The 120938-nt window shown below is 43.1% G+C and overlaps 1 protein-coding gene across 2 annotated transcripts; it reads left to right on the top strand.

Annotated features, from left to right (window-relative positions):
- The first annotated feature begins 27765 nt into the window (after window positions 1-27765).
- USP24 (ubiquitin specific peptidase 24) lies at window positions 27766-116512 on the top strand. Of its 2 annotated transcripts, none has more exons than XM_090047968.1 (67): window positions 27766-28209; window positions 43738-43903; window positions 44966-45033; window positions 48038-48181; window positions 48984-49106; window positions 49981-50016; window positions 50622-50687; window positions 52421-52486; window positions 53647-53721; window positions 54508-54666; window positions 56304-56418; window positions 56963-57066; window positions 66398-66505; window positions 66979-67074; window positions 67172-67333; window positions 69278-69385; window positions 70050-70199; window positions 70761-70892; window positions 71513-71624; window positions 71771-71847; window positions 72917-73057; window positions 73196-73249; window positions 73681-73796; window positions 75789-75855; window positions 76024-76134; window positions 76711-76809; window positions 76884-77054; window positions 78088-78173; window positions 78333-78426; window positions 78712-78867; window positions 80604-80701; window positions 81351-81446; window positions 81610-81838; window positions 83038-83197; window positions 83427-83582; window positions 84946-85016; window positions 86444-86604; window positions 87727-87788; window positions 89367-89558; window positions 90070-90187; window positions 91408-91552; window positions 92034-92153; window positions 95950-96075; window positions 96273-96371; window positions 96918-97000; window positions 97746-97887; window positions 98306-98425; window positions 98793-99013; window positions 99486-99610; window positions 100470-100611; window positions 101223-101373; window positions 102380-102475; window positions 103083-103186; window positions 103991-104104; window positions 105925-106021; window positions 107401-107517; window positions 108522-108611; window positions 108961-109063; window positions 110305-110426; window positions 110725-110838; window positions 111070-111135; window positions 111467-111533; window positions 112875-112953; window positions 113660-113735; window positions 114678-114764; window positions 115046-115156; window positions 115405-116512. In XM_090047968.1, the coding sequence occupies exons 1-67, from the start codon at window positions 27895-27897 to the stop codon at window positions 115465-115467; spliced, it is 7800 nt and encodes a 2599-aa protein (XP_089904094.1). In that variant the 5' UTR covers window positions 27766-27894; the 3' UTR covers window positions 115468-116512. The 2 variants fall into 2 exon arrangements, with proteins under 2 accessions (XP_089904094.1, XP_089904093.1); XM_090047967.1 differs by having other exon boundaries at window positions 108519-108611.
- Window positions 116513-120938: the final 4426 nt, after the last annotated feature.

Here is a 120938-nt window from a genome sequence, read left to right as displayed (position 1 = left end):
TTGTCAGTTGCCCCATCTGGTTTAGTGATGGGATGGGACAGGATGCAGCAGCAACATTACAAGCAGGAATTGGAGAGGAGGGACCTACAGAGACTCACATGGCCTACAAAGCTCTGTTGCACTCCCATTCAGATACCACAAGGTATTGCTCTGCTCTGTCTGTTCTTCAACACTTGCCATTGATTAGAGATTTTCAATCAAGCCCCATGGCTTAGTTTTTTTTACGTGCAGCACAATAAGTTATGGACTTTAAGCACAGGCATTTTAACCTGTTTTTTGCAGTCTGTCCATAAATTCAAGGACAGTTGGCAATCCTGACCATGCTCTACTGCAGCCTTCCCCACCTCAGTCCAGAAATAGTAAAGACATGCCCTAGTTGGCTGATATTCATTATGGTCACAGGATGCAGGGGCTCAAAAGAGGTAGAGCCATTCCTGGCTCTTCTGTGTGACCTTGCGAAAACTCTCCCTGCCCACTCAGGACTTCACTTAAAATTGACCCTAGGGTACAAAGATGGGATCCATTGGTAATCTTATACATAATCCACATGCATTCTCCACAAGATTGCATATGACAGTAAAGATCTTTGGTTGTAGTCAGAAGAATACCACCACATTCTCTATTTGTCACATTCTTAATTTTTCCATGGCCCTAATATTAAAACAGAATGTTAAAATCAAAAAGAATTCCAATGCCATGACAAAATATCTATCAGGGATCCAGTGCCAAATTTCAGCCAACTCTATGTTCAAGGGTTGTAACACTACAGAACCGCAGGCAGTGCCCAGACCTGGGGTTCTTGCACCACTTTTGATGAGCTCTTTAATAACTAACAATTGACCGGACTTTCTTATCTCATCTGAAGGGCAACATCTCCAGCTGCACCATGCCTCCTATAATCATGGCTCAGTAATGTCCCAGGAACAAGTACCTTGTATTAAATCACCCACATAGTTGCTGACAATGGCTGGGGGGGTGTTTCTTGAAGGTTTCTAGAGTCCTCAAATTATACAAAGTCCCACCTGGCCAGTGAAAGGATGGAAGGCTTCTAAAGAAAGTCCAGCTGCAGGAAACAATTTTTGGTAATTTGTTCTTATTAGTGCACACTTGTTATATAAATAAAAACAACACCCTTGGTCTCCAGTAAAGGGCTCATTGTGTTAAGTGCCATACAGACATAGAGGCAGGCAGTCCCCACCCTGAAGAGTTTATAGACTGGTTATCAGCAAGAGACAATATGTTGATGGGACAGGCAAAGTTGTTCAGAAAAGGGATGATAAGGTATCCATCATACCAGCACATGTCTGGATAGCCTAGCTGTGTGTGTAATGCAGTTTGCAATGAATGGGTACCAGTGTTTTAGAAACAATATGATGGAAATGACTCTTAAAGAGGATTAAAGGGGATTAAACACTTTTAATGCCATATGTAAGAGGCAGCACAAGAAAAAACATTGATGTGTTTGTGGGAGAAGTGGACTGCAGGCCATGAAGACTGGGAGCTCTGTAGAGTAAAGGTAGCACTTGACAATGTGATGAAGGGATAAATAAATCAGAGCTCAGTCCTGAAGCAACTTAATGATGAGGATAAGAGTGTCTCCCAGTGGATCATTATTAGACCCAATATGATCATAGAATCATAGGGCTGGAAGGGACCCTGAAGGATCATCGGGTCCAGGCCCCTGCATGAGCAGGGAAGACATCTGGGGTCAGGTGACCGTCCAGTCTCCTCTTGAAGACCTTTAGAGTAGATGACTGCACCACCTCTGCGGGGTGCTTGTTCCATAGTCTGGATACCCTAACTGTAAATAAATTTTTCCTAATGTTCAGCCTGAAAGTATCTTCTAGGAGTTTGTGGCCGTTGTTTCTAGTTTTCCTCCAATTGTTCACCGAGCCCCTGATGTACGCCTCTGATATAGCAGTAAGCCGCAATTAGGTCACCTCTCGGCCTTCTTTTCTTTAGGCTGAAGAATCCGAGATCCCTCAGCCTCTCTTCATATGGCTTGCCATGCAAGTCCCTGATCATGTGGGTGGCCCTTCTCTGGACCCTCTTGAGCTTTAGCATGTCCTTGTTGAAGTGCAGTGCCCAGAACTGGATGCAATACTCCATCTGCAGTTGCACCAATATTGAGTAAAGTAGGAGAATCACTTCTTTGGTTTTACTGGAGATGCATTGATTGATGCATGCCAGAGTTTTATTGACCCTAGCAACTACTGTATTGCATTGCCAGCTCATATTTATGCTGGGGTCTACTGTTACCCCCAGACCCCTTTTATTTGTAGTGCTGGCCAGGTTAGCGATGCCCAGCCTGTAGGTGTGCTTGGGGTTCTTCCTTCCCAGATGCAGCACTTTACATTTCTCAACACTGAACCTCATCTGGTTCTGTTCTGCCCCACATACCAGCCTGTTTAGGCTGCAGATACAAGCAGACCTATCTGCAGGTGTGTCCACACAACCTCATATCTTGGTGTTGTCCACAAACTTGGCCAATGGGCTTTTCACCCCCTCATCCAGGTCATTGATGAAGATGTTGAACAGCACTGGACCAAGTACCACCCTTTGGGGTACACCCCTGCCCACATCTCACTAGGACAACACCAATCCATTCATTTGGACTCTGTGTCCCACCCCACAACCAGTTTCGCACCCACTTGACAGTCTCGCAGTTGAGCCTGATATTTTCCAGTTTTTTGATCAATACTTCATGGGATACCAGGTCAAAGGCTTTCTGGAAGTCAAGGTATATGATGTCAAACACTTTTCCCTCATCCAGGTGACCAGTCACCTGATTATGGAAAGAAACAAGGCTGGTCAGACAAGACCTGCCCATGACGAAACCATGCTGGCTGTCATTCAGTATCATGCCTTCTACAAGTTTGTCCCTGTAACGGGGCCTTCTAGGGGCTGATTTTCTTGTGGCCCGTCCACCTGTTGCTGGGCTAACCGCCCACCTTCTCACCTGCCACGCCTTGCTGTTAATTAATTAATTGATGTTAATTAAGCAGGAGACAGCACCCCCCTGGCATCGGAGCAAGAAATGGGCAGACTGCAGCTCTGTTCCTCCTCTACACCGCAGCCCAAGCCTCGCAGATGGCATCCAGCTGTTGTCAATATCACTGGCCCCATACTGGACCCCAGAATCTTGCTCCCTGAACCCCACCTGGATCCCTCCATTCAGGTGGCATATTCTGCCTTTATTCCAGGCTACATAGCGCCCTGATCTGTTCCCCCTTACAGGTGTGGTCCCCCCGGGACCTTTAGCTCTACTGGCCCTGGCCCCACCTCCAGGCCAGTCAGAACCCCAGGCCCTCAGCTCTGGGCGTCCCTCGCAGTGGGCCCCTCGCCCTTCGACCCTTCCGGTCCTGGTCCCAGCATGGACCGGTCAGGGGATGTTAAGACAGGTTTGAGTCTATGGTCCTACTCTCTCTCTGGGGTCCACCTTCCAGACCCTTCAAGTGGGTAACCCACCCAGTTGTGGGAGCTGGGGTTAAGGTGCCCCGACCTGCCTTTCACCAGGGTGGTAACTAGCCTGGCATTTCCTGGGGGCTCCCGTGCCACTAGGAGCCCACCAGGCTACCCACTCCCAGCAGGGTGCAGTTTAGGTCATGCCCAGGAGCCTTCTGACCATCCCCTACAGCTCCTCCCTTACCTCCAGATGACACCAGCAGCCCTGCGGCCAGGCGATGTTGTTGCCTGGCCTTCCAGCAGCAAAATGCCCTGTTTATATAGGCAGCCCTAAAACCAAAATGGCTGCCCTCAGGCACCTGCCGGCTGCTGGCTTCAGGTCCTTAAAGCAGCAGATACAAACAGTGCCCTGCCACAGTCACGTATAGCCTCTTCAATGAATGTTTCTAGGATTTTCCCTGGAGTAGAAGTTAAGCTAATTGGCCTGTAGTTTCCCAGGTCTTCATGCTTCCCTTTTTTCAAGATAGGCACAACACTGGCCCTCTTCCAGTCCTCTGGGATTTCTCCAGAGGCCCATGATTTTTGAAAGACCTTTGCCAGGGGCTCTGCGATTACTTTGGCCAACTCTTGCAGCACTCTTGGGTGGCGTTCATCTGGTCCTGGTGATTTATATATGTCTAATTTCTTTAATTGGTTGTACAGCAGTTCTATGGCAATCATGGGAATGATGTCAATCCCACCCTGCTTGTTCTGTGCCCTACCTGGCATGTTATTCCCCTTGGTCTTGTCAAAGACCTAGGCAAAGTAGTCATTTAGGAGTTCCATTTTTTCCTGAGTGGTAGTGACAACATGTACATGTGATGGATTTGCAACATGTACATGTGATGGATTTGCCACCATAAAATTAAGTTTCATAGAACAATCTGCCATGATAAAACTAAAATACATAGGAGGTTGTCTAAATTGCCCCACTCAAAGAAATTTTGACACAAAAGAAGTTGTGCACAGGTACATGGATGATGTCATTATGCTAGACACATGGTGATTTTTTCAGCACTTTTCATCATGTATACATGTACACATGAGGATGTGGTCAAGCGCCCTTAGAGATACTGTGCCACAGGAGGGGACTTTATTCATAGGAGGCAAAAAGAAGCCCAGCCCTTGCACACTCCTGGCTGTTTCATGTGACCCTGTCTGGGTAATCAAGGAACAGCTCCCTACTTCATATAAGCAGTGTCTTTATTACAGTAGTTTCTTACAGAGCTGTTACAGGGCCTACTGTAACTCTTCAAGTCTCTTCCTCTTCCTCTCTCCTTCCCCTCACTTTTCCATTCCTCCTTCACACTCCTTTCTGCTGCTGCTGGTTTTGCCTCTGAGATCCATACATATTGTTACACTGGCCCTTTGAGATGGCTTTCCATTTCTTGAACATTACATTTTGGTGTTCACATTGGAATGAATACCTGCTTAAAATTCTCCTTGAGTTCAACCTCCAGATATTATTCCTGGCTTCCTTTCCAAAATACAGTGTCTGAGGGTTACTCTAGCATGGAACGGCTGCTGTTTTCCACCCCAGAGGGGTCTGTGTTTCAGTGATGGGAAGCCAGGAGTAATCTTGGTATCAGCCTTTCATAACGTGCTTTGTGATCTGTCTGAATGGCAGTGCCGTATGGAACCCTAAAAAGGTCCAAAAGGGAAGCAGTCTCTCTCATACCGCAGGTAAATCAGTTTGTAACCTCCCTGCTTAAACTATCCCTATTATTTCAATGAGGAAAATTGTTTTGGTCCATCCTCCCCTCCCCGCCAGCAGTAAAAAAAAAAACAAAAAACAAGCAAACTTGCTGCATGGAGTCTGTGGTGCAAAGTGGCTGCTGGACATTAGTCAAAGCAAAGCCCTCCTACCAGGGGCAGAGTAAACACCAGAGTCTTTCCATGCCACTAAAGATAAATTGGGCAGAATTCCTCACAAACAGTGGTGACACATAGGGGATGCACAGGGGTGCATGTGCACCCCCTGAGAGTGCCGGTGCAACCCCTACCTGGTCGTGCTCGCTCCAGTGCACGCTCTGCAAGTGCTGGCTGATCACTGCAGCCGCTCCCAGAAGCAGCTGCAGCGATGAGCTGCAGGGATTGGCCACGGGGGAACTCCCTCCAGGCATCCAGATGTGCCACAGGGGACCCCCTGCCCCCCCGTCACCCCAGGCAGCGAGGCTGGTCATGGGGGGCATGTACCCCTCCTGACTAAGTCGGCACCAGTCGCCCATGCTCACAAAGCTTCTCATATGTATGGGGAAAATTAGGAGGCAGCTACTGAGTTAATGAAGCCAGCATTATTATATGGGTTTCACCCAGTGGAGGATCTGGCTCTAGGTAAATCCATGGCAAATGGGGAAGAGCAACTTTTTGTTAAAATCAAAACTTTTAAAAAATCCAGGATCTGAAAACACATTTCATTTTCCCCAGTTAGAGGAAAGCCACAAAACAAAAATTAAACTTTCTCAAAGCAATAGCTAACATCCCTCAGCCAAGCTTAACCCTCTACAGGATCTTTTATGGCTGCTTGCAGGCTTTACTAATATGCTCTTTTAAAAAGATATAACTCTGTAGACTCTGATATAACTCTGTGTCCTGAGCTTTAATATTGAATTCAGACAATGAGGAACTGAAGGGACAGGTCCTGTTTTTAAAAGGTCACAAACACAGTTGAGAAAAAATCTATAGAGGGTAAAAGACCAGTAAGGAATTCCCCGCTGCTTTGGCATGCAGCACTGTAGTGCAGCAAATCAATACAACCGACATCAGGAAAACCTCCAATGGGTTTTGTTCCCTGCACATTGTACACCTCCCCCCTCAAAAAAAGCTGCATTAACCCTTATGGCACTGCACACCAATGGACTCCTCCTTAGTACATTGTGCTGCAATGCAGCAAGACAAATATATTTCAACATTACCAGTTCCTACCCCATCAATGTCAAATACAATCTAACCTTGTTCCTAGCTGCCTAAGGACCTGCCAGTGACCTGGATCTCTGTCTCTCTCTCTCCAAAGTGTCTAACGTTCATAGATTTTTCTTCCATGTGCTCTTATTTCAAGGACCTATGATTGCCTAAAGGGAAATTAATGATTGAAATGACATACGCCCAGAAATTCAGATATAGAGAGCACTCTTTATAAGTACAGCTGCCTTTATCAGGGTGGCTGACATTATTCATTCATCAACTTTTGTGCATCTGCAACACAGGACAGAGGATCACTGTGAACAAGGCCTATTCTAAGGGCATTTATACACATACTTTTTTGTTGGAGATCCACCGCTTCGGAGCAGACTCTATTAATCAAGTCTGCTCCGCACGCAAGCTGATGTGAACTGTGCTGCACCGCGTACAGTTGTACAAGCGGCAAAATGCACAGCAGCACACAGAAAATGGTGGTGGTGAGCTTTTGAACTAAAGCACCCTCCATGTGTTTTAGTTCAAAAGTGCACCGCCACCATTTTCTCAGCGCTGACGCACATTTCACCGCTTATACAATTGTAAGCATCCCAGCGCCGGGCACTTTCCAAAGCACCCTGTGCTGCAGTGCTTGCATGTGTAAAAATGCCCTACAACACTGAGCACAGAAGATGTAGCACAGCAATACAGTGGGACAATGTAATGATGAAATAAAAATCACCCCATTTTCAGACTCTCCAGATCACAGAAGAATTCAGAATAGCTATTGTGATGTTACAATCTTAAGCTGATGGACTGGAGAGAGACAGATGTGTTACAGAAGAAAACTGTGGCTGCTTGCAGACATTAATAAAAACCCCAAAAACCATGCTTTACCAGGCAAAGCAGCATGTTACTTTGACCCAGCTCCTCAATTTCTGTATAGATCAGGAACTTCAGCGGGGGGTTTTGGCGCCTTTATCTAAAGCTGAGTCAATCAGCCATTAGACAAAATGTAACAGGGGGCCTCATAGTTTCATAGTTTCATAGTAGCTAGAGTCGGAAGGGACCTAGGAAGATCATCTAGTCCGACCCCCTGCCTTGGCAGGAAAAAGCACCGGGGTCAGATGACCCCGGCAAGGTGCTCATCTAACTTCCTTTTAAAAATCCCCAGGCTAGGAGCCTGCACCACTTCCCCTGGAAGCCGGTTCCAGGCCCTAGCCGCCCTGACTGTGAAGTAGCGCCTCCTAATATCTAATCTAAACTTACCCTCCGCCAGTTTGTGACCGTTATTCCTGGTCACTCCTGGCAGCGCACGGGGGAACAGGGACTCCCCCAATACCTGCTGATCCCCCCTGACCAGTTTGTAGCAGGCCACAAGGTCCCCCCTTAACCTTCTCTTGTGGAGGCTAAACAGGTTCAGGTCCCGTAGCCTCTCCTCATAAGGCCTGCCCTGCTGACCCCTGATCATACGAGTGGCCCTCCTCTGGACTCTTTCCATATCGTCCACGTCCCTCTTGAAGTGTGGCGCCCAGAACTGGACGCAGTACTCCAGCTGCGGCCTGACCAGTGCCGCATAGAGGGGGAGGCTCACCTCCCTGGACCTGCTCGAGATGCATCTGTGGATGCAGGACAGGGTACGGTTGGCCTTCTTGACTGCCTCCCCACACTGCCGGCCCATGTTCATCGTGGAGTCAATGACGACTCCAAGATCCTTTTCCGTCTCCATGCTGGCAAGAGGGGAGTTCCCCAACCTGTAAGTGTGGTGCCGGTTCTTCCTCCCCATGTGCAACACCTTGCACTTATCAGTGTTAAACCCCATCCTATTCTCATCCGCCCACCGTTGCAACCTGTCAAGGTCAGCTTGTAGCCTATTGCACCCTTCTAGTGCACCCACATCCCCCCACAACTTAGTGTCATCAGCAAACTTGAACAGGGTGCTTTCTACCCCCTCATCCAAGTCACTGATGAAGATGTTGAACAGTGCGGGCCCGAGGACCGAGCCCTACGGGACCCCACTGCCCACGTCCTTCCAGGTCGAGAAGAACCCATCCACTACCACCCTCTGGGTGCGGCCCTCCAACCAGTTAGCGACCCATTTGACTGTGTGGGCATCGACACCACAGTCTCCCAGCTTTTTGATGAGGACAGGGTGAGAGACAGTGTCGAAAGCCTTCTGGAAGTCCAGAAAGACTACATCCACAGCAACCCCTGCGTCTAATGATTTGGTGACCTGATCGTAAAAGGCCACCAGGTTGGTCTGACAAGACCTGCCACTGATGAACCCATGTTGGTTGCCCCTGAGCATGCATTCCCCCGCAAGGCCCTCCTGGATGTGTGCCAGGATAATTTTTTCAAAGAGCTTACCCGGGATTGAGGTAAAACTAACTGGCCTGTAATTTCCCGGGTCCTCTTTTTTTCCCTTTTTGAAGATAGGGACCACATTGGCCCTCTTCCAGTCCTCCGGCACCTCACCAGAGCACCACGAGTGCTCATAGAGCCATGCCAGGGGTCCCGCAATGACCTCGGCCAGTTCCTGTAGAACCCTAGGGTGAAGATCGTCCGGACCAGCGGACTTGAACACATCCAGCCTCTCCAGAAGTACCCTAACTAACTCCTCGCTAACCCCTGCCCCAGGCGTGTCTCTCCTGGGGCCCAAGGGGGGCCCAGCAGGGAGGTGGCTGAACTGGTCCCTACTTAGGAAGACAGAGGCAAAGAAATCGTTAAATATGTTAGCTTTGTCATCTGGCATGACGACTAAGTTGCCCATCGTGTCCTGCAGGGGCCCCACACTACCCGGGACCCTCTTTTTACCCCCTATGTATTTGAAGAAGGACTTCTTATTGTCCTTAATCCGGGAAGCTAGTCCTATCTCCATCTCTGCCTTGGCCTTCCTGACTGCCCCCCTACATCCTCGGGCGACTGTAACATAGTCCTTCTTGGTGATGACCCCATCCCTCCATTGGGTGTATGCCTCCCTTTTAGCAAGGAGACATTCCCGGATGCTCCTAGTGAGCCATGGGGGTTTATGTGCCCTCCTGCTCCCTTTGACCCTTGTTGGGATTACCTCCCTTTGGGCATGGAGGATCGTCTCCTTAAGGAGCAACCACTCACCTTGGACATCTGGCTCCCTTCCCCTCTGGGTCCTCAGCACTTCCCCAACGATCCTCCTTAGCTTGTTGAAGTCAGCCCTCCTAAAGTCTAGGGCTGTTGCCTTGCTGCAGCCCTTTGCCACCTTACGCTGGATGGTGAATTCCAGCAAGCGATGATCACTGTCTCCCAGGTGGCCCATCACCCGCAGCCCCCTCACCAGGTCATCCCCCGTGGCCAGCACCAGGTCCAACAAGGCGTCTCCCCTGGTGGGGCTGTGCACCTCCTGGGTTAGATGGAGGTCCTGCACTCTGGCTAAGAACCGACGTGAGCGATCAGACTTGGCTGACTGCTCTTCCCAGCAGATGTCTGGGAAGTTCAGGTCCCCCATGATGACCACATCCTTAGCCCTCACTGCCTCTGTGAGCTGACCTAAGAATTCCTGGTCGAGCTCTTCTCCCTGGTTGGGAGGTCTATAGTAGACTCCCACCGTTAAGTCTCTATCCCCTGGACTGCCTTTTACTCTAACCCAGAGCACCTCAGAGTGCCCCCCCTCTACCCCCTTGCTAATTGACGAGGAAGTATATTCCTCCTTGATGTAGAGTGCTACTCCTCCACCTTTCCTTCCTATCCTGTCCGTCCTGTATAGCCTATAGCCCTTGACACTCACCGCCCAGTCATGCGATGAGTCCCACCACGTTTCTGTGATCCCCACTATGTCAGGGCTGGCCTCCTCAGGGCCGACTGCCCAGTGGCCCACCCACCTGTTTCTGGGCTAACTGCCCGCCTTCTTGCCCACCATGCCTTGTTGTTAATTATGTAATAGATGTTAATCAAGTGGGAGTCTGCCCATTTCCTGCCCCAATGCCAGGGGGCGCTAGCTGTGGCTCCATTCCCCCCCTACACCGCAGCCCAAGCCTTGAAGATGGCATATAGATGTTCTCATCATCACCGTCCCCCACATTGGGACCCAGAATCCTACTAATTGAACCCTGCCTGTATTCCTCTCTTCAGGCGGCCTATTCCACCTTCATCCTCGGCAAACATGGCTCCCTGAGCTGCTTCCCCCTCATGGGTGTGGTCCCCCCCGGGACCTTGGGCTACTAGCCCTGGCCCACCTCCAGGCCATTCAGAACCCCGGGCACGCAGCTCTTGGGGGCTCCTTGTGGTGGGCCCTTTGGCCTTTCTGGTCCTGACCCCAGCATGGACCAGTCAGGGGAAACGTCAGACAGGTTTGTGAGTCCGTGGCCTCACACTTTTCTTCCTGGAGTCCACCTTCCATACCCTCCGAACAAGGGGTAACCCACCCCAAACTGTTGAATACCATTCACTCATTACATCAAGGTATGAAGGCAACTATTGTGCATGAAAACAAAGAAGCTCACATTTTTGACAACAGGGTGAAACAGGGGTGTGTCTTAGCCCCCGTGCTTCTTAATACCTATTGCTTGTTCCTGCTTCTTCATGCACTCCAGGACGGCAATGATAGCATTTATCTTCAAAACAGACTGGATGGAGGCTTGCTCAACATCAAAGGTTTAGAGCAAAAACCAAGGTGAAAGAACTGGTTCAGAGAGATTTCCTGTTTAAGGATGATGAGGCCTTAGTAGCTCACAGTGAATCTTCCCTGCAGAATCTCTTGGGCAGATTTTCTGAGTCATGGAAGAGCTTCAGGATGGCAATTAGTCTCAAGAAGACTGTGATCATATACCAAGGGGTGGGAGAACAAATGCCTGACATCACTCTGGAGGATAAATCTCTTGGTGTTGTTGACAGTTTTTCTACTTGGTTTCTACAATCAGCAGGAATCTTGACCTTCAGACTGAACTAACAGAATCAGAAAAGCAGCTAAGAATTTTGGGCTATTCCAGAAAGGTGCACAGAATAACTGCAAACTAGCATCTAAGACGAAGATGTGAATCTATAAGAATTATGAGCTGGCATCCCTGCTTTATGGTTCAGAAACGTGGGCTACATATGCTAGGTACATCAGGAGACTAACCAGCTTCCACATGAGATAGCTGCATAAGATCCTGGAAGTAAAGTGGGGAAACCAGAAATCGAGACACAGAAATACTAGAGTACGCAGGACGGACAGACTTAGAAACCACTGTCAAGAAGAGGAGGTTACAATGGAGCGGCCATGTCAGGAGAATGGGAGGAGACTGTATCCCCAAGCATATTTTGTACAGCAAGATTCAAGACAGATCTAGAAAGTGGCCTCTATGGTGGTAGCACGATGTATGTAAAAATTATATAAAGTATTCCACATCAATGTAGAAAGCTGGGAGGAGTGCACAAAATCCTGTCTGATCTGGACAGAATATTTGGCACTGGGCACAGCTCAGCATGAAGTGGCTTTGATCCAGAGGATGGAAGCAAAGTGCTGTAAACTTGGACTCCAACTCAGACATCATATGGAACTGTGAAAACTGCAACAAGCTGTGTCATTCTCGAATGGGGCTTGTCAGCTGAAAATCGATTCATCTGGCATCTGAACAGACTTCTTATATGTACACCAGGATCCAAAGGATCAACAGTTGCTTACTACACTGCCTGGTTTCTACAATGGCAGTGAATATTTATGTTTCACTGTATTTTCTTTTGTCATAGCTCCACAGATAAAGCCGAGCTGAATGTTGCAACCTTTTTATTTCTCCACTACTTGTTAGGGGAGTGAGCAACGCATTGTTGAGCATCTGCAAAGGGACCTGCAGGAGACAAGTGAACTATGCTTGTGACCAAACCCTGCCTTCCAGAAACACGCCCTGGGTTCATGTAAGTTTGCTGGTCCCCCACTCTCACCCAAATGGGTATGTCTAGGTAATTAATTTGCTCGGAAATCACAACTGACCACATAAACTTAAGTCAAATAACAGGGGGGAAAAAATGACAGGGTTTATTACACGAAAAAGGGATCGAATGCTTTGACAAAAGATTATGGTCAAAACAAAACTGACAAATTCCTTCCCCTGTGCTCAGACTACTACCCAGCCCTCCAAAAATGTCTGTGAAAATCCGCTTCGGTCACTGCTGGCTCCCTCCACTGGGAACCTCCATCACCCTCTCTTGTCACTCCCTCCAGGACGTGCCACTCAGCCTCCCTCCCACCCACCTCCAGGAGAACCCTCTCGAGAGGCTTGACCGATGGCTCCATGACAGCTGTATTTCCTGTCTGTGTTATTTTGAGCCCTTCCGTATTCTTCCTTAGCAGCCTTTGATTTTTTTTAACAGGGTGGGTCAGCAGCTTGAGGCATGCTTAACTGCTGTCAAAGAACCTGACCATCACCCTTTCTTTACAGACAGCTAAGTTGTACCCTGCAGTTCTACTGGTCATAAATCAATAGTGGATAACCTTAACTCCGCCCTTGAGGAAAATGCCTTTGAAAAACTCATTTTATCAAATTTAGAACCACAAATGCCTCCATTATAATTGCATAGTGAAGGGGTCTAGATGCCTTCACTGTGCATTGCCATTCTGAATTTTTTTCCCCCTCAATTCCATTTTGACTCTGAATTTCCTGGGTTTACAAGGCTTACTTGGGGGAGAATTATATCAGGGCTGTCCAAGTGGTAGTCTGTAGGCCACATGCAGCCCACAGGGGGTTAAATTGCAGTCCCTGGGCTGCTACCACACTGCCATTTCCCCCAACCTCCTCTAGTTTCCCTGTTCTGTGCCCGCCCTAGGGGCAGTGTGCCATGGCGTGGCATGAAACAGCATAGGGAGCTCAGGATGGGACCAGGACCACACAATGTGTGGGTGGGCTCTTGGTGCAGGAGTGGGGAGGACAACACCCCAGAGTCATTGCTGCATTGGAGTAGGGGAGATGCCCATGTAGCATGTGGCCCCGGGGGCTTGTAACCCCCATCGGTGCAGCCCCTGGCTGCTTAGAAATTGGACAGCCCTGAATTACATCATCCTTCTGATTGTTATGTCCCTAAATTTTGGAGGTAAAGAAATGCTATCAAGGAGGTCTGAGCTAAAGAGAACACAACTTTATGGTAAGGCAGGAATGAGCACTGCAGAGCAGATATGCTCAGCCCCATAAATTGCTCTTTCCTTTTAATTGCTTCTCCCTTAACCTACTGTTTCATGCTTCCCACAGCTACACCATGCTGTTCTCTTTCCAGAGGAATAGTATGAAACTTTGGTTTTTTGGATTTAAGTGAACAGTTGGACCTTAGCTCCTGCTGAAATAAAAGTGCCAGAGTTTAATTCCTCTGTTCTCTGACCCCCAGGATGGAAAGACGACTGGCCTGCTGCCTCAGCAGGAGGATGCACAGTGTCACCTGCTAGAGCTGATTACTGTTACTGTAAAACTTTCATTTATCTCCAACAGTCCCACCACAATCTGCAATGCACGAAGTTGCTGTAAAGAAATAAAATGGAACAAAGGATACTCCTCTCCCTCTGCGAAGTAAGACAAGTGGGGTAAAAAATATAAGAGAACTGAATATTGTAATTACAAGCACTCACACACATGAGTAATCCCCTACTTGAGACCAATGGTAGCAGCATCAGTGCAAATCACAGCTTATAACAGCTTTGCCTAGTGGCATATCCTAATACAGTTATAACGTTAGCTGGATACTAACAGCTGTAACTGCAGGTAAATCCACCCTGTAGACAAGGCCTAAAAGTCTCACATTAGGTTCAGAGTTGTTTTTTTATATCTTTATATCTATGTCAAATGACGTCAACTAATATATGTACCATTCTTGCTTCTGTCAACATCTTCATTTCTAGTCTCCCTGCATTTGCAGAGATGCCATAATACCTGACCGGTGTGTAGGTTGTAGCCATGTTCATCAAAGGACATGGGCAGACAAGGTTCTTTGGGTGAATCTGATCTCTTTTATTAGACCAACTTAAATAGTTGGGGGGAAAAAAATTTAGCCCAATTTTTTCCAGCTATTTAAGTTGGTCTAACAAAAAATATCAGATTCACCCAAAGAATAATATCTGACCTACATTTGTTAATCTAGCTTACCATCCTACATTTTTAGGACACCATTCATAATTTTTAACTGGACTCTCCTGACTCCTCACTTTAACACCTGCCCAGTCAAACCCATAGCTACTATCCCTCTGCTAAGGAAGGCTAAAATAATTCATCCATATCCATTCATCCATCCAGGGTGAGATTATCGAAAGTGCCAAAGTGATCCAATGGGACTTATGCTCTTAAATCACTCCAGTGCTTTTGAACATTTGACCTGTAATGCCTATATACCAATCTATAAATATATCAGGAGGAAGCCTGGAAGAAAATGGATGCCAATGAATAAAGAAAACAAGGAGAAGCCAAATGGTTTCCATGCTATATCATCACAGAACCTGTGTTCTGAGTTACCGAACTCAGGGTTCCTTTCTTCAGGTAATAAAGAGAAGAAGCTACATTAAAGAGCAAGAATCACCTGCCACAACAAAGCATATGCATTACACCAGGGATGGCCAACATACAGCACGTGTGCCATAAGTGGCATGGGCAGCCTGGGGAAGGGACAGGCAGCCCGGTGGCAGATGGGGGCAGGACGAAGAAAGCAGAGCAATGGATTGGGAAGGGGAAGAAGATCAGAGTGGCACTCTGGGGGGTGTGGGGCTAATCTGTGGCACTGCCAAAAAGATTGGCCTCACTGCATTAGGCCATCTATTTCACCTACTCTTTTAGTCAGGGTTTGTTAAATTTGAAGAAAAGATAATGATTAACAAGGCATATGCCTAGCTGAAATAATATAAACTACCATCTCTTCTTGATCGATCTGGTGGAACAATTCTTGATTCTTGGAGAAGAGGAGACTGAGAAGGGATTTAACAGCAGCCTTCAACTATCTGAATGGAGGTTCGAAAGGGGATGGAGCTGGACTGTTCTCAATGGTAGCAGATGACAGAACAAGGAGCAATGGGCTCCAATTGCAGCAAGTGAAGTTTAGGTTAGACATTAGGAAAAAAATATCTCGCTAGGAGAGTAAAAACGCTGGAACAGGTTCCCCAGAGAGCTGCTGGAATCTCCACCGTTGGAGGTTTTCAAGACCCGGCTAGGCAAAGCCTTGGCTGGGATGATCTAGTTGGGGATGGTTCTGCTTTGTACATGGGGGGTTGGACTAGATGTCACCTCCTGAGGTCCCTTCCAACCCTACATTTCTATGATTCAACATAAGAACATCTGAGCTGCTTTCCTGGAACAGGGGAAGGAACATGTATAGCTCTTTTGCTTCAGCTACACTCAGAGATACACCTGGCAGAGGGAGGCAGCTAAAGAGCAACTCTTGAAGGAGGTGTTGGACCTGGAAAGGTGCCTTGCCATGAACCCAGACCGCTTGTGTCCCTGTGGAGAGTGTAGGGAGAAGAAGGAAGAGCTTCAAACTATGGATGACCTCCACACCTGTGGCATGTTTGTCTGATCACAGATCCAGCTCCTCTGGGAGATGGACCATAGCTCCCACTTCTTCTATGCCTTAGAGATTCATAGATTCATAGACATTCGGGCTGGAAAGGACCCCGGAGGATCATCGAGTCCAGCCCCCTGCCCCAGGAGCAGGAAGTCAGCAGGGATCATAGGATCCCAGCAAGATAAGCATCCAAATGTGTCTTGAAGGTGTTCAAAGCGGGTGCTTGAACCACCTCCGGTGGCAGTCTGTTCCAAAACTTGGGGGCTCAGACAGTAAAGAAGTTCTTCCTTATGTCCAGCCTGTATCAGTTGCAGAAGAGTTTGTGACCGTTTGCTCTTGTCATCCCTTGGGACGCTCTGGTGAACAAACGTTCCCCCAGATCCTGGTGGTCACCCCTGATAAACTTATAGGTGGCCATCAGATCACCCCTGAGCCTGCACTTTTCCAGGCTGAAGAGTCCCATGGCTCTCAGCCTCTCATCATAAGGTCTGTTTTCCTGACCTCTGATCAGGCGCATGGCTCTTCTCTGGACTCTCTCAAGCTTCTCCACATCCTTTTTGAATTGTGGAGCCCAAAACTGGACGCAGTACTCCAGCTGCAGCCTCACCAAGGCCAGATACAACGGGAGAATAACATCCCAGGATTTGCTATGGATACAAGCCAGCGTTTTGCTTGCTTTACTAGCCGCAGCATCACATTGCAGGCTCATGTTTATCTTGTGGTCAATCATGACCCCCAAGTCCCTTTCATCTGTAGTGCTAACTAGCGTAACACTGCCGAGTCTATAAGCATGCTGCAGGTTTTTCCTACCAAGGTGGAGCACCTTGTATTTTTCAGTGTTAAACACCATCAGGTTCTCATCTGCCCACTTCATGAGCCTGTCAAGCTCTGCCTGGATAACCCTCCTGTCCTCAGGTGTGAATGCTTTACCCCAGAGTTTGGTGTCATGGACGAACCTGAGCAGAGGAGAGGTGCCAAAAAGTAGATCACCTGCCTCTTGGCAAAGGATTGCACCCCCACTCATGGATCCCAGCAAGCTGCTGTAAAGATAAGGGCCTTCTAAGCAGGACTTCTTGTCAGATCCAGCCAACACTAATGGCTGCTAGGTCCCGTGGAAGGGACTGCAACAGGTCAGTGTAGGTGACTGGGACCAGCTGAAAGGTCTTTTCACTCTGGCTGACTTCTCAGAAGCCATCTTCCTGGTGCCCACCAACAAGACTCTGGGCATCAGTGGGCTAACCATGGAGGTCTACCATGCATTCTGGGGTCTTCTCAGCCCAGATCTTGCCATGGTCAGGGCCAAATCCAAAGGGGATTGGAAGCTCTTCCCCTCATGCTACCAAAAAAGGAAGGGCAAGAGGAACATGTGCCATGAGGAACCAGTGTCCATTCTCACTCCTCTGCACACACTACAAGCTTGTAGCAAGGGGCATATCACTGTGGCTGAAGCCTGTGCTGGTGGAACAGATATATGTGGTGCCAAGGCATACCATCTTCAACAACCTATACCTGGCCTGGGACCTCCTTGAATTCACTCTCAGGGATGGTCTGTCATTTGGCCCCCTGTCTGTTAACTACGAGAAGGTGGTTGACAAGATAGATCACAGGTACCTCACAGGCACTCTGTAGGCATTTGGCTTTTGTCCCTGCTTCATGTAGTTTCTCCAGGTGCTGTACACCTCTGCATGATCAAACTCAAAAAGACACTGTCAGAGCCCGTCCCTTTCAGGTGGGGAGTTTATCAAGACTGCCTGCTGTTAGGACGTCTCTACACCTTCAGCCTTGAGCCCTTTTTCTGCCTCCTGCACCAGCAGATGATGTGGCTGGTGCTCACAGAGCAGGCCATGACAGCAGTCCTCTCAGTGTATGCTGATGACATACTCCTCACAGACCAGGACCCAAACAACCTGGCAGAGGTGGAGGTCTGCCAGTCTATCTACTCAACAGCTTCTTCTGCCCAAGCTCTGGCCTGATGATGAGTGATGCATGGCAGGTGGGCTTACTCCCAGCCACACTCCAAAACATCCACTGCAGCATCGGTTCACTGTTCTATCTGGGGGGCCTACCTCTTCCCCAGCCAGCCCCCTCTGCCAGAGAACTGGGACCAACTTGAAGTTAGGGTGTCTGAGCAGTGGTGAGCATGGATGGGACTCCTTCAGTGCCTCTCTGTCTGAAACACAGTACTCTGGTCATCAACAAGCTTGTCCTATCCAAGCTTGGGTATTGGTTCAACACCCTGCCCATGCTTCCAAACCTCCTGCCCAGCCAAATATGGGATTCTCCTGGCCAGGACAGCACTGGGTGTCTTCAGATGCCCTGAACCGCCCCTTCAGCAAGAGGGGGGCAGGGCCTGGCATGCATTCACAGCCAGGTACACACCATTTGCCTTCAGGCCTTCTGGAGGCTCCTTTACAGTGCCAGTAGCCAGGAAGCATGGTGCCCCATCAGACATGCCTTCCTCCACTGCCACTGGGGGTTCTGATACGAGCAATGGGTCTTCTAGCTGAGAGGCCTTCCCATACAAGACTTTAGCAAGCTGCTAGATTTCTACCAGTACCACCTCAGGGCCTGGATACTGGGTCTCCTCCTTCCAGGCTTGGACACCCCAGGCTGCAGACTTCATGGCTGAGCCCTTGCTGAAAAACACACAGCTGATGGTGCCTGCAACAGACATGGCCTGGATGCATTGAAGGATGATCCAGATCAACACCTCCCATATCAGAGGCCTTCTGGACTAAGTCAGGCAGGGGTGGGCAGATCCTTATGTGCTGGCCTACCCACATTATATGCATCCTACCACTTACTCAGGTAGTCAAGGCCACCCTGCTGCCCTTACATGTATGGAAGAGGTTCAGTCCAAAGGCAGACACTGCCCACTCATATCCACCTGCCCTCCAGAGCTTCTTGTGGGGCCCCATGTTGGCAGACACCATTGCCCTCTGTACCATACCACCTCAGCAGGATGGGAGATATCAAGCCAGTACACTTCTGTATACCCTATCATCACCAGCTCTACACACTCATGCTCTGTACACTCCACCATCCTACTCTCACATCCCACCCAGACACCAAGTGGTGGGACACCCTCGGCAAAGGCAAGGGTCTCTAGTGGACCACACTGGTCTCATGAGCCATCAGGGCCTAGGGTGACAGCTCTTGCACAAAGCTGTTTCCATAGGTATGTATCTGGTTCACTTCTTCAATTCCCCTGACACCTGCCCTTTTTATCAGCAGAGGGAGACCCTACTTAGAGTGTCCCAGCTTGCAGCTACTCCGGAGATTCTGGCTGTACTTTTCCCCTCATCTTATATTTTATGCACTTCCCATCTGTGGCCCCACCAAGTCCTAGGACCTTCTGGTCAACCTCCTCCTAGCTGCAACCAAACTCACCTTCTATCAGGCCAAGAAGGAGGCCCTGATTGGAGAAAACCTGGGTGACTGTGGGGTCATCTTCCTTTCAGTCCTTCATTCACATGTCCTGGCAGAATGTCACTGGGTAGCATCCACAGGCTCCTTGGACACATTTGAGGGGCAGTGGGCACTGGCTAATGTGCTCTGCTTCAGGCCCCCCCTCTGAACCCTTGTTATGAATCTGTGACTTAACTCCCATCCCTGTTTTCATTTTTGTTGTCTCAAGGGATCACTTGTGGTGTATCTAGTGGCCTCCCTAACTGAAAGGATGGGTCTAGGCCAGGAGTGGGCAAAATATGGCCTGGTGGCCAGATCCAGCCTACAAGGCCATTCTTTCTGGCAGGGCCCCTAAAAAAATTAGAAAATTAATATTTATTTGCTCCTAGCTGCCTGTCAAAGATGACAAGAGCCAGGGGCAGTAGGACCCAGAGGAAGCTAGTGGCAGGACCCAGCAGCAAGGTCTGCCTAGCCCTGGCCCCACAACCAGAAACCCCTGCCTAGCAGAGGCTTCTGGCCTCAGACCATGGGGCTGTTCCTGCTTCCCTGCACTGGAAAGGGAAACGCAGCCCTCAACAGTTTGTCAAAACTCGGTAAGCGGCCCTTCATCCAAAATAATTGCCCGCCCCTGGTCTAGGCCCACTGCTCCCTACATCACAAATAGACCTGTCTCTGACCCTGGCAAGTCATGGGAGCTTTAGGAGAGTATAAAGGAGGGCAGAATAACCATCCCCCATCCTGCCTTCCTAATCATCAAGGGTATAATGCTTAGGTAGAATGAACAGGTTACCATTGCTGACTCTTATGTTTAACAGCCGCTGATGGATCTGTCCTCCACAAATTCATTGTATCCCTTTATGAACCTGGCTATACCACTGCAAGCGAATACCACCAACTTTGCTGATAATTCTGTTAGCCAACTTCTGAGGCCCATGGAGAGAGATTCTCTGCATTTAACTGCCCACAGGGACAGAAGCCTTTTTATCATTATATGATCTGCCTACATTAAGTAGCTTATCCTGAGCCATTGAAACAAGTGAGAAGAGTGTTTTCCTTCCCAAATGGAACACAGCTGCATTTTGTAAGGTACAGATCTGCATATTCTTCTTATTCCTTTCATGCAACAACCAAAAAGAAAAATTCCTTATAGAAACATATTTTTTTCCTTACCAGGCAGAATAAAATTCCTGTTTTCATACAACTCCTGCTGTGCTCGCTTAAGCTGTAGTTTTAATTGCTAAGTGCGGTCATATATGTCTATTTCCATTTCCTTTTTTTTTGTATGTGTCTTCTTTGTTATAAAAGATTTATAAACGGGAAGGTTTCATTTCATAGCAAGCTCCTCTTAACAGTCCTACTCTGCTACTTCTAATAAAAAGAGCAGGGAGTGCAACCTTTGCCCTGAATATATATAAGATAGATAAAAAGCTTGGTGGCTGTATAATCAAGTGAATTTCCATTCTACCAACATCTTCAAACATCGAATGTTGTCCCTCTCAGCTCCTTGTAGCTGAGCATTTATCTAAATAAGGGCAAAGAAAAAGGAAAATAAAAGCAGGGCCACAAAGAATATTTCCAGTGAGCTCAAAGATTTTGGGTGGAACTCTCAAATCACCAAATTCAATGGAAAACTCCACAGTGACCTAAATGGGCCAGGATTTCATTTTTTGCCTCTGCTGTTTATGTCTGGTCCACCAGAAAAATACAGCTGTTTGTTCTCCCTGTGAAAATACTGCATTCGGTGTTTCAATAACAGGGGGTCTCTAAAACATAGGATTGTCTAAAAATGGATCCATGAAGAAAGAAGCAACCTGTTAAAAATACAGAGTGCTACTCTAGCAGCTCTGTAAAAGTCATTATAGTTGATTCAATCACATGCTATTTTTAGGCTGACTCGCTAACAAACACAGGCCAGCTCCCACTGCCATCCCAAAGCCAGCTACAATGTCCTCTACTTTTGGCACTTAGCAAAACATTAGTTTCTGTTGCCAAATGTTGCTCTTTTGCAAGGATGTAAGATCACTGGGGATGCTTAAAAATGTGCATACTGTGCATTTTGTAGGACTTGGATAACTACTGTAAAATATTCCAACTAAATAACTGGTAGATGCACGTTCTATTGAATAGCAACAAAATTAAATCAAGCAGTGAACACGTGAACACATACCTCACTTTCAGAGCACCCATTTTGATACTCTCATTTCCTTGTCCATCATCACCCACCTCCCTTCTGCTTCCTTGCACTCTCTATGACCCTCTTGGCTTCTATAAGAAGTACATCCCACCATACCTCTGCTCTAATCTCCATTTAAGCAGTTGACTTCTTCCACATGGAGGATGCATTTCTTCCAGTCATATCACATAAAAAAACGCACAGCTTTGGCCTCGACGTACTTTCCTAGAGTTTACTAGATGTCCAGCCAGCTTCTCCACTGAGTTGAAATGCAATATCTCTGCCTAAGGGCGGTCTCCAAATGAAACCCATCCGGAAAGCTTGTATAAGGTGCCGTTAGGAATAGTATGGTTTCTAAGGTGACACTGCGCTGTTCTGTCTCTGGGCTGCCTCCACACTTAGCTAAAAGTCCATCAATCTCTCTATAAAAGCAAAGCTAACTCCTTTCAGCACTGCTTGACTACAAGCAGTTAGAGCATGCATCATTATAATTTAATCTATGGCATTCTTCTCTCTTATTGCTCCTACCTGGAAGCTAATAAGACAAACTCCATTTGTTCTGGAACTAGCTTTTGTGGCAGGCTCGCTGCTTTTGCCTGGCAAGCCCAGCTTGGAGAAGGGCACTTTGGATTGGTGGAACATTTCCACCAATCAGGTAACAGCTGGGAGGGGCTTGCCCCACCCCTGCTCAGAGTGGTGGGGATGCAAGAAGCCCCTGGACCTGATTGAAGACTGCACTTCGCAGGTCTGGCAGACTTCAGGGGCGGAGCCTCTGGTGTAAATAAAAGCCCAGTATACTCAGCACGCTGGGCAGATGCAGCAAGGGACATCAAGGAGAAAGGAGCTCCAGAGAAGACCATCATCTGGACCTCACCTGAGCCTCGGCAGTGCATGGATCGGCACACAGGGAGCTGGCCCTGGGAGCAGCTCAAGGCTGCTCAGGCCCCACATGCTGCTCAGGTCAGCGCATGGAGAGTCAGTCCTGGGAGGCCACTCAAGTTAGCCCTGGCTCTAGGCCAGATGACTAGAGCCCCGCAGTGTGGCTCAGCATTAAACTAAAAGAGCCCCAGTGCCCAGAGTACAGCCCAGAAAGAGGAAAGATCCCTGGCGTGAGACTGGAGCCAGTGAGGACTCAGCTCCTATAGGAGCTCCCTGGGTGCCCGATGTGGGGCACAGTGCACAGAGGGAAGAACCCTCAACTTGAGGCCAATGGCTCCAGGAGGCCTGAGACAGTGTAGGGACCCAGGGGCCAGATCAACAACCCCCAGAGGAAGGAGCGTGAGTTACTGGGAACCCAGGTCCCGCAGGGGAGGTGCCCCCAGGCAAGGGACCCTGTGGGATGAGTGGGCCTAGGGGGAGAAGACCCTATCCCATTTGAGGAACCAAGTGGTTGGAGCCCAGATAGGGCGCATCTAATATCTGGTATAGTTATGTTTCCTATTCAGTATCTATTGTTATTGTTGGTGTTACAAATAGCTGGGTGTATTAATTCTGTATAATGGGCTCTGTAAGGATGTCTTTATTAGCTAACCCACTTGTGGTATAAACTTGCTGTCTTGATTGTCCTGGGATTCACCCTTCTTCTGGGCCTCAGGCATGGGTACTTACTCGAATGTCCTCCCTAGGGCTGCCTTCCTCCAGCTAACAGACCTGTATATTTGTATCTATATCTGTAATTATATCTAGCTTGAAGAGTTTTATATATATATGTTGTTAACTCAGTAAATTGCATATAGTTAAGAACTTTAGGCTTGGGCTAACTCTATAGAGGAAAGAGGGATCCGCTCAAAATGCTGGCATCCCTCTCACAGCACCCCCTCCTGCCTACCCATCCAATCCGATTGAGAATAGGGCACACCATTGGGTATACCTGGGTTACACGTTCATTAGTATACCTGGATGCAAAATTTCAGGTATGGTCTGAGCTAAACCCTGGGACTTATCTGCAGAGCTTTCTGCAAATAATTTATCCTTCTGTGCTTCCATTTCTTCATTAACAAAATGCAGAGAATAATATTGACCTACCTTACAGGGTATTGTAAGAATTAATTGTTTGCATAGCACTTTGAAAATGAGCAAGTGAAATATAAGCCCCGCTGTTGGTACAACAGTGAATTGCCAAGTCAACAAACAACATATTAAATGGACCCACGTGAAATGCTGGAATTTTGCTGGAGCTGCCAAGTCTGAGCATGAGCTGGTCAATGGACGCTAGTTCCTCTCGTCACTGGTGGCCAGTGCGAACAAAGGAAAGTGCCCTCGTATTGCAGCACAGCACCCAAATGCCATACAACTTGTGGTGAAGCCACAAACATAATATAAAACTAATATAAAACAAGTTGCTCTGTCAAACTTTCTCTTTCTAGAACCACACAGAAGAAGAAAGCAGCTCTGGGGAGATTTTTTTTAAAGTCCCGCTCCACCAGTGTAAGTCAATGGGGATTGAGCCTGTGTCATTAAAAAGTTTCTCTCAAAAATGTCACTTGTGAAAGGCTGAAAACATACTTCTTGCTTCCCTCCCCCAATACATTTCCTGTGACAAGGTATCAACTGTTTTATCTACAAACTTTTTGCCTCAAAATCTCCATTTTCACGGTGGAATATAGACATGCTTACATACAGTTGGGATAATCCTTGTGGAGCTTTACATGTTTGTGCTTTCTGCTCCATCCAGTTTCTCTATTCTGAGCATAAGTGAGGTCATTACCAGGTTTTTAGTTTCCTACGGAAAAATTGAAAAAAACCTCAGATTTTCCCTTTTACCTGAGAAAAATGTGAACAATGAGCAGCCGCGGGGCCCATGCAGGGAGCAGGATGAGGCTGGGGGCAGCTTGTCTGGGGGGCAGGAGGGCCTGGCTTCCCATTGCTGCATGCACTCTATGGGGGGAAGAGGGCATGTATCCCCAGATCTGTGCATGGGGCAGGATGGGCTGCCCGCTGTGGGCTCAGGCTCCCCGCCCTGATGTCCTTCTCTGGGGCCCATCAGACACGACCAGGCTTGCAGCAGGACAGAATAGGGCTGGGTGGGGAGGATCATTGCCGCTTTGAGCCCCACACCACCCCGGTGAAGCTCCCCCTACCTGCTCAGCAGCAGCAGGGGTGGTGGCACAGAGTTTTGCCGCTTGCTGCCCCTGGGTGGGCAGTGGGCACCTCGCCAGGGTACTGCAGAGCTTGCAGCGGCAGCAACAAGTTACCCTTCCCAGCCCTGCTCTGCCCCACCATGCCGGGGCCCGGCTGCTGCACTGCAGAGGCCCCACAGAGAGGACAGCAGGGCATGGAGCCTGCACCTGCCCCCTCCCCTGGGCTCCACTCTGGGCTCCCCACTGGGGCCACAGCAGCCACCACCTCCCATGGGTGGCAGCTGGGGCTCGGGCACTTCTGCAGAGGGGCAGGCGGCTGCAGACCCAAGTCCCTGGCCCCATAGCCCTGGCAGCTGGGGGCCCCCCTCCAGCAAGGCTGGAAAGATGTGGGCCTGTGGGTGGTGAGTGAGGGGCATCGGCAGGACCCAGGGGGCTGTGGGTGGGCAGTGAGGGGCCTGGACCTGCACCCTGGTGAGCTCAAGGAGCAGGGGGAGCTCTGATTTTCCATGATAAAAAACCCAACATCAAATACCGAAATATATAGGTATTTATCATTTATTTTATTATAAGGATTGAGGCACTGGCAGGCTTTCAAATTGCTTTAAAATTGTAAATATATCAAAAAAACACTGTGTTCAACTGATACCTATATATATAGATATATATATAGTAGTGTTTAATTTTAATCATGGATTTGGAGGGGTTTAATCAGAGAATTTGCAATTTTTTTAATCAGAGAAAACCAGAATCTCTGGTCATTACTAACATGGAGAGATAAACCGAGTGCAATCTCTCCATTCACATCCACTGACTATAAGACTTGTCATCAGCATTAGACTCACAGACTGAAGATGTTTAAAAATGTTATATTTTTTCTCTTTCTGCTTTACATATTTTTTCCAGAAGACTGTACTTTGCTTCTTCTCCTCTAAATCTACATTGTAGATTTCCCCATGACACATTTACTTTTTGCTTTCGTTATATCTTCTTAATTTCGTATTTTATTTTTCTAAGTAATTGCACCTTCTATTGTGAGCCATCCTGAGGCTTTGGGGGGGATATAAATAAATCAATAAAAATCAGAAGAAGTTATAAAAAGAAAAATCTGCAAGTCAGCAGACCCTGATGCCCTTGTTTATAAGGCCACTTACCTCTTCAGTGGCAGCCCGATATCAGGTAAATCAGGATGCAGGGGCTAACGGAAGAAGGGTTGGGAGGGCAGGCAGGCTGGGGTGGGGGATCAGGGGTCTACTACGGGCAAGCAAGGGGCAAGCCTGACCCACAGGTGGGGTTGGCAAGGAGACGTGACCCATGGGTGGGGTTGGGGAGCAGGCACAACTCACAGGAGCGAATGGGGAATAGGGGGCAGGTGCAATCCACAGGGTGTTGCTGGGGTCCAGGAGGATCTGGCAGGATCAGGGGGCTCATGGGACCTTGGGGGAGCTTGAAGGGACCAGGGACTATTTTTAGCCCCGTTGACCTCCTCTGAGTACCTATAGCACCATCCCTCCTGCCCCTCACTCCACCAGGATTTATTTGCTCCACTCTGGCAGTGACAGCACCTGGAGCAGCATGCGAGATGGGAGTTGAGGGGATGGCTGGTCCAGAGGGATCAAGGGGCTGTGGGTGGTGAAAAAACAGCCCAGTGCAGGGTGGAAGTGTGAAAAGCACAGCCCTGGAGCTGGAGCCAGCAGTGAAAAATAGCCTGGTATAGGACTTGGGATGGGGGAGGGGAATGAAAAACACAGCCCTGGGGCTGCTCCATGCACCTAAATCAAGTTGATTTGGTACTCCATAGGTCCAGGTTTAACTTAAACCAAGTTCTACAATTTTTTGACCCGTTCATGTGCATTGAACTTCTGTGCAGTTACAGGTGTAGATTGATTTCCAGTCACTGAGACCTGGTCTGTAAGTGTAAGGTTAGCACCAGGATGAGCAAAATCTCAATCAGGTGGCATTTTGAACCTAAATAACTTCCTCAAATGCTTGTACTTAGCCTAACAGGTTCACCAGGCTGCTTCTTTCCTCATAACCCAGTTGTACTGGGATCCAGCTCAAAGCAGTGCACATCAGCGAATCCTGGTCTTGCTGAAGTCAGTTGCTAATGCTGACTGCAACAGTGCCAGAATTTCACATCGTGTTTAAAACTAACCTCAGTCCCGCCTCCAATTTCTCTCTGGACTTGAGTGGTAAGTTCCTCCACTCACCTAGCAGCAGAATCCATTCTTCTGTTTTCATAATCTTCCTGCTCTTGGCATAAGTTACCCCTTCCTCTACATGCCTATTTTGTTCATCTGCCAACTCCTTTTACATATTTCTCCCTGCTTTGCAATTAACTCTGCCATTTTATTATTTCATTTTGCAATGGTGGTGTTCCAGTTGTAGCCACGATGGTCCAGGAATTATGCAAGAGGCAAGGATTTCTTAGAGCAGGGGTGGGCAATTACTTTGGGCGGAGGGCCGCTTACTGAGTTTTGGCAAGCCATCGAGGGCCACATGACAGGTAGCCAGGGGCAGATGAATATTAATTTTCTGCATTTTTAGGGGCCCCGCGGGCTGGATAGAATGGCCCACCCCGCCTTAGAGTGACATCTCCTCCTGCTTGCCTCCCCACACACACATACACACACACACAGCCCCACCCTGAGGAGCCCCCTCACACTCTCCCTAAACACACAAGCCCCCTCACCCCCCCCCCCACACAGGCCCTCTCATCCCCCACCACACACGCAGGCCCCCTCACTCCCACCACACACGCAGGCCCCCTCACCCCCCACCATGCACACACCCCCCCACACACATGAGCTCCCTCACCTCCCACCAGCTGGGATCCTATGACCCCAGCTGACTTCCTGCCCTTGGGGGGGGGGAGCTGGACTCGATGATCCTCTGAGGTCCCTTCCAGCTCTAATGTCTATGAAATCTATGAACCCTCCCTGCCCCCCCCCCACACACACAAGCCCCCCTCATCATCCCCCCAAGCCACACACACAGAGGCTCCTTCACCCCCCCCACGGACACACACAACCCCCCCCCAAGGACGGACGGACACACACACACACACACACACACACACACGCCCTCGGGAGCCCCAAGACTCCGCCCCCACGTTCCAAGCCCCGCCCCCCGGGAGCCCCCTCACGTTCCACCCCCCCCCCACTGTTCCCCCGGCAACCCCGAGCGCGGCCTGCCCTCAGCCCTCCCCCACCGCTGCCATTGGCGCCGCGGCGCCTCCCCCGTCACGTGACGCGGCCCCGGCGCTAGCAGCCCAGCTTCGGCGGCTGCTTCCGGGTGGGCGCGGACGCCGCGGCGGCGGCCCAGGCGAAGCGGCCGGCAACATGGCGGCGCGCAGGGCGGGCAGCGCCTGAGGGAGCCCGGTGCCGGCCCCGAGCCCGAGGCGGAGGCGCGGCCATGGAGAGCGAGGAGGAGCAGCACACCACCACGCTGCTGTGCATGGGCTTCTCGGACGCGGCCGCCATCCGCCGCGCGCTGCGCCTAGCCAAGAACGACATCAACGAGGCGGTGGCGCTGCTCACCAACGAGCGGCCCGGCCTGCACTACGGCGGCTACGAGCCCATGGACAGCGGCCAGGGCCCGCCGGGGCAGCCGGGCGGCCGCGGATCGCCGGCGGGCGGGCAGGGCTCCCGCGGAGACGGCGATGGCGGCGGCGGTGGCGGTGGCGGCTTCGACCCCCCGCCCGCCTACCACGAAGTGGTGGAGCCCGAGGTGAGCACCGGCCCCAGTCCCATCCCGGACGAGGCGGGTAGAGTCGCGTGTAGCAGACGGGTGACCCGGGCAATAAATCGACACCCCCCCTCCCCTGTTACTAAGCCATTCTCGCGCCCAAAGAGCAGCCTGCTAGGAAATTAGCACTTGGACACATGCGGCAGCTGGATCGCTGTGTCCTGAGGGGCGTGCAGGGAGCTTGGCTCCCGATGCCCCATGGGGAGTGAGCCTGAGCTTGACATACCTGCTCTTCTTGTGCCTTGGCCTTCAAAGCATCAGGCAGCGCCACCAGATGCAAGAATGATGTGGATCGTTGGGTGGATCCAATATCTCCAAGCATTCGGGTGCAAACGCCTGTAGTCGGGCTGCGGGAGCCATTGGCTGCAATTCGGTTCTCTTCCCTGGTTGAGAACAGGGCTGGTCTGCTTTTCTCCTCGCCCTTCGAAGGACCGGGTGGCACCCCAGGGTGTGGCAACCCCCTGGTTGAGAGTCCGGCTTTCCTCCCTGCACCGCACCCTTCAAAGGATCCAGTAGTTCAGAGCCCGGGTGGATCGACCCTGCCTTCCACCCCTGTGTCTCAGCCAGTATCACTTCTTGTGGGTTTTCTTGTTTGTTTGGTTTTTTTAATTATTATTTCCCCTGACACGTTGTAACACAAGCATCAGTCGCTGCCAGGGAAGTTGCACAAAGCAAAGCTGGAGTCACCTTTATTATGGGATGAGTCTTAACGCAGTCTCGATCCCTGGTTATCTTTCCTGCTTGGCGTTGGGGGCTAGACCCGATGATCTTCCAAGGCCCCTTTCGGCCTTATGATCTATGAATTGATGAAACACGTTAAGTATGGAGTAAATGAAAACATAAAATACGACAGACTTCTTTTTCTTTTTTTTAAATAATAAAAGCTTTAGTGTTGTTCTCTTCAAACATTGTAACTTTGTGGGTTTTTTAAAACGACATCTTTGTGAGAGGGAGTGAAGGAGTTTGATCCCTTGTGAGCGCGCTGCTCCCAAGTTGTTGCTTTAGCTTTTTCTCTCATTGCCTCTTTGCTCTGCCACCCGTATCAGGCCTTCATTAGCTTGATGTGCAGATCTTTTCATGTTTCCCTCTCTGCTGCTGCTCCTCCTCCTGCTTGCAATGTCTTCTTTGAACTTATCTATAAAGTTGCTACCCTCCCCTCTCAATCTCTTCTCCAAATGCACCTCTGTCATGATGTCTTTAACAAATGAGCCAGCTGATGGTGTCTGCATTGTGGAATAGGTAGGGCTCAAAGCCAGTTATCCCCATATCTTAAAAGCAGGTATGTGTATATGTGCATTTTGTCAATACAGACTGTATGGTAAATGCAGCCTGTATCATTCATACAATACAGTCTGGCTACATTGCTTGTCTTGAGGTCTGATCCTTCAAAACATATGTAGAGAATTAGTGCTCTTGTTCACAGGCTAGATCCTTAGCTGGTATACTGTAATAATTTACATTAATGGAAGATGTGCACACTATAACTTATGTCAAAATATCTAGAGGTTGGGAGGCTCTGATTGCCTGAACTAGCAATGTTAAGATAGGTAAACTATATCTTTATTTCTGGTTTTTCCCTTTGTTGATTTGGAGATTATGGATGAATATTATAACCCTAGTATCAATGCCACCTACTTTCAGTGGGCTAATTAAGACCACTTAAAGATGTTTTTTTAGTCTTAAAGTTCAGATACAGTTTAAAGAGTTACATGTGTGATACAGTGCTCTTTCAGTGTGACGTTTGAAGAGATACTGCCAGTTGAAAAATTGCTCATGTCTGCATTTCTTAGCCAACTCAGTTAAAATTACTCAAGCTTACTCTGAGACTATTCTTTCTATTTTTTCAGTTGGTGTGTTTCATACTTTACATGTAGTCATCTCCACCGCATCCTTGCTCAGTTGGACAGTTTTCCTGGTCTTACAAAATAAATCTAAGGAAACAAAAACACTTCTGCAAATAGGGAAATATGGCTATCATCTTAGAAATGGCAGAGGCATTAGGAGTATTTGTAAGCAAGACCTGTTACAAAATTGACTCCAACTTGGTAATAAAATCCACGCAGATTTAGAGGTCCTTGTATCCACATATTACAATCAAAGCCTTATTTTCTTCAATGTAAAAGTGACACAAGAAACATTTAGGAAATGAGCTTAGATGTCACCTGTATTTAGCTCGTTGTTGTTTTATATTTGTCAATTTTTGACACCCTTTAAAAAGAACAAATTGGAATCCTTTGCAAGTAGTCCTTTTTTTTTTTTTTTATTTTAGTCTTGTACACTTCTACATATACTTGCCTTAAGTGACCTTAGTGGACACAATCTGAAGCAGAACAGCTCAGGAAATATGTTGGGTTAGGGGAGTGGGTTTTTTTAATTCATTTTTTTTAAACTTTATATCCAAGGGTCTAGACAACTTAGAAATATATTTGCAATGTTCCTGAAACTCAGACTAAATATGCTAGCATTAGTAATAGAAGTGAAATAACATATTCCAAAATGGAATTTTCCAGCTCAGAAAATAAGTAGCCCTTGCAATCTAAGTTGAGACTTCTCCATTAAAATGGTAGTCTAGTGAATTATACTGTTTTGCTTTGTCTGTTTAAGTTTAATCTTTGTAATGCAAACAGTGGTTAGAAGTATCAGTCCTGGTACAGAATACAGACCAGGTTAGTGTTTCACATTTTCAAGAGTTCTTTTGGCTATGTGCAATTCAGACGTCAAGGTTTAAAAGGTATTTATAGCATATCACATGCTTTAGGTAATGGTTATCTTGTAAACAAGTATGATTAGCACTTGCTCATTAATTCATGGGAAACATTGGCCAAAAGCAGTTTTACCTTTTTCCTCTGTTTTGAAAACAATACAACATCTCTGCAGGGATCAAACACTGGCAAAATGTGAGTTTAAAAGATGGCATTGATTCCAGCTCAAACTTCATCTCTGCCATCAGGAGCATGGCATTTTGTCAGCCTTGGAGATTATCTCAAGTTCTGGTGTGAAAAGTTAACTTGGCATTCCTGGACTCCCAAAGTAAGCCAACCTGCCATGTAGAATCTAAGTTGCTGTACAAGTTCCTACTAAATCCTTAAATGTTGAAAGAGGATGATGAATGAATATGAATGTATGTCAACTTAGTGCTAAGTCTACATGCATTAGGAAGGCAAGATTGATATTAGAAAGGAAAAAAGCATATGCCTCTAGCATACAGTTGACATGTGCTTCTCTTGGAAAGGAGGAAAAGAAACAAAGGAAGTAGCAGGAAGGCTGAAGAAATCTGCTTATTAAAGATTAGATTTCCTAAATTTGAGCACAAGGATCAATTTTACCAAGCTGCATAGGAAGAATTACTTTTATGTCACAGCATTCAGCATAATATGATATAATTTGAGAGAACATCTCAGTGAAAGATCCCATAACAATTAAGGGAGCCAACTATAAAGTATTTCTTCCAGCATGATTGGCTTTTGTTGAGCATAAGGGGTGTGATAGAAATGTTTCTAAACCAGCGCATCATGCAGCATCATTTACTTCCTACTGATATAACAAACTGAAATGATTGTGCAGAAATTAAAATTTGAAATATGACTTCATAATGGTATTCACTCAGAGGAGATGAGGCAAGGCTGAAAATATGCAGTCAGTATGAGCCTGGAGAGGTGGATTTTTCTTAGAGTCCAGGTAAAAACATAGAGGGTTTTTCAGGCAGGGTGGAGAATGCTGAAACTAACCAGTGAACCCATGATGGATACTGATGTAGTAACAAGCATGCAGGTCACAGTAACTTGTAGAATTATTAAGAGCCTTAACTTTTTTATAATGGCTTCTGACAGTTGTTGCTATGACCTTACTAAGGTGTGACTAAGATTGCATGCCTTCAAGCTATCCCTGACTTGCTTGAAACATGTGCTCTCTTGAATCTGCAAGGTATGAGTTTCTGATCCACTTTCTGGCAGATTTTACAAGGAGAGGGTTACACTGCAGATTTTTCCACAGTTCCTTTCAGAGGTGGTGGTAAGTCCCAAGTGGAACTCATCCTGCCAACATTATTCTCATTCTACTCCAGTGATTCTCAGCTAGGGTGATACTGCACCCTGGGGTGCCTTGAGATCCTTTCAAGGGTGCCACCTAAAGTTAGCACTGTTAGTATCCAAAAATGATTCACAGGATTATCCCAGAGATTTCAAATAGCAATTTACAGTGTTAAAACCATTCTGCCCTGTTTGTGGTCTTTCTGAGTTCATTGCAACAGAAGAATTGCTCTAGTATTTTTCTTAGGAAAAAAGAAAAGTGAAAATTGCCATTTTTCCAGGGATGTCTCAAGTCTATCAGGGGGTCTCTCAAGTCTGAAAAGGTTTGGAACCACTTTTCCACTCCCTAGAAAAGGGTTTTGTAAAAGAGAGAGACCAGTGGCTGTGGTCAATAATAGTGCTGGAAGCAGTTTTCCACTTGCTCTCCTACATGCAATAATGTGAAGAAAGGGAATGTTTTAAATTCAGTGCTGGGAGTTAGAACATTTCAGATATACTGTGTGGTTTGTGGGCATATTACTTAATCTCTCTGTACTTCAGTCAGCCTGCAGGTAACAATATTTGCCCACTACATTAGAGTGCAGAGAGCATTAATTAAAGTTACTGAAGTGATTTGTGATTCTTGGCTGGAAGGAGCTAATATTAGCTGATCTATTTCTTTCTTTATGGTGTGTGAAAGATCATTCTCCTTGACTAAATAAATGTAGTAAACTTACTGCAGCAATCTGTGAATTTAATGTGGATCACACACCTTGTAAATAGTGACTGGAGCTAGGCAAAAGTTGAGTGTTTCTGGCGTGCTTCTGTAGAAACTTTGCAGTGTGGTTTATCTAAGAATTGGCCTTGTAAAACAATTTATGCAGTTGAGTAAAGCTTTGTGGTGGATGTTGTCACTGAGCCCCTGGCTCAACGCCACCTGAATATCAGGTGACAGTGTTTTAGTCTTCTAGTTTTCTGCACTGGCATTTTCAAATATCACTGACTCAGGTACAGGATCTCTTTTGAGAGTCTGCCTATTTTGAGCAATTGATTTTGACTATTAAGAAAATGTCTTGACAAATTTCAGTACTTGTGGTGCTTGATGGATCCAGAATAAAGATGCTAGTAACTGGAAGGCAATTGCAAGATTTGAAATATTGGTGAGACTCGGGTGTTAATATTAAGTGCTAGCTCTGTATTTCAGAGGACTTACCTTGTCATGTAATCTGTTCCTTAAAGTAGTTTTCAAATGAAGACAAATGTTTCTAAATAATTAGACTGCCTGAGGACTTGCATTAGGATTATATTTGTAGTGAGCGAAAATGGGAGGTAACTTGTTCATAGATGGGCAGCTTCTCAGCTGGGCAGGAAGTGTCTTTGGTATAACGTTCTCTAGAGACATTTTCTGGTCATCTTCCCAGCCCAGAGTGCTATTTCATGGCAGCTGTTTAATAAGGAAGTGAAGTGCTGAAGGAAAATAGGGATAAAAACAAATTAACTAGTGTTAGGAAGTTAATTCCAGCAGATCACTTGGAATGCTTATGGGTAAGAAACAGTGGCCCTTTGTACAGAGAAGGCAAAGAGGGAAGGAGAGTTATTTGTTCTGTAAACCTTTATCTTGAAAAACATGTATGTGCGTTGAGGCTGCCCTGGCAATAGTTTTCAGAAAGTAAATTTCTGCCATTCTCCATGAGTCAAATTCAGAGACATCTCAGCAGTCTACATATAACTTTCTAGAGGTCTCAACTTTAGACCAAATTAGATTCCCTTCTTCCTTACACCCACTTCATCAAAGTGCAAGTTATACTTCCCAGCATCTGAATTTGATCCTTGGAGGTTGAAGAAATCTAGCTGGCATAATTAACAAGCTGTTGAGGTAGAGGGAAGGAGCATTGCTAGAAAAAATCAGCTAAGATAATGGTCTAAGACAAATAAGAATTACTGATTCCTGCTTAAATTTACATTTTATCATAGCTCACTATTGTATAATACAGGCCTGTCAATATATAGACAGGCATACCTATTGCATCAATAACAGCTTGTATTGGTATCCTTTGATGCAATACAGTTATTACCTGTGCATGATTCTCAAAATTAGGGTAATTATCTTGTTTTTATGACTCCAGAATCGTGCATACTAACAGATTGTAACAGCTGACAGAGCTGTTGTGAGGGAGCTTGTCTCTCCCCTTTTAAAGTGGAGAAAATGTATGTTTGTCCTTGAACATCTTTAGACTTGTTTTCGCAGTGATAGTAGAGAACAGTAGACCTGACTTGGAATTCAGTTCCTTGTAAGGAGATTTACTTCTGTTTTTTTTCAGAGAGATCAGAACTAAGCACTTGATTTTTTCACAAATGAGATAGTCTAATGGATGCCATAATACATGCTGAGATGTATTTCTTTTTAAAAGGTCAGTGGCAGCTTTGTTTTACTTCGCTAACTTATTGTGGTCAATCTAATGTAATATCTCATTTAGAATCCTGAAAATCTGTCCCTATTGATCTGTTGTCCTCAGGCTAACTTGTTTCATTGCAGCGCTTTTATGTCAATACCTAGTGACCTGGCTGGAAGAAAGTATTTAGTTCGTACTGATTTTTCTTTGAACTCTGGAAGCCCAGTCATTCATTGTTTGTCCTTTGTATGGCACAGTGTTGAACTGCTACTATAGAATTATAGTTGGTTTTCTGGCAGGGGGGACTGTCTTTGTGTGTGATCACACCAACATGTTCTCAGCATCAACTTGATGATTAGGATGCAGGGTTGTGGCTTTATAAAAGTATACAAATCTGTCTGTTAAATATATCCAGAGGCCTTTTTTTAAACCGTTTTCATCTGGCATATTCTGTGATTCTTTCTTTTTCTCCCATGGCTCACAAATGGCTTTCCAGCACTCTATGCCAGCCGCATGCTACCTAGCTTTATAAAAGCTCCAAACCGTTGGCAACTGATATCATTGTAGCTCCTGTTAGGTTACAGTTGCCACTGAGTGTGAAGGTAATAGTGAAAAATTCAAAATTGCCCTTCCTTAAGCCAGGTGCACAGCTTGTCCTATGAAATCAAGCGTGGGCAAATGATAGGTTTGAGTTCCCACTGCCTGTTGGCTGCTATAGCCCATTTAATATCTAAGTATTGTTCTGGGCTCTGAACATCTAGTCAAGTGAGCTGGGGTAAATGCTGAATGGTAACACCACGGCATCACCCTGGAAACCAGGAATTCTGGTTCCAGCAGCATTTTTTTTTTTTTTTAAATAAAATCCTAATTAAAGTTAATTTCTAAACTAGCTTGAAAGCTGAAAGGATTTTCTCTTGCAAGTTATTGGTGTTCTTATTTGTTTAGCTTTCAGTTTTGAGTGATGGACGTAGGCTCATAGTTCTTATTTTTCTATCCTGGGGATAAGAATTATAAGGTATTTTAACAAATAAGAGAGATGCTATTGGTAACCTGTTCTTGTTAGTCTAATGTAAACTCATAGCCAACACCTTACTTTAAACACTTGCACAGAGGGAGTTAGAAGTTTCATGGGGGCAAATTAGTCTGTATAAAGACTCCAAATTAGCCTGAGCTAGGAGGAGCTAGCCATGGCATGCTTATTTTCACACACTCTGAATAGCAACCTTGCTTCCTCAACCTGCTATGACTAATTGCTTCTCATATCCATACTGAAAGCTGTGTTTGTGTAAATTGGTGCATAGCACAAATTCAAACTATAGATGTTCTGTGGAAATAAATCAGTCATCCAAAGACTGATGTAATCTGGGCTTCTTTTTAATAACATTTTGGTAGCCAAACATCAATAAAATAAAGCTTTCCTTGCTAACAAGTAAACTCCATGATTCTTGCCTGCAAGCAGCCTTTTCCAGAGATTTAAGATCACTGTGCTCTAGTGTCATCCTGCCTTGCTAAGGCTTAAGATTTTAAAAATAAACTATTGAACACTTCCCTTGTATATTATGAAACTGTACAACTAACCTGTACTCGGACAAATAAATAAGCAGAACTTGCTGTAGAGATGTGTTTGTGCTTGCAGTGGATCTCCCAGTTACAGAGTTGCACTGAGGAAGTTCTCCTATGATGTAGAATAGGTATTGAAAGTGTAATATTCTGTGCATATCTGTTCCGTTATGTAGAGTAAATTGCATATGATGTAATTTTTGGAGTTAAGTTTAAAAATAGATGTCAAGCTTGCCATGAGATGCCTGGATAAGATGATTTGGTCTAGTGCTGGGAGCAATCAGGGGAATAGACTCTTTGGGCACATCCCCAAGAGCAGAAACTTGCAGGGACAACTAGCAGCAGGACACATGTGCTGTTGCTAGTTGTCCCCAGGAAATGCCCCTGTACGCACACAGGAGCATGCCAAGTTGCCCGGATGGGGTAGGGGAGGCTGGGGCCAGCACCTGGGCTGTCCCCAGCAGCCTTACCTGGGTCCTGGAGCCTTCCTGGGGCTTCAGTGGCAGCAATCCAGATACACAGAGCGTAGCCAGCAACCTGCGCATGGCTCTGGCTGGCAGGGCTCTGGTTTGGGGCAGCATGCACTTTTGTCACGTGCTTCATCCCACTTTTTTCTGGGAGAGGTTTTTTGTTTGTTTGTTTTTTTGACCCTGGGGTATCCCAGTGTCAAAATAAACCCAGCACACTGCAGATTAGCATCATGGCAAATACTTGCATGTGCAGTGTGTGTAGTTTGTGGTACCACGCATGGATCTGGATACGCCTTTTGGTTATATTCCCAGATCTGCCATTTGCATGACTTCAAGGAAATGACTTCGTCTGATTGGGCTGATACGCATCAGTTTCTATAAATTAAATAAATACAAATGTTGCAGCTTACCCTATCTGATAGGCAAAGTGTTTTTGAGAGAGTTGCTTGAAAGCACAATATATGTGCAGAGTTGCAGCTTTAATGGCTAAAAAGCTGTTCAGTGCCTAGCACCACAAGTAATGGATTCTGACCAACAGAAGATATTTCTTTTAAAAATGGATTTTTAAAATGAGGTTTCAAGCAGATGGCAGAATAAACCTGCATGCTAGACAATAGATTCTGCCTTAATCAGAATTCCTCTTGACAAGTAACTAGGGGAAAACAAATGTCAGGTCTTGATTTCAGGATTCATTGTGACACATTCGATGTAATGTCTCAGACAGTGGAGAAATGCTCCCTCGGTTTTTAAAGGTATTCAGCGTATTGCTTGTAGCTGGCCTTTGATGTGAAGATCCTGGCATCCTGCAAACACTGATGAATTCCACTCTATATTCTGCAGTAGGAAAGTGTCTTGTTGCCATTTTACAGATGAGGAAACCAAAGCTTTAAGAAACTGTGACTAGCTTACTGTCACACAGCATGTCTGTGAAGAGCTGGAAGTAGGGCTTGGGTTCTTGGTTCGTCCTTGTGTACTTCATATAGTCCAGCCATTGTTCTTGAACTGGATTACTGCATGCCCTGTGGTGTGGAATGTGCTGGCACCAGTTTGCATCAGTGGAGTAGTTTCTTATTAAGAGCACACTATATTGGCAGGGGAGAAGGGGGTCCATAGTAAATTAGCCCCTCCACGGTAACTTTCCTGTGTTTGCTCTCGCCATATGCAAAAGGAAAACTCATTCACGGTAGCTGCTTCTCTTTTCCTTGAGGAGAAATGATCTTGAGCTGGCTTTCGTTCCCTGAGACGGTGCATGTTGAGCTGTAACTACCCACCTTTTTCTTACCTTGTGGCAATTTGTGTGTCCATGTCCTCTGAAACAGCAAAATTAAGGTCTGCTTATTTGCCCTAATGTTCCCTTCATTTAGCAAAACTCACACCCTAAGGATAACTAGTCCAGCTATTGGTTGACTTCTTGGTATCCTCTCCAGGCCCTCAAATATTCTGGTTTCATCTTGCTCATTGAAAGAAATGTGAGGTAGTACAGTTTCTATTTTATAAATTTTATTAAAAATCTTACAGTGAAATGAAACAAAGAAGCATATAATAGAAGTATGAAGGAATTTAAAGAAGGTAACTACAGATTTGCAATAAATCAACTAGAAAATAGTATGCCAGAGTCTGATGTAACTTGTAATTTTGAGTCGAGTACTGAAAACAACTTTTTCAAAGGTCTGAACCATGACCTCAGAGCCAATTAGGGCTTCCTTTTTAGGCTTCAGTTCTTATGTAATGGCTAACCTTTCCTCCACTTCTGTCTCCCTCAACAGGTTTTATAATACAGACTTCAAAAGCACATTCTTGAAAAGCAGAAGCGTAACAATTCTTGCTTTCAGAAGTCAGCAATGACTTTCTCCAGGTCTGAGCACTGTCAAAAACACAGCATGCTTACATAGTGCCTTAAAGATTCATTAAAAGCTGTTTAAACCTGGAGAACTATTTCTTTTCTAGTGGAAATAGTGGTATTTTGAATGCCTGTGCGTGCACACACGTATGCATATCCGCACAACTCTACTTCCACACTTCAAAACTAAGGTTAATAAAATGGCTAACAACAATAAGATGGAATTCTAAAAAAGGAAAAATAAGATACTAGCATGGCCTGAAATCATGAGTGAGTCAGCCCCCACAGTGTTGTGAGCACTTAGCGTAAGAACTGAGAGTGTAGGCAGGCAAAGAGCCAGAGGGTGGAGAAATCCTGGGAACAGAGCCCTTGCTAATGGACACTTGGCCGCATGAGTAGAAATGGTCAGTGGCTGGATGATTCTGAAATGACCTGTAAACTCAACAGCTGAGGTGGCTTTAGCTTACTCTCAGTTCATAAGGTGTATGAATTTTGTTTGCTTGGCTTAGGAGTTTCTCTCTCCAAGGTCTTCAGCATGTCAAGTGCAAGGACGTTACTGTTGCTGTATGGCTCAGGTTTGAATTTGCTCATCACTCTAGAAAAGTTTTGCTTCCTTTACCAATGTATAAAATGTTTTATTGGAGAATCATCCGTATCAAACTTCCTGACTCATAATATCAATACTACAGATTGCAGTACAGTGGAGAGGTACCCAAAAGGCACTGGATGCTGTTTGTCTGCAGAAGCACGGAGGTCAGTGTAGGCCAACTCACCCGCAGCAGGTTCTGCCATGCTTCTGATATCTACTGGAACAGGCATCTCTACGCTACCTTATATACTAGACTGTAGAAATACCCTCAGACACATTGTGTTGCCAGTTTATGGAAATTGCACTAGAAATCCCTATAAAAATACCTGCTAAGAAAAAGCTTAATGTAACAATACACATAGCTCCAGTATTTAAAATAAATTCAGCTTTAAATGTTTCATTATCTCCACTGTCTCAATCCTTAAGACAGGAAAATGTTCTTGTTAAAAACAGTTTCAGTAACTTTCTTGTATTACAACCGTACTCTGGTTTGTTTTAGATCTGAAATCCTGAATCTTGAAACAGAAGTTACTGTAAAGGTCTCTAAGATGAAAGTATAAGACTGCCTGCATATCCTCTGTGATTGGGGAGTTAATCTTGAACCCCTACTGCTGTTATCTTAGTGCAATGATCATTAGGGATCCCTTCAAAAGTACAGAGTCCTCATCATTTTGCTTTACTCAGCATTTAAAAATATCGGTCCTGGAAACACTAGCTGTATGTAAAGTTCATCAAGAGAGCGACCATTCTTGTCCTGATCTGTACATGTCTCCAAAAGCATGTTGAAGATTTTCTTAATCCTATTGTAACAGAATTAGACCATTGTTTGAAGCAAAGGGATCAGTGTTATGTTCCTGTGTCTCTGAGTGGCTGCATGGTGTTTCTGGAGTGCAGTTTATTTTGCCTTGTGAATTGCTGTGTTTCTGTACAAGTCTTTTCACCTTAACCTTGACCTGCTGCCCTAGAATTGACAGTATCAGTTCTGAGCCTCTCCACTACGTGCTGCAAATTGTGGTGAACTCTTTCCAGCTGTGACTGTTTTAACAGGCACAAATGACAAGAGTGAGCTCCTAAACACACATTTGTTGCTGATTCAGTTTGAAATGATGTGAAAGCTTGCCTAGTGCCTTTCTACAGGATACCTAGCTCTCTCATCTGCTGTTTTTAAGCCTTTGCTTTTCTAGAGCATTTTTTATCATTCATTTTATTAGAAGTTGAACAATGAACAGCTTAAATTGGTGTAGAAGGCTCATGGGAATAGCAGCAATACTTTTCAGGAGAAAATAATTACTCATTTTAGGTGTGTTGTAAGACACAAGGTTAAATCTATTGTAAGGTGAATCACTTGAATCTCTCTTGAACGCAGCATCTGAAATGTTTCAGTATTATGGAATGGAAATTGAGTTAGACTTCTAAACAGTCTGCACTTACAGAAGACTGCAATAAGTTTAACATCAATTGCAGAGATGCTTTTGTGCCTTGTAATCCACAGTTATAATTAAGCTGATATCTTCTAAGGCATGGTTTTAGCAGCAGAAAAGAGTCATGCATTCAAGGATGGTTTGCCTTTTTGAATTGGAAATATACTGAGGATGCACTCCCCCTTTCTCAAAGAATGGAATAGGTTATAAAAGCAGCTTTACCAATACCCCACCTACCATCCCTATCACCTTGTCCATAAGGCTTGGATTTGGCCTGCAGCATGGGGGAAGTGAGGGATCAATGACGCAGGGATGAGTGCACAAGCCCTGGAGACCAATTTTAAAGGGGCCCCATGCTGTGTTCCCAGGATACCTGCTACTTATCCAGCCCTCTGCTCTGGGCTGAGGGCTGCTTACTTATTTTTCCCTTGCTGCTGAATCCATCAGTTCTGCTGGGTCACATTTATCAGTGACATGCAGTAAGAAAGCAGAGGTTGCATGGGAGGGGATATATAATAGTAGCTACTCAACACAGCTAAGCGGTAGGAGGGGATCGGTGGCGACACGCTGCGGGGGGTGACCATAAAAGGTTGCTGCTCTTAGGGGAAGGAAGCGTAAAAGACAGTACATCTGAAATGTAGTAAAGCAGTGCAGCCAAGCCAACACACTGCAAACTGGTACCAGTTGTGAATTAATGCATGTAAAATGGCCCTCTATCCAGTAAAAAAATGAAGAGACCCCAGCTCATGCCACATAAACCAGCTACTAAAATGTCTTTTTCATTCATTACAGCCTCAGTTCAATATGGTTGTTACTTTGGTGTCAAATATATGCATCCTGTGACCGGAGTCTTTGCCTCTTGTTGGACTAATAATCATCCCCTTAATAGTAGAGGGGAGAGTCTAATTTTACCAGCTTTTCCAGTCTACATGGAATGAAATCTCTTAATCTGTTTCCTAGTGGGTACGTGTTCATGCTAAACAAGTAAATCGTTGGTTAAACTTGACACCAGTTTTGCATCCCATTGGTAGCTTTGGAAGAGGCCAACTATTAAATCGATTTGGTAATCTGAATGTTGCTGTGCATGTTGGAGGATGCATGTCATCAGTTTATGCCTTTCATCAGGATTAAATTTATGTAGACTTTCTAACACCTCTTACCCAAGAACTGGAGATTGTAAATGTGTGTTTTAGTTGCTAGACAAAGATTACATAAGGATACGTCCACTGTGCCAGATCAGGCTACAGCACGGCAGCTATCAGTATCCAAAGCTTCAAAGAAGGCACAAAATTGCCTCGGTTTTTTGTTGTTGTTGTTGTTAGCTCTGCAAAGCAAAGTTGGATGTAGTGGGGGAGGTGGCATTACTTCCAGACTGTTGACAGGTTTATTCCCTGAATCACAGGGCTTGTTTACTCTGGAGTCTCTAACTGCAAATATTAATATCAATCCCGTTCTGCTTGGCTTTGACCACTGGGGCTCAGTGTGTGCTGTAGGTCAGCTGTGTACAAGTTGAGTCTGTTTCTAAACTAACTGCTTTTGAATGGCTGTTATAATTGATGCAGAATGATTATTTTTAATGTAGTGGGTCAGACCCTTCAAATAGTGAATGCAGCGGGAAGACTGGGAGCTCATTGATTTGCTTAAATGGATTTTATTCTTTGCTTAGCACTTCCTCCTGGGTTCAGTTGCTTTCTTTTGATTTATTCTTTTCTTTTTACTCCTTTCACTTCCCTGACACTGTGTTTCTTACACTTGAATATACTTCCTGCTTGTCCTTCCTCCCTACGTGTTCTTGGCTTCTGTCCTTAGTGAGGTCTTGTTGCTATCACTGCACTTCTGTTTTCATCTCTCTCTCTGACAGTTATTACCAATTGCTGCCAAATGTGATCCAAACATTCTGTCCTTTTTCCTTTTAAAAGAAGTTTTGTGTGCTCTTTTAATGTCAGAGGGAAAGACTTCCTCCATGTAAACCCTGTTACTCATTGGGTGACCAAGCACCCATGTGAGGTTGGAAATGAAATGAAAGAGAAAAAATGGATAACTTGTCTCTCCAGCCTCTTATTTCATCTGGCACCATTTACACAGTTACCTCATATGGCATTTAACAAAGGGTGTCAGGCTAATTTTGTGTTCTCTGTACAGGAGGAATAATTGCTATTCAGTGGCATTTACAAGGACATGGCTAAAGCTAAGCTTCGGGCTGCTTCTTGTCCTGAGCAGGAGGGAGACAGGGAAATACAATACTTTCTGCCGATTCATTTAGACTGCAAAAATACCCTATATTTCTTGTTGGACAGCCATTTGAAACTTAACTTTCTTTGAATAAATCACTGCATTAAATAATTAATTAGCTTGTACTTGAGACTGATTTTATTTATGAAATGGTTGGATGAGAAAATCATGCTTCTGAATTGCATCAAAATAATAGTTTCTTGCCCAGTCAGATGTTTTGCAGGGAATATTTAGTAGAGAATTACTGAAAAGAAATTTGAAAATTCTTGATAGATCAGGGTACTTCATGTCAAAATAATGTTACCTTTATGCATAATCTGCGGTGATTTTGTTTCATAGTCTGTTGTTAAAAGGGTACGGTATGTTTTGTATGACAGTATTAGTTTTCACACTTTGTAGGATTGTTTGCACGGATTGTGAGGTTAAATGTAAATATTTTGCGTGTGTGAAGGATGGTCTTGGGGTGTACCTGTGGAAGCTCACGTTGTTGCATATTATTTAAATCAAGATGAACCAACTTCGGAGCTCAAGAATTGTGAGACATGACCCCAAAACTGAGACTGGTTTAAAAACATTTTCATTTGCCTTCTGATATTTTCAAAGTCCTAGGGTTTCTGTTTGCAGGCTCTTTGCAAATGCAAGTACAGAAGTTTGTCAATTTAGGTGAGTTTTCAGGAACTGGTCAGTTAAGGAAATGAATGGATATCATAGAATCAATGAGAAAATTGATAGCTGGCAATCCTAGAAGACAAAGTCTTGTAAATATATATTTAAATATGTGAACTACAAGAAAGTGTCCAGCAAAGTGCAATCCCTGTATCTGGGTGTTTGATAGAAGTTTCAAATTCTTCTGTCAAAAAGGGACACAACATCAATTAAAGTTGGTGTTGTACATGCTTAATATGATAGGAGAAAACTATGGTCTTCTTTAAAGGAGCTGACTAATCGTTAGGAGCATCTGAAAATGATTCTGTATTTGAACCTCTTTTCATTCGCAGAAAAATGATGAAAATGGGAATTGCCCTGAAGAGGGTATTGAGTTTCCTACAACCAATTTGTATGAACTGGAGAGCAGAGTTTTAACAGATCACTGGTCCATACCTTACAAGCGTGAAGAATCACTAGGCAAGTGCCTAATTGCATCTACTTGCCTGGCAAGGCTTGGTAAGTTCAGTTTCTCTTTCTTCTCCCCTTCCCCCGCAAAAATGTGGCCCTGAGGTATGTTTAGGAAGCTCAGTAGATATGCATGAAGAGAATATACTTGGGCATTTTCAGTTTTCATGTTAATTTAGCACTTTGCCTGGAGTCATACATGTATATTTCTGATAAAGTAGCTAACTTTTTCTGTTTTCTTATCATATTAGTGCTGCAAAGAGGGTTTTAAGTTTTGTTTGCTTCGGTGTCCGTCAAAGAATAGAATAAACACAGGAGACACTCGCCGTTCGCAGGGGATACGTTCTCATATCCCCCACGAATGGCAAAATCCACGAATAAGGCACTGCATTCATAAACTGAAATAACTTCTCTGGAATTAGTCTTGTATCCTTATATTACTCAATGTAACCAGAATTGACTGTTTTTTGTTTTTGCTTTTGTTTGTTTTAAATACATTAAATTGATTTTGCTTTTTATTGATCATGCAATACTCAGCTTGTATAACCAGTTATTTTGTCTGAGTATCCTAATGGAAATACATTGTTGCTGTGTCATGTACTTGGACTTGATTCTTCCCTGTTCAGTCAAGTGTCCAGGGCAGTGTGTGCCGTGGAGGCAACATGCCTGATTCCTGGGTTAAAAAAGTTTAAGCCTGTCTTCCATTATAGTCTCTATCAGGCTAAGAAGGAAGTTATGCTGGTCGCAAAGGTATAAAATGTTATAGCAGGCAAAAAAATAAAAAACATGGGTCTGTGTGCAGGTTCATTCTTGGCTGAATCTGGAAGGCAGAAAAATATTGTGTTATTTGTATAAATCATACTTTCTGTTGACAGGAAAACTTAGTGCCAACATATTGTTGATGTTGCATTCAAAATTAAGTTGTACAAGTCAGAATTGTTGGAAACTAAGCCACCTCTGGTTTGGAGAAGGCCTGAGATCAGGTTTTTTTGACCCCTGTTCCTTGAAAATTGTAGCACAGATTATATATAAAGCCCAATAGAGTGTTTGTTGCTCCGACCAGACCAGCTGGAGGTTATCATGAGATTTATACCTTCTTTCCTTTTTTAAAAGGCCTTTCTGATTCAGATGAGAATTGCAAGAGATTTATGGACAGGTGTATGCCTGAAGCATTTAAAAAGGTAAGGAAGAAAATGCACAAATCCAGTTTCCATGGTCAGGAGTCCATTCGTGAAACACATGCTGCGTTCCCTTCTGTTCAATGTTATTGTAACTAGGGACCATATAACTACAGGCAACCCCTGCTTAACGCTCTTAATTGGTTCCGGAAAAACCAAGCATTAAGTGGAAGCGCACTAAGCGAAACCCGTTTCCCCATAGGAATTAATGTAAATTACTTACCACCACTTCTTGTTGCAGCTTCTCAGCACTCCACCTCTTCCCACCCCTCTGCCTGCCTGCTGGCCGCACCAGCCCCACACTTCTGCAGCTCCACCCTGGGCTCCCACTGGCCCCACGTACCAGCCCCACACTTGTGCCACTCCACCCTGGGCCCCCGCCGGCCCCGGGCACTGTCAGAAGCCCTGCATTCATGCCTCCCGCCACTCGCCACTCCTCCCCATCCCCCCTGTCCACCAGCTGCTCCAGCACTGTGCGCCAGCCCGGGCCCCCAGTTCTGCTGCCCCGCCCTGGGCCCCTGCCAGCCCTGGCCCTGCAGCACCAGTGCAAGCCCCACGCACATTTCTGCCTGCCCACTCACTGCCGCTTCTCGCCTCCACTGCTGCTTTGCTGAGCGCTATAATGAAACTGGCTCAGCACAAAGCGAAATCGGGTATTAATTTTAAATGAGCGCTATAGCAAAATAGCGTTAAGTGAAACTGCATTAAGCAGGGGTTGCCTGTATTTAAATATAAATCTAGTCATTTGTCACAATTTTATGCATGCGCACACTTTCTCTTTTCTGTGTATTGTTTCGCTGACATCAGTGGTTCTTCAGGGGCCGGAATGGGGCGGGCACTAAACCACATGATTGACGGCCCAGTGGTTGCAAGTTTGAGGCCATAGCAGAAGCGCTCACAGTGCAGCCTGTCAGAGTCCACTGAATCTGTGAATCCTGCTCAATACCTTGTCACAAGGACACAAAAAGGACAGTGGTTCCTCCATATTGGACATAGGGGTCTGCCTCCTCAGTAGTGCATGTTCTTTACTTTCTAAAGAAAGCTGTATAAAGAGGTGATGTATTAAACCTTGGCTGGGATGATTTGGTTAGGGATGGTCCTGCTTTGAGCATGGAGTTGGACTAAAATCTAGGGTTTTCAACCTTTCTCTTAACAAGCGTACCCCTTCTGGTGGAAGCAGCCAGATGCGCGGGGGGGGGGGTCGCATGCAGTGGAGAGAGAGGGCCTCACACGTGGGTGCCACCGCCCCATGGTGCCACCTGCCACCACGTGCCATTGCACCTGCTTTGTACAGCAAAGGCAGTGACGCAGGGTGATGGATGGCAATGGCAGCCGCTACATGTGAGCCCCCCTGCCCCATGTCTGTCTGGAGAGGGGTGCCGCTGCCCTGCCGCCCCCTCCTCCCCCCACCCTGCTTCATCCTTGCCTGCCCCCGGGTACCCCCCATCACTTTTCCAAGTACCCCTAGGGGTACATGTACCCACGGTTGACAACCCCTGGACTAGATCAATGTTTCCCAGTTGGTGTGCTGTGGCACGATGATGTGCCATCAGAAATAAACAGGTGTGCCCTGGAATTTTGACACGGCAATGAGCTAAAAGGGGCTTATAAGTATGGAGATAGGAAATGCCTTAACAGGTGTGCCACAGAAAATGTTTATTAATGGAAGTGTGCCATGGGCTGGAAAAGGTTGGGTAACACTGGACTAGAATGACCTCTTAAGGTTCCTTCTAACCCTAATTTTATATGATTTTATGATTATAGCCATCAAATTCATCTAACTTTTTGGCTAGCTTATTCTAAGAGTAAGTGAAGAACAGTACATCCAATATCTTAATGTTAGCCAAGCACTTTGGAATAAAATCACTGGGGGAACGCTTGTCTTCCACGTAAACCATGCCATGAGTAAACTAGGAAAGAAAAAGTATGTGTATTGAAATCCAAGTTAGTCTCTGCTAAAACCTGTTTGTATTAGGGGTGTGCACCGATAGAGATTTTTAGACCCAATAGTGGTAGCCAGTATTTAAGGATGCATATTGGCTGATCCGATTTCCAATACACCTGCCTCCAGCTGGTAAGTCCAGTGTGGTGGGGGGGCAGATCAGTGCCCTCACCCTTGCAGTGAGGGAGGGGTCAGGGGCATGTGACCCCCAGATCTACAAGGGGTGGGCTGCAGAGGGGGCTGAGCTCAGAGCAGGCGCTGGCAGTGCTAGGAGGATGCTGCATCCATCCCAAATTTCACTGCCAGTCTGTTCCCAGCACCGCCACCGCCAACTGCCTGGTGCAGCCCCCGCTCTTCCCAGTGCATACGTGGAGGCAAGGCGTTGAGCCAGGACTGGGCCAGGTGGCTGGTGGCAGCGCTGGGGGTGGAGCAGTGGTGAAATATGGGGTGGATGCAGCATCCTACCAGCACCGCCACCACCCACTCCAAGCCCAGCCCCTGCCCAGAAGAGCCTCATGCAGCCCTAGCTGCAGCCTGCCCCACCCCTTGTAAATCCAGGGGGGGCACGCCCATCTCCCCCGTGCCCTCCCAGCACCTGCCCCTACCCCTACCCCCTCGCCGCAGGATGTCGATCTGCTCCCTCTCCCCTTCCATCACACTGGCCTTACCAGCTGGAGGCAGCTCTCCATGCTTCCAGCTCTGCTCCTCGCTGCCTGAGTGCTGTGTTTTGGCTGTGCGCAGCACAGGCATTTATCAGCCAAATCATTGGCCCCATTGGGCCAATATCCAATACAACCTGTTTTCTTTATATTGGTACCAATCCGATATCAGACCGATGTACTGGTGCACCTCTAGTTGGTAGTTTTAAAAACGTTGCTTTTTCTGCCATGTTACTACAAAATGAACTCTAAGCTAATATTTGTGCAAGGGTCAACTACTCCTAAATAGCATCTAAAAGTAAGTGTTATCCTGAAAATTTATAATCTGACAGAGTTTGAATTGCTTGTTACTCTTATTTTGGATGTTGTGGTCAAGTTACAAATTAATTTTCTGTTTTTTTGGTAGCTCCTGACGTCAAGTGCTGTTCATAAATGGGGTACTGAAATCCATGAGGGAATCTACAATATGCTGATGCTACTAGTTGATTTGGTTGCAGAAAGAGTTAAACAGGATCCAATTCCTGTTGGGCTTCTGGGTGTGCTTACAATGGTATTTATCTATATGTTTTCTTGTAATGACAGTATAATAAATTCATGGTACCTTTCGACTTGCCTGGAAAAATAATGGGTGATACAGGAGTAAATAATATTCATTAGATATATCCCTAGTTCATAAACAAACATCCTTAAAATGTGGAAATCTCTAGAAATCCATTGTGTACTCACGTGCATATATAGGCCTCAGGAATGTGTGACTTCTAATACTACTGCTACTTGTCACCATTTAAATTGTAGTTTAATTATCTATAAACTGTGGTAAGATGTTTGCCTGCCTTGGTTTGTGAGTGTCTAATTTGAGATAACAGAGACACCTGCATTTTACATAGTGAGTGCTTGGCATTTCTGGAGATCCAGCCCATTTCAAGGAATCTAAAGTTCAACAGTTAACTCATTAGCTAATTTTTGAAATCTTATGTTGTATTATTGGCTCTAAAAAGACAACATTGTTAAAGAATGAGCAGGGGTTTGGGGAGCAGGGTTTCCTGTCTGGTGATCCTAGCTCTGACACTATTACAGCTATTTTCAAATTGCTCTCGAGTCTGTCCTCAACCATTAAAGTAGAGACAAATATAACTGCCTCACCTGGATGTTTAAAATTGTTTGTATGGCACTCTGAGATACCTCTGTGTCCAGTCCAGTCTAATTAACAGTGGTATGGATGGTCTAGCTAAATGTTTACCTTTTCACTTGAAATACTTAACTGTCAACAGGAACTATGTCCCTTAAGTTAAATATTACTAAGACGGTTTATTCTTGAGGGCCATTCACTGTGCTTGGCTTTTTTCCCCCAGGCATTTAATCCTGACAATGAGTATCATTTCAAGAATCGAATGAAGGTGTGCCAGAGGAATTGGGCAGAAGTCTTTGGGGAAGGCAATATGCATGCTGTCTCGCCCGTATCTACTTTCCAGAAGGTGAGTGCATTTACATTTTTAAATCCCTCTTACAGAACAAACTTCCTTCAAAGCTGAACAGTACAAAGGTTCTACTATAATTGTTAATCCAAAGCAAGATGAAGTTAATCTTCAAGTAACCTCAGTGGGTGGGTTTTAAATACAAAAACTGGCTTGTTTAGAAAATCATTAAATGTTTTACCAGTGCTAAGTTTTCGTAAGTGGGACCTGACTCTGGAATTGGTGTCCTTTACCTCCTCCTCCTCCCCGCCCCCCCCAAACCATTGCTACAACCATACCTAGTAGATCAGTTGCAATTAAAAGATCATCCTTATTTCCTTATTTGTACAGTGTGAAATGACCAAGTTCTGGGCAAGACCAAATATATGAGTATCCACATTACAAAACACCATCTTAATTGACCATCTTGTTAGCAGTCTCAGAAGAAGCATCTCTCTGAAAGGGGCAGTCTTGCTTCCCTGCCCATATGCCTCCATTCAGACTTGCATTTTGATGCTTGCACTTTGACAGTAGCATGTACACTGGGGAAATAAATAGAACTTCATTCGTTTCCTAAAGCAAGTTGGGTCTTGTGAAAACAGAGCCTAAAGTTGTTTAGTAGGGTTCCACACCACTGGTAAGGTATAAATAGCTGTTTGTGAGGCACCTGCCACGGAACTTACTGTTGTGATAACACGTGGTTATTGATGTCAGGTATCATTCAAAAAAGGATTATGCCAATGAGGATGTCCAAAAGCTCTAGCTAATAGCACGTATGGGAAGCAGATTAACTTAAAGCCTTAAATATAATGCAGTTTCCACAGTATTGGTTTCAATTTTGGCATTGTTGCAAATATCTCACTAATTTTGTTAACTTTTTTTTTTAATCATCTAGGAACCCCACGGGTGGCTCGTGGATCTGGTAAACAGAGTAAGTAAACCCAACAGTAAGTGGGAGCCAAAGTACCAATTCTGGTGTCTGTTCCTTGATTCTTCATGCTCATTTGCCTATAAGATGGGCAGCAAGTTTTAAAATTTTAACCCTGCTCTTCCTGTCAGATGAGGTGCTTTCCTGGTCAAGTTGCCTCCCTACCTACCTGTGGCCTTATGGCTTGTTCCACTTAGCTGAGGGCACCTCTGAGGCTGCAGTGCCATTCAAAAAGCTGCTGCTGGAGAATAAGGGAATGGGGGGGAGGGCTGCCTTCTGTATCTCAGGCCATCATCCTGGGTGTATCTTTCACTCTTCTTTCTCTTGCCCACCTCTTGCTTCAGGTATGAGACTCCAAAGCTTGCTATTGAACTCAGGATTTGAACATAATTTTATAACGAGAGCTCCAGTGAACAGGAGTATTCGGTTAAATATCCTAGTAAGAGATCCTTGTTCGCATATACTTTGCCTGCCATCTTGAATTCTTATTGCACTGATCACTGGAAAACACAGCTTTTTATACTTCAAGTAAAAACTTGGAATACTTGCTTTATTGAACTTTTGAAGGGTAGTGTATGTTAATTTACTGCCATTCTACTGTTTTTCAGTTTGCAGAGCTGGGTGGATTTTCAGCAATTCAGTCTAAACTAAACTCGGAAGATATTGAACTTGGGGTAAGTTAACCTTTTGCTATTTTCCTTTTAAGTTGGTGTTCTATGTATAGAATTGCTACTATCCTGTTCAATAAAACCCGCTAGAACTGAGGCAGTACTCCAGAAAGCATGGCAGAAAATAGTTATACTGTTGAAACATGTTTTGGGGATCTGAGGAGGCATGAATCTTTCCCGGAGAGGATTTATCATTATTGAGGTCTAATTAGGTTGCAGTTTTATGTCCTGTGTGTTCTCAAGATGTTCCTTTATTTACCTCACAAGTAGGTACATTTTAATTGCAAGTGAAATTATTCTGTATGTAAATGTTAAGATCTCTAAAGTGTCAATCCTTCTAAATAACCCAAATGTTTAAATTACAGCAGCAAAATTAGACCTGATTAATGAATTACCATATAAACCTTATAATATCTTAGCTTCATACAACTGAACTTTTTTTGTACTGAATGTAAGTTAGGAAATTTAAAATATATACCAGCTTTCAAATTTAACTTGCCATGCCTAAGAACCAAGAACTAAGGGTGATTTGGAGGAGATATCTCATTTTAAAGCAGTTTGGAGGAAATGTTGTTTCCTTTGTCAGTGTGTTAATTTTGCCCCTTAAGGAGAGCAAAGTAGTTCATAATCAAATATGACAGGAGGAAAAGGGAGCTGGCCATGTATTGCTATGGATTTTTTTCTAAAATGACTAGTAACCTGTTCCTTAGGAAACTAATTTTTACTGTGTTCACTTAATTTACGGTCTCTTGGTGATAGCATCCCATTTCTTGCTGCAGGCAAATTGCCTTGTTTGAGGACGAAATAGATCTTGATGTGTCAGTGGTTGAAATTCTTGTGGCAGTAACTCTTTCTCTTAAATTTGTGTATTAAAAAATCTTGCCCCAAAAATCCTTGTATGGCTGATCTGTATGAGGAAGATTCTTCCTTGAGTTCTATGGAGAAATCTACTTTCTATTGAAGGTAGGAGGATTTGTCACAGAACTCCATAAAGATCATAAATTCAGAACCTAAGGAAAGAGTTTCTGCCTTGTGGCTTTCCACAGAACTTTTATTTGTTGTTCTTGGCGCTGTAAAGCAAGCTCTCAAAGTATTTATTGGCTGTTGCCATGAGATCACAAGCGGACTAACAGATCCGTGTGATAATGAAAACCACCATCATTGCTTTTTTGGTTAGCAAGGAAGAGATGCAATGCCATTCTAAAACATACAGTGGTTTAAGTTTGGACTGGATGCTGTTGTCATGAGTAGTTAAAGAATCCTTCTCACGTTGATGTAAAATTGTAAGCAAGAGAGTAAAATTGCGCATACAGGATAGACAGACACTAGTAAGCCTGCACCTGTATTTTAAAGAATGTTATTACAGCAAAAGCTGTGTTAACCGGCACTTTATTACCCAGAAAACTCCATTAACCGGCATCCGAGGGACGTGGCAAAAGCGAAACCAGAAGTACCGCTTCCGGATTTCGCCACTGCCGCAAGCAGAATCTTGTCACTTCTTCGGCCCAGGGTCCAGGGCAAAGCAGCCTACATGCAGGGCCCCCCTCCCTGTCCCCCAGCACACTCATGCCAGGGAGTGCATCAGACGGTGCACATTTGATTAACCGGAATACTTGATTAACTGGCATCCTGCATTCCCGGAGGATGCCAGATAACAGACCTTTTACTGTATTCCCCCTGAAAGAGTCTTTTTTTTTTTTTTTTTATCTGTCTCTAAGTGTCTCCTGTCTTTCTTCCAGGCAGTCTCTGCATTAGTTCAGCCACTTGGAGTATGTGCAGAGTATCTCAACTGCTCTGTAGTGCAGGTAAAATGCTGCTGTTCTGAGTTCTTCTCAGAAACTCTCAGCAATATTGTTCTCTTGGGTTTTGTATTGATTTTTTTTTTCATGTTTTAAGTGGATTTCTAAAGTATGGTATCCGAAAGTCATCACAGCTGGTACCTGTTAAGTTTGGTGTAGAAATCTGAAAAGTCATGCAGAAGGCTGAATTTAGTTTTCTGAGATGTATCAAATGGCTGACTGCTTGGTTTTGTCTTTCTGTTTTTTTTAAACACTGAAACATGTCTGACATTAAGATGCAAAATGTTAGTTGGCTGAATGCCATGTGTTGTCTTAGAAGCAATCTGTAGATTCACTTTCTGCATCTATTATAAGTAGTGCCTTTCAGAAGATATTGCTAACAACCAACAAATTCAGATGTGAGTTATTGAAAGTGAAGAAAGTTTTGAGTTTATCCATGAACAAAGCTGTGTGAGGGAAGCAGGTGGAGATACACCTGGGACATAGAGATTGGATACATCACTTTGTAACCGAAACAGTATAAGTGCTACTTCTTAATTCAAGCTAGACATGGTATGAATGAGCTTTTCAATGCAGGTTCAAAACATCAAGTTGATTAAACCAATGTAAACCAAAGATGAGAATATAATCTGGCCCAGTGGATACCTTTTGCTTTGGACTCCCAGTTCTTTTTAGCTAAGATCTACAGCTGATGTATCTGAGCTGGAGGTGGACAAATTTTGCTGGAGAGAGAAATCTTTATTAGTCCTAACCTCATACGCACTTTTGGTCCCATTTATGGCTAATATATTTGTAACTCTTCATTCATAGAGAAAGCAAGTAGGAAGAAATAAATGGGAAGATGGCTTTGTTGTACGTGTGATAACTGGTGTATGTTGAAAAGCCTAGATCTGTCAGATATTGTCCTGACCTAAGGCAGGACGTCATTCAGAACTGACCGTTTTATCTTGGACTCTTTAGCTTCATTCCCTGCTCATAGTCACTGGATGATTTATGCGATATTTGTTTTGGCTTATGTATCCAAAGTAATTAATTGTGAACTTATAGTCATTTAGCCTTTTCAGAAAGAAACTTCTAAGTTTAATTTCACCATAACCAGATCTTCCAAGTAACTTAACTGGCTCTAGGAAATACAAAATGATTCTGATTTTTCTCAAATTCTTTAGCCCATGCTGGATCCAGTCATTCATAAAATGATTAAATATGTACAAAATGTGGAAGAAAAGGACCTAAAAGACAAGGTAACTTTCTGCTCATCAAGTATGCAATGTGAATGTGTTTGTATATGTTGGAAATGCCGAACAGTAGTAACTTCAGAACAACTTGAATTAATTTCCATTGACCAGTATATCCTGACCTGAATTTAGACTGGGAATATATGTAATAGAATCCTGTGTAATGTGTTGTGTGCACTTACCAAGGCCTACGTAATCTTCAGAAAATCTCTAGTGTCAGATTTCCCTTCCTAAAATCCTTTCCCGTGATAGTTGTAAAACACGCTATTATAAATGCAGTCTTACAAAGTACTACATGCCTTCTGTTCTAACTTGGCTTTCAGATATTTGATATCCAACAGCATTAGACTCAGTTTAGTTGATTTGCTCTGTATTGTTTGCATCAAACATGTTGTTGCATTTCTTTCAGAAACAATATCACACTGGTTATTTAGAAAACATGGTTGATTTTAATTTTTATGACTTATGATGCTTCCCTAGGTTTTACTAAATGTGTCATCTGATGAGGTCAACGTGTCTTTCTTTTTTAGTTAGAAACTATGTGTGCTAGACACATGCTTTAGCCCACTGAATTTTCGGTGGAAATGACCTCTTTACCGCTGATTCCAGTAGTGAAAGTAACACTCTTGTAGCTCTTCGCAGACAGACACACTACTACAGATTAGAGAGAAAGCAGCCTGCCCCAAATCATGGGTGGTACCCTTTGTTTCATCATCTTCAAAGTCTGAAACATGCTTAAAGTAGAACACTGAAGAAGCCATGCAGGCATTAATGATAATTTGTCTTTAACAGAGGCTAGTTAGTATCCCTGAGCTCTTGTCTGGCATCAAGCTCCTATGCATGCGCTTCCAGCCTGACCTGGTAACTGTAGTAGATGACCTACGACTGGACATCCTGTTGCGCATGTTGAAGTCTCCTCACTTCAGTGCAAAAATGAATTCCCTCAAAGAAGTAAGTTTGAATATATCAGTATTTGGGCCACTCATGCTGCACCCAAACGATGCCCAAATGGCAGAGGGGTTCAGTGTTTCTAAACATTGTTGCCTTTGGAAAATCTCAACTCGTAGTAGCTGGCAAAGCAAGTCAATCTAACAAAAAAAAAACCACAGAAAGAAAGAAAGAAAGAAAAGCTTTGCAAGTTTAGTGGGTTCAGGGGCTAGTTTCCTAGCTGGAAATAATTCAGGTACTTTCACCCTTCTCTTACAGCTAGAGTTTCAGCTATATTCATAAACAACAGTCTTTGCTCTTCATGGATGTTACAGTGAGAGATCGTTCTGCCAACTCTGTGCATTGCTTAGGATATTTCAAACAAATATCTTATTTGTAATATGGAGCTCCATAAAAGCATGACATACTCTGAATTGAATCTTACCAGACTGTCACCATTTGGGTGCGTTTGAACTACCATTGTGCCTGGGAGCCCATCATGGGCAAATACCCTCTTTGTGCCAGGGACCATACAAGTGGAACTAGGAGGCATCTTTACCCCACAGAATGCATACAACAAAATGAAAGGTTGATTCCTTCAGTTCTTAGGAAAGCATGTTTCTCCCAGAAGCTTCTCTTTAGAAAGCTTTTTACATTAAGAGCATGTCTACACATGCAGTTAACGCGAAGCAATAAAACTCCAGAGTTTATTGCTTTGGAGTTTCTTGCTCCCAGGCGCACCGCACCGTCTGAACACATGCCCGGGAACAGTAAACTCTGTAAACTCAGTAAATCGCAGCACATTGGAGCTGAGGCAGAGCAGCCAGCAGGGGGCCCCAGGGTCAGCCTGTCAGCCTGGGGCTGCACCCCCTCAGCTCAGCATGCTGTAGAGGGGCTGGCTGGGGCTGCACTGGAGCACCCTTGTGCAGCGGGCAGTTCCTGCACTGAAGAATCCTTGTGTCCTAGCCAGCCAGGGCAGCGTACTTCACATGCACTGTTGCTGAGTAAATTGATTTACTCCAACCTAATAGGGGCACATGTGTAGACACCGATACATTTACTGTACAAAGTAATCTATTGTATAGTAAACGTCTCATGTAGCTGCACCTTAAATGTATTTTAGGGCTTCTCTCAAATTTGGTTCTTGTTTCTAAGGGGAACAGATACAGTTGTAATCAAACAAAGTTTACTAATGTATTTACTTTAATTTTGTGTCCTTGGTCATGAGAATGTTGTTTTCCTAGCAAACTAATTTAATTTCACATATTTAGGGTTTTTTTAAAGTTTTGTGGTCACTCATTACTAGAAGAAACTGAGATGTGAGAATTCTCTGTCTAATGAAAATGCAGAACTAACTTGAGCGGTGTAGGAAGGCACATACTTTGAGAACTTCCTGGTACACCTGCATTTACAGGACAGGAGTTCTCTGTATGCAGTGACAGAATGGGAGTAGGAAGCTGGGGAATTTAGAGGTAGACAAACATCAAAGCTGTTTCTTTTTTGCTCCTGGCCTTTGACAGCGGGCTGGTTTTTGTTGGGTTTTTTTTTTTTTGTCTGTTTTTAATTCCAGTGCATGTGATACCCCACTGAACTTTTTGAATGGATTTTACTGTGTTTGAGAATTAGACATAGATATAAGTTTCACATTCTGTGACTTATAGGTAACCAAATTAATAGAAGACAGCACTGTATCCAAATCGGTGAAGAATGCAATAGATACCGACCGATTATTAAACTGGCTAGTAGAAAATTCTGTTTTATCAATTGCGCTAGAAGGTAAGCACTCTTGCAGTTTGTACCTTGCCTTGTAATTAATGGGACAATCAGTTGGAATCCTATTCCGTTTTCTGAATAGGAAACTCCTTTGCAGAGAATCTGCTAGCCTACTACCATTTATTTTGATGCTAAGAAGGTTTTTGAGAATATCACTGGTAAACCCCACTCTTCTTTTCATGTATGTGGCTGTCTGCCACTGCTTTCTCAGTTTCACTTCCAGCTTTGCAGCTGGTATTACTAGTTAATACCCACCAGCAGAGAAATGACAGTTTTGCCTCCAGTCAGTTTCAGTTCTCTGATAAAGTACTGTCAAATGCACAGAAAATAATCCATCATTGCTCTTCAGTTCTATTCTCTGATTTTTCTTTTTTCGTAATCTTAGGAATAGCCTGTAATAAATAGCAGATGCAGAATTTTCCGATGGAAATAAGATTTAGTTGACACTTCCTGAAAATAAAAAGCCTCTTGTGGCTGACTTAAGAAATGACTCGTGTTCTGTGATAACTTAAAAATGCAATTCATCTGTCTCCTTTTATTCTTTTAGGCAATATAGACCAAGCGCAATACTGTGACCGCATAAAGGGAATTATTGAACTGCTAGGCAGTAAATTATCTTTAGATGAGCTCACTAAGATTTGGAGAATACAGGTACGTTTATGGGTGCTTTTTATTTTTTAAATATCATTTTAAAAATTAGCCAGTGTCTTAAGGTGGCTGTTTAGAATTTTGGTGTGAAAATACGAAGTCAAGCTACTTCTAAGGTTTTATAGCTGTTCATTTATGGGCTGGACCGTCATATTACTTGGTTAATTTCCTTACAGAATCATGGTGTGCATTATTAATTTAAATATCAGTGGAATTTTTCATTTTCAGCCATGGCCATTAACATTTTGCCCATATGATAATGCTGGAACACCTTTAGAAAGAGAGCTTCTTCACTTGTACTCTGTTAAGCACTAATCACATGCAAGGAAATGATCTAGACATCTTATCACCAGTTCTTAAAATATTAAGGTAGCTTCATTGCTAGGTAGATTGTGCATGAAACTGCCAAGTGATTTCATATATACTTATAGTAAAACAAAATTGAGTATAGAGAAAAATATTAAGAAAAAACAGTAACCATAATGCATCTAGGTTTAAACTTGGCCCTTGTCTGTGTAGGTTGCAGGCTATTTTGTGTACTGGGGATGTAGGAGGAAGCATCTTATTCCTGAAGGATTCCTTTACTTGATAATACTGAAATGCAGTGTCTACCCTCCAGCTCCACAGTTTTGTCATCCTGTTCTCCCTGAGGCCCTAGGCAGACACTACACTCACAACAGGATTAACCAGTTAATTGCATCTTAAAGTATAAACTGGCCATGTGTTCATTGGATTAATGGCTCAGTAAAACAGGAAACCAGCTATAAAGTTATTACATAGAAAACCTGTTATGAAGTTATTGCATCTACATGAGCAATTAAGAAGAAGAAATGAACTTGAGTATAGTTTGGGCTCGAGTCAGCTGCTTCTGGGCACAGCATCTGCATATGCATCTGGGACCACAGCAGTTTGAGCTGGGGCAGAGCAACCCCGGGCTGGCAGCAGGCTCAGGGGGTCAGCTCTGGGCTCCAGGTAGTGGTGTCAGGTGGTGGAGGGGCTGACTGGGACACAAGTGCTAAAGTGTGGAGCTGTGTGGCAGTCCCCCGCACTCTAGCAACCTCATGCCTCAGCCAGCCCTTGTTCCCATCTACACGTGTGTTTTGGCAGAGTAAATAACTGTACTGTAAAATAGTACTGTCCCCAACAGTTAACTTACTCTAGCAGAGTTAATATAATGCGCCGTAATGCCAGTGCATGTGCAGACAATGATGCTTTATTGCGGGGCTAATTGGTCAACTCTGCATTAAAGTGCATGTGTAGATGCAGCCCTTGTGGCTATTTACCATCATACTTTAAATTGAATGTATGGTAAGCTCCAGCCCCAGAACAAAGTCTCAGTCAGCTGATTGTTGGCCTAATCAGGACAGTGGCAAGATGAGAGCCCTGGGGTAGTCCTAATCAACTGATCAGGACCGTTCTGGGGCTCAAGCCCAGGAGTAGTCCCAATTCTGCCAACAAACAGCTGACCAACTGGCTCTAGGGACCACATGGGAGCTCAGACTGGCCCCATTGGTCCCCAGGGGCAGCCAGCGTTCAGTTGGGCTCCCCCTGCACTGGCAACATGGCCCAACTGGGATCAGATCCCTGATCTTACAGTTGTCTCCTGCCATGCACGTGGCACGGCTGGAGGCACAATTGTTAGGATTGCAGATCAGACCACATCGCATCTTCAACTGAACATTTGAGGTGGGGGGTGGGGTGCTGATGGACAGTACCATTATGTTTCAGGTTACTTTAATCTGCCTGACCTGTTTTTAATTAAAAAAAAAAAAAAAATCCCCCCTCCATGGCTGCTCTCCCCCTTGATAAGTACCCAAATGTGTCAGCAGAGTGGGGGATACTAGAGGTTTTCATGTAATATCCATTTAACGTTTTTTCAAAGGCGTGTACTATTGTAACTGCCACCCGTGGGCCAACAGATTTAGCTTGGTGCTTATTTTGTACAAGTTTTACTCTTGCTTCCTAATTAACATCTGTACCTTCAAGGATCTGTTCCTTTTTTCTATCCTAGTATTTCTCAGCTGGTAGCGTGTGAACCTGGTGGGAAGGGGGAGATTATGAGACTTTGAAAATATGCTCAGAATCTAAAGCAAATAGAACTTTATTCTTCAACCTCTTTATCACCATCCAGAGTCAAGTATTCAATTTATATCTTGAAGCATGAGTGTTCATTACTGTAGACTAATTGATAAATGTTTTTCTCTTAAAAGTAAATGGAAAGGGCTTGCAAAAACACTTAGAATAAGAAGCTATCAACCTGAAAAGGAGGCTGTTCTAATGACCATGCTTTATAATGTTATTTTTTCTGAATCCAACTCATCGTCAGCCCTTAAAGAAAAGGTGCTCATATTCTATTAATGTTCTCTCAACTTATTCTTACATATGCATTACTGATTGATCAGTCATTCTGTCATATTAAGAAATTCAGCTTAAGAGCACTCATATTAATCACTCCTTAGAAAAGATGATTCAAATGCTTAATGCAAAATGCACTTTGAAAGGTTGTCTCTTTTTAGTTGGAACAGTTTGAACTGAAATGTTATGTGCCAGTGCAGAGAGGGTTTGTTTGGTTTTGGTGGTGTTTAAGTTGGTACAAACAATTCAATCCCCTATAATGTGTATAGCTTTGAATTATTTGAAGTCTTTGGATGCCTTGAGAGATCTACATCAGTCCCTACTGTGTGTGAATATGATGGTTTTTTAGAATTGTGCCATTAACATGTCCTCAGCTGTAATACTTTGTGTGAACCCTGGCCTGTGGTGTCCACCTGAACACTGAGAGGTGTTAGATCTTGTCCTGAATGGAATCTCTTTTTATATTGGCAATGAGAATGGGATGTTCCCAAAGGAAAACTTTATACATGGGTTAGAGGTGCACCGATACATCAGTCCCATATTGGATCGGTATGGAGATAGGGAAAATTAACAGTATCGGAAATCAACTTTTTTTGCCCGATGTGGCTAATAATGTGTCAATGAATGCCCCATGCATGCGCACAGCTGCACCATGCACACACCCCGAGCACATCCCATCCCAGCCCAGCCCCTGCTGCAAAGAGCCCGGCACAGACCTGGCCGCAGCCTGCAGCAGCAGCCCAGCCCGCCCTGCGCGGACATCTGGGGGCACACGCCCCCTTGCCTTCCTGGGATACGTGCAGCAGCGGGAGCTGCTGCTGCCACCCCACTACCCTCACCACCACCCCCTCATGCATCCCCTGAACAAACTGGTCATGGCTCCATCCCAGCAGGGCAGCGGTGGGCAAGCAGTGGTGGCCTTGATCTGCCCACCCCCCTCATCTTTCCCCCCACACCAGCCCAGTTCTGGTGTTCATGCTGCCCAGCTGCATATCAGGTCAGTGTCAGCTGATATGGCTCCTTAAAAATCGGCTCAAAAAATCTCTATCTGTGCATCCCTAATGTAGATTAAAAATTGAAGAAATTCAATTTTTTATTAGACTTTGGTTTGGTAGTAGGAATGCATAAGGAGAAAAGTCCACCTTTATACCTGGGGGCTTCACACCCAACACATTCTCTCCCCTATCCATTGCCCTTCTGTATCCCAAACAGACCTATTTTATTTCCTAGCACCTTTTAAGAAGATTTTGACATGTTCAGATTTCAAAATGACTGTTAATTTCTGAAAGGAGAGCTTGACAGTTTACTGTTAAGATATTGAAATAACTGCTGACTACAGAGTAGATGAACAAGAGGCTGGAAATTATCAGTTTACTTAAATAGTTCAAAAATGTTGTTCAGTCATTTCCTAACATATGGTGTATAAAGCTTATGTAACTTCCCATGCAGGTGCACTGCAGTGTCTGTAAGGTGCATCTCTCCCAAGCCTTTTGCACTAAAGGGTTACATATGGCATTTGTATAAAGTTTCCTAGTTCCTTAATGACCTAGTTGCTGCTGACACAGCACCTTATCTCTGGCTCGGATGTAGCATTGAAGCATTTTAAGGATGCTGCAATGAGTGATGCAGCTTTTTTTATTATTTTTTTTTTTCTTTCCCTCCTGCCCCACCCAACCTTCTCCCCAGTCCCTAGAGCAGTGGTTCCCCAACTGTGGGATGCAACCCCAAATGGGGTCACAACATCAGCAGGTGGGGTCATGATAAACAAGGATCTGGGTTGGGAGCAAGGGGCCATGCCAAGCAAATGGGGTCATGCTGAGGAAATGGTTGGGAAGCACTGCCCTAGAGGCAGGAGCTAGAAGAGTAATGATTCAGTCCACTCGTGGACCCGGTCTAAGGCCTGCATAGGGGGCACTCCACTAGTTCTCTTCACTGTGGTTTTAATATGAGACTTGAATGTGGGCTTTCCCTCCTCCCAGCTTCAGGTCAAATAATCTGTATATTGGCAGATGCTATGGTACGGTTCTTTTTATTCATGTAAAACCTCTGCATACGAAGATTTTTGTTTTATGACTCTTGCTAACTTTTCCTGCTTGGTTTCAGTTGAGTAGGGTATTGTGTTTGGATGTTTTTTTCATTATCCAATTTGCCATTTCATTCTTTTGGGATTAAATCGATCACCAGAATACAGAAGCAATTTGAACTTCAGCTGCAGGCTTCATTGGGTACCACTGTTGCCTTGGTAGTGCTGTCTGGGGATGCAGCTGTAGTCTAGTCTGAATCTTGCCTCTCCTAGTTTTATTTCTGATTTTTAGGGAAGGAGCATTACTCGGTGGTTAGAACTTAGTATGGCCTGTTAGGAGTTTTGGGTTTTACCAGCTCTTCCACTGTATGATCTTACCTGTATGTTCTGCTTTGATTTTCCCCAGGGTGATTATAAAGGCACTGTAATATGCAAGGACAGAATTTCACATTGCAAATCCTTCTCAGACAGTATAAATTGTCAGCCTCAGACCCACTGCTTACTTGTGAGTTCTCTCCCAATGAGATGGTCTGTCAGGCAGGCATACAGTCAGACCCCCAGTTACACGATTTCAAGTTGCACTGATTCACGTATGCACGCTTTGTATAACGTGACCACGTTTCAACTTGCATGATACCCTGCTTCACATTTACACTGTTTGCGATAAGCGGTTGTTAGTTTGGAGTCTGCGTACATGGCATTAGCATCACTTGTCATCTCCTCCAAGACTGTCCATCATTTTTGGTTAAACTAACCCCTGAATATTTGTGAAAATGGCGTCAAAGAAAGCCTTTGATGTTGTGCCCAACAGAGCACATTGGTCTATCACCCTGGCCTAGAAAATAGAAATCCTTGATAAATTAAGAGAAGACAACAGTGCTGCATCGATTGCTCGCCAATACAGTTTAAGTGAATTGAATGTGCGTACCATTAAAAAAAAGTGAGCAACAAATTACAGACTGTGTAAAAACAACAATCCCTGTGAGTTCAAGAGTGTCGTTGGTGACTAGAATTCCTTATTTAGATAAAGCTGAGAAACTCCTTAATCTTTGGCTCGATGAAATAACCAATATAAAAGGAGCAGTTGTCGACAGCGTGGCAGCTGGGGCTAAAGCTTTGTCTCTGTATGAGCACATAGCCAGGAGTAAAGGTTTTAATAAGGCTATTAATTCCATCATTTTGTGTTTTTAAATATCCTTTTATTATGAAATGTTATCAAATTTGTTCCCAGGTCCTTATCCCCCTGGTTTCCATTGACTTAATGCCTCGAGTTACACAGTTTCAGCTTACATGGTGTTTTTCAGGAACGTATCCTGTGTAACTCGGGGTCTGACTGTATTCCTTTCATGGCAGGAAGTGTTGTTTGGCTCATAGTAGTTCAAGCGTGGGCTAAGTTGTTTTTAAAAGTTGCCCTGGGTCTGTACATTTCTAAGTGAAGAGCACATGGAAGCAGGCTCATTGGTGGGATGCACTGAGGCACATGCATGACTTGCCACAGACCTTTTATGAGCATAGCACTGGGAGGGACTTCTGCCTGCTGTCCTAGTGGCTATGTCACAAGTGGTCCTATAATTCATGACTTATTTGTAATGTGTTTGACCTTTTTTTGGAGGGTGAATAAGGTTGTCAGAGCTCCCAGGGGACTGTATTAAGAATGGGGCCAAAGAATAGCTCCCAGGTATAGGGAACTGCAGAGAGAAGGGATTTACATATCATGAGTTGGCCAGATGATTTGATAGTCAGGTAACTACTCTGACTTTCAGCAGCAGGTATAGTGTTAGCTGTAGTTTTTCTCATGACTCTTGACTTCCCCAACTCAGGATGAGGAAGTGCAGTATAGGGTCAGCAGACTTGCATTTATGGAGTTGGCATCCCAAACGAAGTTTTATGTTAACAACATTTTTGTCCTAGGAGCAGAAGCCCCTAGATCACTTGAGTTCAAACTTCATTTTCCTTCTTCCAGCTTCTGAAAACTTCACATGCTCATTTTGTAATGCTATTATCCAATGTAATGTGATGTAGAATTCCAGCACAAAAGCTCTGGATACTGCCACTTTTGCAGTGAGTGGAAGAGCTGGAGCTGAACACCCCCTCCACACACCCATGCCTACCTACATGGGAAGAGCCCTTGACTGGTCTATGCTGTCACCACATTGAATTAGGCTTTCCCAGGAATGCTAATGTTCTTGTTCCTCTTCAAAGCCTCTTCAGGTTCCCAAGCACTGGCAGGACAGGTGTATGTAGGTTGACAACAGAAGTGAGGGGCTAGGGTAAATCCAGAGGGGGTGCAGTGGCACCCTTTCAGACCCCAGCTGCTGCTCTCACGGCGTGGACCTCTTTAAGTTCCCAAACCGGGTAAGAGCTCCCTTTCCCTCCATGCACGGTGGAACTCCCGCTTCTCCCCCCCATTCCCTCTTCCCGTGCCTGCTGCTGCTGCTGTCTTTGCTGTCTCTGGCTTCCCCAGGGGCTGGGAGAGCTCCAGCGCCACTCCTTATTCTTGCTGGACTGTGTCGGGGGCTGAGCTCAGCTCAGGATAGCAGCAGCAAACAGGTCCCTCCTCCCTGCTGGATTTCTAACACCTCACAGGGGTTCCTGTCAGCTTGGGAACTGGTTTGGGTAGGGGGAACCTGCCAGCTGCCACTGCCACTGTGTCTAGCAGCACTGCATTGCACAGCAGCAGGGATGGGAGGTGCCACTGAGCACAGAGGGAGGGGGTTGTCGAGAGTGAGGAGAGGGAAGGGGTTTCTTATCTGATTCAGGGACTTAAAAAGTTGCTAGCTGCTGCTCCCATGTCAGATTTGTGCACGGGGTGAGTGCGGACTCGGGGCTCCCCACCCTGCCACCCTTCCCTTTGGGCCTCCACATCCCAGCGTGGCAAGGCCGAGCGGGGGAAAGGCAGGGAAGCTCGGTGCCGCCACTGGGAACTCCGCACTGCGAGGTGCCCCCTGCCTGCCTGGTAGCAGTGTAGAGTTGTGCCCCTTGCTGCTGCTGGGTGGGCAGTGGGTGCCTTGCCATGGCAGTGCGGGGCTCCCAGCAGGGGCAACAAGCTTCCCCACTTGGTTCTGCCCTGCCACACTGGGTCCTGCCAAGTCCCTGTCCTCTGAGGCCTTGGGAGAGGGCAGCAGGGCAGGGAGCCTGCAGCAGGCAGTCCTCACTTAACCCATGGGCTCTGCTCCAGCTGTGCTGCCCATGGGAGAAGGGGCAGCTGGGCTTCGCTCCATTGCAACAGCTGCCCCCTCCCCGGGCAGCTGCTGGGAGGTGGGGCAGGGGGCTGAGGACCTGGGTCCTTGACCCTGTAGCCCTGGCAGCTGGGTCCCCCCGCCAGCAGAGCTGGGGAGGCGGCAAGCTGTGGTTAGGGAGTGAAGGGGGGCTGTGGGTCAGGAGTGAGGGGCAATGGCAGCGGCATTGACACTGGCACATCAGGGCTGCTCAGCACCACAAAGTTGGTGGGGGTGGGGGGTTGCCTAGACCCGCATCCTGGTGAGTGAAGAGGGCAGGGGTAACTCATTTTTCTGTGATTAAAAAAAACCCTGAATCAAATGCCAACATTTATAGGTATTTACAATTTATTTTATTATAGCAGTTGAGGCACTAGTAGGTTTTCAAATTGCTTTAAAATTGTAAATGTATCAATAAAATATTGTGATCAACTGATACTTATATATATAATGGCGTTTCATTTTAATCATGGAAAAATGTAAACTTTGGGGATTTTAATTGGAGAATTTGCAACTTTTATCAGAGAATCTGATTTTTAAACAGAAAACCAGTATCCCTGCTTATAACTGGAAGTAGATTAAATCATTTTTGTGCGCAGCCTTTGTGAATGGCTTTGGAAAATTATTATTATGGATCAGAAAATAGATTGGGGAGAGGGTTATTGAGCCAGTCATGGAGAGCTTCAGTAACTTTCTGTTTGAGTGCCGGTGTTTTCGTACTTTAGGGATATATTTGGTAGCCGTATTGGTCTGAGGCAAAAAGAAATGGAAAACTCCAGAACTCTTGTTTTCAGAGATGATATCTTTTATTAGACCAACTAAGAAATTAAAAAAAAAAAAACATATCCTTTTCTGCAAGCTTAGGCACACGCCTTTCCTCGGGCTCAGAGAAAATTAAAGATGGTATAAAGTCCCCATAGGTAGAAATTAAACTTAATTTTTCAACAGAGGAAGTTGAAGGTGGAAATCTGTCCCTCTGGGTGCATGAGAGTGTCTTTGTGAGTTGCTCTTTGATGTGCAGATCAGGCAGGATTCCCTCCCTGGTGGTGTCGGGTGGCAGAAAGGCAGGGATGTGTAGAAATCTTTCTTGTCCATAGTTGGTCTCCCCTTAAAAAATAAGGTTGAACAGGTTAATAAAGTTAAACAGGGAAATGCAAAATATTTTTGGAAGCAGTCATTTAATATAAAGTCCCTCCTTGTCTATAGCATTTACACCAGTGGTTCTCACTCTTTTTGGACTTGAGGCTCTCCTCATTGAACTCAAGATGCTCTTCCATAACTTCTGTGGATTGAATGGTACCCAGTTTCTAAAGCTATATCCTTGTAAAGGGGCCAGGCACTGGGCATGGGAAATCATCCAGCACAGACAAGCCTACGGCTACACTTACCTCCTTGTACCTCAGGTCACCCTTCAGAGGATCTAGTGCCACCCCAGAACATTTGCAGATAACATAGCGCTTTTCACCAAATAGCCATTTGTCTCTGGTCACTATTATGACTGTTTTGGGGTCTTGTCAGACTGAAAAACTTGCCCCTTGTTACTGTACGAAGGCTTTTCTCAATATTTGCCTGGTAGTGAAATGAGGAATCATTCATTCTTTCATCTGTCTTTCCTTAGATATTGGAAGGTTTTTACACTGTGAAGTTTGTATAGTAGGAGAAGTCCCATCTTAAAATTTTCTTCGTTTGATTATTGCAAAAAAATAGCTTTTATCTGCTTGTCTCCCTCCTCTTTCAGTCAGGACAATCATCCACTGTGATTGAAAACATTCATACTATTATTGCTGCAGCTGCTGTGAAGTTCAGCTCTGATCAACTTAATCATCTGTTTGTTCTTATTCAGAATGTAAGTTTTCATCTGAATTTAAATTTCTTATTAAAATGGATTTCGATATGTTTGAGTCTCCCATCTACAAACGCCATTTTTGAATAGTAATTTCGATCAAAACATTGAATCTGACCTTAAGAAAAGATGGAAATATGTACTTAAAATTGCTGTCTGCTCCTATTATATTGTCAATTAACTTGCTTAAGTCTCACTTAAATAGTTAAAGCCTTTCTCTATCTGTGCTAGAAGTACTTTCAAGAAAAGGTTTCATTATTACGTCTGATTGTACTGTGTTTTTAACGCGTTTAGTGAATGAGTTGTGTAATTCCCAATAACAAAAATGGGAATTGGCACATTTAAAACGCGTGCCTCTCAATATTTTGGTGATGACACTGTTAAAGAGCAGATGAAAGCAATTAAGAGCTTTGGAACTTTGCATGTCGGTTACATATTTGCTGCTGTCATGAAAATAATATTTCTTTGCCCTGCAGAGTTGGGAGATTGAGAGCGATAGAGTGCGACAGAAACTACTGAGCCTTATAGGACGCATTGGTCGGGAAGCGCGCATTGAGACGACCACTGGAAAGGCATGAGAAATACCTTCTTCCATTGCTAGATAAAGGATAAGGTTGGATATCCTTGTAATTGCTGGTCATGGCCTAACCTTGTATATTGTCTTTGTAGGTCTTGGAGGTGCTTTGGGAACTGGCCCATCTTCCAACATTACCCTGTAATCTAATTCAGCAGGCCTTGGAGGAACATCTGACAATCCTTAGTGATGCTTATGCAGTGAAGGAGGCAATCAAAAGAAGCTACATCATCAAGTGCATTGAAGATATTAAAAGGGTTGGTCTGTCCTTAGGATTATCTTTTTCCCCAAAGTGGCACGATCTATAAAGTTTTAATATTGCCCTGTCCCCTCTTCTATCAAATGGTACAGTTTGACCCTGGTCCCATCTGTAAGTTCTTACCTTGGGGAGTCCACAAGAGGGGTACAGTTTGTTTGATCCAGTTTTATTATGAGACTCATAGTCTCTTGCCTTTGTTTTAAACAAATTTCTAGCCAAAGGAGTGATCAGTTTTTGGGAAAACTGCAAGGATGGACTCAAGGTTAGAATTTGCAGATGGAACTGCTATTAAGGTATGTCAGTATTTTAGTATGTTCCTTAAATGTGAACTATCCTCTTTTTTTTTTTTTTTGAAAGTGAAGTATGTTTTCTAGTGTATCTATCAGACAAATCTCAAAACACAAATTGGCTTTTAAATTTCAGTAATGGTTTAGACTTAAGGAAACACTTTCCGTGCCTAACAACAACCATCTATTCTTGCAGCTGAATGTTCAAAATGTTTCCTGGGCAGCACAAAAATATGCTTCTGAAGAGTGAGATTGGAGGGTTTTGACCATGTGAACTCATGGCATGTGGTCTTAAACTGTTTCTCCACACTTAACCATGCTATCTTTGTATCACATGGTCTTTCTTTCAGCCTGCAAGAATGCTTCTGTCTTCTTGGGTTGTCTAAAATGTGCCATTGTAAAGGGAAATGGCTTTTCATTAGTTTGGGCCCTTTTTTCCCTTATGCTGAACTACATCAATATGGGAACTGCCTTTTCTAGTTTCCCAACAGCAGCCCAAGAAGATTTTTAGTACCACCATTATTCCTAGGTGCCAAGATAGCTGACTTCCTTGCTAGCAAGAGATTTTTTTCCCCCTAACACTGAGGAGTGCAAATCTCGGGCTTTGTCATGGAGAATATTTGTTGAAATCCCTCCTTTCCTGTTCTCACTACCAATGGCTCTTAAATGTATCCTTAAACCATATTACAGCTTTCTGCAGTATCTGAATCCAGGCCTCTGCTAGCGTGGAATCACAAACACATGTGCACTTACTCATGAGAATGAGAGGAAATTTAATAATATCTGAGTAATTAAAAAATAAGCCTAGCAGTATTTCCAGATGTGTGAAGTCAGGGTAGCTTTGTCCATCGGTCTGGTGGAATTCTAAATGGGGATGCGGCATTAATAGTTAGTATCTAAACCAAAAACAAGATACTACCTTCACAGACAAAAGCTTAGTGAGCTAACTTCTGTGGTCAAACTTAATGGAAAGGGGAGGTTCCTGAAGGCCTCACCCAGCAGAGCTCTGAGCAGTTTTTCAGCATGAGGATTTTTAGCTTGTGGTTTGATCTTGTGTAGCATTATTTTTCAAAAATAAACTTGGTTTTTCATCTATAGACCCATTGCAGCTCTGCAACATCACACTGAGACAGCCACTGATTATGTCCCTACTGCTGCTTTAATCGTAAATCAGCAGACCAAATCATTTAAATTATTTCTTCCCTGATTCCTCTTCCTGCTTCTTAAACTTGATCTTTCACTGGGTGGCTGTTCCTGGCTACTGTTGCCATCTGTACCTTGGCTGCCTGTCCTGTTGTCTTTCCCTCCTGACCTCAGAGAGCCTGTTTTTTGTTTTTCATCCTGCTTTCTCATCTATCTCTAGTTTTGTTAATTTCTTGACTACGCAATCTCTTATCAGTGAGGTGAGACCACAGGCTAAAGAACAGGAGTGGCTAACTAGTCCTTGTGTGTTTGGAAAACTAAAAGATACTTCCATTATATTTGAAGATGAATTGGGAAGTAGTGACAGTGCACACTTTTATGAAAGAAAATAGCTGTTATCTGCAGTGGTGGGAGTATCTGAGAATAAACAGGCTTCCACATGCTTTTACAGTAAATAGGTCTGTTGTTTATCACGTGCACTTGTGTAATTGTTCAACTTTTCTCATTACTAGTCATCCCAACACAACAATCCCCAGTTTGTGTGGGTGGTGCCAGCTTTACGTCAGCTCCATGAAATCACACGTTCGTTTATCAAGCAAACATACCAAAAGCAAGACAAGGTAAGAGCATGTGCTGAAATATTTTTGAAGGCACAGCATACCCATCAGGCTTCTGCCTTTGTACCAACAGAATACATATTACTTACTTATGGTCTGCTCGATTTTAGTGTCTAATAGTGGTGATGACTTCATAGCATGTTTTTAATGTTGTAATTCCCTAGTGTTCCGAGCTGTTCATTTATGTGCAAGTAATCTCTTTTATAGGAGAACTGGTCCTTTTATCTTAGTTTTCCATGCCATTGCCATGCAGACCTGATTGGAGAGCTTAAGATGGCTGACATTTAGACTAGCTCAAACAGGATGATCTTGTAAATTGCCTTTTGAGCCAAAAAAATCAAATTTGATTCTTGGAGAGTAAAATTAAAATGGCACCCCAGTCTGCCAGCATGTCACATTTTGTGTTATACCTGTTTTGCGTTGAGGTGTTGGCTTTACCGAAGTCCAGAGCCAGTGCTTCATTGCCAAATGCCAAAAGATAGCAGCCTTCAAGGAAGCCTTTAAGATGGGGTTGGCAGGGGTAGGGGTGAGGAGTTTTGCAGGGCTGCGGTGCTTGCTGAATAATGCCACAATTCTCAGGAAGGTCTTTAATACTTCTACAGAAGTGCAAAACTGCCTGGTGGTGAGTGTTTTACAGATTCTTTTTCCTTACTGTTTTTTTGTGAAGAGCATCATTCAAGATTTGAAGAAAAATTTTGAGATAGTAAAGCTGGTGACAGGAAGCCTAATATCATGTCATCGATTGGCTGCATCTGTAGCAGGTCCTGGAGGACTTGTTGGAACAACATTAGTGGATGGCCGATACACCTACCGGGAGGTACTAGGCAGCATACTTTTTGCTGTTTTAAAACACAGTATGAGAATGTGTGTTCAACACTTGGACGATGCTGTATGTGCGTGTGTATGCTATGCTTCCTCCTTCCAAAAATCCATTTTATTATTTGTAATATAAATAAATTGAGCGTTATTCATTATTTAACTATTAAATGTTGGTGCAGTTCTGTGTTAATAGACTGGTAGTTGGAATTGGTTGCATCCATTTCAGACCAAAAAAATATTTGCATATTAGTATGTGGGTTCAGTAGAAGCAGAGAACTTGCCATCCTGGTGTTCTTATGCTTTTGGTTTCTTTGCTCATTTTTATTCTGAGAAGGTGGCCCAAATGATATCTTTAGCTTAAAATAGAAATGATAGCAGGCCCTGCAACAATCTCTGGGCAGGCCTGTTCACATGGACTTGATTGCAGATGCAGTTTCTGGTTCTCCAGACTTTCTGACAATCGCACGTTAACAGTTGAGACAAAAAATATATTTTCAATTTAAAAGTTCTCTCTCAGAATGACAGGACTTTATACTTGATTCTGTTTTCTCCTCTTCAGTACCTAGAGGCACATCTAAAATTTTTAGCATTTTTTCTGCAAGAAGCCACCCTCTACCTGGGTTGGAATCGTGCGAGGGAAATCTGGGAATGCCTTGTGACTGGTCAGGATGTTTGCGAGTTAGATCGTGAGGTAAGAAACTTCAAATGATTTCCCTGTGATTGAGGAATGGAGTTAGCAGCTCATTCATTAGTGGCTCTCCAGTTAATCTTTTATTGCTTTCTGTTTGTCTTTAAATACTTTCCAAAGTCATGTGGAATGATACTGGTTTTATATTTTAACAATAACTAGCATGTTGCACTGAACATAAATGTATTTGGCTGAAAGGGAATTTTGGTCGGCCATCTCTATATGAGAGTTCTCTTCATTTCTTGCTTAATGTTCAGCCCATGGAGTCATATACAACAAAATGTCATTTTAACATTTCCTGGAAAAGATGGCAGTATTCTCAGTGCCAGGAATCCCTAATGCTGCTTTGCTTGGGTAGTGTAACAAGTGGAATGTGAACCTTTTGCTCCAAGATGAAGTCTGGTATTCTCTGCATTTATATAGATACCTGTATAATAATGCTATATGCAGTAGTGTTCATTTCAGGTAGTTACAGATGCATAACTTCCCTTGTCATCGTTTAAGTATTTCTTATTAGACTCACTATAGGATTTAAATCATTATAGTACCAGCAGTATCACATGTGCTGAACTTCTGATGTTAAGTGGGGAACCCATGCTTATGCTTTTCTGCTCCATTCACAGATGTGCTTTGAGTGGTTTACAAAAGGTCAGCACGATCTGGAGAGTGACGTGCAACAGCAGCTCTTCAAAGAGAAAATTCTTAAGCTGGAGTCATATGAAATCACAATGAATGGTACAAAAAATCTGTTTGGGCATTGGGTCAGCTTTAAAATGAACCTCGTTGTGTCAGTCTCTATTTGTTCTCAGTCTTGTTGTTTGTGTATAAGACGAGCATAGGACCTAAGCCCAAATAAAAAGTTGCGTTGTTTTTACATGCAGGTTTCAGTTTATTTAAGACATTCTTTGAGAATGTGAATCTGTGTGATCATCGACTAAAGAGGCAGGGAACTCAATTGGTAAGTCATTTGTAAAATTTTATATCTCAAGTCTTGTTTTAACTGTATTTTGAATAAAGAAAAGTTCTACCCTTTTTTTGCTCACATATAGCCAAAAACACCCTATTGTTTTTTTAGTTAATTTTTTACACAAGTAGGTTCAATATATTTAAATCCTTAAAACTTTTAATGTTGTTAACCTTGTCTGCTCTTATTTTTTACTAGCAAAAGTAGCTTGCTGTACACATCATGGACTCTTAATTTGTCATATCTGTTAACAGGTCCTCAAGTGTGACTTAAGTATTTGATCAGTACATGAGAGCCATGGGACTCTTTAGCCTGGAAAAGCGCAGGCTCAGGGGTGATCTGATGGCCACCTATAAGTTTATCAGGGGTGACCACCAGGATCTGGGGGAACGTCTGTTCACCAGAGCGCCCCAAGGGACGACGAGGTCGAACGGTCACAAACTCCTGCAAGACCGTTTCAGGCTGGACATAAGGAAGAATTTCTTTACTGTCCGAGCCCCCAAGGTCTGGAACAGTCTGCCAGTGGAGGTGGTTCAAACACCTACATTGAACACCTTCAAGAGTAAATTGGATGCTTATCTTGCTGGGATCCTATGACCCCAGCTGACTTCCTGCCCTTTGGGCAGGGGGCTGGACTCGATGATCTCCCGAGGTCCCTTCCAGCTCTAATGTCTATGAAATCTATGCCATTTGGTGAGCATGTTAGCATATGATTGGATATTTTGAATAAATTCCATTCCTTAGCAGAATGGAACTCCTAAATGTTGCTAGTTTTTCAGTCTTGATTTGGTTTGGCTGAGATGATGGGGGGCGGGGGCGTAGGGATCAGGCATCACTGTTTAAATGTTATGTATGCAGTGGTTTAGACTTTTTAAATGTCTTGAGTGGCGTAGATTTGAAGTTTATTTCATAGCATACTGACTGACGCACCGAAACAGCTTTTAATGTGTGCCAGAAATTGATTTTTCCAGCAGGCATAAAAAGTCTATAATTATATACATTGTTATGATTATATAACTAGTAAAACTTGAATTTTAGCATTGTTTTCTTTTTTCTTGAACAGAGTGTAGAAAAACTCGAATTAATAGGAATGGATTTTATTTGGAAAATTGCAATGGAATCCCCTGATGAAGAAATTGCAAATGAAGCCATTCAGCTGATCATAAATTATAGCTATATTAATTTAAATCCTAGGCTGAAAAAGGTAGCTATATTTTTTTATGTCAGTTTTGACATGCACAGAGGTTTAGTACTCTGCATACTATAACTGGTCATTAATTTGGCCATTTCACACTCGGTTTTAAAAATAAAAATCTAATTTACTTGTCCTTCATCTCTTAAGGATTCAGTATCACTACACAAGAAATTTATTGCTGATTGTTATACGAGATTAGAGGTAAGTGACAAACTGAAATCCCATTTTACCTTGATGTAATTTTACTTAAACAACTCACCGTTTTATCTAGCACTTTATTTGCTAAACAAGTCGTCCATGATCTAAACAGTGTAACCCTATTGTTTCTCCCAGAATATTGCCAGTCTGTCATAAAGAAGAATTTACTGGCTTTTACATTTTAAAATAAACTACCTTAAACGAGCACTAGAATAATGAATTGTGGGGAAAAAGCTCAAGTTTTTTTAATGAACGGGGATTTTCCTTTCATGAGCCACCACCCCTTAGTGAAGGTACAAAAGTAATACAATGTAGCTGAAACTTTAAAGTAACACAATAAAAGCTTCAATCTCCATTTAGTTCTTGCTTTTCTTCACTGAAACATACAGTGCAATATATGTATAGCTCTACACGTGTCTGCCTTTATCTTCTAGGCAGCCAGTTCAGCACTTGGTGGTCCAACATTAACACATGCTGTTACGAGGGCTACAAAAATGCTTACAGCAACTGCTATGCCTACCGTAGCAACATCAGTACAGTCTCCCTACAGGTATGTCTTCACTTAAGAGGATAAACATACGACAAATGTCTGAGCTTCTTCCTACACAAGTTTAAATGTGGAGTGCAGTAAGTTTTAGTGTGACAAAAAAATCAGCTCAGTATAGCCTCAGGTTTTGTATTCCTTATCTGTCTACCCTGTAAGATTGGATTTCTTTGCAGATTCTCAGGGTGATTCAACGTTGCCAAGCAGGTCATTGCAACAAACAGAGCTCCTCAGCTTTTCTCTATAGCACTTTACATCTTTTTGTCCAAGAAAGGTGGTTAAGCTGTTTTCCTTCTATTCCTAATTGAATAAAACATGTTAAATGTGCTCTGGACATGTTACCAAATTGGACCCTTGAAAAGATGAGGCATAGAAGTACCTCATTTGTGAATCCCAACAGGCTTCAGTAGGAGATAAATGCTTTGCTCAGCCATGATGACGGTAGATATGGGCATGGACAAGTAACAGCATTGTGAGCACCATGGGAACTTTACTGGTAAAAACTTAGGCTCTGAAGTGGTTATAAGACTGTTTTCTGTATGCAATCTTTGGCATAGGCAGCTAAAATATACTTAAGTACTTCTGTTGATATGGGCCTTTTAAATCTCTGCTCTTAGTATTAGAGGTTGGAATTTGCTCCAATCATCCTTTTAAAGCAAAGTTTTGGGGGTATTTTTGAAGTAGCACAAATGAGTGTGTATCATAAACTAACACTTGCAAGCAGTAACCCAACTTAGCTTATCCTGCTAAGAGGAATAGGCAGGTTTCATAATGCTTCTGTCTAGGGACAGGTGTGTGGCTGTTTACAATGGTAGCTTTTCAGCGGCGTGTTTCAATTAATATTTAATTGATTTCCGAAAAGTCTTTATTTTAAAAGCTTGTATAGGGAATCGGGTTGGAAGTGTAAGTACTGAAGTCCTCTAGGATTGTTGCTGCTTTTCATGCACTCCACCTGTGGCATAGAACAGGAGTCAGCAGCATATGGCCAGCCCATGAAACCATTGGATCCATCCCTCAGAGCTGGAGGACTTTGGCTATGCCTGTGCCCATGCTTGTGCTAAGGCCAGGCAGCTTCCGGCTACAAATGACTGCTGCTTCTCCCTGTTCTCTCAGCTCTGTTCTGACATAGGCCTCATGGTTTTAGTGGCTGGGGGATTTGCCTATGCCCATGCCAGGGCTAGGCAAGTGGGAGCTGTGCCTGAGCTGCCAATGCTTGTCCCAACCCCTGTTCCCTGGCTGTGGTGCAGGTGCTTCTTCCAACCCTTGGGTAGCTACCGGGACCACTGCAAATTGTTTCTATACTGCTGCCACCTCCGGAACACCACACCTGCCACCTGCAGCATGGGTACAACTTCCAGCCAGTGAGGAGTTTCACTGAGGCTGGGCAGCTTCCAGGTCTGCCCATGCTGTAGCTGGAGGCAAGGAGGGGGGAGAGAGAGTGGGGAGAAAAGGAGCAGCGTAGACACGGTTTGTACCTAGTCCCAGTGCTCCTCCCCACTAGCTAGTATCTGTGCCCATGCTGCAGCTGGAGAGTGGGAGGGTGGAAAAAAAAATGGTGGCACAGGCACAGCTGCCTAGCTGAGCATGGGGAAAGCCTCCCACCGCTGATGTGCTGCCAAAGCTACTTGGCCTGCATTAGACCAGAGCCAGGTTGTTCCAGCCCACTGCTTTTAAAAGGTTGCCAGTCCCTGGCATAGAAGGTGGTAGGAGGTGGCTTCTTATCCTTCAGGGATCTAATGGTTTCTAAACCTGTCAACTTTAGTGTCCAGGTATAAGAATGGGCTCTCTAGACATACTGTGCAGTGTCTCAGACATGATACATGAAGTGCGTACAGTGCAAGGTTTTCACCCTACTCTACCAAAGCATCTCAGTTTAGTAGACCTAGACTACTTAGTCTCCACCAAATTTAGTCCTTGGTTTTGCTGAGTACTAATCTGTGATGGTGACCTTTGCCTAAGCCACTTACTCCCTGCTTTTATTTTGAACTCAATCTCTAGGTCAACTAAACTTGTAATAATTGAGAGGCTGCTACTTTTGGCGGAACGCTATGTGATAACCATAGAGGTAAGGTGCTTGAATATTTATGTCTTTGTCTCATAGCGTGATAAGAAACCTTTCAGTATTTTAATAGTGCTGTAAATTATTCAGATCTATGCTATAGTCCAGTAGAATCCTTGTTACAGCTCACTGTTGTAAAAATATTTTGACTTCAAGAATTGTCTGTCTCTGTAGGATCTTTACTATGTTCCTCGAACTATTCTACCTCACGGTGCCTCTTTCCATGGACATCTCTTAACGCTTAATGTTACATACGAATCTACCAAAGATACCTTCACTGTAGAGGTATGTCTGTACTGGTTACATATATCCTACTGCATTGATCATTTTGCTTGTGAAAGTTTAGTACTCTCAATTTGTGCCCCATCCTAAGGATGAATGAATTACAATCTGGATAAACATTTTACATGGTGCAGTTAGCTCGAACATACTGGGTGTGTCTACACATGCATATTAATGACGTGCTGGCTAGGCCACAAAGCAGCCCCTGCACTGAAACACCCTTGTCCACCAGCCAGCCGCATCAGCGTCTGCACATGCAGTGCTACAGAGTTTATTAGTTTACTTCAGCCTAATACGTAGACACATGCCCACTGTTTCTAAAAATGTACTTAGACTTAGGAAGAGGATGATGATGGAGAAACTCATGTAAAGAATATTAATTTTCCAGGTTTTGTTCACTTGGCAGTATCTGATATCATTTTCACTGTTTCCCTATATAGGCAGTCTCCCTTGTGGAAAATATTCTTATACATAGCAGGGAAGCAGGGAAAAAAAATAATAAACTTTTAATAGAACGTTAGAGAAGGTCAGGCCCTGCTGTTTAATCAGCATCAACCAGACTAACATTGTATTTTACAGGCTCACAGCAATGAAACTGTGGGAAGTGTCAGATGGAAGATAGCAAAGCTGCTGAATTCTCCTGTGGATAATATCCAGATATTTGCAAATGATAGTCTGGTATGTTAATTAACAAGTAATCTAATTAACTTGATTCTTGCTACCAGAACTAAGTGGTAAATGCTTTGTTGCAGCTCACAATAAATAAAGATCAGAAGCTGCTCCACCAGCTGGGCTTCTCAGATGAACACATGCTAACAGTCAAGACATCAGGAAGCGGAACCCCATCAGGGAGCTCTGCTGATTCCTCAGCCAGCTCCAGTAATAGCAGTGGTGTCTTCAGTTCATCATATGTAATGGAACAGGTACAGTATAATAAGCTGAAACCTGCTGTGACAGGACACTTTCCGTGAGCTAGTCTTTGCAAATGTGGTGACGTTGTAGCTCACGCTTTACCCCCTTCACTTCCAAAGACTGATTTCAAATTCTGCTACATATGAGAATTGAAAAAGGGGGGTGTTTCTGGCTTCCATTTGTATCTATCACAAAATCAGTCCAGACAACTTGGATTTGAATAGCATGGGTGCTAAAGATCAGGATGTTTTGTATTTTGACAGAAGCAGAGATGAAAATGACTGAGGCATTGTCAGTCAGTGTTGTAATCCACTTGATTTGTAGAGAAAATCTTATGCAATGCCCATGTGCTTTGTGGGTATGTGATCCTTTGCGTAAATGGGAGTGGGAGGAGTGGGGAGGAGAGAGGGAGGGAAGGGAAGATTTTAAAAAAAACAATCCTCTGGGATTGAGTAAATGCTTTTAAGGGAAGGTTTCTTTTATTACAAATTGAAATTAAAACAAGATACTTGAATCCAACCCAAACTAGATTTAAAAAGTGTGGATGTAGTGACTGCATTACGTGTGTACTTGAGCATATAAATACCTATTTATTAGGTATTTATGGTAAATGCAAAGCCTCAGACTCAAGCAAATGCAAGTCTTAGTCTTGTTTCATTATTTGATGACATGCAGGCAATTAAGTGTAAAACCTCAGGAGTTTTTCTGGAACTCTTTGCCAGTAAAACTCAAGTATGTGAAAGAAAACATCTGAGAATGGGGGAAGACTAGAACACCTCTCTCATTGTGCTCCAACTCGGAGTTAACAGCTGGCCTAGAGAAGTCTCTTGTCTGAGGTAGATGTAAAAATAAACAGAAATAGGTGTATGGAACAGCAAATGATTAAATATTGGAATTCAAATAATGTCTTGGGCTAGAAAGTTGATGAGATTTCCCTGGGTCAGATTTTGTATTTGGGTCAGTTGCTTCAATGGAGAAGTCCATAAACTAGCTTAGAGAGGTAGGGGGAAAATCTTTATAATTGTGTTTCTGCTTAATCCTCAGGAGAAATCCCTTCCTGGAGTAGTAATGGCTCTCGTGTGTAATGTATTTGACATGCTGTATCAGCTTGCCAACCTAGAGGAGCCAAGGTAAACAAGCTAAATGATTATTAAACATTGGAGAAATGCTGTTACTGCAGAGTCCAAATAGCTGCCTCTTTAAAAATAATTCCAGAAATATGCAGACTCCAGTCCACTCTGTGGCTCTGAATCCTATCTTATGTGGAATAAACTGCTCTTAACTTGCAGGATAACGTTGCGAGTACGAAAGCTTCTGCTGTTAATTCCTACTGACCCAGCTATTCAGGAAGCACTTGATCAACTAGATTCTCTGGGAAGAAAGGTATGAATTAAAATCATACAGAGTTCTTGTTCATATAGGGTAAAGATTATTTTTTAAAACATCCAAATTGTAATACTCTGTCAGGGTACTCTTATGCAAAGGTTCAGGGTATGTAAAACTTCAATGATAGCAGCAAAAGGTTCTCAAGGATTGAATGATTTATGTCTAGCTGTTTTCCAAATGGGGCTGTTCCTGGATTTTCAGAAGATCATGTTCAAAGGCCTCCCTTTCGGTGAAATCCACTGTCCTAAAAGTGCTGCTTTTTCTGTGCCTTTCCTCTTTTAGAAAACACTGCTGTCAGAATCAAGTTCTCAATCTTCAAAATCCCCCTCTTTGTCTTCAAAACACCAACACCAGCCCAGTGCTAGCTCAATACTGGAAAGTCTCTTCAGATCTTTTGCTCCTGGCATGTCCACCTTTAGAGTGCTCTACAACTTGGAGGTAAGAAAACACTTGGTGTGCCTGTTTTCTAGCACTTAAACCATTTGAATCCTAAAAAGATGTGTTCAGTTACTAAGAACCAAGTACCCTACACTGAGTTCATTATATAAATCAAGAACCTAGCAAGACTGTGGTAACGAAAGGGTCCGTAAGTGTAGAGCTTGAAGTTTGCTTTAAGGTTGCTGTAAGATTTCCCTATAAATCTAGACCTCTATCACTGCAGTTGTAAAACGAAGACATACTTTTTTGTTAGTATTTTTCTGCCTGTGTAATGGAAGATCTTTAGCCATTTATTTGAATCTTTCACTGGATCTTCAGAGGTGCTGGATACTTGCAGCTCTTTTTAAAAAGTGAATAGTTCTAAACATCTTTGAAAATCAGGCTGTTTTCAGTTTGATACTTTAATTGGATTATTTTTACCAGAATAAGGAACGTTGACAGTTTGGAAGCTAGGGAAAATGCTAGCAAAAATTGTGGCAGTGTCCCTGTGAGAAGAATTCTGACAAACCCAACTAGGAGGACCAAGAGAAGCCTTTTTTTTTTTTTTTTTTAAAAAGAGACAGACAGACAGTGGGTTTTACTGTAGTTCTAAAGACACCCAGGGTTAGTGCCATAATGGACACAGGCTCAGTTGCAGGAAACTAGTTGTAAATATTCCATTCACTTTGTGCAATGACTAAAAGCCTGTGGTAGATTATTGATTTCTAAATGTATTCCTGAGAGCCATGTACATCCCAGAACTCCAAAAGATTTAAACAGATTCAAACCCCACAAGTGTACTTTTTTTTTTCCAGAGTTTCATGTGTGGGCATTAAATAAAAAGAGAATGCCAAAGAATTCAGCCAATAGGTCATTGCTAAGAGACCTATGTCTTCCCTCTCTCTCTCTCCCTGCACTGGGAGACAGAGTAGTTTTAAGTGCTCTTATGGGATAACAGTTGTCAGCAATGAGTCATACTGATACAGTTAGGACATTTCTTTACAACACCGTTACAGATGTCTGGATCATAAATTACAAGCTGGGGGGTCCATTGTCAATGATAAGTCAAATTCTTAGTACAATTAAGGGTACAAGTATCCTCTGTCACACGCCTCCCTCTCCACCCTTCCCCCCTTTTGAACAAAGGCTGATGCTCTTATTGCTGGTGTCTGGGAAAACTGCTCTTTGAGTCTTCTAATTATTATTTGCCTCCTTCACTAGTTCTCCATTTTTTTCCTGTATTATTCCTGTATGCTACAACCAGGTTGCATTTTCACTCTCTTCTAGCAGTGATGAACAGTTGGGTGATTGTGACCCATCCAGGAACTTGTTCATAATTCCCATATTTGGAAGGTGCAGTGTAGGAGGTCATCCTGTTGGATGCTCAGATTTCATTTTACAGAGTGATAAACATCTAATTGATCCATATACATGAACAATAAGAAGAATGTTCATATATATGAACAATAAGAAGAAAAATTTGCCCTGTACTGTATAGCAGCTATTTGCCATGGGTGGGAAACTTTTTCAGAGAATATCTTTTCTGCTTCCTTTACTATTTTTTTACTATTATATTTCATGCCTCTCTTACTAGTAAAAGCTTTGAAAGAATGTAACTTGAATAGCTGCACAGTCTCCTCTCTCAGAGGGAACAGGCAGTACTGATTATGAGGTGAGTCTCTAGTGTGTCTAAAGTGCCAGGTACATAATTTTTGTCTACATGGGTTATAGAATATTTATACCTTTGCATTTTTCAGGTTCTAAGCTCCAAGCTGATGCCAACTGCAGATGATGAAATGGCAAGAAATTGTGCCAAATCTTTCTGTGAAAACTTCCTCAGGGCAGGAGGATTAAGGTTAGTCCTTGTAAATGCCTAACTTTTTTCCCCTGTGACACCTTTTTCTGGTCTGTGCTAATGTATAATTTTGAAGGAGACTTTATCATATTATATGCAATGTAGGATGCTTACGTGGCATTTTATTCAACTACATCAATCCATTTTTGCTTTTCTATTTAAGAGCTATGTGAAGATTTACTTTCACCAGTAATAACTGAACAGCTTTTGTATTTACGGTGCAATGTGCACGGCTTTGCACTCTGATTCAATGATGCATTCTTAGCAGAATTAGTTTTCTGTTTTCAGGGCTCCTAATGCTGTAGCCGGTGCTTGGGTGCTAAATACTTGGCCTCATTTCAGTTTAGAATGATGTTGACATTTCACAGTTACCTCAGGAGCTGGTCTTTTTACCAGTTTTAGCAGAGGCTGGAATCGGGCACTGAAACTAAACTTTACTCCCTAGAAGTGGTCCCTTCTGTGGGGAGCTGAGGCACAGAACGCAGTTGGAAACAGCATAGGGATATCATTTCCAAAGGTGTGAGTCTGGTAACTGAGGATCTGTACAGTCTGGCAGTAACTGAGGGTCTGGTGACAGAGCGGGGGGAGGGGAAAAACATACTTGCTAAAATACTGTATTAAACAAAGCCTTTTGTTTTTATTTTTCAAGCTTGGTTGTAAATGTGATGCAGAGAGACTCCATACCCTCAGAAGTGGACTATGAAACAAGACAGGGAGTCTATTCCATCTGTCTACAACTTGCCAGGTACGGGATTGCTTTTCATTGTGTTATAATTGTACTTACTCTTTTTATTTACATTTGTAGTCATTGGCCTAATGTCACCAAATATAACCAGTGCTTTGAGTACTTCAATGAAGCTGATCACCAATTGTTGTTCAAGAAAAGGCCTGACTTCTTTTGTGTTCAGGTTCTTGCTTGTTGGCCAAACAATGCCTACCTTACTAGATGAGGATCTCGTTAAGGATGGAGTAGAAGCTCTGTCCTCGCGTCCCTTCCGTAACGTGAGCCGGCAGGCTAATAGACAGATGTCTATTTGTGGAACGCCTGAGAAGTCATCCTACCGACAGCTGTCAGTATCTGACAGATCCTCCATTCGGGTGGAAGAGATCATACCTGCTGCCCGAGTTGCAATCCAAGTAAGCACAAGTTTTGCCTAAAGTACAGTGCTCTCCAATAAAAGGTGAAGATTAAACTTGTTTGACGGAGAACTGCAGAAATTAGCATTTAAGTCTTGGAGAAAATCCAGGTCTTCACCCCAAAGCTTACCCTACTTTTTTTTAATTAGTGTCTCTAACAGATCCATAATATATTGAAGTAGTAAACCAATGATGTGACTAATCACTGCTTTGTCAGGGTTGTTGGAAGACACCCAGACATCATATAGTGCTGCTGTTAATTTTCTTTTACATATGTTCTGTTTTCTGTCACACTGTACAGTCTGTAAAATCAGAGGGGAAAGGGTGAAGTATTGGATTGAATTATACACCCAGAAACCAGAATTTAGAAGGTGACCAGGTTCCTGTTTGTCAGTGTGGCTAAACACTGTGCTGACTTGATTAAAATCTCCCCAGAGTTTCTAATAACCAATATTGCTTTTAACTGTAACTTTATAAGAATGAAACTTCATCATTAGCCTGGGTGGAGCTGTTGTGGGGGCAGGGGGACAAATATACCTAACTCCAGTAAAGAGAAGGGGGTTCACCATTTGCCCAACGTGCCTGGAGAAGAATGTTTAGAAGCACACCCCATTTGGTTCTGCCAGTCTGCAGCCAATACTGCATCAAACCCAAAATGTGAAGCTGGTCTAGGGGCAGCCTCCATATCTGCTCTCAAGATGGCCTGAGAACAACTAATGACATACCTGTTGACATACTTGTTGACATACCTGTGTTCCTAAACACTAAGAATTAGCATTTCTTAAGGCCTAGTCTGGGGGTGGCTCTGTGGTATAGCACACTGGTATAAAAGAAATAATTTGACCCCTTTTTCTACTATCTAATCTAAAGAAAACTATGAACTGTTTTAGTGGTAATACCATGTGTTTTAATGTAGAGATCTCATATTGGTGCTTCCCTACCCAGCTGGTATGATTTGAAGTTAGTCTGCTTAGCTCCAGATGCAAGAAAGGGAGACAAAGCTGATGACTTTCAAGGGAGCCATGCAAAATTCCCCTTAAATAAGTCTTTGTATCATTGGACCAATTAATGGGAGAGAGACAGAAATGATTGGGAATTCATTGTGGAATTGATTCATGATTGGGAAGATTGCCCTTCCTCCTAATTAATGGATGCTATTTATGAGGCAAAGGTGTAACTACTTCTTCCTGTTTCTTCAGACTATGGAGGTTAACGATTTCACATCTACGGTGGCTTGTTTCATGAGACTTTCTTGGGCTGCTGCTGCGGGACGGCTTGACCTAGTGGGGAGCAGTCAACCAATAAAAGAAAGCAACACTTTATTTCCTGCTGGGATTCGAAACAGGCTCAGCAGCTCAGGTAAGGGAATCATCCTTACCAAACTGAATCATCCAATCCAAACAAAAAGCAGTCCCCTTCAGTAGTGTGACACTTAAGTTATTCAGAGTTGAGCTAACTTAAAATTGATACTCAAATCTTGTGCTGTATTTAAAATGCACTTAAATACGGAAGTATTTTTTAAGAGGCAAAATGTTGATCAGAGTCTGAAAATAATTGATTTTTAGCATTTGTTTCTCACCTGTTGCAGGAAGCAATTGCAGTTCAGGAAGCGAAGGAGAGCCAACAGCCCTCCATGCTGGAATCTGTGTGAGACAGCAGTCTGTATCCACCAAAGATGCTCTGATTGCTGGAGAGGCCTTGTCTCTGTTAGTCACGTGCTTACAGCTACGCAGCCAGCAATTAGGTATGGAGTAGACTCTGATAGGTTTTTTTTTTTTAAATATGAATCAATGCACTTTGTGCTTCACTTCTTACTGAAATTTCTTCTACTGGAACCATCTCAGTTTGAAGCCATAATTTAATAAACCAACTAGAAAGGAAGGCACAAGCTTTATTGTACGAGATGAAACTTTGGATGGCATAGTGATGTTATACATTTATCAGAATAATCAGGATACAACAGAAGTCTTAAATTGTGATTTCACTTGAGGGCTGATGTGTTTGGGATGATAAATCATGTGCTTGCATATAGCTGAGAGTTGCTTTTGATGAGAGCAGATGACTCTTAAACATTTGAGATTAATTCTACCCTCCTGGTAAACTGTCATGAATCAACTGCTGGTGTAGATATACTGCTCTTGTTAAGTACACAGACTATCATAGCAACTGTATATGGCAGATGAATGGTTTTTTGCCACTTCCTCACCCTTGTCCAAAAAATTAACTGATTCAGCAAGCTGATTGATTTTAAAGGACTGCCCATGTGCTTAGGTTTTCATTCAGCAAATACCAAGATTTTACACCACAGCTTGACCACGGACTTACCGGGCTGGGCAGTGGCTTTCTTGGGCTATGCTAACCTTCATCCTGAAGGAATATACTTCCTCTGTTTGGTACAGCTAAATTAACTAATGCTCCTGAGTGCCTTTTAACCCATTGAGTGGCAAGGATTTCTTAAGGTGCTTTTATTAGGCCAACTGCAGAGTTGGGATAGAGTTAGACAAGCTTTCAAATGCAAGACATTCTACAGATCTGAAATTTTTACCCCTTACATAATTCCTGGACCATCACAGATATGACGTCACTGTCACATTTAACCCATGAGAAGGGTACACCTAAAATACTCTTAGTTGCGGGGGAAAGAATATACACTGAGACAGCATGCAGTATGTCTGGGGGCAGCACTAGCAGGCATGTTAAGATTGGGATGGTTAGGGCTTTAATGAGCTCAGTATTTAAATGATTACAACTTCACTCTGAAGCATATTCTTCTGGTTTTACTAGTTGTTTAGCAAAAACTTCAGCTAGATAGAGCTTAGTTTAGTAAATGATTTCTCAAGACCCTTGCTTTCACATAGCAAAATATTTGAATCCTTAGGGAGAATGAGGAAATTTGTCTTTTGATGTTTGCAATGATGGTCTTTGCCAGAAGGAGAAAAGTCAGGGCATAAGCCAGTTCCTGTGCACCTCTCATTCCTGCTGTTGGTAGATTGGGGTATTTTTTTTTTCCTATTAGAACTTAAATATAAATTGTACAATTAATTGACTCCTTTTAATAAGTCCTGGCAAAACAAAAAAACCCCCTAACTAAAATCGTTTCATCTCAGGATCTTTCTACAACTTGCCTTGTGTTGCTGATTTCATTATTGACATTCTCCTTGGATCACCAAGTGCTGAGGTAAGTGGCTATTATTAAAATCCATTCACTTGTTCGGGGTCCCAGTGCAATACATCTTGGTTAAGTAACTGGACTCAGGACAAAAATATTTGCTACCAACATTTTTAACCATTTTTGTGTCTGAATTCATGTTATGTATATTACTCAATTAGACATCACTAATTTCTGTATTAATCCCGTGTCATTTAATTATTTTGTTAAAGTATTATACTACTAAAAGTAATCTTGATTTGTTTGCTTCATTTGCATGCCAGATGTTAATTGAAAGTAGGACTGTGCTGACAAGTTTGAATAAAGTAAACCACTTATGCAAGGCAGGAAAGCTAACACTTCCATTCTTCCAGTCAGGACTGCAAATGTCACAAGTGGCTGTTCTTCTGCAATTTGCAGCTCCGAAAGGCTTGGATAAGCACAAACTCTTAGGTGTTAATCCAGGCCTCTGAAACATAACCAAATGCAAATAATCTCATAAAATTAATTTGTTCTTCTGAGATCAAGCACTCAAGTCTGGATATTCCGGAAGTCAAGGTTGCCCCGGCCATACTCATTTATGTTGCACATGCTGTGTGTGTTGTATGTGGGTCTTGCTTTCCTTTTTTCCATGTCTAAGATTGAAATTCACATTACTTTTTGTTAATATACCCCAAAAAAATAGAATTATCTAGCCCAAGTAAACGTTTCAAGAGCCACCCGTAAGCTTTTGGGATTTCTTGTCATTTGTATGCCTGATCTTACAGTCTTAATATTGTATTAACTCACTTTATTAGTATTAAATTTCCTAGGTTAATCTTGGGGGAGTGGGACAATATAGTAATTGTATCACTTACCACAAACAGCTATCTCTGAGGGGGAGTTTAAGTAAGCAGTTACTCTAGGTGGGATTTGGCCAGCACTCTACTTATGACAGGTGTCACAGTATTTCAAGACTGCAAGCAGTTGGACTTTTGTGTCTGTTTCCCAAAAAAAGAAGCCATCTAACAGTCTTGTGGGAATTTAGAAGGAGAACTGGCTCCCCCAGACGTTGGAGGGAAGAATGCCATGTACCAGATTTCCAGTGTTTGCTTCTGTAGTGACTTGGAGACAATGCTGCTTAGCTAGAAATGGGTACCATTGTCAGCAAAGGGAGCATGTGTGGCATGGTGTATTTTGTGGTGACTTTCTAGCTGAATCAGCTGGGCTGACTAAACCTGAGAATCTAAAACAGATCTCTTCTGCTTAAGCTAAAGGGCCAATTCGGGGGACCATAAACCTCTGCAGATAGATAGGTGAATACCAAGGGAAACCAAAAGCCATATTTTGTAGGTCCTGAAGTATATTAAAGCGTCCCAGTCTCTGGTTTATACTGCAGACTTCTAAGCAAAATAAGCCAAATGTCCTTTAGTAACATGCACTGTATGGTATATGTGGTGATTATGCTGTTGTTTCAGATACGTCGGGTTGCCTGTGACCAGTTATACACCCTTAGTCAGACGGACACATCAGCTCATCCAGATGTACAGAAACCAAACCAGTTTCTTCTGAGCGTCATTCTCACTGCCCAGTTGCCTCTGTGGTCACCAACCAGCATCATGAGAGGAATCAACCAGAGGCAAGTTAAATGCATGTTTGTTCAAGATGGTAAATTTTCATGTTTTGAATGGTTTTCAAGCAACAGGCTGAAAAAAAATGTAAGCTGGCAGGAAACGGAAGCAAATTCTGCATGGGGTGGACACTCCATTTCCTTACACATGCACATCAGTCTATTCTCCCACTCCTGTAGTAGGCAGTAAACACTTCAAAATCCCATTCAAACCTGTCTATCTTGGTTGCTGCAACTCTTCAGCAGTTCTGTATGAAGAATATAGACGCTAATTTCTGCACACAGCTGCCAAAGGTTTAAATCAGTAATCCTCAAGTCTTGTTGCATATGGTCATAACAGACAGCAAACCATGTTTGTTTCCAATTTAAACATTGTTTGGCCCTTTAGGCTGCAAGACTGTCCCCCTACATCCTGCCCATTATGTTTTAATTAGACTATTCCATTCACCTTTCTGAATGGATAAAGCCATGATTCTTAACCAGGATGCCCGGGCACCTTAAGATCCTTTGAAGGGTGTCATGAGATAAGGTGAGCACAGGCTCAGGCTGAGGCCCAAACTGGCTGTTTTCCCGACCCCCAGTTCCCAGCCCCTTTGCAGAGAGAGAAATACTGTAATAAGTCAGGTGTGTGTTTTGTTTTGTTTTTTAATGGAGTGCCACTCAATTCACAGGAGTTATGGAGGGGTGCCTTGAGTCCAAAATGATTGAGAATCACTGGGTAAAGCATGCCGCTTAGTTAATGAGTTGAATTTGATATGAATATTGAACTGCAATTTTTATATCCTATTTTTGTTGATATTACTTTAGTCCTTAATATCCTATTGTCAGCAGAGGGCAAAAAAGAGATGTCACTTTAAATTTAAATTTAAAAATTGGCATCTAGGAAGAAATTGCTTTTGAAGCAACAGTATTTGTATGTGTAGCCATAAGCGTGTGTGTATGTGTAATGATATCTATCTATCTATCTAGGTTTGTATAATTACACACACATTTATAGCTATATAGTGTGCATGTGTAATTGTGAGTAGACAGTGTATCTCTGTGCAAATGGTTTAAGGTCTGAAAAGGTAAATAAAAACAATTGGGTAAAAAAAAACTTTTCCCATTTGTAATGATTCATATTTGTTTTAGACTCTTGTCTCAGTGCACAGAATATTTTGATCTGCGGTGCCAGTTGCTGGACGATCTCACGTGTAAGTATGTTTCAGGTTGGAGTCGCATATTATTATGTTTTGTGTATAGCAACCATAAGTATTCTAGACACACAAATACAAGCCAAGACCCTGCTCTGGAGAGCCCACAACCTGGGTAGAGTAGGCATAAGGCTTTTCTACACAGGAAACTAGACATAATAAGGTAGGATGTCAGTTTATCATTCATAAGGTACTTCACACTAGCCCTCCATCTGGGTGCTCATAGGACATGTCTAAGCTGAGCTGGATGTAGTGCCTCCCTGAAAGCCTGCCTTTGTTCTGCACGTGCTGATTGTTGATGAAGTAGCACATAGCTAGTTTCTGATGCATGCCTTGGTACCACTCTGTCTTCGCTGTTCTGTAGAGGGTGGCACTGGGCAGGTCCATACCCAAGCTACATGATGCTTTTTTCAGCACATGATGTGAACAGAGGCAGGAGTAAGTGCTCAAGGGAGTGTTTATGATTCTCAGGTGGTGCTTTCTCAGCAGTGCTCCCTAGGACTGTCTGACATGGTACAGACGTGCACTTACTGCAAAATAAGTGAGAGGTACTTGCTCTGTTTTCAAAGAAGAGCAAGCTGCGACAGACGGACATTGTCAGTGTGCACCAAGATTGTCTGCATGGCATATGAGGGCAATTGGCCATTGTGCTTTGTAGTCGCACTTTAGCTACTGTGCACTAACTTCCCTGTTATTGCCCCATTTTGTCATTCAGTGACTCTTAGGGTATCGACTAACATGACATTTCTCCCAGAAGAAAGTTTTTTTTCCTGAGAATACTAGTAGAAGTCCATTGGCCCACTTTTCAGTAGCTGTGAAGTAAGTGAAAGGAACTGTGCTAATACTTTTTCCTCTGGAACAGTGCTGTGTAGGTCTCTAAGTTAATCGCGTCTGATTCAAGTTAAGTGCTGGTCATTCCAAAGATAAGCTTGTCTTGCTGTGTGCTCTCCCTGGCAACCTATGGGCAGAGCAGCAGCAGTGCAGCTTGTGCAGGGTACATGTGTTAAGGGCTCTGCCACTCCCCTTTTTGTCCTAGGTTCTGACTCGGATCAGTTGGGGGCCACTTCGACTGAGACATCTTTGTGGACTCGGTTTCTTGACTCAGCCCCCTCCTTCTCTAGCCTGTTTTTCAGACGTACTTAGTACGTGTGGGTCTCAGTACCTCTGTTTAAATGCCGTGTGTTAATTTACTTGTTTGATGTTCACACCACTGTTCGAAAATATCAAACTTAACAATTTCAGTGTCCTGTCTTGCCTTTCTTCTGTGCATGGCTGTATAAACAGTCCAGTCAGACAGCTGTATGCATCTTTCATTTTGTTTTCCATGTGCCAAGATTTTCCTTTAAGCCATTTTACAGTAACCATCAGTAGGCTCACAGTGAGCTACAGTTTCACAAGCCCTTTAATGAGCTGCTTAACTAAACCATCTGCTGTTACCATAGCCAGTGTTGATGGTGAAAGCCATGAAACTTAGAGGATTGTTTGTTGGCCTTTTTAAATTGTACATGTCCATAGAATTCATTTCCACCACCCCCCACACCCTTCCCCTCCACCTGGTTTCCTTTTTTTCACCTGTAGCTTCAGAAATGGAGCAGTTAAAGATCAGCCCAGCTGCCATGCTAGAAGATGAGATCACGTGGCTGGATAACTTTGAACCCAACCGCACAGCTGAGTGCGAGACCAGTGAAGCTGACAACATTTTGTTAGCAGGACACTTGAGGCTCATTAAGACTCTCCTTTCATTGTGTGGGGCAGAGAAGGAAATGCTTGGTGAGTATATCTGTGGGCGGCAGTGTACCGAAATCCATTTGAATTTGATCTCTATAACTCGAGGATGCCTAGTTCTGATTGGGAAGATGGGAACTATGAGCAAGGCTGTTATTTATGTTAGGGAAAGTGGTAGAGTATAGGGCTACAAGAGAACTTTCTTAAGTCAGTAACTGCAATCTTTATTTCAAATTTGAAATTCTTTTAATAGACTGCATAATCTTTTCCTGCTTTTGTTGGTGCAGAGAAATTTACAGGAAGATGTCAGTGTTGTGCCTGCATGTTGTTGTCTCGTCCTTCATGGCTACAACAAAAGCAGATCCGAGCATGCTTTTCTTTGACAGTCGCTAATGTCTTATTGCAATATCAGTAATGAATTAAATAAGGCAGTTTGCTGGAAGGTTAATATGACACCCATCTAAATAGGAGACCCTCGTGGCAATGGACAGTTTTGGGGCTCTTTGGAGTAACACTTCAGGTGTCTAACACTCGCTGTGGCTTTGTTCTGTTACAGGTTCATCTTTGATTAAACCATTGTTGGATGATTTCCTCTTCCGAGCATCCAGGATTATCCTGAATAGCCATTCTCCCGCTGGCAGTGCTGCCCTCACTCAGCAGGACTTTCACCCGAAGTAAGTAGTATTTTGAATCTTGTACAATAAAACCACAATCAAGTTCTTGCCTAGCCAGATGGCTCCTTGAGGAGGAGCGATAGTACAGTGGGTTATTATTTTTCTTGAGCACTCAAACAGCCAGATCCTGGTGCAGTTGATAACTAGGAGTGTCAGAGCTGCATCTGCTCAGTTCTTGTGTGTACTTAAACCCCAACTCATCTGTGATCCCCAAGATTTCCAGTTTAGCCAGCACGTCCACAAAAAACTTCACATACAGCAAACAGCTGCTATATCTTTGCATAGCGTTGGTGGTGTCAAGGAGCGCACAGCTCCAGGCTGCTATGCTCTAGACTAGTTCTGATACCTGAGCTAGCTTGTTCAAAGCTAGTTGATGAAGTATTTTTACACTGCCCTTCAGTTTGTGCTGTGGATAATACTCATTGTCTATCTGATACTTACTTGGTTCTCATCACTGTAGCAGATGAAGGCAGGGAAGGGGGGTGGCAGCAAAGAGACCAACTCATTCAGAGAGGTATAAATGACCGTATCCCACGAGGGTTTAGTAATAAGAGCAGTCCCTCATCATCTTTTCCTAGCTTGTGGGAAAAATAGTTCTTTTTTTTTTTTATACTGTATTTGGTGACCCCACTGGAAGAGGCAAAATAGTTTTGCACTTCATTTTACGCTGTAAGGTTTCTAATCATTATCTTTTGTGTAGTGGGTTGGGTTAGAATCTAGTCCCAGCACTTGAAATTTCTGTCTCCAGCATTATAGATTTTAGTTTTTCAGTATCTAAAGTAGTAATGGAGTGTTGTTTTATTTTTAAAACTATTTGTTGATAGTGATTACAACGAATTCTTTAATTTGCAAAATATTTTTTGCTTTGTAGTTTGGATTCTTTTTGTCTCAGCTTTTAATCATATTCTTACTGCATACTATAGTAGACACTGAACCTCAGAAGTGAACCAGGGTTTTTTCCTCGCTGCTCTGTAACAACAAAAAGCAGCTCCTGAACTAGAACCATTTACATGCAGTTATTGCTGTAAACATACTCCTAACTTTTCCAAAAATAGCATTTGCTGACCTACAGCAAGTTTGAATCAGCTTCTCCAGGTGTTGTTTTTCTTTGACAGTTAGCATTTGATTGCCTATTATGACTAACATGACTTGCCAGAATTGAAAGTGATGAAAGTACAAGTCATCTACTAAATTCATCCCACTTATGGTTTTCTTCCTAGGTGCAGTACAGTGGATAGTCGATTAGCAGCTTATGAAGTCCTAGTAATGTTGGCTGATAGCTCACCTACCAATCTTCAGCTGATCACAAAAGAGCTGCTTTCTATGCACCATCAGTCTGACCCTGCTCTTACGAAGGAGTTTGATGTAAGCAAGATGCTTTGATGAAATTTAAATTGATCAGTGTGGTTTGAAACACTGCTTTTAGCTAGTTATTTTCTCCAGCCACAGACTTTCCATCATATTAACCTGTCAATAATCAGACCTGAATTAATACAGGTCTCTTTGATTTTTCCCAAGAGAAGTCAGCCTATAGAGTCTCACTCTTATTGACAAGAAAAACTTGAACCTCAGGATCCCTGTTTTTGTGTTTTGCTTTTTTATTTAAAAAGCACATGCACTTTTTTTTTTTTTTTAGCTATTTAGCTACCTTATCTTCAGTATCAATTATATAGCCAAATACAGTGTTTGTATGCATATTTCTCACAAGTTTAACACACACACTCAGATTTATGTGAAAACAACCAACATACCATTTATAATAGCCTGTATAATCATTTGAATTTATTGGAATCCTATCTTTTATGTAATTTACTAGTAAAGAGAAATTTCTCCACCTTTCCCCTAGTATCTTCCACCAGTGGATAGTCGATCCATTTCAGGATTTGTAGGACTGAAGAATGGTGGTGCTACTTGTTATATGAATGCAGTCTTCCAGCAGCTCTACATGCAGCCAGGTCTCCCTGAGGTAACCAACTTAATTTCCAAGAAATATTTTCTGCCAGCACACATTTTAGCTTTGTTGCAAATTAGAGCTGGATAAGAGAGTGTACTGTATTTTGTCGCATACACATCCACCTTTTCCCCCCAAAACCAGCTGTTGGAAAGTAGAGTGCACATTGCATACAAGAATAATGATAAGGAGGGGCGGGCAATTATTTTGGGTGGAGGACCGCTTAACAAGTTTTGGTGAGTCATTGAGGGCTGCAAGGGTAGCTCTGCCCCTTGACACATGCCCTGCCCCCTGGTCTCCATCCTGGAACCAGATGTATTCCTTCTGGCAAGGGGATTTGCCATCTTGGAACTGGAAAAAAAACAAAAACAAATTATATTCTAAAAATCAAACATCTACTACAACATACATTTAATTTTATTTCAAAAATATTTTTTTTGAAATATTTTTTGTCTTTCACAAGACCGAGGGGAACAAGACACCAGGTAAGGCACAGAACAAGCAGGGCAGGATTGACTTCATTCCCACCATTGCCATAGAACTGGTGTACGACCAGTTAAAGAAATTAGATGTATATAAAACAGCAGGACCAGATGAACTCCACCCAAGAGTGCAGCAAGAGTTGGCCAGAGTAATTGCACAGACCCTGGCAAAGGTCTTTCAAAAATCATGGACCTCTGGAGAAATCTGGAAGAGCCATTGTTGTGCCCATCTTGAAGAAGGGGAAGCGTGAAGACCTGGGGAACTACAGGACAGTTAGCTTAACTTCTATTCCAGGGAAGATCCTAGAAACATTCAACAAAGAGGCTATATGTGACAAACTTGCAGAAAGCGTGATGCCTGAATGACAGCCAGCAGCATGGCTTCGTCGTGAGCAGGTCTTGTCTGGTCAACCTCATTTTTTTCTGTGATCAGGTGACTTGTCACCTGGATGAGAGAGAAGCAGTTGACATCCAATACCTCAACTTCCAGAAAGCCTTTGACTTGGTAACCCATGAGGTACTGATCAGAAAACTGGAAAATATCAGGCTCAACTGTGGGACCGTCAAGTGGGTGCGAAACTGGTTGTAGGGTAGGATGCAGAGAGTCCAAATTAATGGATCAGTGTCATCCTGGTGAGATGTAGGCAGCGGCATCCCCCAGGGGTCAGTACTTGGCCCAATGCTGTTCAACATCTTCAGCAACGACCTGAATGAGGGGGTGAAAAGCTCATTGGCCAAGTTCGCGGGTGACACCAAGATATGGGGTTGTGCGGACACACCTGGAGATGGGTCTGCTTGTATCTGCAGCCTAGGAAGGCTGGCATGTTGGGCGGAACAGAACCAGATGAGGTTCAATGTCGAGAAATGTAAAGTGCTACATCTGGGAAGGAAGAACCCCCAGCACACTTACAGGCTGGGCATCGCTAACCTGGCCAGCACTACAAATGAAAGGGATCTCAGGGGTAACAATAGACCCCAGCTTAAATATGAGCCGGTAATGCAGCGCAGTAACCGCTAGGGCCAATAAAACTCTGGCATGCATCAATCAATGCATCTCCAGTAAAACCAAGGAAGTGATTCTCCTGCTTTACTCAACATTGATACAACCGCATCTGGAGTTTTGCAGCCAGTTCTGGGCACCGCACTTCAACAATGATGTGCTAAAGCTCAAGAGCGTTCAGAGAAGGGCCACCCGCATGATCAGGGACTTACTTGCATGGCAAGCCATATGAGGCGAGGATGAGGGATCTCGGACTCTTCACCCTAAAGAAAAGAAGGCTGAGAAGGGACCTGATTGTGGCTTACTGCTATATCAGAGGCGTACATCAGGGGCTCGGTGAACAGTCATTCACCAGGGCACCCTGGGGGAAAGCTAGAAACAATAGCCACAGACTCCTGGAAGATGGTTTCAGGCTGAACATTAGGAAAAACTTTATGACTAAGGTGTCCAGACTATGGAAGAAGCTCCCCCCAGAGGTGGTGCAGTCATCTACCCTAGAGGTCTTCAAGAGAAGACTGGACAGTCACCTGGATGGGGTCATCTGACTCCAGATGTCTTTCCTGCTCATGCAGGAGACTGGACCTGATGATCCTTTGGGGTCCTTTCCAGCCCTATGATTCTATGATTTTTGTCCTGATTGATGCGTGTTTGCATAATGTATATAGAAATTATTGCATAAAAATTTACAGTGAAGTCTCTTGTATGTGTTGGGGGCGTATCGGGGAGTGTGGGGGGTATGGATGGATGGGCACGGGGTTTGTGAGGGCTGTGGGGGTGTGTGGATATGTGGGTTTTGGGGGATGGATGGGTTTGGGGGTATGGGGTTTGTGGGGAGCTATGCGTGTGAAGGGAGGGATGGCTGGTGGGGGTTGTGGCATGTGTAGAGGGGGGATGCTGGCTGCTGTGTGTGAGGGTTTGTGGGTTGTGGCATGGGGCATAGGTACGTGTGTATGGCAGTGAGGGGGTGGTGTGGGTACATGTGTATGGTGGGATATGTGTGTGGGACCCCCTCCATACAAACACGTCCCCCCCACAAACACCCCTGCCCTCATTGCGCACAGCTCCTGCCACCAGCAGCAGGCGGCAAGGCTTCGGGGCGCTCATGGCCCACTGCACATGTAGACCCCCGGTGGTGCATGGTCCCCGTGTGCCCCAGGACTGCATGTGGCCAGGCTGCTGGCAGAGAGAGGGGCAGAGCTGGCCGGGCTCCCCAGAGCCCTTGCCAGCCCAGGCTCTGCGCTCCTGCTGCCCAGCTGCTGGCCCCAGCCCTGCATGCCTGCCCACCCACTCGCTGCCTGTTGCCACTGCTACTGCCACTTCCCCTGCCTGCCACCCTTCCTCTGCTGCTTCCCTACCTTCCTGCCTGCTGCCACTGCTCCCTGCCTGCCCGCCAACCACTCCAGCAGTGCACAGTTCCCAGTTGCATGGCCAGGACTGCAGAATGCAGCAAGAGCCAGCCTGGCCCGGCCTCCGTGGTTCCTAGCTGGCTCCATGCCATGCCATGCCATGTCCCAGAGCCAGCCCAGCCAGCACCGTACCTGGCCTGGCTGCATGCCTGAGACCACAGGGTACAGCACAACAGAAGCCAGCCAGGAACTGCAGAGGCCAGGCCAAGCTGGGCTGCGTTGGTGGCTCCTGCTGTGTCCTTCGGTCCCAGCCATGCAGCTGGGAAACACATGGTGCTGGCTGGGCCCAGCTGGCTCCTGCTGCGCTGGCGATCTTGGGCCATGGGCCTTATTTTTCCTGCCCCTGTGGTAAGGGCAGTTTCTGTTCAAAAGTGAAAGTAAAATCTGTAGAAATCCACAGGAAGGCTTTGTTCCCTTCTTACTGTTACTGCTCTTTCACTTACTGCAAGGAAAGATCACTTTCCCTTCATTCTGCCTTTCAAAAACAAGATGTGTATTATATCCCAGGGTGCATTGCATGTAAGAAATGATATTTCTAAGTCAACTACTGAGTATCCTAAAAATTGGTCAAATATTATTTAATCACCTCTACTGTAAATTCATTTAAGGTTCAAAACAAAGGGTCAGGCCTTCTAGCATGGGGTATGTAAAATATGATGGAGAGCTCAAGATGCATAGGTTTTGTGTACGAAGTGATAGACTGTAGTCTCAAGCTCCATTTTTTTTAAAGGGAATTGAAAATATAATTGTATAAAATTTTGAAGTCTTTATTCTCAAACTGACTGTTTTCTTCTAATGACCAGTTCAAGCATGTTTCGAGTCTAGACAAAACTTTCATTTACATTAAGCAGTACTTCTGGAAGTAAGTCATGTTGCATTTTGTTTTTTCATTTACCCTTCCCCCTCCCTCCCTCCCTCCCAAGGCGTTGCTTTCCATTGATGATGATACAGACAATCCAGACGACAATGTATTCTATCAAGTTCAATCTCTCTTCGGTCATTTGATGGAAAGCAAGTTGCAGTATTACGTACCTGAGAACTTTTGGAAGGTATCAGTTCTATTTAATTCATCATATATAATTTTTCTAGTCAATTAACATGAGCGATTTTGATTCATGCCAGTTGAAATGTACAATTTTTACTCCTTTTGAATCTCTCTGGGCTTTGCATACAAAACAGGAGGTTTTGCTTATAGTGTCTAGGGTAAACTTCACTTCTGCCGTTGGTGGATGTATGTGTTTTATAGATTTTCAAGATGTGGAATAAAGAACTTTATGTTCGAGAGCAACAGGATGCCTATGAATTCTTTACAAGCCTTATAGATCAGATGGATGAATACCTCAAGGTAAAAACATAAGCTTTGTGGGTTTGTGTTTTTTGTCTCACTCTTTGGAGGAAGTAAAGCAGTAAAAATTGGTACTTGTCTCACCGCATTAAAATTACGAAGTTTTTATCCCATCCTTGATCATAAGATACTTTGGAAGCTTAAGATGAACCCTAATTTTTGTTCTATTGATCTTTCATTCAACACATCTTATATTTTGGATGGTCTCCCATGGTATGCATCTTTGAGATGCTTACAACTTTTAGATGTAACTCTTTAAATCAGCTAAGCTAGTTTATTTCTACAGCTTGCTCATGGTTTTCAGGATTCAGGCATGGATACATTTTGTTTTTGTAGACATTTAAGCCAATGTAATTCTTACCATGCTGAATCCCTAGTGAAAACTGGCAACCCCACCTTTAATTCTATTTGCAGTGTCAGTAAATTGACATTTGTAGCACGTGGAACTTGTGTACTTTTGGGGGTTTGTTTTACGACTTTGCACATTTTTGTATCTGCTTTTGAAGTACATACATATACCAGTACTAATCCTTTCTGCCTCAACAGAAAATAGGTCGAGACCAAGTATTTAAGAACACATTTCAGGGCGTCTTCTCTGACCAGAAGATCTGTAAGGACTGTCCTCACAGGTGAGTAATATGGTGGGTAAGTCAGTACACTAGAGTTCTTTGCTGTCAAGGCATTTACCAGGTTTGTTGCATAAACAGAGAGGTGTTTGACTCTCGGCTTCATTAGACTCTAAACATGGCAAACCCCTTTATTAATATTCATTGATCATTTGCCCTGTACAACACAGTTTCCTAAACCTGCCTCTTGATAGCTTAGAATTCAAAACCACTTTCCTTCAGCCTGAATTTACATACATTAATATAAATCTGGTTAAAATAGCTCATATGTTTAGCATGCATAAGCAGGATTTATCTGCATCTCTCCTACTTGTACAATACTATCTGGTGTTTCCAGTTTTTTAGCAGTAGGCCAGAAAGCTGCTTTGCAAACAATCATGTTATCTAAAATCATGGAAGACCTTACTAGTCATCTGTTCCAGTTACCAGATTCTGTTAAACCACAGGAGCAAAATGACAGAGAGACCACTCACTAGTAGGTGGTCACTTATAACAAGTCAAATAGCAAATAACTGAGTTGTTTCTATTGTAAAGATTTTGCTTTTCAAAGATGGCTGTTCAGCTTTATAAAAACTAATGTGATGGGGGATGCATTCCATGGTCACTTTACACAGCAGTAGGTGAATGAGAAATAAATTCCATGTCTACTTATTCCCAGCTCTTTCTTCTGAAAGTGATGTAGGACATGAAGCCTAAATCAGATAGGTTTTATTAATTTTTCACTATCTTTTTTTCTTCTTGAATCTAGGTATGAGCGTGAGGAGGCCTTCATGGCTCTCAATCTAGGAGTTACTTCTTGCCAGAGTCTGGAAATATCATTGGACCAGTTTGTTAGAGGAGAAGTTCTGGAGGGAAGTAACGCTTACTACTGTGAGAAGTGTAAAGAAAAGGTACTGTTTTTACTTTTGAGTGAAACATGATTAAATTTACATGTTATGTAGTCGTAACAAGCAACAGTTGTCTTAACAAATGCCACTTCGTTACATGCACATAGGAAGCAACAATTAATTTAGAATGAGAACAATATCTTTCTTGCATTTTAATTAATCATTCTGTAGCCCTAAACAAGCAGCAACCTCCAGCCCTTGTAACTCTAATGTTGTGCACTCTTGACTTCAAGAGGAGAAAAAGGATTCTCAGTACAAAGCTAGATAACTCGTTAGGTTTTACAGATGGTTTTCACTTGTGTTCCTACTTCTACCAAGCAATGTGTATACAATTTAGATATTTGGAAGTTACACTAGAAAGGAATTTTATAGATTATTTTATAATAAGCATCTATACAGGTGACTTTCTTCTCTCTTTAAGAGAACGACAGTGAAACGCACCTGCATTAAAGTTCTCCCCAGTGTCTTGGTGATCCACCTGATGAGGTTTGGATTTGATTGGGAAAGTGGACGATCCATCAAATATGATGAACAGATAAGGGTAAAAACATTGCTCTTTTTGTCCCCATTGCTGGCCTCTGAAATAACCCTTCTTATCCTCTACTCCTTGCACCCAAAAGATTTGTCAATTTATCATAAAGAATGGTTAATTTACCTGCTGTACAGTGCTAATGTCTGAATGAAAGCTCCCTGTAGAGCCTACCTCCAGGGAGTTCCTCAGTCCTTGTTGAACTGGAGGGCAGAAGAACAACTTCCTTACAGACATGCTGGATACTTCTTACCTTACAAGGACACACAGCTCCAGCACAAATTTTATATATTCAGTCTTTTTAATACAGTTACATTAAATTTAAGATGCTGCATGTGGTGTTACTATCTTCATCTGAAATGTTCTTGATATTGCACAGTTTCCGTGGATGCTGAACATGGAGCCTTACACAGTGTCAGGAATGGCTCGCCAAGATTCCTCCTTAGAAGTTGGTGACAATGGGAGAAACACAGATCAGGGCGGTGGAGGATCCCCACGGAAAAAAGTTGCCCCTACAGAAAACTACGAGCTCGTTGGTGTGATTGTGCACAGCGGCCAGGCACACGCAGGGCACTACTATTCCTTTATTAAGGACAGGAGGTAATGAAGTGGAAGACTTTATCTTTCAATGGGTTGAGACAAACAAAACATTTGGATCCTGAGGACGGGTATTGGTTTTAAAGGGAGTAATACATTTTTTCAAGTGTAGCAATCCCTTTAAAGCTACCCACAGGCACCGAGTGTTACAGGAGTAAAAAAATGTGGTTGTGGAAAACAGCTGAAACATGTGAACCAAAGTGAGTGCAGTTGATATCATAGGGGCTCCATGCAGTGTCATCTTGCAAGTTCAGCTTCTTTATGAGATTTGAATATTACCTATAGTTTGTGTCTTTGTTCTTTAAATCTTATTACACTAGTTTTAAGAAGTACGGTAATGTTAAGTTATTCTTATTCACCCTTAAAGCAGACACAAATCCAGGATTCCCGTTTCAGGGGGCGGGGGGGGTGGTATTATTATTTTTAAGGGAATCAGACTTAGCTTGCCATTTTGCATCTGTCTGTTCTGTCGCAGGGGATGTGGAAAAGGAAAATGGTACAAATTTAATGACACCGTTGTTGAAGAATTTGAGTTAACTGATGAAACCTTAGAATATGAATGTTTTGGCGGAGAGTATAGACCTAAAGTCTATGATCAATGTAAGTATAAATAGGGGTTAGTTTAACAGCAGTTTGTATATTCCATACTAACTCGCTTAGAATTAGAGCAGTTGCATCCAGATGCATTCTGTTATATTATTGGCCTAACACTTTGATATTTTGTGACTGATTAGATTTAAAATGTTTTCAATGATACTTCAGTCATGGTATGTGAGACAGAGTGGGCAGTTTTTAGGACTTGTTGGGTGAAGGTTTGCTTGCAGATGCAAAGGGACTGGACTTAATGGACCAAGAAACAGCTTCTAGTCCAAAGTGACCCACCTAAACAAGCTTAGTGTCTTGCCTTTTACTAATTGACTGTTTGTAGGAGTGGTCAAATAATAGTGATTGAACCAAATGCACTGTGGTCCAGCACCTTGTTTGCTTGCTTACACCAGGTCCAATTTATAAATAGAATGCTTGCTAAGTCAGAAAAGCAAAAACTACTTACCTTGCGTTGATGTAAATAACTACCCAAGGGACAGGACATGGCAGAATCTGGCCTGTTGAACTTTGCACCATTTAAAACTGTAATTTCTAACATGTCTTTCTAACTATTCACTCAACTCATTGTGGGAAGTAGTTGGTGAATCTACACTAAGGTATGGTGAGTCTAAATAACTTTGTGAAAGGTCTTGTGTAGAACAAAATTAAAACATGATTTTGTTCCCCACATTGACTGACTGTGTGGAGCTCATTAAAACTGAGTAGTACTTTACATGTGATGCCTCATGTAAAATTGAGGCATGCAAAATGTGCACCTTTTCAGTTAGGTGCACATTGAGTTGCATCCACTGCAGGAATTTAAAAGGGTAATCAAACCTACAAAAACTGACAAGAGTATTATTTTTCCTTAAAGCTAACCCTTACCCTGATGTGCGTCGGCGTTACTGGAATGCCTACATGCTGTTCTACCAGAGAGTCTCTGATCAAAACTCTCCTGTTTTACCAAAGAAAAGCCGAGTTAGTGTTGTACGTCAAGAAGCTGAGGATCTCTCGCTGTAAGTTTATCCTCCTGTCTCCTTGGGTTGGTCATTTCCAGTGCCATCATGCTTGCACACTGAGCTCATTTGTACGAGACACTGTAGCACAGTAGCAACGAGCTACTACGCTGTAGCTCATTGCTGCAGTGCCATAGCATCGTTGGGCACAAATCGTGATGGCGATGCTACTGCACAGTAGTAATTAGCTACTGTGCAGTATTCGTCTAAAAATAAATCATGCAGCAATAGGACTGCACAGTAGTGCTGGTTACTGCACAGTAATTTAGTATTTGGTTAAGCAAGTACTAAATGCCTGCGCAGTCAGCCACTCATGTAGACGCCGCCATTACATATAAAATTAAGAACAGAATAACTCCCATCCCTAAAGGATTATATTATCTGCCCTATCTCTTTAAGCTACTTATGAGTATTTTATTGTTTCCATGAGTAAGTACTTCTGTGTTTCATCCCTATTGCAGCCAGTTCAGACCTTAACAGCCTATACAAATATATTTAAATATAAGGAACAGTGTCCTTCAGGTGCACATTTATCCTATTGATGTATCGGAAGTTGCACTGCAAGATTACTGCGGAATTTAATTATTGGCATTAAAATTTATTTTTCTTAGATCTGCTCCATCTTCACCAGAAATTTCACCTCAGTCATCACCTCGACCCCACAGACCCAGCAGTGACCGTCTCTCCATCTTGACTAAATTAGTCAGAAAAGGGGAGAAGAAAGGGCTCTTTGTAGAGAAAATGCCTGTGCGGATATATCAGGTAAAAAATGCCAGAAAAATAGTTGAATGCTGCTCAGGTCAGTTGATCCCTAAGTATAATTGAAGAAATATGTTGGTTTGAAAATGATCCTATTGTTTTGTTGTTTTAAATATAAAATCAAGACAAAGCTGGAAAATGTTTCAGATCCTATGCAGTTGTTAATCCAGTGCCAATAAATATATTTTTATAAACTGTACAACTATACTGTCTACCTTCCTACCTCAAAAACAGTTATCTGTTCCTTGCTCTGAAGTATTTATGGCAAAAGACAAACGTGACGCACAAGAACAGTTCACATGCAGTTAAGGGATAGATTGACTATTGAAAATAGGGATGTTGAATTCCTTGGTGCAGGTTTGGAGAAAAGTAGAGAGTGGGTTTGATGGTAACTGGAGGTTGTCTTCTGCTGTTCTGCTTTAGAGCATCCTTATGAGAGAGCAGCACAATGAGGGCAGTGGGAAGGACCAGTAGGAGGAGGAGATGAAGCCTAGAGGCAGAAGAAGATGTAGGGCCTTAAAAAGAAGAATGAAGTTGACTTGTTAAGCTTGAAAGGCGGAGGTATTGTCACAGAGTATGAGCAGTTAGTCACAGAAACCAGAACTCATTTCAGCCTTACTGCAACACGTTTTGTGAACACCACTTAAATGGGGCCGAACTCTGCAGGCACGGTGTCATGGTGATTTGTTGAACTGCATCTCAGCAGATTGTTCAGCATATATTTTTAATCCTAAACTGTCAGTTTCTTAGCCTGTTGTTTCTTGACATTCTTCAATATAAACAGAACTAGAGAGGGGGTTTTTTAATGGCCAGGTGAGTAAACTATCAATTTGGGGGTTTTGTGTTGTTTTTCTTTGGAAACTTCTCAGTAGTATTTTTCCTGAAAAGCTGGACAGTGAGTTCAGAGTACAACCCAAGTTAGTTAAGCATTTTAGGAGTAAAATTTAGGATTGGCTAATTAATGTGCAAGTCTTTTGCTTTCTGTTACTAAACAGCATTTTGCCCATAGATGGTGAGAGACGAGAATCTGAAATTCATGAAAAATAGAGATGTGTACAGTAGTGACTACTTCAGTTTTGTTCTGTCGTTAGCCTCACTGAATGCCGTAAGTAGCTGGATAATTAATCCTATGGTACTATGAACGTATTTGGGTCCCAGCCATGGGGGTTGGGAGGGGGTGTGACATTGTGGGGGGGGGAAGGGGGGTCCACAAACTGTAAGCCGTCAGTAGTCATTTCCAAGTGACAGCATTCCATCGAAAGCTGATGCCATCTTCCTGCTCCTGACCATGGAAATAATTGGCATTTCCCTGAGGTGAAACTTGCAAAATTATGACTTGCACTCTTTTTAATTATATGCAGGCCTCTGAACTCTACCTGGGTAGAATTCCTTCTCTCTGTGGAAGAATTAAATAGTCGCCTCCATAATTCTGTACAGTCCTACCTACTCAGAGTAATAGAACAGTAAATGGATTAGGACAGTGGACGTGGTGGTTCTTCCAGAAATTTAGCTTAAATTTTTACCAAAGATGTGACCCTAGTTTCAGGTAGTTTAACATGTCCCGGAGATGATAATTTGCAACCTGCCAGTGTCCTTCAAAATGTCACAGATTTTTTAAAGTTCATTATTATTCTGTGTTGAAGCCGTCTACTGTATAAATGTGAACAGCAAAATGGTATTGCAGCCTGGAATAACTTTGTTGCTTATTGTAGACCAAAGTAAAACACCCGTATTATGCATGTATGGCAAAGGTGAGCTTACAGCTAGCCGTCCAGTTCCTGTTCCAAACCTATCTACGAACCAAGAAAAAACTCAGGTAAGAAATTATTTTTGAGCGTTATGCCCAGACCTCATAAGATTTGTAAGTTGTGTAACCCTTTGAAATACTTAATTTAAAACTCCTGATACCCCAACTCCCATGGACACTCATTAGCACAGCAACAGTTCCCAGAATTGTTACTCTAAATACAAATGAAATTTGCATAACACTAAATCAGTTATTGATAAAAGGACTGTGTGTAATTTGCCAGCTAGCTTTCTATTTCAGTTGCCTTTCTAGGACTGTCACCTATATAAAATCATTTTAAAGTGGAAGGAACCTAGAGCTTTAAATACAAGTATGCTGATCAGAGCTTTAATGTTCTGAATGAAGAGTGCTAAATTCTGATATTTTATGGGCAGAAAGACATTATATTGTTCAGTGGGCTTTATTTTCTGGTTATTGCACACTCTCTAACTGTCGAACGCATCTTCTGGGTGTTCTGGTATATAAATGCTTAGCCTCAACCAAGGGCAGAACTTGATGTCCAAGTTTCAGTGACTACTTTGCCCCGGAAAATTCCATTTCTGTGAGTTCTTTGGGCTCTGTAGACAGGTAAAATAGTGAGCATCTCATTCACTCTAGGTAGTTAATGCTAAGGTTTTTTTAGTTGTGGAAGCAGTTTCAAAAAATAGTTCCCAAGAAAAAAGCCAGACCTGTCTCCTTTAGTATGTGTGGCACTGATCAGAAAAGAGACTACTTTGAGTGACCAGATCAGAATGTACCAGAGAAGGAAAAAAATATTAATTTGACTATTTGGGATGAGGCTATACTGATCCTCCTGTCTTTGTCTTGTTAAAGGTCTGATACAGAAGAATGGATTGCTACCATTGATGCTTTGCTTTCTAAAAGTTTTGATGCTTGTCAATGGCTGGTTGAGTATTTGGTTGGGTCAGAGGGGCGAGAACTTGTAAAGTAAGTATCAATCTTGTCGACACAGTTAACAGTTGATTACATGGTCTGTCACCTGCTGTTAAAAGCAAAATCACCTTTCCTTATGTTTCTCTCTCTTAATCATACATCAGTCATCTCATCACTTTAATTTTTGCTTGTGGTATTTGACCAAATAGGCTTGATTTTTCTGGCAGAAACCAGTACATTTAATGAAATAGTGATAGTCACATGAGTTGACAGAGTTTTTAATCCAGCTTTTGTACAGTTCCTCTGATGTGCAACATGGAGGGAGGTGTGAGTAGTTGGTACTGCAGGAGAAAGGGAGAAGAAAAGTGTTTAAATACTCCGCGGGTCTTCCGTAAGTAACTTCAGTGTAGTGCTTTCCTTATGAAGAAAGTGGGGAAGCTGAAGTATATTGCCTGATCATTCTGAGCACTTGCTCGTTTCCTCTACAGCAAAGTTCCTAAATAGCATGAACCATGACACTTATTATTTCGGGGGTTGGTAACAAACCACATTTTTTGCATTTAATAGAAGGGTTAGCCATTCATGTTCCAGAAACAAAACCACCAAAACGTGCCAGGCGGTTCTCATTTCGGAACTACACTCGTTGAGTATTCAAGTTATTTTCCATCTTTCAGCTTTTCAGGAAGCTGTTGTTTACAAAAGCTTATCCAACCTAGGTTATTTCTTAGCAACGTATATATTAAATCCTCCTTGCAGATTATTGGATTTATCTTGCGCTGTTCTGAGGTCTCAGCAGAGACCTGCAGAGCAGCCCTTTGGAGCATAGTAAATCCAGGTCATTGCCACTAGCAATAACAAATTAGTAGACAGCTCCAAGTTTTCATTTAATAATGACTTTCTGTTTTAAGGTGGTAAGAAAACAGCATCATCTTGCCTCCAAGATGTTTTCACATGAAGTGCTTTAATTTAAACTCTGAGAGAGTCATGTGGTTTTCTCCTTTAAAAAGTCATTTATCTCCTAGGTTTGTAGTTTTACTTTATAGGCCCCTTTCCTTTCAGTAAGAATACACACAGCTGATTGTCTGTTAGATGTAAGGGGAAAAGGCCAAAGCCTATTTAGAGAGGCTTTCTCCTCCCTAGGACTCTCTCTCACCTGAAAAATAACTCTGTTTTGGAGAGCTTATAAATGAAGCTCTGATTTGCCTTCTGAGTATGTGCTACAATTTGGGCACTAAATCTAGAAGCTTGTCTCTAGCCTTTATTATTCAGGCACATCTTCTGGTATTGTGCCCCTTGTATTAACAGCTATTGTGACTCGGAAGGAAGTGCAACTGCTTTATGGTAAAGCATGCAGCAGTACAAAGCAGCATATTAAATGTACGATGAAGCTTTCTCTGCTGCTTTTGTCAGTGAAAGCCAAAGTAATATATGTTCCAGCTGTAGACAAGGCAGAGTATAGCCTTAAGCAGTATATGCAGTGGTTTCTCTACCATGGAAACTTTATCCCATAGTCCACAATTAGCTTTTAATCTGCTATTCTGTTTCTATTCACCTGTCTAGTTTAGTACAGTTCTGGTTAAGTAGCAATAATATTCACTGGCAGGTGCTTAGAAATTAGAAGTTGACATTCCCTGTATAACCTTTTGTATTTCAAACAAAACATCAAATTTAAGGGTCTTTGTTTTCAGCTTGGGGTGGGGAGGAACAGGATTGATGCTTAGATGAAAATGTTAGAAATATCAGTTGTGATACACAAGACTCAGCTGTTATCCTTCTAAATAATAAATGCTGAACGTACAGGTGAAGTAAGGGTATAGCTGGGTAAACAAAAAACTGGTCCCAAACCTCCTTCAGCGTCTTTCTGTATTTTCTAGGACTTTCCTGCTGGAGTGCAGTGTGAGAGAGGTGCGAGTTGCTGTAGCTACCGTTCTTGAAAAGACTCTAGACAGTGCCTTGCTCCATCAGGATAAGGTTAGTTATGCTTCATGTTCATTCAGAATGTTGATTTTTTTTAATGATACAATTGTCGCTATTTCCAGCAAGTACCGTGCACTTTGTCAATGACCAGAGCAAGAAGCTTCAAATCACGTTCTTGTTCTTTGTCCTGTATCTGTTCATACTTGCTCACTCCTAGCTACATCAGCACAGTACAAGTGTCCTAGTGTGACTTGTCCAGTACACAGTCATGAGATCTCAGCCAGCACTGTAGCTGTATAAATAATGGTGAAATATGCTGATGAAAGACCTACCACCTTAACTTAAAGTGATTGGATTTAGTAAAAGCAAGATGCTTTCTATTTTTTTAAAAGCTGAATATATGGCTGCATCTTCTTCATTTGAAGCTGACAGCTTGTGCCAGGAGCAGCTGGACCACCTAAAGTGAATGTCGATGTGATGGTACTTGCCAGAGGGTGTTCTGGATGAGAGTCTCAGGAGGTAGCTTTGGCACAGTTTTTCTTTATAGGCAGTTTTCCCAGTACTACCACAAGGAAAAGCCCCAGAAAGTTAGAAACTCCTTGTTTTGTTAAGTGTATTACTCCAAGTTTTTACCCTTTCCATGGTTTTGTTGGTTCTGCAAATGTCCCTTGTAAAAAGCATTTGAGAAAATGTGATCACCATGCTGCATCAGTAACATATTTTTATGAGTTACTAGCGAGCTTTTAAAATCAATCTTTACTGGTAAATTATTGTTTACCCTCTGAATTAACTCTCTACTCTTGCACATTGACTTTGTCAATAAATGCTTCTTTATGATGGAATAAATTTGGTCTAGTGGGACGGAGAAAACAGACCGGTCCTCTAGGCCACTGTGTGGAAAGTAATCTAATTAAAGCCTGCAGTAAAATGGAACAAAGTTCTGTTACTTTGAGTATGCTGTGCTGGATGGCGATACCCCGTGTTCATTGCTTGCAGTTTAAGACCTACAACGTTACTCTTGGAAGAGTAAAGCAAAGTCTAACTGCGTGTATCTACACGTGCAGCTAATATGGCTGAATTAGTAAACTAATCCAGACATCACTATCTACACGCGCATTTGAGTGCAGTAATTTACTGTGCCAGATGCCACTTGTATCTGACAGGACTATCCAGAAGTGCAGTAAATTAGTCTACTGCACACTAATTGCTGCACATGTGTAGACAATGACAGTTTACTGTATAGCAGATTAGTCTGCTGTGGGGTAAAGTGTCTCATATAGACATACCCTGTATCCTGTTCTTATTCTTAATAATCATCATAAGTACATCTTACTTGAAGCCACAGTTATGGTTTCAATTTGTATTTGATATTGGGAGTCTTGATTTTTTTACTGTAGACTTGCTAGTTTAACCTAAATTTGTGTTTTTCACAGCTAAAAAGTCTACATCAGTTACTGGAGGTGCTACTTGCTTTGTTGGATAAAGATGTTCCTGAGAACTGTAAAAACTGTGCACAATACTTCTTACTGTTCAACAACTTTGTACAAAAGGTAAACTAATAGCTTAGTATATTTGTTAGTTTTGAAAGGGTAAAAAAAAGTATTGTGTAACCTACTTTAGATCAATGGTGCTCGACCTGTCCAGCCCCATGGGCTAGATGAGTGGCACAGGGCTGGTCCACAGGCATGAGCCTGTGTACTGGCCCACCCCGGGGTGCTGCCACAATCCAGCATGTGGGACCATATCATCCACCCCATGAGGCTCCTCCACAGGTTCAGACATCTGGTGGTGGAGGAGCTGTGGCTGTGGTAATTGCTACAGCTCTAGATACTGCCAGTGCTACCTAATGTCCAGGCCTGTGGGGAGCCCCATGAGCCAGAGGTGGATCGCCGCTGCTTTAGATAACAATGGTAAGAGGATTTTCCGGAATTCTTGAGTGAAGCTCCCAGTTCTGTAATAGTTTTTAAGCCATTAAGACAGAAATATAATCATGCTGCATTTGTATACTTCTATTTACAAGGAGTCCAGTTCTGCCAAAGTCTCAATGTAATCGTTTAAATTCATTAAAAAACAAATGGGGACAAAGTTTTTCAGTTGACAGTTAAATAGCTGACAGGTTAATGCTATTTCTATGATTCCCGTTTATCTCTATCACACAGCTTATGAGCAACTAATGTTGAATTAAATCTGATGTATGGTTTAAAGTGCTCTTTGTGTGTCATAGATCGTTGATGTCAAATTAAGTCAGACCCATTCTGAGACGACCAGACCCTACAGGCTTGCCGCCTACTGAGCAGTCTTAGATTCTATACTCTGCTTGCATTTTCCATATGGTTTTTAAATCCTAAAGAACATTTAGCAATTAGGCATGATAGAATAACTAGCCTGGATGCTTTGGCTGGAAGGCCACAGCTATACAAATGAGGTAATGATGAGGTAACGCTTGGGAAAGTAGGGAATTTAGCTTATAGTCTGGGCAGATTATTTCTTCCCTCTTGGCCCATATTTCTCAACACATGCAAGTATGTAACTTGGTTTTGTCTTTTAATAGCAGGGCATAAGGGCTAGCGATCTTCTTCTCAGACATTCTGCCTTAAGGCATATGATCAACTTCCTCCTTGGCCCCAACCGGCAGAATAACCAGGTAAAGCCTGTGTTTCACATATTGCATGCTTGGGTTTGTTGATTTTGTCTTTTCCCATATTTGTCCTCTGACTGAAGCATGAGAACTTTTTGTAGTTGTTGTTAGTTTAAAAAATAATTCCCTTTTGATAGTTTGCTGTCTTTGGTTAAAACTGTGCTTAAACTCCCCCTGGTGTCTGTAGGAATTGGTGCAGAGTAAGTTTGTTGGTTTGAGTGCATCGTTACTGGCTTTAATAAAAGGAAGTTTTTACATGCTTTCAAAGTTGAAAATGTTTCAGATGGGGGTTCTTCAGACATGTCACTGACAGGGATCAGCGGATAAAGTGTGGCCTTCTTTCTTTGCTGCCCAGAACCGCAGGTGGAGCTCGGCACAAGCTCGTGAGTTTGGATACCTTCACAATACTGTGGCGCTGCTCGTTTTGCACTCTGATGTCTCCTTGCAGAGGAGCATAGGTAAGAACTGCCTTTCATCCTCTGTCTAGCATGTTACTGGTGCAGTAAAAGTTGGAACTAATTTCGTCACTGGTGAGGAAAATATAGACATGTAAGACAGTACTGTGAAGGCACAGTGGGATCTGATCTGTGATCCCAACAGTCACACCTCCTGCCATGCCACACACAAACGGCAGAAGGCACTATTTTGAGATGGAGGATCAGATCCCAATCATGCCATAATGGCTGGTGCCCCTGCCCTGACGAGATGCACAGCAATCAGCTGATTATCAGCTGGCTCTGGGGATCCACGGGGCCAGTTTGAAGCCCTGTGTAGTCCTCGGAGCCAGCTGGCAGTCACCTGATGATCGGCAGATTGGAAGCGCCCCAGAATGCTCTGGATCCGCCAGTCATCAGCTGACTGGGATGGTAGTCCTGATCTTGCAGATGATCAGGTGATTGTTGGCCAGTGGGAACCCCCTACTGCTGCAAATTCAAAGTGTGATGGAAACCATCTGCAAAGTTACTACACATGTTTTCTGTAGTATCTTTGTGGCTGGCTTCCAGTTTATCATGCCGTTAATCACCTAAACATGTGGCCTGGTTACAATTATACCAGACTCTACACTTGGAGCCTGCTGAGCAGTTTTAGATATTATACTCTTGTATTTTTTTCCATATGATTTTTAAACAGTAAAGAACATTTAGCAATTAGGCATGGTAGAATGACTAGCCTGAATGCTTCAGCTGGAAGAACATAACTATGCAAATAATGGGTTTTGGAAGGGGCTAAAATAGAAGCTTTGATCCTCAGGATTGAAGAAGAAGTTGAAAGGCATCCCAGCCTCCATCCTAAAGAATAACTACTGTTTTGTATTTGTGCTGTAAACTTCCCAAACTGAGATGGGTTGTGGTCTGTAAAGCACTTGGATGGTGGCAAGCACTGGTAAAACCCCTGAGCCCGAGACAAATAGTATAACTAGAACATAGATAGAAGGTCCTAAAAATTAGCTCACACAAGTACTTTGATTTGGTACTTTAGCAATTTATATCCTGATAACATACTAATACTAATAGACTCATTTTTATGCTCAAGCAATGGTATGTGATGTGGGGTACAGTATTTGCCACATGCCCTTAACTGTTTTGCCATGGCTGCCTCTGCTGTAGCAAAGGTTGTCACGAACTGCTAGCTTTTGAAGTTTTATTTAGAACCATGTGGTGTTTATATCTCCGGGATGTGTTTTTTGTTTCTTTCTTAGCTCCTGGTCTCTTTAAACAACGTCCACCTCTCAGCATCACTGCCTCAGGTCCACTTCTGGCCCTCCATGAAGAAGTGGAAGCCTTGTTGTTCTTGCCTGAAGGGAAGCCTTATCTCATGGAGGTAGCTGTTGCTCTGAATTCCACAGAGGTTTCTGTACTTAAAACCTGATGATTTGTTTGAAATACCGTTACATTTGTGGTATAAAGGGAACATTTGAAAAGCAACCAGCTGAAAAGCACACATCCTAAAAACCTTCTCATCTGTCTTTTTTTGTGCTGCAGCATTTCAGTAGTGTACTTGCAAGCCAAATTCTCACTGAAGGCAAGCTTCACAAAGATAGGGATCAACAGTGGCACAGAATATTACCGAAGACTCAGCAATTATAATTATATCTGCAATTATACGTATCTCTTTATAGGTGATGCACGCTTTACGGGAGCTAACTGGATCGCTGTCAGCTCTCATTGAGATGGCGGTATACTGCTGCTTTTGTAATGAACACTTTTCCTTCACCATGCTACATTTCATCAAGGTATGAAGCTAGTCAAAGTAGGCTTTCATTGTGATGATCTGTCCTACCTTTGGACTTAGGCTTGTGTCCTGCTGGTAACTTTTTTGGCATGTGTGCAATTCCTTGAGGGTTTTTTTTCTCTTTTAAAAAAAGTTAAAATGTTCTTCCAAGTTTCTTCAAGCTAAACATTCAGTGTATTTTTGAACATTGGTGTATTTATTCATCATCTGGTGAACTTTTTCTGCTATACAGAACCAGCTGGAAACTGCTCCACCTCATGAACTGAAGAACACATTCCAGTTACTTCATGAGATATTGGTAGGTGGAAAGGAAAAACTTTTTTATGAGATGTGTGAGTAGCCTGGATTGCATATAAGTTCATCACTGAAGGAAGCCATTATGATCACGGTTCTTATGCTCACTAATTTAATAATGTTGCCTTCTCTCAGCAAAGGCTTTTACTCTGTTTAAGTTGCCTCATTTTTATAGCAATGATCAGTAAAACGCTTGTTTTGTTTCTCATTTTGGAATTAAGTAAGTGCATTTTATATAGAAATCTGAAGCGGCTGAGACTGGCTGTAGGTTGTAGAAACTGCCTTACACTTGCTGTAGAACTCTAAAATCTACTAATCTTTCCTTTCATTCACAGGTTATTGAAGACCCCTTACAAGTAGACCGGATCAAATTTGCATTTGAAACTGATAAAGGTTTGCTAGGCAAGTAGGCCAACCGTAAGCCTATTATAACATGTTACTAAATTGGACATTTTCTACAACTTTGGGAGAGCTCTTTATATTGAACATAAAATGTTGTAGTCTTACCTAGAAAGCCCTAGCAATAGCACTGAAATTACCTCCAGTATCTCTGCAGCTAAGACCTGGCACATCTCTTGCACTAGTGAAGGTCTTATTCCAAGAAAGGAAATTAAAGAACAATAACCCCACAGAAGGCACTTGGACATAATGTACAGTTATGTCAGTTTGGTAACTTTAAACATCCCTCAAACTTCAAGGTACAGGAGCTAGCTGTTCACAACTCTCTGGGAAAAGTTCAGCTGGTTTGCCAGTTCCATTGCTTTGTGATCTAAACAAAACAGCCTTTGGATATAGAGAGATGTAACAATGATATCTGTATCAGAGGATATCGATGTAAGCATTTGGATGTAACTGTTACAGCTGCATGATCCTCTAGCAATTCAAGTGTAGCAAAGATGGTTCGGTTCTAATCCCATTTTATTCAGGGTCAACACTGGGGCTGTTTAGTAGTTTGTACCACTAGGGAAAGTTAGGTTATAGGTGCTGATGTCCACTTGCAAAGGGAGCTCCCTCTCCCCTTTTTTAGGCTATTAAAGGGTACATTTGTTCATACCTGCTGGGTCCCAAGCCTACTTCAGGCAGTTCTAACAGCTGTTTCTCCCTGCATCTGTCCAGCATAAGGTTTCTCTTATAAAATTCAGGGGCAATAATTTCATTTTTGTATGGTGAGAGTTTCTTAGATGGTTGGTAATAGCTTGTTGTACTTTGCTTCATCCTCCAAAGGAGGGCTTACAAGGAGATAAATTTTGCTTTCATTTACATTTTGAGGCACTGCAAAGCAAGACGGCTATTTTTAAGTTGTTGATCTAAGTGAAAGTTCTGATATCTGGTTTTAACTGGAAACATAGTTTGCTCCCTGGTAGGGTGGAACCATGTAAGGATTCCCTTGTAAGGTAGATGAGAGGATATAACAGCACAACAACAGATTTTAATACGTTGTACATGAATTTCAGATAAATTGTGTATTTTTTCCTTTTGATGTATTTTAATAAGAAAATGTAGTAACATTTAGAAAATCCTGAACAGAATGAGTACAGTGGTACATTCAAAATATACATAATCATGCTAACATCTGCAGAATTAATTTCCCGAAGCTGCATCTAAAATGAAATTATGCCATGGCCTTTTTTTTTATTATTATTATTTTTATTTATTTTTTGCTTGAACATGACTCTCAAATGAGTTTGTAGCTCCTGTTGGCACAAAACAGTCATCTTTTCAATACTCATGTTTCTTCTACAGCTTTGATGCACCACAGTAACCACGTGGATAGCAGTCGCTGCTATCAGTGTGTCAAGTTCCTGGTTACTCTTGCTCAGAAGTAAGTCGTTCTAATGTTAAACTTTCCATAATAAGAGTGTCACCATTTTCAACCAGTCTCAAGCCTCCCTGCTGCCGTGGCTGCTGTCACGTCTCACAGTGTCCTCTTTAGGCTGGGTCACTGTGGTGCAGTTGTAGTTCAGAGGCTTGCCTCTGAAGTCATCCTGGAAGCTTTCTTGATGTCTTGAAAATGGGGTGCACAGTGCTCTAGTGAGGGAGTGAAGTTTTTACCTATTAGCATCTGGGGTACTTTTCTCCTGAAACAGCTGCTTAACACCAGCATTTCAAGTCAAAGCAACACAACTGTGTTCTGCAGGAAATGCCAAATCTTGCAGGAAAAGGACAAGCAGATCCTGGCAAATGAATTTAAGAAAGTCATATTAGGTCCTACAGTATATAAGTCCTATCCTGTCTTGTTAATTTATGATGCCGCTGGTTCGTCTTTACGTTTGAATGGGTTGAATTCAGGTAATGAATTGCTTTGTATAAAGTTTTACTCTCATTTATTTTATGTACGTATAAGTACTATTAGCATCAGTTACTTTTTGAAGAATTGGCTATCATATTTTAAGACTGCACATTTGCAAGGACAGCAGAGAAGACTGACTTCTTTAGTATCTATGAAGTGCAGTCTTTTCTGCCCTTGCATTTCACATTTGCCTGAATTGCTTTAATTGTGGATAATAAATGCACTCTGAATTTCCAAGGTGCCCAACTGCAAAAGACTATTTCAAGGAGAATTCACATCACTGGAGCTGGGCTGTACAGTGGCTACAGAAGAAGGTAATGTTATAGAGAAGCAGTCTCTCTTTTTTCCCTAGTTGTGTTTGCAGCCAGACTTCTATAACATCGTATTTTGCTTGGCTTATTTTAGGAACCAATTTTATTTTTTCCATCTGTTTTTTGTGATCGTTCTTAGCACTGCATACAATTTTTCCTTCGTGTGTTAAGTAATACCTATTGTAATACAGCTACATGGTTACATTTGAAAGTTTTGCTTGGCTTTTTCACCTCTCTAATGTGTGTTTGTGCATGCACACTTTTATGTAGCAGTACAAATGATCGATGTGCTAAATTTGTGATAATCACCAGTTGTTGTCTCTGTGTCATGGGAGTCGTGTATGGACTTTTTCAGTGCCAGAGAACCGATGTCGGGACTTTTAGCGTGGAAACCCCGGTGTCACTATCTTGCCCTGCCTCTGCCGGTGCAGGGAACCACCTTTCACAAGAAGCTGTGGCTACAGCCCATTACAGTTCAACAGCAACACTTGTCCTTTCCCCTTCCGTTCCCACTGCTGTGGCTGGGATCTCTAGAACCAGCTCCCTCAGCGCTGATGTAGACTATCTAATGTCTTCCCAGTACTCTCTTTGAAGCCGAGCAGCTGGTCCATGTCCTGCTGTTGCAGTCAGACCTGAGTCAGGCTTGGACGTTCAGCACTGCTGTGTGATCCGTGATCTCAGGCTGCCTCTCCACTCAATTTGCTGTAAAAACAGCACCACAGTTGTTGTGCTAATGGATTATTCCTCTCAAGTGAAGCCTTTCATGACTCAAAAATGGTCATTTAAGTGAGACTGACACCAAGTCTCCAGTCAGCTGTCAAGAGTGTTTCAAAAGCATCAATCTCAAGAGCTTTGGCCCCTCTTGCTGAGGTGCATCTGAGGCCTTGGGTGTTGTTAAGTTTCTACTGCAGTTAATGCACTGTTTTTATTTTGGCTTTTATCTAGATGTCTGAACACTACTGGGCTCCACAGAGTAACGTGTCCAATGAAACCTCAACTGCAAAAACCTTCCAGCGCACGATTTCTGCACAGGTCTGTCAGTCACGAGAGCTCATGCTTTGCAGTCCTCTTTCCTGCTCTTCGCTTAGCGGCTCTCCTCTTGGCCTCACCATGTACTCAAACACTTGAGTGCATCCTCTTCTAGAAGCGTGTTCCTGAAGACAGCCCTTAAATTAATCTGTTAGTTTCTGCATGAGCCCTTTTCTGTTCTGAAAACAAGGAAGGTGGTGATAGGTCTGCTATCATTGCATAGTATAGAAGGGGGTACCCTCTGCCCCAGACCCTTAACCTCCTGACCTCCTGTTCCACCACAGGACACATTGGCATATGCCACAGCCTTGCTGAACGAAAAGGATCAGTCAGGAAGCAGTAATGGATCGGAAAGCAGTCCAGCCAATGAGAACGGAGAGAGAGCGCTACAGCAGGTAAACAATAGAAATGCATCAAGCGTTGTCTCAAGTTAACAATTCATGGTACGTGATTGCAGCGGTTAGCTTCATATTAAAAAATCCTCATACTCCATACTTTTGTGTTTGCCTCTTGGTTCAGGCAGCAGGAATAAAACACTGCATGCAGTCAGGGCAGTTAACCTTAAGGTGACATTTCATAGTGTACATTTTTGAAGAGCAGTGTAAAATAATTTCCTTAATTTTGTTTTTATTCTTGTTGAAAGGGCTCAGAGTCTCCCATGATGATTGGTGAGCCTAAAAGTGACCTTGATGATGTTGACCCTTAGAGGATATCTGCAAAACTCAAGATTTCAACTCGGAATAGCTTAATGCCTGGTACCTTTTTGAAACTGGAGTCCCATCACTTACACCTTTTGGAGGAGTCTGGAGAAGAGACTGCTTTATTTGAATGGGTGGTAACCTTCAAGGATTTATTTTCCTTTGGAGTTAAAAGCTTTTTCAGCTGCGAAGGCTTGTGAACGGTAAATGTCACAAAGAAGTACATCTTTCCCTGCAGTATTTAGAGTGACAGTCCAGCTGCAGAGAGCAGTTTGTCGAGCGGATTTTATCAAATACACAAAAGCTAGTGGTTGAAAATTTTATGTGAACATTTAAATGAGTGAATGTAAAACTGTTGCTTTTTCTGTGATGCTGCAAAAAAAAAAAATCTCTTGGTTTTTATACAGGAAAACAAAATCAGACTGCCTTTAGGTATGGAGGGCAAATTTTTAATCTTTCTGCTAATATTGAATAGGATTATTCAAAATTATGTAAAGATGTGTGATGACTTACATTTGCTTTGTAAAATATTAGTTAAAGAATCAGTTTACAGAAGGACCTTTGTATTTAATATGTCTCCCTGCTAATTTGTATAGCGCTTTACAGAGGGTTCAGTGAGAGCTCAGTAAAAACTGTGATTCCTTATGGAACGGCTTTGGTACAAGGAACTCTGAAATTGATCTTTTCCTGGTGACCTTCTTCTGTCTAAAAGAAAATTGGGAAGAGCAATAAAAAAAAGCTTTGTTGTCTTCAGAAACACAAGTGTTGATTAAATGACATTGCTGGATTTGAAAAAAAAAATGTTGGTGAATAGTTTCACAAGGGGAAAAAAAAGCACTTTACCAGTGGAACTTTCTTGCAGTTTGACTCCATTCAGTCATCTTTTTTAACAATTGGAGACATATTGAATAAACTGTAGTCTTAATCATGTGATCTGCAATCATTGGCTTATGCTTTGAAATTACTGAGAAAGCTGGTATTGGTTGTATATGATGAATAGTTCCTTGAGTGAGTTGAGGACGTTGTGTGGATTTTATAAAAATTTTAACACAGGGAGAGAATGATCAGACATCGTTTGTATTTTCACTTGACCGGGCAACATTTCAACTACAACAGTTAGGGTTTATTTGCTCATAAATAACTGGAAACCAGTTGGGCTACATGAGCACCGTTTTGCTTTTCCTTGTCGAACACAGTTCTGTGATCTCTAGTAGCTCTGGATACTAGTTTCTTCTGTGCCAATTGACTTTTCATATTTTGTACATTTTGCATCTTGAGTTTGTTGCATTTTCTGCACTGCTTTTTGCCTTTATTTATGGATTCTGCCTTACTTTAAAAAAAAACAAAAACAAAAAAAAATGCACAGAAAAGGGGGAAATCTTATGGAGTGCCTGGGTACCTCCAAAACGGATAAATTTGCCAAGTCAAAGGCACAACCAGCCAAGAAGTGCCTTTTTTTCTTTTTACTTTTATGTACTGTTGCCGAAACAAGGGCCGGCAGACAGCTTTTCACTGTTGTGCACTAATCTTAAAATTAACCAGTCATTTCACTGTTGAAGTAAATATCCAATATGATTTCAGTTGTACAGCTCTATAACTTATTGCAGGTTAGAGAACCATTGTCATAAATTGCATGTGCAGAGTAAGGATGGCATTGTAGTGGATATCACTTTTTTTCAAAACAGTGTCTTCACTGAAACGTGGCCGAGCGAGCGTGTTTTATAAATGTTTCTGATACCATGCTGGGAAATTTTAAATGTGATGTTTTAAATTAATTTTGAATAAATCATTTCTTACTGACACCCCTACATTCCCCATTCCTATTGCTTTGTAATGGGTCATAAATCTTCTCAGTCAGCATACAGTGGTGACGTAGTAGATGATGGTCAGTATTTGTTCTTATGGGCCACCATCAATCCGTTTGTCGCTTCAAGTTCCCATTATTTCCAGTGGAGATGATGCCCTCTTCCAGCTCAAAGCAACAAGTCTTGGCACCAACATTTGCTTGTCACCACTGTACGTTCCAAACCGCTGCAAACTTCTTTGGTTCTGCTCACGATGTCCGTGGTTAGCACTTTCAGTACGATGATACCTGGCCAAATGAGTCGGTTTCCAAGCTGCCGGCATTGCAAGATTTATTTTTTTTGGATGCAGTTGAAAATCTGATTTGTGTGTGAATTGTGCCACGTTTCTCTGTTGTAATTTTTACTGCCAGTCTTTTGGATGAAAATGCTTTTATACCTCTTCGAAAATGTTTGGTAAGGGAGCAGCCATAGTGTGTGTGTGCGCCCTCGTGGAGAGACTTGTCTGATTTATGCATAAACCTTGCTACCGGGAGGAAAAAAAAGCCCTAGGTAGTCCTGGTGAATGGCCTTGGGATTCCTGGTCAATGGAATAAAGTTATTCCTTTCAAAGAAACTAGTGTAGTCTTTTTAGATTGTGCACAATTATGCTGCTGTTTTGTTGAACATCTGATCCTTAAACCCTTCCTGGCCAATCCTTCAGGTCGCAAGCTCTGAAAGATGCCCTGCCATAGATGCCCCCTCCATGCTGCTGCTTTCTCTTTCAACATCAGTGGGTCCTTTTTAATGCTACTGCTGACCCAGCTGTCTCTAGTGTGAGGGTCTCTGCAAGCACAACAGTGAGTGAGTGAGTGTAACAGCTTTGCACTAATTCCTGCCAGCTTCTCGCAGTCGAATGGGGTGTGTTGGGTTGTTTCTGCTTTTCAAGTTGCTGATTAGGCTGGTTAAAGTCTGAATTGTCCCTGTGTCAAGTTGCAAACCATTGCTGACTTATTTTTGTAGGTGATTTGGAAGGCAGTTGGATTTTTTCAGTACTCCCACTGGTGCTGGTTCAAAGAAGAACAACCTCCTGCCAGGAGCAGGACACATACATCATGCTTAATCTACTTGTCCTTTTGTTATTCTTGTCTCCTGTTGTGATCAAGCAGGGATCTGGTTACAGCCCTACCTTCCGTAAAAGAACTAAGCTCTTCCTGCCAGACGCTTGTTACCACTCGCTTCATCCTGTGGATAAAGACTTCTTAATTGGCAAAGGCCCACAGAGCAGCATGCTCTCAAAGAAACTGTTTTCAAGCAAGATCAAGGCTGCCACCACCTATTGTGTTAATCCCTTGATAGGAAACCAAGGCCTGGAGTCAGTGCAGTGCCATGCTTAACAGTTGAAAGCGTTGGAGTACATTTTTTTTCAGGGGCTTATACACTGTAGTCGTGGATCTCACTCCATCCTCAAGTGGATTGATGGGCTTTGCTCATGTCCCAGGCAAAAAGCATGACCCACCTTATTGGAAGGATTTATGTGAGGGCACTGAAGGTACTATAAAAATGCTAATTTGCTCTAGATAATGCTGCTGTCTTCAGTTATGCCTCCAAAGTAAGAATTGTCCCATTCCCACTCATTTTGGCCAACAAGCAATAATTGTTTATTGCTCTCCCTCATTTTTGGGAAAGCCAGTTTTGATCTTCCTGCTAAATTAAGAACACTGATGAATGACAGTTTCTAGTACCCTTTTGTGAGCTTTTATTACATCAGTTTGTGGCCAACCCTAAGGAGCCTGTATTTTGCTTTCCTATTTGACCCGGCAATATTTTATATCCTTCAGCCTTCTTTCGTAAGTCATTTCTAAAGTGAAGTGAAAACATTCCTCAAACTTCAATGTCCTGAGTTCAGAATCCCTCAGACTTACTCTGCTTGCTTAAAAAATAACTTGGAAGTCTAAGAACTGCTTTTACTGCTCTTAATACCCTGTGCGTCTGAGATGTTAAGGTGAGCAGGAGCTAATCTTGAATTCAGATTGATCAGTTTACTTTTCCTGAGAACACAAATGCTAGAAAAACCTCTGGTTGTGAAAGTGGACAGTCATCAGAGGTATCCTTTTCAGTTTAATTGATTAAATAGCATCGCCTAGCCGCAAAACAGTCCTTCCTTTTGCAGTCTTCATTGTAAGTCTCTTCCATGTGCAGTGTTTGCTGTGAAAGAAGAAAGTCTTCCTGTAGAGAGTATGACTTAAGTGTTCTTTCAGTGCTGGCCTGCTGATCAGTAGTTATTCAAAATACTTCAGTATTATCTTCAAAACCGTTTAGCTAAGAAGCACAATAACATCAGCCTGCTCCTAAGCCCTTCTGGGCCGCAGACAGAAGTGCAACTTCCACTTTGCAGGGAGCGATCTGAGTTATGACAATCCCCTGGGCCCAGACAGATGTTTACTGTTGATTCCAGGGGGAAGGGAGTCTAGCTGCTGGCCACAGCCTGCACCCAGTTTTCCCCAGCAACAGCCCCTCCTCTCTTCCAGCCCGTCCCTGTTTCAAAATGGGAGGGAGGGGAAGGGAGCAGAAGGAGCTTGTTCTAAGGGTTCCCCAACCAGCTCTGGATGGTGGGGCTGGTGTACTGGAGCCCCCTTAGTACACTCACCCCAACCTCCAGCAGGGGCTGAAAAACCCCCAAACTGAACTCCCTCCGTTCCCTTTTCCCTCCTCTCATTCTGAAAACAACTCGAGGCTGGCATCAGCGTAGACAGAAGTTACAGGAGGCACTCTATTTTGAACCGTCCTCATCTAACCCCTCATACAATGAAGGGTAATGATTTTCATCTGATCAGCCACTTCTGAAGCTGTCTGCAGCCATGAACTTATTTGGTCATGGCTATAAACTGCTTTCTGTGGCCAGAGCAGGCAAAAATTGTCACTTCTGACTGCAAACCTGCAGTCACTGTGCAATGGAATCTTTTCACGTTGAGACAAGAAAGTTTTGACCAAAAAAAGGAAAACAAAAATAGAGATGCCAGTGCCCAATGGAAGCCCAGTTCATAGAGCTGCCAGTTGCCTCCACACCCAAACTGAAAACCATACACTGCCGCTGCATAAGCACAACCTGTGACGCCTTCCTTCGTAACCACCTTCCACCCAGATTAATGTTTGGTTCACTGAGGGTTATTAACGGTTGCAACTACAGCCCAGCATGATTATCTGTACCATGGTAATCCAGTTAGTAAGTTATGTCCCCTCTTTAACTATGTTTTCGTTGTACCAAACTCGGATGATGGTTCTACAGCAGACCGATTTGAATTACAGTTGTCGCTTCCTTTCCCTTTCCTTCGTTAGTGCGATGTATGATGAGAGGGTCCTGTCCAGCCCACTCCAGAGTCATCAGCCTAGTGTGGTTAAAAGTAATTTTAACAAATAGCCTTTGAAAAGTTTGAGCAGCGTGCTCATTACCATCCTGTCCACGCACCACTACTGAAACTGGGTGACACCAAAACCACCATGCTCACTTGGGGGTGGGGGAAGTGTAAACAGAAGGGCGGCAGCCCCAGAATAGCCAGTAGCTTTACTGGGAGAGAAGAGACTTGTGTTCAAGTAATTCCTTGTGTTGGCATGCAAGTATCTTACCCTCCCCACACTGACTGTTTGGAAGAGGGTCTTCCTTATACCAAGTGGGACTCTCCAAGAGGAGGGACTAA

The sequence above is a fragment of the Crocodylus siamensis genome, chromosome 5 (assembly GCF_052110815.1).
Source record: "Crocodylus siamensis isolate JL-2025a chromosome 5, ASM5211081v1, whole genome shotgun sequence".
Classification (NCBI taxonomy): Eukaryota; Metazoa; Chordata; order Crocodylia; family Crocodylidae; genus Crocodylus; species Crocodylus siamensis.
Note: the sequence above shows the minus strand (reverse complement) of the source record. Positions and strands in the feature narration are given on the sequence as shown.

What these genes read in the sequence shown, in the direction of transcription:
- USP24 (XM_090047967.1), top strand. Translation starts at nt 27,895, where the DNA reads ATGGAGAGCGAGGAGGAGCAGCACACCACCACGCTGCTGTGCATGGGC. An exon ending in GAGTGCTCTACAACTTGGAG is followed by an intron (nt 78,868 to 80,603) that starts GTAAGAAAACAC and finishes TGCATTTTTCAG; the next exon opens with GTTCTAAGCTCCAAGCTGAT. An exon ending in CGTTAGCCTCACTGAATGCC is followed by an intron (nt 102,476 to 103,082) that starts GTAAGTAGCTGG and finishes TGCTTATTGTAG; the next exon opens with ACCAAAGTAAAACACCCGTA.